This window comes from Aedes albopictus, chromosome 1 (genome assembly GCF_035046485.1).
Source record: "Aedes albopictus strain Foshan chromosome 1, AalbF5, whole genome shotgun sequence".
In the NCBI taxonomy this organism is placed as follows: Eukaryota; Metazoa; Arthropoda; class Insecta; order Diptera; family Culicidae; genus Aedes; species Aedes albopictus.
In genome coordinates, this window is record NC_085136.1 from 240,823,349 (window position 1) to 240,944,860 (window position 121,512).

A 121,512-nucleotide genomic window follows, 5' to 3' on the forward strand; every position below is an offset into this window, starting at 1 on the left:
TTTATGAAATTTTGAAGTTGTTCTTCAAAAAATAAAGGTAAACATTGATCCTCCACACTAGCTTTGATGCTGGGCGCTGCGTTGCAATGCGTCAACTTTGAAAATTTTCAAAGTTTAGAACGACTTCAGCGTTTTTAGTACAATGACGTACGTCACGCAACGCATCATTGTGACTTGCTGCACTGAAAGCCATTGCTTCAAACCAAGCTGTCAGTTACAGCTGAAGTCGAAGTCGAAGTCGACGCAGCATTGTGGCTCCCGCTTAGTGTGCCCCAAAGTGCCACTGCTTGATGATTCAGATTTTGCTTGGCAACTACCAAGACAACCAACTGTTTGTTTTCATTTTGCAGGTCAAATGCACATGGTTGCCTTGTTTTTTCACCCAAACTCAAGTGTCAAAATTGTGCCTCAGAGTGCCTCGGTGTGCCACACAGCGTATAAGACGGTGTGCTTGGCACCTCTTGGCACAATGTTCCAAGCGACTAGCCCCTTGACTAGACTAGACTAGACTAGACTAGACTAGACTAGACTAGACTCCCCTTGTTGGAACGTGTTCAACCATGTGTTCAACGCTCGCTTGGCTTCCTGTTTCATATCTAGATTACCAAGAGATCATGAAAGCGACTAGATACATCGGGTGGTGACAGCGGGCCTATAAAATGAAGAATCAATCAATAATGACGTAGTTGTAGAGAATGCAGACGCGTTCCGAAGAAGTGGAATGATGCAGCGGTCACCACTGGAAACCGCTGCTAGAACGAGTAGCAGCGCGATACGAAGCGAGCCCCAAGGAAGCCAACGGGAGCTAGCACTCCTGAATCAGCGAGCACTCACATCGAAATCGTCCAGCAGCACAGCTCAAAAATCGCACTTGATCGAGGTGAGAAGAAAGGTGAACGAACTTTACAAGTTTGTCAAAGTCAAGCACAACGTTGGCCCGTTTACATATTTGCTAATTCTACACGACAGTTCATTTTCGAGCAGTATTGGGGTCAATTTAGCGCAATGTAAACACTTTTTAGCAGACAATAAAATTAGCATGACAAAATCAGAAGCTTCTGAATTCGGTGCTAAAACTAGTGGACAATAATGAGGATATTAGATTGTCCGACACAATTAGCATCATGTAAACGGTCTGCTAGACGAATTGTCGGCTAATTATGCCATCACGCCAATTTTATTGGCAGATGGGGAAGTGTTTACATTACGATAGTTTGGTACCAACACAGTCGGACAATTTATTGTCCCAGATTTAGCAGCTAAATTTTTAGCCGCAATGTAAACGATACTAGCGTGGAATAAATTGTCCGACAGAATATTGACACACATTATTATCACATATGTAAACGGGCCATTAAGACGCTAAAACTGAGAGCGGAAACAGCCGAGAAGTCTTTGACGGAAGCCACGGATCGAGCTACGGCAGAACAGAAGCTACACGCTAAGAAAATGTTACTCTAAAATGAGTAAGATTCACACAAAACTGAGCTAAACTGGAACAGCTCAAAAAATGAGTAAATTGCATTTCCAGCGATAGCGCAGGCCCAAGTGCAAAAATCCAACTGGTTTAAGCCGTATAATATTCTTCGCATCATCAAGAATATTATACGGCCTAAACTGATGAGATTTTCGCACATGAGCCAGCGCTATCGCTGGAAAAAAAATTTACTCAATTTTGAGTTGTCCCACTTTAGCTCGGAAATGAGTGAATTTTTTGACCGTGTAGAGACGCCGAAAAGCCACCGGAATACTTGCTCAGAGAAACGGGACAGGAACACGCCAGCAAACAGAAGCGTGCCTTGCAATCGGAGTGGCCATGGATGGTACACTGTGGAGAACCAGCAGACGAAGAAAAAGAAACGAAAGGAGAAAGAGGAAAAAAAGAAGGAACAGAAGAAGAAAAAAAAACCCACGACCCCCTAGGGAGAGGAAAAAGGGCGATGCATTGATTGTCGAGGTGAACGACAAGACGACGTACGCTGCTCGTTTTAGGAAATTGAAGAAGGACCCGGAGTTGAAGGAGTTGTGTGAAAACGTGGTGAAGACCAGACGCATCCAAAAAGAAGAGATGCTATTCTAGCTCCTGAAGGATCCGACGATTAAGAGCTCGGCGGTTAGGGAGCTTGTTGGCAAGTCCCTGGGTAGCGAGGCCATCGTAAGAGCCTTATCACAGGAGGCGGTGACTGAAGTTAAGGATCTGGATGAGGTCATGATCGAAAAAGATCTGAGGCGCGCATTGATCCAGGCATTGATCGAGCAGTGCAACGTCGAAGGAACGTTGGCGATTCGGATAAGGAAGTCGTATGGAGACACCTAGACGGCGGCAATCCAATTGCCGGCGGATACTGGCAACAAGCTGGTGGCAACTTATTAAAGTTGGATGGGCGGTGTGCTCGCTGCGACTGGCTCCCCGAGCCACCAAACAAATGTAGTGATGCTCCATGCATTTAGAGTTCGGTCATCAGGCTGTGGCATCCTAATATGGGTGTGTGAGAGCTACGAGTCAGTGAACGATAGGAACGCTAACTAGATGGGGGTATATAATGGGTTTGCTCCTAGTTGAGGTGCCTCTAGTTAATATAGAAGACCGCTGAAGTCAGATTAATAAGTTGTCAGACACAGGATATCACACAGGCGAGAAACTGCATGGCTCACGACAGGTCCGGACGATACTGGAGTTGCGGTGGAAACGTGTACGTTGCTCGGGACTACACGAGCCAACCCAAGTATATGCTGTGTAAGCCGGAGGACGGAAACAACCATAAGACGGAAGGCTTTAAGTGCCCGGCCTATAAAAAGGTGAAGGCAAGCCGACAATGATTGAGATAACCCAAATCAACCGTAATCATTGCGACGTCACACAGCAACTGTTGCGGAAGTCGACAACAGAGCATAAGTGTGATGCTGCAATCATTGCAGAGCACATTCCGCTGAGACGGCCGTGAATCCATCATCGATGTGACGTTCGTTCTGCAGTTCGTCGCTAACGGAAGACTGACTCTCCAAGTGAAGAGTACTCCCACAGCGTTCACCAGGCGATCCTTTACAGCTTTGGGTGGCGAGTCTCTATTCCGACGAGGAGTACGCGGACATGCGAGCGAAGGTGGAAGACAAAAGACCTCGAACATACGGCGATGCAACCCTTGATGCATGCGACATAGCAATGCCGAGGAGATAGAGCCCAGAAACGGAAGACGGCCAGCGTACTGGTGGAATGCGACCCTTAGTACCCTCCGAGCTGCTTCACTCCGTGCTAGGACATGCGCCCAGAGGGCTACAAATGAAGCTCAGAGAGAAGAACAGCGAACCGTGTTTCGAGAAGCTCGAGTCGCTCTTGAACGCAAGATAAGGCTGAGTAAGTCGAACTGCTACAAAGAGTTGTGTCGTGAAGTCAATGCCAACCCTTCGGGCGACCCAGGATGGTATAGATCGATGAGCCTGCTGGATTTTCTAGGAAAACCTCAACAGGTTGACAGGATACGCCGAAAGTGATAGAGGGCTGTCAGCGAGGCAGTTTGGATTCCGTAAGGAAAAAAAACGACGGTGGAAGCGATTCGGGTAGTCATTGAGAATGTGCAGAAGACGTCCAAGAAAAGCGGAGAAGTGATCGATTCTGCGCTGTGGTTACGATAGACGTCAAAAACACGTTTAACAGTGCCAGCTGGGAGGCTATCGCCGTAGCGCGAAACAAACGAAACGTGCTTTGAAGCACCTAGGAGTGTTGGTCGATGCTCGGCTCAACTTCGACGAGCACGACGTCTGCGCCTGTAGAAAGGCAGCAAAGTCTGTCCGAGTAGGTACGAAGCATCACCGAAGTGTGCTGTGAGCAGGGCCGGATCTAAGGGGGGGGCCAGGGGGGCCCGGGGATTAGGGGCCCCCACAAAAACATTTTTTGTTTGCTAACATCAGCTTTATTTTGCATATTGCTCAAGTACTGTTCGAAAATAAGGAAAAACATTTTTGGTCATCTCTCCGAGGGGCCTCCACATCCGCTCGGGCCCCGGGCCCCCACAATCCTTAATCCGGGCCTGGCTGTGAGATATAAGATGTACTGCATAAAGCTGTGGAAAGGAGATTGATCACAGCAGGCGATATAGCGCATTTGAATGTGATGCGAACTGTCAAGCAGACAATGTTAGCATCCCTGCTTGCGTAGCAACAACTCCAGGCGTCACCCAACCGCGTTCACTCTTGACACTTGCGAACCGACGTCAGCCTGGGTAAGTTGTGTGTGCTGCACGTGAGGGGTGATTCCATCCCAGTGAAATACCAAACTCCACATTGGCGAATTCCTGCCAGTTTTTTCGTTTAATTGAGGAAATGGAACCTATATTTTTGCTGGGAGGAATCACCCTTCAATGTGCATGCATTAGTGAACAAGTGAGGGAAACACAAAACCCATATGTGAAAAGTGGAAGTTCGGTGTGATATTTTTCGGGGACGTAGCTCCCGCTGGAGCATGCCTGCGGAAAACTGTTTGTGCATGGGCAATTATTGACGGGGAAGAGTGTGAAAGTGCAACAAAAGAACAAATTCCAGCAGCGCTAGAGTGATCGAATCGTTTTGTTTTGTGCTTACAGCGTGTTGTTTGTCGTGGAGGAAGACTCCCGGCAATGTCCGCTTACGAAAAGCTACGTTAGAAAGATCCTGTTGTTTTGCTTCGCGCAAATGTCGGATCAGAAGCTTACAGCGTGTTGTTTGTCGTGGAGGAAGACTCCCGGCAATGTCCGCTTACGAAAAGCTACGTTAGAAAGATCCTGTTGTTTTGCTTCGCGCAAATGTCGGATCAGAAGCTTACAGCGTGTTGTTTGTCGTGGAGGAAGACTCCCGGCAATGTCCGCTTACGAAAAGCTACGTTAGAAAGATCCTGTTGTTTTGCTTCGCGCAAATGTCGGATCGGAAGCTTACAGCGTGTTGTTTGTCGAGGAGGAAGACTCCCGGCAATGTCCGCTTACGAAAAGCTAGGTTAGAAAGATCCCGTTGTTTTGCTTCGAGCAAATGTCGGATCAGAACCTTACAGCGTGTTGTTTGTCGTGGAGGAAGACTCCCGGCAATGTCCGCTTACGAAAAGCTAGGTTAGAAAGATCCCGTTGTTTTGCTTCGCGCAAATGTCGGATCGGAAGCTTACAGCGTGTTGTTTGGCGTGGAGGAAGACTCCTGGCTATGTTAGCTTACGAAAAGCTACGTTAGAAAGATCCTGTTGTTTTGCTTCGCGCAAATGTCGGATCGGAAGCTTACAGCGTGTTGTTTGTCGTGAAGGAAGACTCCCGACAATGTCCGCTTACGAAAAGCTAGGTTAGAAAGATCCTGTTGTTTTGCTTCGCGCAAATGTCAGATCGGAAGCTTACAGCGTGTTGTTTGTCGTGAAGAGAGAGTCCCGGAAATTTCCGCTGACGAAAAGCTAGATTAGAAAGATCCCGTTGTTTTGCTTCGTTCAAATATCGGATTGGAAGTTTGCATCGTGTTGTTGTCATGGCAGATAAACATTGGCAATGTACGCAAAAAAAATATTAGAAAAATCACGTAGTTTGGTTCGTGCAGCAAATGTGGTATCGAATGGTTCTTCTTCTTCTTTTCTGGTCGCGGCCATCAGCTGTCAGCCGCTGTTGTGTAGGGCTAGTTGCGATGACTATATGCCCTATCGAATGATTACAATATATTATTTATCAAAGAGTGTCGTCAATGTCGGCTGGCCAGAAGAAGGATTATGTCAATGCAGTTTGTTTTCTAAGACTAGTGTTCCAATGAATGGCAAGGGAATAAACTTTATCTATAATGTATTTTATCAGATATCTCGAATATAAACGACGGAGCAATGGGATAAATTTGAGTATAAGATTAAATAAAGACTCAAAGAACAAGATTTTTTTTCTGGATCACCCAGTACCAAAACGGTAATTTCTTTAAAATACTACAAGTATAGAGGCTTGCAAGGGGCCCATATAGCCGAGGCGGTAAACGCACGGGTATTCAGCATGACCATGCTGAGGGTGACGGGTTCGATTCCCGGTCGGTCCAGGATCTTTTCGTAAAGGAAATTTCCTTGACTTCCTTGGGCATAGAGTATCTTCGTGCCTGCCACACGATATACGCATGCAAAATGGTCATTGGCAGAGGAAGCTCTCAGTTAATAACTGTGGAAGTGCTCATAGAACACTAAGCTGAGAAGCAGGCTTTGTCCCAGTGAGGACGTTACGCCAAGAAGAGGAGGAGGATAGAGGCTTGCATTACTAACATAACTAACGAATTTAGATACAATTTGTAAGCATTGCCATCAAAATTATTTTGCGAGCAAGGACGGCTGTATCGAGCGACCTCGAACGAGAGAAAGGGAGAGAGAGATGATGATGACGTCACTGTGCAAGCTCCTATTGCTCGTCGGAAAATATCATTCCCACAATTAAGAACTAAAATGTTCGAGCTATTTTGAAAAAAGTAGCGGCAGCATAGTCAGAATGGTACCTCACAATGAAACTGTATCCGGTAACTTCATGGCAGCGTTGCAATTGTACGCGATGATGTAATATAACGGTAAATTATTGCCCGTTGTGATGATTAATAGATTCCGACGCAAATGATTAGGCACATTTTCAGCGTAGGTGCGTTATAAATGTTTGCTTACAATGCAAAACTATCACCAAATGTGTACCTAGCAACACAGCGTAAAATATTCACCAGGACGCGGTCTGGTTTTATATCTGTGGGCCCACGCAACTAATTTTCGCGCAGGAGTCCAAACAGGTGGAATCTCCGCAATATGTTAAATCGTTGTAAGTAAACACTTCAAATTGAGATACGGAAATTCATTTTTTTTGTTAAAAATGTGTGAAACTTCTTTAGAGTAGAAGGAGGATGTGAGATATAAGATGTACTGCATAAAGCTGTGGAAAGGAGATTGATCACAGCAGGCGATATAGCGCATTTGAATGTGATGCGAACTGTCAAGCAGACAATGTTAGCATCCCTGCTTGCGTAGCAACAACTCCAGGCGTCACCCAACCGCGTTCACTCTTGACACTTGCGAACCGACGTCAGCCTGGGTAAGTTGTGTGTGCTGCACGTGAGGGGTGATTCCATCCCAGTGAAATACCAAACTCCACATGTGCTAAACAGCGCATTCTGACTCATGGCCTCTCGGGTCGCGAGCGCATACAGTTTGTTTCCTGATTTACTACAGCGGATTGATGTTGGAAAAAGTTCAGGTGCGCAGAATATTGTTGACGTCATCAAATATTCATTACTATTTTGCATACCTTTATAATCATTTACCTAATGCCGCTGTAGCCTGTAAAATAATTTACATTCTGTGGCTAATTTTTCTATTTACTGTTCCGTAACGCTGCCTGGCAGCGCTGCTGTCATTCTTATCATGAGCACAAGCTCGACTCAAACTAACTGTAAATCTAAAGTGAAATAAAACGAAACGTGTTCTTTTCTATCGAAAGTTAAATTCGGTCTTTTACGTTTATTCGAAGAAATTTCTCCACCAATCTTCCATTAAGCCATTAGGCCATGGGCACGGGGATGAATCTTCATCACGAAAAGAACCGCTCGTTTGATTGCTGGACACCAGCGAACCTGGTGGTGGAAAGCAGCTTTTTTGTATAGCGAGCATAGGGCGGGAGCGAGGCACGCTTTGATGATTTTTTATTTCACCAAGGAAATTCATTCCAATCTAGTTCTCCAAGTGATAATTTTACGACTTCCACATCGAAATTTCAAATTTCTTCGAAGATACACATCTGTTCTGTGCCATGGGCCCAGTTACGGCTGGTGGTGGAAATTAGTGCGGTACGCGTAAAAATCGGAGAGTTTTGTCGGAAATTCGCCGCCGGTGGAAATCGGTCGAAAGTTCGCGTGGTTCGGCAAAATGGCGGAGAAGGTGGCGATATTAGAATAACCAGCCACAGAAATCCAATGTCGCGACTGTTCGTGTGACTAGCCAAAGTATCTAAATACCAAGGTAAGAGATTCCCGCAAATATCAATAACGAGACTCACCAACACATTTGCGTTAGTTATGGAAAGTTGGCGTTTTTACACTAAAATGTCATTATTTCAGCAAAGTTTGTGAAGTTTAATTAGTTTAGATGTTTCTAAATGCTGAAAAAATATGTTTAGAACAAATTAAAAAAAAATTGCCACCGATTTTCAAATGGCGATATTTTCTGTTTTATAGCATGGAGGTCATTTTTAATCCAGTGAGATGCAATTTAATAATTGCTTCAATGATGGAAGTGCTTAATTTCTTAAGAAAGTTTGCTAAATAGTGATGCGCCCATACAAATCAGCGCAAACTTCATAACTATTTTTTTGCTTTTTCCTTTTCTCACTAATCCATGAATTTTAGCGGGAATCTCTTACCTTGGTATTTAGATACTTTGGTGACTAGCATCTAGTTTGCCTCGCCCAGCGCTACAGCATCAGTACCTAGCGGTACTATATTTGTCAACTAAATTTTGTTTACCAAAACAAAAGGTCCTCTACAAGATGGGCACTTAAAAATAATCAATTATTACAACTAAAGTTACTAAAATAGTTAAATAGGAAAACTGAGTACAGCGCCATTGGCGTTCTAGTGTATTTCTATTGTGGCGATCGAGAAGTTAGGGGAACTGTTGAATAGTCAATTCGCTTCTCATAAGTAATTTGAAGGAATACTGGCAGCACTGCCGCTGACGAACCAAACTAGATCGGGGCTTGTGTTGTTGTTTTTTATGCAATATCTTTTAGTTTCAAGTCAACAGTTTCTGTAGAAACAGCGAATAAATGTTCTGTGATCCGTAGAAGTATTCCGTGTGTTTCTTTTGCGATCGTGTAATTTGACCAGATATCGGAGGTCGGCCAATAGATTATGGGCCCAGTTGCGTGGCGCGAGTGCGAAAAATTGCAGCGAATCGGAAAGAAATTAGAACGTAATCAAATACATATTCATTACTATGTTGCGTACCTTTATAATCATTTACCTTTGTTCCGTAACGCTGACTGGCAGCGCTGCTGTCATTCTGATCATGAGCACAACCTCAACTCAAACTAATGTCGAATTCGTTTTTGAACCTGGGTTGGAACTGGATTGGCGGAAAATGTGTAAACAAACAAACGTCAAACAAACTCAAACAAACTTTAGTACAAGCGAAACCGAAGTCAGGTCGGGGTTGAAACTGTGATCTCATCCAGTTCCAACCCAGGTTGGAACTGAATCAAAAACGAATTCGACATAACTGTAAATCTAAAGTGAAATAAAACGAAACGTGTTATTTTCTATCGAAAGTTAAATTCGGTCTTTTTACGTTTATTCGAAGAAATTTCTCCACCAATCTTCCATTAAACCATTAAATATATGATACATGGATCTTTACGGCTGTACTCATTTCAATAAGCGATACCTTGCCTGCATTACTCATGCATCAAGATAGGCCAAAAAATAAAACAAATTTCACACTGAACAAAAATTGAAAATTAGGTATTCTGAACGAGCTTTATACTTAAATCTCTCGGATTGGAATTTCTCTATTAAAACACGCCACTACAACTAAAATTATTCAGGTTTATTTGATATGTATAATGCTATGTCATATAGGTAATAGAGCCGAAAAAAGAAATAAAAGATGTTGCCATCTCATAGTGTTTTTTTTTTGTAATTTCGAACTCATCTGCATAATTGCCAAAAATTTAAGTAATACAGCTATAAAAGTCTAAATTACAGAATATTCACTATCCTAATAATCCTGTTCCTTTATAATTCTTGCGTTTTTTTTTGTCATACATATGTGGTATTTGAATCGAGCCGATACCATCTGGATGTTAGTAGGGAAAAATAAAGTACGTCTTGTTCCTTATCCTTATTGATATGTTTTCAATTAGTATTTTATATATGGTGCATAAGAAACATTTGTTTCTGTCATTTATTAAAATAATTCAGATTTGTATCTGAAATTTGCCTTTAGTGTCGGGTAATTTTAATATGAATTGCCTTGCCATTGTATTTTCTTGTGCAGCAGTACAAAAGCGACATACAAAAATAGCCACGAATCTGTTTCTATATTCTAAGATATTTGTAAAATTCACACACGAATTGGCGCTAGATTTGTTCTTACCTTTTGGATTTTGATATTTCTGTTCACATAATCATGGATGGTGCAGTTGAAGTGTTGATCATAAGAAGGCATGATTTATAGTGTCATAAAGTTTACGAGAGGGGAGTTCGGCCCCTTGCAAAGCTAAATATCTGCATCTGTGCTTTTGACTTTTTTTTGTTCATCTCTCAGCACTTAAGTTAGCGATCACAATCATGTTCAGCAGCGCGCGTTTCCTAAAGCTATGATAACCTCGTTTGTAAAACTATGAAAATGATTAATGTTGATTTAAAGCTACGTCCCCAAAATCGAGGGTCTATATGTCTGCAAACCAGTGATTGAACGGTTTTCGAAGCACCGTACAGCAGAGAATGGCGAACAGCATGGGTCCCAGCAAGGATGCCGATAAGACCACAGGAAGCGCCCCGCTACAGTGACGATAATCATGCTTATCTTCGACGTAGCCCACCTGCTTATCGCACAGGCACATCTTATAGTTGGTGTTGTTGTTGTGCAGCATATTACTGGTCATGAAGGTTTTACTAGTCACCAAGGTGGTAGTTTTGGTGACGTTCTTTATCGTGCAAATCATGCCGATGTCGCACTGCAAGTTGTCCGTGCAGAGATGGTTGAGACCTACAACCAAAGAAAATCAATTAACTGACGTAGGCAAACCAATGGCTTTTGTTTTCGAGCAAGTGTTGTAAATATAGTTTTGAACGATGACCATGTAGGATTCAGTCAATGTAAATAAATGAATAAATAGCTGAACTTTTGTTTTAGACATCTTTCATTTTTAATTCATTTTTTCATTATTTTTTCACTTCACACAAACCCATCATCACACCACAAAATCCGTTTCGAAACTGACCTCGAAGCTCAGCCAGTCCACCGGCGCCGACATGCGCGTCACGTTCTCTCGCTCTCTCTTTCCTTTTGCCGATGTCTCTCACTAGTCTCGCTTGCTGCGAGGTGCGTATCATTGTTTCAGAACCCTCCTATACGCTCATTCAGTCCTCTTTGTAAACACTGATACAAATCATCGGTTTGACACCTCATTATATTCGTTCAATATATCATTCCTACATCCTCTCCTCTACTCTGTTCTTCTTTCATTAAATGACAATAAATTGTTACTGATTCCTGCCTATTAATATCTATTTTTTTAGTATTTCATATGCATGAGTTAACATTTCTTCTGGCTGTATTGTATCCATTTAATTGAAATTTTCTAATATTATAAAATAAAAACCCTACTAATCTCACTTGAAGAAAAAGGAAAAGACCTGTAAAAAAAGAAAATAATTATAATAATAAGAAATATATGGTAATTTGTGTTACATTTGAAGTATACTTACGAACCAGATCCGACAATAGAAAACCTGTGAGTTTTCTAGGCTCAGTTATTCAAAGTATTTTAGATTATTTGTTAATTGAAGTGCACAATGCACTTGAAAACACTTGTGCCTCAGTTTATGAAGAGAGTCACCAAAGGTGTAATCTCACACACATCTAGTATCATCTTTCAGACATATCTAGTGTCATATTTCAGACACGTCTCATGCCATCTTTCATGCATATCCAGTGTCATCATTCAGATACATCTCATGCCATCTTTCAGGCATATCTAGTGTCATCTTTCAGACACGTTCATGCCATCTTTCAGGCATATCCAGTGTCATGTTTCAGACACGTTTCATGCCATCTTTCAGGCATGTCTAGTGTCATCTTTCAGACACATATCATGCCATCTTTCAGGCATGTCTGATGTCATCTTTCAGACACATATCATGCCATCTTTCAGGCATATCTAGTGTCATCTTTCAGACATATCTCATGCCATCTTTCAGGCATATCTAGTGTCATCTTTCAGACACATATCATGCCATCTTTCAGGCATGTCTAGTGTCATCTTTCAGACACATATCATGCCATCTTTCAGGCATATCTAGTGTCATGTTTCAGACACGATTCATGCCATCTTTCAGGCATATCTAGTGTCATCTTTCAGACACATATCGTGCCATCTTTCAGGCATGTCTAGTGTCGTCTTTCAGACATATCTCATGACATCTTTCAGGCATATCTAGTGTCATCTTTCAGACACATCTCATGCCATCTTTCGAGCATATCTAGTGTCGTCTTTCAGACACATCATGTCATCTTTCAGGCATATATATATTGTCGTCTTTCAGACACATATCATGTCATCTTTCAGGCATATCCAGTGTCATCTCTCAGACACATGTCATGCCATCTTTCAGGCATGTCTAGTGTCGTCTTTCAGACACATGTCATGCCATCTTTCAGGCATATCTAGTGTCATCTTTCAGGCACGTTCATGCCATCTTTCAGGCATATCCAGTGTCGTCTTTCAGACACATCTCATGCCATCTTTCAGGCATATCTAGTGTCATCTTTCAGACACATATCATGCCATCTCTCAGGCATGTCTAGTGTCATCTTTCAGACAAATATTATGTCATCTTTCAGGCATATCCAGTGTCATCTCTCAGACACATATCATGCCATCTTTCAGGCATATCCAGTGTCATCTCTCAGACACATATAATGCCATCTTTCAGGCATGTCTAGTGTCGTCTTTCAGACACATATAATGCCATCTTTCAGGCATATCTAGTGTCATCTTTCAGACACATCTCATGCCATCTTTCAGGCATATCTAGTGCCATCTTTCAGACACATATCATGCCATCTTTCAGGCATGTCTAGTGTCATCTTTCAGACACATATTATGTCATCTTTCAGGCATATCCAGTGTCATCTCTCAGACACATATCATGCCATCTTTCAGGCATATCCAGTGTCATCTCTCAGACACATATAATGCCATCTTTCAGGCATGTCTAGTGTCGTCTTTCAGACACATATAATGCCATCTTTCAGGCATATCTAGTGTCATCTTTCAGACACATATCGTGCCATCTTTCAGGCATGTCTAGTGTCGTCTTTCAGACATATCTCATGACATCTTTCAGGCATATCTAGTGTCATCTTTCAGACACATCTCATGCCATCTTTCAGGCATATTTAGTGTCGTCTTTCAGAAACATCATGTCATCTTTCAGGCATATATATAGTGTCGTCTTTCAGACATATAATATATGTCAGACACATTTCATGCCATCTTTCAGGCATATCTAGTGTCATCTTTCAGACACGTTCATGCCATCTTTCAGGCATATCCAGTGTCGTCTTTCAGACACATCTCATGCCATCTTTCAGGCATATCTAGTGTCATCTTTCAGACACATATCATGCCATCTTTCAGGCACATCCAGTGTCATCTTTCAGACACGTTTCATGTCATCTTTCAGGCATATATAGTGTCGTTTCTTCAGAAACATCTCATGCCATCTTTCAGGCATATCCAGTGTCATCTTTCAGACACATCTCATGCCATCTTTCAGGCATATCTAGTGTCGTCTTTCAGACATATCTCATGACATCTTTCAGGCATATCTAGTGTCATCTTTCAGACACATCTCATGCCATCTTTCAGGCATATCTAGTGTCGTCTTTCAGAAACATCATGTCATCTTTCAGGCATATATATAGTGTCGTTTCTTCAGAAACATCTCATGCCATCTTTCAGGCATATACAGTGTCATCTTTCAGACACATCTCATGCCATCTTTCAGGCATATCTAATGTCGTCTTTCAGACACCTCTCATGCCATCATCTTTCAGGCATATCTCATAAAAATCAGACAATATTCAATTATTCCATTCAGTACTCCTTGTCACAGATTTATTCATGTACAATCTCCGATCTCAAACCATTTTCGGATTGAGGTTTTGAAACTCAATGTATCCTATAAAGCATCAAAACCAGAAAATATTCCATTGTTCCATTCAGTATTCCTTGTCACAGATTTATTCATGTACAGTCTCTGATCTCAAAACATTTTCTCGGATTGAGGTTTCCAAGCTCAATGTATCCAATGAAGCATCAAAACCAGAAAATATTCCATTGTTTCATTAAGTATTCCTTGTCACAGATTCATTCATTTACAATCTCTGATCTCAAAACTTTCTCGGATTTAGGTTTCCAAGCTCAATGTATCCAATAAAGCATCAAAACCAGAAAATATTCCATTGTTCCATTAAGTATTCCTTGTCACAGATTCATTCATTTACAATCTCTGATCTCAAAACTTTCTCGGATTGAGGTTTTCAAGCTCAATGTATCCAATAAAGCATCAAAACCAGAAAATATTCCATTGTTCCATTAAGTATTCCTTGTCACAGATTCATTCATTTATAATCTCTGATCTCAAAACTTTCTCAGATTGAGGTTTCCAAGCTCAATGTATCCAATAAAGCATCAAAACCAAAAAATATTCCATTGTTTCGTTAAGTATTCCTTGTCACAGATTCATTCATTTACAATCTCTGATCTCAAAACTTTCTCGGATTGGGTTTCCAAGCTCAATGTATCCAATAAAGCATCAAAACCAGAAAATATTCCATTGTTCCATTAAGTATTCCTTGTCACAGATTCATTCATTTACAATCTCTGATCTCAAAACTTTCTCGGATTGAGGTTTCCAAGCTCAATGTATCCAATACAGCATCAAAACCAGAAAATATTCCATTGTTTTAGTAAGTATTCCTTGTCACAGATTCATTCATTTACAATCTCTGATCTCAAAACTTTCTCGGATTGAGGTTTCCAAGCTCAATGTATCCAATAAAGCATCAAAACCAGAAAATATTCCATTGTTCCATTAAGTATTCCTTGTCACAGATTCACTCATTTACAATCTTTGATCTCAAAAATTTCTCGGATTGAGGTTTCCAAGCTCATTGTATCCAATAAAGCATCAAAACCAGAAAATATTCCATTGTTCCATTGAGTATTCCTTGTCACAGATTCATTCATTCACAATCTAAAAACTTTTTCGGATTGAAGTATCCAAGCTCAATGTATCCAATACAGCATCAAAACCAGAAAATATTCCATTGTTTCATTAAGTATTCCTTGTCACAGATTCATTCATTTACAATCTCTGATCTCAAAACTTTCTCGGATTGAGGTTTCCAAGCTCAATGTATCCAATAAAGCATCAAAACCAGAAAATATTCCATTGTTCCATTAAGTATTCCTTGTCACAGATTCATTCATTTACAATCTCTGATCTCAAAACTTTCTCGGATTGAGGTTTCCAAGCTCAATGTATCCAATACAGCATCAAAACCAGAAAATATTCCATTGTTTCAGTAAGTATTCCTTGTCACAGATTCATTCATTTACAATCTCTGATCTCAAAACTTTCTCGGACTGAGGTTTCCAAGCTCAATGTATCCAATACAGCATCAAAACCAGAAAATATTCCATTGTTCCATTAAGTATTCCTTGTCACAGATTCATTCATTTACAATCTCTGATCTCAAAACTTTCTCGGATTGAGGTTTCCAAGCTCAATGTATCCAATACAGCATCAAAACCAGAAAATATTCCATTGTTTCGTTCAGTATTCCTTGTCACGGATTCATTCATTTACAATCTCTGATCTCAAAACTTTCTCGGATTGATGTTTTCAAGCTCAATGTATCCAATAAAGCATCAAAACCAGAAAATATTCCATTGTTCCATTAAGTATTCCTTGTCACAGATTCATTCATTTACAATCTCTGATCTCAAAACTTTCTCGGATTGAGGTTTTCAAGCTCAATGTATCCAATAAAGCATCAAAACCAGAAAATATTCCATTGTTCCATTAAGTATTCCTTGTCACAGATTCATTCATTTACAATCTAAAAACTTTTTCGGATTGAGGTTTCCAAGCTCAATGTATCCAATACAGCATCAAAACCAGAAAATATTCCATTGTTTCGTTCAGTATTCCTTGTCACGGATTCATTCATTTACAATCTCTGATCTCAAAACTTTCTTGGATTGAGGTTTCCAAGCTCAATGTATCCAATAAAGCATCAAAACCAGAAAATATTCCATTGTTTCATTAAGTATTCCTTGTCATAGATTCATTCATTTACAATCTCTGATTGTCACAGATTCATTCATTTACAATCTCTGATCTCAAAACTTTCTCGGATTGAGGTTTTCAAGCTTAATGTATCCAATAAAGCATCAAAACCAGAAAATATTCCATTGTTCCATTAAGTATTCCTTGTCACAGATTCATTCATTTACAATCTCTGATCTCAAAACTTTCTCGGATTGAGGTTTTCAAGCTCAATGTATCCAATAAAGCATCAAAACCAGAAAATATTCCATTGTTCCATTAAGTATTCCTTGTCACAGATTCATTCATTTACAATCTAAAAACTTTTTCGGATTGAGGTTTCCAAGCTCAATGTATCCAATACAGCATCAAAACCAGAAAATATTCCATTGTTTCGTTCAGTATTCCTTGTCACGGATTCATTCATTTACAATCTCTGATCTCAAAACTTTCTTGGATTGAGGTTTCCAAGCTCAATGTATCCAATAAAGCATCAAAACCAGAAAATATTCCATTGTTTCATTAAGTATTCCTTGTCACAGATTCATTCATTTACAATCTCTGATTGTCACAGATTCATTCATTTACAATCTCTGATCTCAAAACTTTCTCGGATTGAGGTTTTCAAGCTCAATGTATCCAATACAGCATCAAAACCAGAAAATATTCCATTGTTCCATTAAGTATTCCTTGTCACAGATTCATTCATTTACAATCTCTGATCTCAAAACTTTCTCGGATTGAGGTTTTCAAGCTCAATGTATCCAATAAAGCATCAAAACCAGAAAATATTCCATTGTTCCATTAAGTATTCCTTGTCACAGATTCATTCATTTACAATCTCTGATCTCAAAACTTTCTCGGATTGAGGTTTCCAAGCTCAATGTATCCAATGAAACATCAAAACCAGAAAATATTCAATTGTTTCATTAAGTATTCCTTGTCACAGATTCATTCATTTACAATCTCTGATCTCAAAACTTTCTCGGATTGAGGTTTTCAAGCTCAATGTATCCAATAAAGCATCAAAACCAGAAAATATTCCATTGTTCCATTAAGTATTCCTTGTCACAGATTCATTCATTTACAATCTCTGATCTCAAAACTTTCTCGGATTGAGGTTTCCAAGCTCAATGTATCCAATGAAACATCAAAACCAGAAAATATTCAATTGTTTCATTAAGTATTCCTTGTCACAGATTCATTCATTTACAATCTCTGATCTCAAAACTTTCTCGGATTGAGGTTTTCAAGCTCAATGTATCCAATAAAGCATCAAAACCAGAAAATATTCCATTGTTCCATTAAGTATTCCTTGTCACAGATTCATTCATTTAGAATCTCTGATCTCAAAACTTTCTCGGATTGAGGTTTCCAAGCTCAATGTATCCAATAAAGCATCAAAACCAGAAAATATTCCATTGTTCCATTAAGTATTCCTTGTCACAGATTCATTCATTTACCAAAACCAGAAAATATTCCATTGTTTCATTAAGTATTCCTTGTCACAGATTCATTCATTTACAATCTCTGATCTCAAAACTTTCTCGGATTGAGGTTTTCAAGCTCAATGTATCCAATAAAGCATCAAAACCAGAAAATATTCCATTGTTCCATTAAGTATTCCTTGTCACAGATTCATTCATTTACAATCTCTGATCTCAAAACTTTCTCGGATTGAGTTTTCCAAGCTCAATGTATCCAATACCCAATACCCAATGTATCAAAACCAGAAAATATTCCATTGTTCCATTAAGTATTCCTTGTCACAGATTCATTCATTTACAATCTCTGATCTCAAAACTTTCTCGGATTGAGGTTTCCAAGCTCAATGTATCCAATGAAACATCAAAACCAGAAAATATTCAATTGTTTCATTAAGTATTCCTTGTCACAGATTCATTCATTTACAATCTCTGATCTCAAAACTTTCTCGGATTGAGGTTTTCAAGCTCAATGTATCCAATAAAGCATCAAAACCAGAAAATATTCCATTGTTCCATTAAGTATTCCTTGTCACAGATTCATTCATTTACAATCTCTGATCTCAAAACTTTCTCGGATTGAGGTTTCCAAGCTCAATGTATCCAATGAAACATCAAAACCAGAAAATATTCAATTGTTTCATTAAGTATTCCTTGTCACAGATTCATTCATTTACAATCTCTGATCTCAAAACTTTCTCGGATTGAGGTTTTCAAGCTCAATGTATCCAATAAAGCATCAAAACCAGAAAATATTCCATTGTTCCATTAAGTATTCCTTGTCACAGATTCATTCATTTAGAATCTCTGATCTCAAAACTTTCTCGGATTGAGGTTTCCAAGCTCAATGTATCCAATAAAGCATCAAAACCAGAAAATATTCCATTGTTCCATTAAGTATTCCTTGTAACAGATTCATTCATTTACAATCTCTGATCTCAAAACTTTCTCGGATTGAGGTTTTCAAGCTCAATGTATCCAATAAAGCATCAAAACCAGAAAATATTCCATTGTTCCATTAAGTATTCCTTGTCACAGATTCATTCATTTACAATCTCTGATCTCAAAACTTTCTCGGATTGAGGTTTCCAAGCTCAATGTATCCAATGAAACATCAAAACCAGAAAATATTCAATTGTTTCATTAAGTATTCCTTGTCACAGATTCATTCATTTACAATCTCTGATTGTCACAGATTCATTCATTTACAATCTCTGATCTCAAAACTTTCTTGGATTGAGGTTTCCAAGCTCAATGTATCCAATAAAGCATCAAAACCAGAAAATATTCCATTGTTCCATTAAGTATTCCTTGTCACAGATTCATTCATTTACAATCTCTGATTGTCACAGATTCATTCATTTACAATCTCTGATCTCAAAACTTTCTCGGATTGAGGTTTCCAAGCTCAATGTATCCAATAAAGCATCAAAACCAGAAAATATTCCATTGTTTCGTTAAGTATTCCTTGTCACAGATTCATTCATTTACCAAAACCAGAAAATATTCCATTGTTTCATTAAGTATTCCTTGTCACAGATTCATTCATTTACAATCTCTGATCTCAAAACTTTCTCGGATTGAGGTTTTCAAGCTCAATGTATCCAATAAAGCATCAAAACCAGAAAATATTCCATTGTTCCATTAAGTATTCCTTGTCACAGATTCATTCATTTACAATCTCTGATCTCAAAACTTTCTCGGATTGAGTTTTCCAAGCTCAATGTATCCAATACCCAATACCCAATGTATCAAAACCAGAAAATATTCCATTGTTCCATTAAGTATTCCTTGTCACAGATTCATTCATTTACAATCTCTGATCTCAAAACTTTCTCGGATTGAGGTTTCCAAGCTCAATGTATCCAATAAAGCATCAAAACCAGAAAATATTCCATTGTTTCATTAAGTATTCCTTGTCACAGATTCATTCATTTACAATCTCTGATTGTCACAGATTCATTCATTTACAATCTCTGATCTCAAAACTTTTTCGGATTGAGGTTTCCAAGCTCAATGTATCCAATAAAGCATAAAAACCAGAAAATATTCCATTGCTTAGACCATACTCATGCAAGTCATTTCAGTTATGGCAAATCATATTTGCTGCCATGTGCGTACTCTGTGCTGACTCTTTCAGTGACCTTTTCCCCCACTAGTTTATGTACTTTATAGTGCCCATTTCCGCTTTCTTATGCCGGTTAATTTCCGCCAATTCAAACACAAGCAGCTTTTCTTTACTTTTATTCTACCGCTTCAACCGTTTCTTCGTCGTCATAAACGTGGCACCGACCTTATTACTGAGAGAATGTATGAAACTCACGATGAAATTGATATGGGTCATAATTGTGGTGAGTGTAAGAGGATTACGATAACGACACAACGGTGTCTTATCTGTCTTGGTTTAAAAGACATGCCGTGGTATAAGTACTACACCCGTATGGTTGATGAAAAGTACCGTAGCGTGGTTTCATTTTTGGCGAACAAGTAGTCTCTGTTGAAATCCAAAGTGCCTTAGCTCTCCACAGTCGGACATTTCGAACTAAAGGCTTAACGTTTCTTCAACTCCATGATCGACTTTAGATTGCAGCCGGACGTCTACCAGCGACCTTGATACACCTATGACTGACGTGACTACAAACCACACCCAGCGTCCAACAGAAGGATCGACTACTGAACGACGGTCATACAATAATAGATGAGCAAACAGAATAACTCGAAAGGCGATTGAGTGGACTGTGCCGCAAATTTGTTATTTATACTTAGAAACTAAATTTGTTATTCTATCTATACTTAAATTCTCCTATCTTGTTGCTTAAATACTTATATGGTAAGACATGCAGTGAATTTGTTATCCTAATTGAAATTAATGCCTAGTTATTTGCAAACAGGAATTGATAGATAGCTAGATTAGAGAAACCGAAGTACAGGGGATAGACAAAATGATCGGGACAGGCAAAATTTTCACTTTTCAAAAAGTGTACAACTAGCAGTAACTTTTCGAAAAGTGCATCAAATATTCTCAAATTTTTACTGAAAGTTCTTCAACTAGTTGTGTATCAGTGGTCCAAATTTAGAAGAGATCGGGCCATTCTCCACGAAGTTATAAGGTTTCTTGAAAAAGGTAAAATTATCCGATAGCCGAATTCGAGCTGGTATATCTCTGGATTCAATGAACCGAATGCAATGAAATTTTGACCATTTATGACTTATATAATGAGCTATGAAAAACCATTGACTTAACTTAATATTCTTAATACGGAAGAAAATTATAACGATTAGATTATTTTTCTGATAAAACACCAAATTATCCAAAATATCAACATTGTTTCAAAATTCAAGATGTAAATTATAACTCATTTAATTTTCCTCTAATTGACTTATATATAAATGTGTTTTGAATGAAGGTAACAACATAACCACCAATAAATTGAAAAAGTAATAGAATGCATATTAAAAATAGACCAATTTACTAAAAAATCGTGAAAAATTAAAATCGCTATAATTTTGTCTCTTGTTAAAAATTTCAAGTTAAGTCAAATGTTTTCTAGAGTTCATTATGTAAGTCATAAATGGTCAAAATTTCATTTCAATCGGTTCATTGAATCCGTAGATATAACAGCTCAAAGTTGGCTATCGGTTAATTTTACCTTTTTCAAGAATCTTTATAACTTTGTGGAGAATGGCCCGATCTTTTCTAAATTTGGACCACTGATACACAACTAGTTAATGAACTCACAGTAAAAATTTGAGAATATTTGATGCACTTTTCGAAAAGTTACAGCTAGTTGAACATTTTTTGAAAAGTGAAATTTTTGCCTGTCCCGATCATTTTGTCTATCCCCTGTATTTATTGAAAGTGCTAACCAAAGCTACGAGGTGAGAAGGATTACGCCATTCTAAACCAAAAATGACTACTAATTAATACAAATTGTAGGTTTTCTCTATCTTAGCCCTTGAAAACAACGGCTATAATGTTGAGCGATAGTGAAGAAGTTACTATCGTAAGTATTGACATTCCTCCTAGTTAACCTTAATACTAAAGCATATTATGTTGCCACAGGAATTTTGTAATTCGTCAAATACAGTCTTCACAAAATTGAGGCTTCGTCTTCTATCGCCAACAAATTTACAAAATTCGATACGGGACACTATGGCGAGTCAGAGCAGTTCTCAAAAGCGACGACATGCAAATGTTCCATATAGCCCGGCCAACGATGGGGATGCGCATGCGGCCAGCGGAAACCATCCGGATATTGCTCATCCGGAGACGGCAAGACTGTTGGAGAACGTCGTCCAGACTGATTCAAGGATTCAGCCGGAGCAGGCAGTACCATGCAAGGTAGTCCAGTACGAGTCTCAGCCGACGGTCAACGCAGCCCTCAGGTAACCGTTACCAGAACGGTGAGTACCGGCAAAGGAGCCATCCCTAAGATCCCCAAGACGAAAACGGCCACAAAGAATAAAACCAAACGAAAGTCAGTCTATGTCACCATTCGTAACGATCCGTTTGTTAGGCGAAATCCCCCGCGCCGCCTTCGCGAAAACCGAGTCAGTAGTTGTGCACTGTGTAGTGAGCCCGATAATACAGCTATGGTGCAGTGCGGCGAATGTGGTTCGCGGTTTCATCTTTCGTGTGTTGAAGTGAGTCAGTCAGCGGAGGAAATAAGCTGGTCGTGCCTTGACTGTGCAAGTGCGTCCAAGAAAAAGACCCCCAGGCAAATTTCAGCACCCGCGATGCAAGGAGCCAGCGAGCATCGTCAACAATTTACTTCACCCCCAGCATAGTAGCTTCATCCAAGTCGGCTGGCCAATCAAGTAGGCGTAGCGAGCAGAGGAAAATCGAACTACAGCTGCAGAAACTGGAGGAGGAGCGGGAATGGCATCAACAGTACCTGAAGCAGAAGTACAGCCTGCTGCAAGAACTGGAGAGTGATATTAGTGAAATTAGTGAAATTAGTGAAATTAGTCTATGGTGATACGTCATCTAAGATCAGCCAGCAAGATTCGATGGAAGAGAATGCGGCGAAAATAGAGCAGTGGATTCAAAACACGGAGAATTGTGAAGACGATTCTGGTCTTGTCGACGTAGATCCGGAAGACAAACATGTATTGGCTAACGTACAGGAAGTTCAACGGCGATGAACAAGCTGCAAGTTGCAGAACGTCGTGCTCCGTCCGTAGTGAATATGCCGGTGCAAAACAACTGCACGAATCATCGCGATAGCAGATATTAACCCCCGCGTTCACAAATTGGACTAGGGGACGCTGATCGTAGACCGACGAATAGCCTAAGAACTTTAGAGCCACAGCAAACTACATCGGAAACGTTTCAGCAGTGTACCGGCAGAACCTTTGGTCCTCAAGTTCTACCATCAGATCCAGTTCTAAACCAACGGCGATCACAGTACATTCCAACTTGTGAGTCGCGTCCACGATCTGACAACCGTAGGGAAACCAGATTCCTTACTACTGCTGTGGATTTCGTTCCCGGACAGAGATCCACTCCAGTCACCCAACCGCGAAGAAGAATCCCCTCTGCAGAGCCCGAGATTGAAGACGACGGTTCTGCCTACACATTGAACCGAAGCCAAATAGCTGCTAGACAGGCAGTATCCAGAGATTTGCCAGACTTCAATGGCAATCCAGAAGATTGGTCGCTCTTCTTTTCGATGTTCGTTTCGTCCACTCAGCTCTGTGGATTCTCAAACGTGGAAAACATGCTGAGGCTTCGGAAGCGCCTCAAAGGAAAGGCACTGGATGCCGTTAAGTGCCGTATGCTTCATCCGTCAAACGTTCAGGGAGTGATTTCCACCCTCAGGATGCTGTATGGACGGCCTGAAACCATCATTCAGGCAATTGTTAAGAAGATTCGCTCGTTACCATCTCCCAGCATCGAAAAACTGGACACCGTGATCCAGTTTGCCCTCAGCGTAGAGAATCTAGTTGCGACGGTGGAAGCCTGAGAGATAGGTGACTTTATGTATAACATCTCGCTAAGATACGAGTTGGTGGAAAGGTTGCCACCAACGTTAAAACTGGATTGGGCACGGTTTTCTCGGAATGAACCCAATCCAAACCTCCTGGACTTCAGCTCGTGGCTTCGTTTTGTAGCCGAGGATGCCAACGCTGTTTCCATTTCCACAGATAGCGACCACCGAGCCAGAACGGCGAAAAAAGATGGGTTTCTGAATCTTCACTCCGAGGATAGCCAACAGTCGTTGAAGAAACTATCAATCGCTTCGGTGAGCAGTAAACTTCCGAATTCGAAAGAGTACGTCAAAGAGTGCGTTGGATGCAAAGGAAGCTGTCTGACGTTGGCGCAATGTAAACGCTTCAAGGAGCTTAGTTACGATTCGAAATGGGCAGTTGTGCGAGAATTTAGCATCTGTCGAAAGTGCCTGCGGAAGCACAACGGCCCATTGAAAAAAAAAAATTCCAAAATATTCCAATGATTACTATTTGCTTGGCGATTGTTTGCGATGCAAAATTTCACCTCAACATGATTTTGTGCGTGATTGGGATTCAGTCACACTGCATGTGAGGTGATGCGGTCACGTACGTGTTTGAACCACCAGCCCAAAACATAATGTCAACACAGATAGGAAGAAGAAAAAATAACAAAGTGGAGAAAAAGAAGACCGTCTTCGCGAGTCTCGTCTCAGCTCGGGACTAACGCTGATGGAGCAGAGCTTGGCGAACGAACTAAGAGTGCAGAGACCGCAAAATTCTCTATGTCTACGATGGACCGGTGGCACTAACAGGACCGAAGCTCTGTCACAGAAAGTAAACTTCCAGATTTCCAGCGTTACGAGTCCCTTCAAGAAATTCAGGCTCGGCGAAGTGCACGCAGTTGAGAATTTACAGCTCCGACCACAGACGATGCTAGTGGACGAGATGCAGGAGCAGTACCAGTATCTGAAAGGATTACCTGTGGAATCCTACCAAGAGGTCAGCCCAAGACTTCTCATTGGGCTGGATCATGCGAGTCTTGGTAACGTGATGAAATGTCGCGAAGGCAAGCCGAACGAACCCATAGCGGTGAAGACTCGCCTGGGTTGGATGATTTTCGGATGCTGTTCCCGCACCACAACCAGTGTCAACCACATCAATCCCCATCGTGTCCAATTTTGTCAATGCGAAACCAACTCGAACAAGGAGCTACATGAGGCTACACAGTTAGAAAAAATCACCGACTTCGGTAATGTTTTACCGAAATCTCAACCGTTAAGTTTGTTTAACATGAAAAAATCGGTAAAGATAGTAACTTTTACCGAAGTTCGTTAGAGTTGGACAGATAAACGATAACTTTTTACCGAAATTTGTTAATTTTTTACAGAATTTTGTTAAAAATCCATTACCAAACGCTCAGCGGTTGAGATTTCGGTAAAAATTACCGAACGCGATTAGCTGTGTATGAAGCAGTATTTTTCGCTGGAAAGCATGGGTATCAGCAAGCCCAGTAAACTTCTGTTATCCAACGAAGATCATAGGGCGAATGAACTGTTGGAAACTCTGACCAGAAACACAAACGGACGCTACGAATGCGATCTTCTACGGCGATTGATACTTACTGAAAGTAGATTGGGAACCCCTGTCCCATATAAAATCAATGGAGCAGTGGTTGTCAGCCTACTTTTCTCAGGGTCGTTTACGGTGGTTCTCCCGGACAATCTTCCCGTGTATATTTGGTGGCAAGGCGGACAAATACAATTCAAAATGTCGGAACAAGATTCTTAACAAAGAAAATAAATTAAAGCGATTTACAGTTGAGGTTGAGAAGGCCATACAACGATATTTATTAAAGAAAATAGAGGAAAAGCTGAATTGCGATTTTCTGATAAGACTTTTATTTTTGCATAATTAGCGCTCCCCGTTGCGGCCGATCGATGACTCCGTTGGCATGCATACACACTAAGTTTTTTTTGCCGAATCTCGGCAAACCGATTGCCGAGATTGGCACCGCTGAGTGCTCGGCAATCACCTCGGCAAAAATCAAATTTGCCGGGGCTCTCGGCAACCACCCAAAAAATGTTGTTGCCATTTTTTGCCGAGATTCTCAGTAAAAAATATTACTGAGTGCTCGGCAAAAGCAAAAAATGCCGAATTTCGGCAATCCCTCTTTTTTGCTGCCATTGGTAATATTAAACATGGTAATATAATTTGTTAACTGCATTTTGCCCCACTCTTGCTGAAGTTTGAAAGGTGAATATTAGTGAGTTTTCTTAAGGATGCATTTCATGCATGAAATGTGGAGAACAGCAGACAAGGATGGTATATATCAACTTTAACCAGACTAGAAAATTCCGAAATAACTAGTAGTGGTACTATAGATGGATTGGCTGGCATTCGGGTGTCTTCCCCAATAAAATCTTCTTGAATTAAAAAAAAACTACGTTTAATTCTATGTGTTTATTGTTTTCATTTTTCATCTTATTACGAATCTTCAAATACGTATTACTTAGAGCAAATCAAGAAATTTGGTGGCTGTCGTGCTCATCTTCTCCACCTTATGACAGACTGCGCCGAAAAATGAATAAAAGAGCTTGTCCGAAGGGGAGCAAGCTACGTTGAAAACGGCAAACACCTTACATAAGATAATGAACGCTTCAAGGACATTTGATTCTGTCTTAACGGTCACATTATTCCAAACAATAAAACATTCCCCGTCTTCGAACTCTGCTCCACGAATGATCATTTGAGGGATAGACGGCGTGGGTATGGCCTTTTCGTGCTGAAAGTAAATTTAAAAGGTAAATTTCATCGAAAGATCGCATATATTGTTATCTTACATTAATCCACTGGATTACGCCATGGAGCGGATTCATCTTTCGCAGATTCTGATCTTCCTCTCTGGATCGTTTTGATCCACGTGTTGGGTTTTTCTGCCGCACGACAGCCAGAGCCCTCACTACATCGCTTTTGATGAAACGGAACATGTCACGGTAACGATCCAAAATTTTTGGTTGTATGTCTTTCCACGAATCCTTGAACTCGAATGCCTTAGGGTAAATTGTGGTGTAATCGTAAGCAAGCTAAAAGAAATATAGATCGTAATGTAAACTGTGAAATTTTAAAACTAAATACAGCACTCACAAGCATGCCACTGAATGCTGATGCGATTCTATAGATGCGATGCTGATGCTGATGCGATTCTATAGAACTCGACGACACAGGAAACTTCCGTTTCATGGCATCACGTGGGATCTTCTTCTTTCTCCTTCTAACCTTCTTCACTTTGCTTCTTCTTCTTGGGGTTTCAGGGGTTCACGGTTCTCATAAGCGGTACGAGAACTTGTACACGTGCCGGTAAGGCCGATTTTAACGTAGGGCCATGTTCCAGTTCCGGGGAGTGGTACCATGCGCGCGCGTTTTCAAAGGTGGCCAATCAAGCGAGCCTGCACCAAAAAAGGGCCGGACAACCACAGATTCGTCGACATGCCATTGTTCATGTTAATTCACTATTTTGTCCGGCCGGCCACACTATATTGTTCTCTACACAATTCACTGCACTTAATTGTCCACCACTGGCTCGCTTGTTCACTTGGCGTACGTTGGAGATCACCTGAAAATTAACGCGGTTAGAGTTAGCTGTATTGTCTATGGTGCACTTTCTAACCGCTCGTGGTGTATTTCCAATGATCCGTACTAGTTTTTTTTTAACTTTTTTAAGATGTTATGTTTTTATGGCATTTAACTGTGGTTTTAAATTATAACACCTTTTAATTTGTAGTTTTATTAGTATGTAGGTTTTAAATTGGGTCGCACATCAAACATGTACCGTACAACTACAAGGAACTACCGCGGTCAGTATGTTGACGGACTAACTCGCGGACCGACACTTTTTCGTCACTCCTCCGGAACGTTAAAAAATACAAGAGACCTGGCTCTATTCCGCGGCATCTATTTATAGCTCCACATGAGCCAGAACATAAACCCCGAACATACCCCATCATAACTCATAACTGACGATCATACTTCCATGACAACGATGACGATGACAGCAGACACGATGATGGACGAAGTTTGACGGTTCGGGAACACAAGCAGAACAAAACTTACACACTAGAATGGTTGATGTCCCATACTACTTTAAACATTTACTCCGACAAATTGGCTGCATGCTTAGCCTTATCAGACGAAAAGTCCCTATACACTAGTTCCGCATATAGTAATAAATTTTGTAAATGAATATGAAAAAAACTATGAAAAATAAAAAATCTGAATAAATAAATAATAAATAAAATAAAAAAATAAATAAACTTCTCAAAAATAAATAAATAAGAAAATAAATTAATATACATATGAATAAATAAATAAATAAACAAATAAATAAATAAATAAATAAATAAATAAATAAATAAATAAATAAATAAATAAATAAATAAATAAATAAATAAATAAATAAATAAATAAATAAATAAATAAATAAATAAATAAATAAATAAATAAATAAATAAATAAATAAATAAATAAATAAATAAATAAATAAATAAATAAATAAATAAATAAATAAATAAATGAATAAATAAATAAATAAATGAATAAATAAATAAATAAATAAATAAATAAATAAATAAATAAATAAATAAATTAATAAATAAATAAATAAATAAATAAATAAATAAATAAAGAACTAAATAAAAAAAATAAAAAAATAAATAAATAAATAAATAAATAAATAAATAATCTTTCTCAGTAATTGCTTTCGAAATCCGTGCAGCAATTCGATAGGGCATATCTTTGAAAATTTATTTGGAAACTCCTTCGACATCCTTCATTATTTTTAAAGAAATTCTTTGGCAATTGTCTCAGCTATTGTGTTCGCAATTCCTTTGGTAAAAATTATCCAGATTTTTATTAGAAACTCTGTAACAAGTTTCATTGAAAATCCCTACTGTAATTATTTTGAGAAATTGTTAGGCAATTCCTTTGGAACTTTCTTTGATCAGTTCTTGGCAATGCTTCAGAAATGGCTTTGCGAACTTCTTCAGAATATTTTCTCTACAGAAATTTCTTTAGAAATTCCATTTACAACTTCTCGTTGGTTTTTTTTTTGACAATTTGTTTGAAAAATCTTTTGGTAAAATTACCTTGGGAATAACTTATTTGGAAATGCATTCGGTGAATTTCCTGTAAGCTACTCCGTGGAAATCTTTCATATTATCTTTGGCGAAGTTTTTTTGACAAAGCTTTTGGAAATCCTTCTAGCCGTTTTTATTGGATTTGATCCTAAAATTGCTATAAGATAATTATTGGGGGTTTCTTGGATTTTTTTTTTGAAAACTATATCGGCAGTTCCTATGAAATTTGGTTCGGTAACTCATTCGAAAATTTCTGAATAATATTCGAAATTGATTAAAGTTTTTATTTTAAAAAATATCTACTTCATAACTTTTCGAAATTCTTTGGGCAATAGCTTTAGAAATTTATCAGGCAAACCCTACGATATTCCCTTCAGCAATTTCTTTGGAAGTTTCACCGGCAGTTCCTTTGCTAATATACTTGACTTTTGTAATTCAATAGTTCCTTTCAAAGTTCATCAGGCAGGTACTTTGAAAATTCCTTAGTTAATTCGTAAATTGAGGCAATTTTAGAAAATTCATCCGTTAATTTCTTAAAAAAATTCTTTGGTAATCCCTGTGGAAATTTCATTTGATAATTCCTTACGGATTTCCGTCTATTGTTACTTTGGAGATTTTATGAGATACACTCTAGCGAATTAAAAAAAAAACAAGCATTTACAATGGAACGGCCGAAGAAAATCTTAACGAATTACCTAAGGGATTTCCGAAAATCTAAGGAAGTTCACAAACAATTTCCTAAAAAAAACACAAAAATTGTTTGAAGGAATACCAGTAAATTGTTTTTACCATTATTCCTAGGGGAATTTCTGTGTGACTTCTTGAAAGAATTCTTACATTTTTTTATTTGAATCAGTTGAATCTTCGAAGAAATCGCAAGAGAATTTATTGGATGAACTAATAAAGAAATCTTTGGAAATACTCCGAAGGAAATTTTCTTCTAGGCATTCTTAAAAAAATCTTGAAGAAAGTTGCAAAACAGTCTTGGGAGGAATCCTTGTAGAAACTTCTGAAGAAATCATTTGATTTTATCTTATCAAATCAGATATCTATTCCCTTATTATGCAAGCATTTACGCTCCTATTTTCATCCTACTGAAAACAAAGGAGTGAAGCGCTTTTTTATATTTTTGTTAGAAGTGAGCACGAATGATAATAAAAATTACGTAATCAATCGGCGCGGTAATCGCTTTGTTGTGTGATTGGTTTTTTTTTTGAATAATTTGAATTTGGGATTGTAGGATTACTAAGACACGTTGACCCTACCAGGAATCCGCGAAGATATTTTTTTTTTTATTTTTTTTCATTTATTTATTAGCATATGCCAGCAAAAAATCCTGAAGGAATCCTTGGGGAAACTCGTAGAGTAGATAAATTCTAAAGAATTCGTTGCAAGAAATCCAGAAGGATTTTTGGAAAGAATTCCAACAGAAGTTCCTCTCAGAATTTTCTTAGAGGAAGTTCTGTAGGGATCCTTGATAGATTTTTCAAAAATTATTTTCCAATGGATTCTTTTGAAATTTCTTGAAGGATTTCTAGGATAAATACAACGGCGTGATTATTTGAGAGTTAGAAGAATAGATTTAACATTGTAAAATATGTTTATCTGTAATTTTCATGGGGGCCACATATTTGGTACCGCACCGGATCTCCAAATTCCTAGCTACGCCACTGCGGGCTGTATATCTCACACAGTGAACACTTCCACAGTGCTATCCCATTATGAAAGAAGCCTGGACCGATCGGAAAGAGAATCTGTCACCATCAGCATGGTCTTGCTAAATACCAGCGAGATCATCTCTTCAGATATTTGAGGAATTGAAAATATGTTTTTGTACAATTTAAATTGACTCATACGATACAATAGACTCTCGGACACTCACAACCACTTTCACTGGCTATCGAAACAGTATTCATTAATAGTCTTATTCGCCGTCCCGAGCGACCAACCTACAATGTTAAACTTCATAAATCCCAGCCGACTCCACTCAACTTCCTTTCCCATTTGCAAGTCTGGACGGGGCCAGGACCACGTGAATCGCCCTACTTATCGGCAATCTTCCGTGCATGTTATGTGCTCCAAAACAATTTGCCACACAGCCCCAGCACAGCGTTTTTCTCCGACTTGATACATTACACATTTTGGCAGACGGACGATGCAACTTACATGACTAAGGCTGACACAAATTTCGATTTTCTCTTATGTCCCCGCCCCCTCGGAAAATTTTAGACGGAATTTGACATTTTGAGGGGGGGGGACAAATAAATTATGCAAGAAATATAAAAAAAATAGAGTGAAATTAGAGCCGCCGAAAAAAATTCTTAACAAATCCGATGAGTTTGATGATTTTGCCTATTTGTTTGGGTAATTTTTCATCAAATACATTTATTATTTATCATCCACCCCCTTGACGAGCCTACGAGCAAAGTGACAAAAGAAGAAAATGAGATTTGTTCCGGCCTAATAGCCGGCAATGTATGCCAACACTTTCCGTGTAGGTACCGATCCTCATAATACCGCCGAACACGCTGCCCTAGCATATGGGAACCTCAAAGTTGTTCTTTATGTTTATGTTTCTAACTACTTTTCCGATGAACAACGTTGTCGAGAAAAACAACTTCTCTGCCGGAAGTCTGTGCCAGTCGTCCGCCGAACTACCTTCGCCACGAAAGAATGCAAATTGAAAGCCCCGGTTTGGGCAATTGTTCAAACTCGGTGGCAATTTGGCGAATTTCCTGTTTGTTGAGTTTCAACCTCGCATCCACAACTTTTCCCCCTTGTTCTTATTTTCTCAGTCAAGGTTGGCGGCAAGGATGATTGTACCTTAGGCTTCGACCCAAATTGGATTGCTCAATTCGGGGTTCGCTGCTTAGTGCTTACCTTTGTATTTGGCCTTGCAGTAGCCATTTTCGGGCGCCTCAAAGTCTCCACAGAGGCATCGCATTTTCCCATCCGCGGCTTGCACACAGCTGGTGTTCACTATCGTGGCGCAGTCACCGTGGTTGACACATTCTTTGGCTATCACTGGAAGAGAAATAGATGGGAAGAAAGGATTTAGAATTAGGGTTTTTAATTAATGCAATGGCAACAAATAAACAACAAATAAAGTAGCAATGCCTACAATGGAGAAAAATGGTCCCAAAATCGCAATTTTCCAAAATCGTTGATTTAGAACACCTGAAAATACCTACATATTCTTTTACAAAAAAATTAAAGTGGCAAGGACTCGAATGATGGGGATCTCGTCTTGTGAAAACCACAAGAAAGCGTTTCGTTCTAATTCAAAGCAAAACTAGACTAACCAGCAGATATAGACCTCTGTAGCTTCCCCCTCGTAGCATATCTTCCCATACCTAATACATGACACGTAGCAAAATCAGAGACTCCTCCCTTCCCCTAAAATGCTATGTAATTTCCCAATTAACAATTGCAAGTCACAAACAAGCAAGCTTGCTGAATTGTTGCTTAATAATGGTAATGATAGCTGAACTAAAATTATGCTCTACACATTACTGTTTAAATGATTTTTCAATTGAGAAAGTAGTCAATGTTCGACTTTCCTCATCGGTATCAACAATGATAAATCAAAACACTTTTTAAACGTTTAACAAGAAATTTATTCGACAAGCATTGATTCCTTAACAAAAGAGTTTAACAAAACATTTGTCTGCATCTTATTAAGGATGTATCGATAAGCATATGCTCCTGAACAATGCGCTTTTCATTTGTCAAATAAACGCCTTCAGCCCGTCATAGTTTGACTCGGAACTTTGTTTGGATTATGGGATAAATCATGGCTAAAACTGTTTAGACAACCAAGTTATTAAAGAACCAAAATTTTAAACGAATCACATAAAATAAAACAGAATAGAATTTTGTAGTTTAACATTGAGTGCCAAGATTGATTGATTGATTGATTTGTCTTTATTAACCCTAAAAGGAATACCTTCATGGCCTCAGTTTCGTCACCTCGCTGAGTGTGTTCCATCAAAGACGAGCTCTGAAAGGCGCCTGGGGTCCAATGGACCCCAGGTATCCTTTTTAGGGTTAAAGAGACTTTCAGCCCTTGGCTGGTTCGTCTCTATCCTAAACAGAGTGTCAAGAGACGTAATCAACGTAAAAATGAGGCATTTATTTATTAGTCTGGAACAAGATATCTTGTACCTTGATTATTATATTTTTTATCTTCCGCAGCAATTCGATTGTACGAGACGCTTTTTTTTTTTCCTTCTAAACCATAGGGGGATAAATCTGCTCATCAGACACCCTAACAGGAAGGTTAGGGTAGTGTGGGGATGAGGCCGTCTTCTACAGTGCCGGTAGAAGCCAGGACTACTCTTTCCTCGACCCACTAAAACACATTCCTATGGTCGCCAAACCCTACGTCTCTCCGGAACCACCAAGAAGGTATTGCTTCAGAGAGGGGCTAGTGCATATCGCACCCTCAAGGTTAGCTGCCGTAGCCTAGCAGCAACGAACATCGATGACTCGCACTGGAGAGTCCATCACGATAGCATGCTGGCGCTTAGCCAGTTTCCCGAGTGGTCCTCGCCACTCCCTTTGTCCTCGGAAGGCGGGCAGGGTCAACCCCGCCCGCGCCCTACTGCTGAGCGGACATCAAGAACTGATGCCCACGTGCAACCCGATCTGACCTGCCCGCAAAGGAAGGGTATCACTACCCTTCAGGCCCTATCAGATGCACCCGTAGGTTGCAGACAGCAGGATCTCATCTACCCCGACCCTTGCCGGGGACCCCTTTCCAACCGCGGGCTCAGATCCAACCCAGTAGACCGACGCCACGACAGCACCGCTACCGGGACTTCCTCTCCGCGGCCACTTAATCGCTGTAAGGGTCGATCTCGACCGCAGGGCACCGGTATGACCTACGAAGCCGACTTCGAGCCCCTGGACCACCTCTTGTACTGCATCTGGACTAGCCATTCTCCGAGTCCACGCGCCACCTCCTTTGTAGCTCCCAGACGATATGGGTGATAGCCGTTGAAACGGCATTCCAGCTAATCTCATCCCTACACATTCTCTGGACCAAGTTGTCCGGAGTTGTGTCCTCCCCGCATGTGGCAAGCATGCGGTCACGCATTGTGCGAAAACGCGGGCACACGAACAAAACGTGTTCCGCCGTTTCCTGTACGAGACGCTTGGATCGACGCATTTGACATTTCAGTGCTGTCGTGTTTACTGAATATTGTTTCCACAGTCACCTAGATATTGCGCGCAAACCAGAGGGGCAGCGAAAGCCAAAATCCCCGTAGCTCACAACAAAAACACGTCCAAAATTGTTTGTGCTGTAAATCGATGCATTACACAATTTCTTACTGATTTATTTGCTATCTTCGCGTTGTCGTGTAATTTCGAACTATTGCACGCTAAAATTTTGATAACCTTCTGCTAGTTTTACACGTTTTACTTAAGTAATAACTTATGGTAATGACTAATTCGCAAATGTCGTTCACATCCCAGATCTGTCAGAGTGCCCAAAAGTGTCAATTTCCCAAACATGTCAAATTCATGTGGACTACGGCTCATCTATTCGTGGTTGACGTCCGCGCTGCCCCGCTGGCGCAAACCCCAAAATTTTATTCCCACCTTTGGGTTTCCGCGCCGAAGACCCAGCGCCAGATTCGGCGACAAAGAAAACTGACAGCAGTCGCCGGACAGTTTGCAATCCTGATATTTGACGGCGGCCGCCCGGTAGTCATGAGAGTGGATTGTTGTCACGCAAATAGATCTTTTAGCTGAAAATGCATGTGTATTGAGTTATTGTTGACAGATTTTCTGCAGTATTAGTGTGAAATTCAGCGGTTTTCTGTATCGCGTAAGCCTTCGCTGGAAGAAAACGTCATGTTGTTCAGCGAAGCAAGGAAAATTTTCAGTGAAAAAAGCAATAATCAAACAGCATTCATAAATCGACACATTTCAATTATCCCTAAACATCCTTATGCACTTTTTATTGTGCATCCCAGCTTAATCACTCAGATGCTGATGATCTCAACCAGCCGTCGTTTATCGCGAAAAGATTGCGCCCCGTTTGATTTGTATGCGGCGGCTGATTATCCATGACAGCTCCCACCCGGCGGCTGCAAAAACAGTTTTAGCCAAGGTGCACACCGTGTGTAAATCATACGTGCGCGGTCTGGCGCGATCTGATGCTGCGCGTTTCGAACGCAACTTGTTGAGAATCTAAGATAAGCGCGACAATATCAAGATTCCATGACAAAAGCATAAATAAAAAAAAAACGCTTAACGGATCTTCGACTGAGCATGAGTAGATTACCTGAACAGATGATGTGAATGCACCATGTCCAAGACCATACCGCACCACATATTGTCATACATTTTTAACGATCGATATTCAATAATAAAAATAAAAACATATTCGTATCGCAATTAGTTTGTCTGGAAATAATATCTTCAATAAGGACAAACACTTTTTGGCCGCATTCGATACAAGTTTTCTCACCGTGCGATAAAAATCCTGACAGCGAAATCAGAATGGAAAACACGTGTTTTGAGCTGAACAGCTGTTGAAGTTTAAGGCGTTGTTCAGTTGATTACCTCGTGCTGTGCTAATTCACCACTGCTGAACACAAGTTCAGGAGTGATCATTATTGAGTCAAGGAAAGATTATGTTTTGCTTTGGGCGCTGAATCTCACCATCTCTAGGATGGCGCAGATAGGAAGGCATGCGGCTGGCAATCGACAGGTCTCGAGTTCTAATCCGGATTTAGGTAATTTTATATGTAATTCTTATTTCATAATAGATGTTCTCAACAAGAGAGGAAATAATTATTCTCGTGAGAGTTCAACATTTTTGCATTTTATTTATTTTCAGTCATTTTTGTCAAAGCTTAACAACAGCTTTCGTGTACATTTGTAAAACGCTTTGAACAACAAAAAATTAAGTTGGTGCACAACATGATGCTTTATAACTTCTCCAAATTTGTGTGAACAAAACCCGAACATAGGTTGTAAGTGAAAATAATTCAAATGGTATTCAACATTATGCTGAATTAATTCGTCATAATGGTGCCTGTTAAATGAGTGATTGTTAGTTGGGTTATAGACGCTCCCTAAAACTAAATAACGCCTACACGGTTCGTGGCTGTCAATCTTCAACAATCGCCGGATCGTTCTGCACCTGATCCGCTCACCTTGCACGCTGCCTTTCGAGTTTTGTATACTCTAGTTTTGCAGGGTTGTTGTCCGGCATTCTTACAATATGCTCTGCCCATCGTACCCTTCCAGCTTTTTCCTCCTTCAGGATGCCAGGTTCACCGTAGAGTACAATGAGCTACTGATAAAACCTTTGCTGCCACACCCCGTTCTCCTGCACATCGCCAAAGATAGACTTAAGCATTTGATGCTCGAACACTTCGAGTGCTTGCATGCCCTCCTCGAGCATAGACCAAGTCCTGAGGTTGTAGAGAACCACCGGTCTAATCAGCACCTTGTACATGGTGCATTTGGTGCGGGGGTGAATCTTTTTCGACCACAGGCTCTTGTGGAGCCCATAGTTTTTTTTTTTCGTCTAAACCATAGGGGGATAATCTGCAAACAGATACCCTAACAGGAAGGTTAGGATAGTGTGGGGCTGAGGCCGTCTTCTACTACAATAGAATCAATCCTCGACCCACTAAACACATTCCTATGGTCGCCAAACCCTACGTCTCTCCGAAACCACCAAGAAGGTATTGCTTCAGAGAGGGTCTAGTGCACATTGCACCCTCAAGGTTAGCTGCGTAGCCTGCAGCAACGAACATCGATGACTCGCTTTGGAGGGTCCATCACGGTAGCATGCTGGCGCTTAACCATTTTCCCGACTGGTCCTCGCCACTCCCTTTGTCCTCGGAAGGCGGGCAGGGTCAACCCCGTGCGCGCCCAACTGCTTTGCAGACATCAAGAACTGATGCCCACGTCACGTGCAACCCGATCTGACCTGCTGAAGGCAAGGGTATCACTACCCTTCAGGCCCTATCAGCTGCATCAGAAGATTGCTGACAGCAGGGTCTCCACCTGCCCCGACCCTTGTCGGGGACCCCTTTCCAACCGCGGGCTCGGATCCAACCCAGTAGACCGACGCCACGACAGCACCGCTACCGGGACTTCCTCTCCGCGGCCACTTAATCGCTGTAAGGGTCGATCTTGACCGCAGGGCACCGTATGACCTACTAAGCTAACTCCGATCCCCTGGACCACCTCTTGTACTGCATCTGGACTAGCCATTCTCCGAATCCAAGTGCCACCTCCTCTGTAGCTCCCAGACGATATGGGTGCCCAAGTAACAATTTCTATGCCTTCTGCTCTTAGACATTATTTATTGAGGTTTTGTCATGGATTTGGTAAATCCTTTTAAGTTTAATGAAGCAGTTCATGTAGTAAACAGTTTTAACAACACAAGCAACTTTAAAACAGTTTGTAGATATCTAGAAATCCTACGAATAAAACCTATTTGCTTGCTTTTTTAACAAGCAATAATGTCATTGGAAACGAACTGTTTAGTACGTATTAAAACTTTATCTTAAAGCTTCTTTCGAAGCCGCTTGCACGTCTCAAATTATCGGCCTTAAAACCTGATGAATTGCATAAAGTCACAATAAAGCAATCTTAAACCCGTTCGGAATTACAAGTGGAAGCATTAAAACTAACTGCAATACGATCTTCTCTTGAACAATAAATTTGATAGGCTACACAAACGAAAAGATAGTCAATTACACACAATTTGGGGTCATTATGATTCATACATGCGTGATTAGAAAACCTCGGGTGGGCTTTCTTGGCTAGGTGATCAAGCCAGCTTCCTTCGCTAGAGTTCGATTGCAATCGGGGTTTCCGAAGCAACTGATGGATGGGTATTGCATAGTTTGTTCTGGGTCTGGCACCACAATTGCGCATAAATAATGACTATCGCGCCCAGCCGCAGTCGGCGGAAGATCAACAAATACAATATACTCACTCACCAAGCACTCAAACAGTCTAAAAAACACGAAACACGACCAAAAAGCTCACGAAACTACCAAAGTTTTCGGTTTGTTTACATTGTTGACGGCTGTCGGTCAAATGAAGTGTTCTTAAGAGCATTCAGTCCGAGCCCACACTTCCGTAAAACTTAACAGTGTTTGTGTAGCGCACATAATTATGCTTTAAGAATAAGTAGGTGTTTACTAGTCATTGCATCGTATCATAAAGAACAACAACTCTAAAACATGTTCCTTTCATACTAACTGATCTTAAACCATCTTAAACAAAACCAGGAGGATTTAACTTGACGGTATCCATATTTTTCATTACGATGATCGATTCTGGCTTGCCAAGTGTGTGCGCCATGTTGATGTTTGAGTTGCAAATTGAATTCATGGTTTTGCACAAGGAATTAAAATGGTAATTTTTTATATGCCAAAACCCCAAAATGACGTGGCGCACCGCATTTTTTTTTTGAAACAGTTCATTGCATTACACGGTCAATTTTTTTGGCATGGATCTTCTTGCCATAGCTACAGGGTTTTCCCCGTGAAAATTAGCAAATAAACATTATGGACATGGATGATAGACATAATTTTCGTTCTTGCATTATTAATAATTTGCAATTTACTGCCAATTTATATGATGATTTTATTTTCAGATTCAGCTTAACTCATTGGCTTTAATCGTTCTTTTAGGATGTTGTACGATCTCCAAGACAGCATGTTATTCTTCTTGCGACCTATACAACAAATCTTATCTATGCTGTATAGTATACTACAAGAATATATCACAAAACCAAGTAGCATATATATCGTTTTAAGGGTTGGTTTTAACAACCTCCTGTAGGGTGGGCCCTTTTGGGTTTTAAAGGGTTTTATTACGGGTTTACTAGAGCTGTTAGGATTTCTAAGCTTCAAAATGAGTTTCAACTGTTTGATTGTAACAACAGCTTGTAAGCAATGAGAAAACTAAAAATGTTACTTGGGTGATAGCCGTTGAAACGGCGTTCCAGCCAAACTCATCCCTACACATCCTCTGGACCAAGTTGTCCGGGTTTGTGCAGGGGACCCGCATGCGGCAAGGTAGGCCTACTGCTCATCTTTTGCGAGTGTGTTAGTGTGACTGGCAACGCGACCAGAAGCCTAGTCGAATCCTGCTTGCAAATCGGTTTGTTTTGTCGATGGGGGTGGCCCGCGAAATCGCATTGTGTTGTTTGGGAAGGCCCGCTCGATGCATGTTAGGTAGGCGTAGTTTGTTCGAGTTTGACGTGCCTGCACCCTCCCTGGGTTTGTGTCCTCCCCGCATGTGGCAAGCATGCGGTCACGCATTGTGCGAAAACGCGGGCACACGAACAAAACGTGTTCCGCCGTTTCCTCTAAACCATTGCACACTAAGGCAGCATCCATTTATTACGTAACGCTAAAATCGAAATTTTTCGACCCTCCCTCCCCCCTCCGTAACGCTTTTTTGTATGAAAACCCGAAATTTTTTGTATGGGCCGTAACGCTTGGGCATACTCCCCCCCTCCCCCTAGAGCGTTACGTAATTTGTGGATGGCGCCTAAGCATTCGGGAGAATCCGCATGCCCGAAACGGTGTAGATACTGTCGGAAGCAACCATGACCTGTAAGGACCTGTGTCAGGTGGAATGTAACTTCCCCATGGCGCCTATTAATCCAACTATCTACCCTCGGTATCAACCTATGCGTCCACCTTCCTTTGGTGGAACTGTCCCACGCGCGCTGCCATTTGATCATAGAGGCCATCCTGACAGTCCTGCGTATGCCTCTTGTGCCGCGCATTTCGAAGCACTCCATGTCCTCACTGATAAGAATGCTGATGGGCACCATACCAGTAATGACGCAGAAAGCGTTGTGTGACACGGTACGGTACGCGCTCGCAATCCTTAGCGCGGTGCCTCACGCCGGGCCGCCATACCTAAGTATGGACGTAGCAACACTAGCCAGAAGCTTGCGCTTACTGGCGTACACCGCAGAGCTATTGGACTTCATCCGGGACCGCATCCAGTCAACTTTACCTCCTCGATCGTTTCACCGTAGACCTCGAGCGTAATGTCGTCGGCAAATCCGACAATCACCACTCCTACTGGGTACTATAACCTCAACACCTCGTCGTACATGACATTCCATAACACCGGACCCAAAATGGAACCTTGCGGGACTCCTGAGGTTATGTGAAAGCACTTCCGATCCACCTCCGTGTCGTAGACTAGTATACTATTCTGAAAGTAACTCCGAGAATCTTGTACAGGTACTCCGGTATCCCCAGACGCAAGAGCGCATCGGCAATAGCAGACCAGCTGGCGCTATTAAACGCTTTCCTTACATCCAGAGTCACTGCTGCGCAAAAGCGAATTCCCCTTCTCTTAGGCTCTAGTGCTTTCTCGGCGGTTTTTGTAACCGACAAGATAGCGTCTACGGTGGACCTCCCCTTCCGGAAGCCGTACTGGTTACTCGAAAGACCATTTTCGCCCTCGGTGAACCTCAACATTCTATTGAGGATGATCTTTTCGAGCACCTTCCCCGCCGTGTCAATCAAGCATATTGGTCTATATGCCGACGGGTCTCCGGGTGGTTTCCCCGCCTTTGGCAATTGTACCAGGCTCTGCCTCTTCCAAACTTCTGGGAAATCTTCCTCGTCCAGGCATTTCTGCGTAGCAGACCTGAACATCTCGGGAGCCTCTGCAATAGCTACTTTTAAGGCCAGGTTCGGAACTCCGTCCGGACCTGGGGCCTTACCTACGCTAAGGGATTTAGCTATCCCCGCAAGTTCCACATCGGTGACCCTCTCCTCATCGCCAGCCCGAGTCCCCGGCTGCCCTACGAAAGGAGGCCAAGGACTAGGATCATGACGCGGAAAAAGTCCTGCAATGATCCCCTCCAACATCTCTAGAGATTGCTCTGTAGGAGCCATCACATCTCTCGTTTTGGCCATAACGATCCTGTAGGCGTCACCCCACGGGTTCGTATTGGCACTCCGACAGGGACCCTCAAAGCAGGCCTTTTTGCTTGCTCTTATCTCGGTCTTTAGCGCGGCTTTTGCAGCGGCGAACACCACCCGCCGTTCGTTTCGCTCTTCCTCTGATCGTGCTCGCTGCATCCGCCACCTAGCCCGTAGGCAGGCGCGGCGCATGTCCGCAATCGCATCGGTCCACCAGTAAGCCGGTGGCCTCCCATTTCTAGGGTGGACTCGCCTAGGCATGGTCGCATCACACGCACGTGAGAGCACCGCTACCAGCTCGTCGCCGTCTAAACCGATTAAGTTTCGCTCACGGCGGAGCGCATCCCTAAATACCCCTTCGTCGAAGTATGATGTCTTCCACCTGCGAGGGCTTGGCCTTGGCCTAGCCGCAATACATCCTCGTCGTTTGGATAAACATCCCTGGTGGAATGCTGATCTTCAACACCGACGTAACGTTCTCCGTAAAGCTCGCCGCCGTTTTCAACGATGCCGTACCGAAGAGAACAGATGCGTTCTACGAAGGCTCGAAGCTGAGTACGATGATTGTGTATCGGCTTCTTTCCGTGAGTATGTTTTTCGTATCCAAGAGGAAGTCAAAACCGATCCATCCTCCTTCTGGCGTCACTTCAAAGGCAGAAAAAATGCGCAATCTGTTCCTCCAGAAATGTCATTTGGGGACAAAACGAGTCACGATGTCAGAGGTTCGGTAGAACTTTTTGCAGATTTCTTCCAAACTGTTTATAATTCCGATCCCCCCTCGGTTTCCCCGGCTGTGTTGAATAGTTTGCCATCATATGACATCCGATTTCCGTGCCCGACTTTCTCTGTCGCCGACGTCACCAACGTGTTGAACTCTGTTGACCCATCAAAGGGACCTGGCTCTGATAAATTGCCTACCGTATTTGTTCACCGATGTGCTGCAGTGCTAGGACCACCTGTTTGTAAGATATTCAATCTCTCACTATCGGAAGCCGTCTTCCCGGAAGCATGGAAAGTGGCTGCCATCACTCCGATCCATAAAGCTGGTAACGTTCGTCATGTTGAGAACTATCGACCAATTTCTATACTATGCTGTCTAGCTAAAGCTTTTGAAATTTTAATTCACGACAAAATGTATTTTACTGCAAAGCCAATTTTTTCGCAGTCACAGCATGGCTTCGTGAAGAACCGCTCTACAACATCAAACCTCATGGTCTATGTTAGCAAGTTAAATTCCAGCTTGAAAAAAAAAACGGCCAAGTCGATAGTATATAGGGTATTGGTTCCCTTCTTAAGCATGTGGCCCCCATTTTCATCCTACGAAAAACAAAGGATTGAAGCGCTGTTTGTTTTGTTTCTTATTTTTGTATTTTTTGTTAGAAGTGAGCACCCATGAAAACAAAAAGAACGGAATCAATCGGTGCCGTAATCGCTTGTTTTCGAATAGGATGAATATGGGAGCGTGAGATTAATGATGGAACACATACCCTACGTGGATTTGTCCAAGGCGTTCGACAAAGTACCGCACGATTTGGCGTTGTGTAAACTTGAGCGATTAGGATTTCCGAATTGGCTAGTCAGATGGCTACGCTCGTATCTGAAAGATAGATCCGCTTACGTGAAGTTGAACCCGGCTTCGTCTAGTCTTTTCAACACGCCATCTGGAGTCCCTCAAGGTAGCCATCTCGGGCCTCTGATTTTTATACTTTTCGTCAACGATTTGTGTCACCGATTGACATCATTCCATCTTATGTATGCTGACGACCTGAAAATTTATCTAATCATCAGCTCTTTGGTTGACTGTGCTGCTTTACAGCAAGATATCGAAGCGGTAGAGGACTGGTGCGTTTCTAATGGAATGACAATGAATGCGATGAAGTGCAAGGTGATCAGCTTTTGAAAAAGTCATACACCACGGAGTTTCGCATATATGAATGGCATTACACTCGACCGCGTAACATCAATCAACGAATTGGGAGTAACAATCGACAACAAACTGAACTTCGCGGAACACATTACCAAGACCACTGCTAAGGCTTTCGCCGTTTTGGGATTCATTCGCCGAAACGCAAACGAGTTCCGAGATATATACGCGTTGAAGGTACTGTACTGTTCGTTGATCCGTAGTATTCTTGAATACGCCGTACAAATCTGGGCTCCACATCACGAAACACATGTAGCTAGAATAGAAAGAGTGCAACGCTGCTTTGTACGTTTTGCGCTCCAAAGATTGCCGTGGAACGATCAGCTAAGATTGCCGCCGTATGAACACCGTTGCCAACTGATACGACTCGAAACATTGCAGCAGCGGCGAGAATATCTGCGAAGGATGTTTGCTTTTGATATTCTCAGTAGTCGTGTTGACTGCCCGGACCTCCTGCAACAGGCGAACTTTTTGGCACCGGTGCGTAGGTTACGACATCGTACGTTGTTCTGGACTGCATTTCATCGCACTGGATATGGGCAGAATAATCCACTGGAAAAGTGTTTCACACTTCTGAATAGTTTAGATTTCACGTTTGACTTTAACCAGAGTAGAGATAGTTTTAAAAATAGTATAAGGCAATTAACTTAAGGTTGTTCAGTCTGTACAGCTATAAGCTGAAGATGGTGAAATAAAATAAAATAAATAAAATAAAAAACTGATGCCGCGTGCACAGTGATTTGACCTTCCCGCAAGTAAGGCCCTACCAGTCAGCCAACAGAAGGACGTGCCGACGTGGGGCCTTCACTTGCCCCGAACGTGGCGAGGAACATGCCGACCGCAGGGCGCCGGAATGACCTGCGTAGCCGACTCCGTGTTCTTGGACTACCTCTTGTATAGTGTCTACACTAGCCATTCTCCGAGTCCACGCGTCACCATCTCTGTAGCTCCAAGACTATGTGGGTGATAGCCGTTGAAACGTCATTCCAGTTAAATTCATTACTTATACATCCTCTGAACAAGACTGTCCGGAGTTGTATCCTCCTCGTATGTAGCATAGCAGACCTGAACGTCTCGGGACAGCATAGAGATCTTTTGACGAATAGAGTGGCACACAGCAGTTGCATTCACAACAGGAGCGCCTCCCTAAACAGCCCTTCGTCGAAGTTTGATGTCTTCCCGGTTTGGTCTAGCCGCATCTTCTTCTATCCGCTGCCTGATGCTGTAGTCGAAACTGTAGCGAACCGCCAGGTGATCGCTGGGAGTGTAGCCATCGTCTTCTCTCCAGTTCGAACTACTCGTTAGGCCACGACTACAAAAAGTTACATCAATAATCGACTCCGCATTGTTCCAACTAAAGGTACTCTTGGTACCGACATTAGTCAGGTCGACATCTAACATGACCAGTGTCTCTAGCAGGATCTGATCCCGCTGGTTCGTAAAACGGCTTTCCCATTCCACGGCTCAAGCATTGAAGTCACCTCCTATTATAACCGGCCTTCGCCCTGTTAGCACGGTCGTCATACAGTCCAGCACCTGCGTGAACTTCTCGATCGACCATCCTATGACTTGAGTCCTGGTTCCAGACACCTGAAGCAAACCTCCGGTGCAATATCTCCACCTAGCTTCTCTACTTTAACGGACTTCTTTATGTCCGCCACAGGTCGCTTTACTGAGGTTACCGCTGTCCCTGTCTTCCGTAGCTGAACGGCTCCACATTCTGCCGGGTTACATGCTGCAGTATTACAGCTGAACCATTCGGTCCATCGACATCTTTACCATATATACCCGAAGGTGCTCTCGCCTGTGTCATTGATGACTGTTTTCACTGTACTCCAGCAGTCCACCAGAGGGGCCACAACGTGCTCACCCTCAATTGGCAACGCTGCTTCAAGATTCTGCGCCTGTGCTGAGAGGACAGTTGCTTCAGTCACTCAAGGTTGTATAGTGGCGATCGCCGGTACCGTACATTATTGATGACGGAAAGTTTTGGGCGCAGTTTGACCATCGCCAGATAGTGGTGGTTGGAGTCGATGTTAGCGCCACGATAGGTCCTGACATCGATAATGTCGGAGAAGTGCCGTCCGCCAATCAGAACTAATGATACGGCTATTGGAACATGAGCAGCGGCTACTGGTGCACTGAGGGTAACTTTTCGAACTTTTTTATGGGGGCGATAATAAACTTTTGATAGGGAGTGTATGATGTACATACACATAAACGCATATTGCACATGCACATATTGTGTTCAAACTCAATTAGTGCACAATTAATCTCGATGTTCATCGAGCTTAGTGAATTACCTTCAAACATTCCACGTGAATTGCGACTATTAGAAAAATGTTCGTTTCAGTAAATACCACAATCGTAGGTTATCTGATTGCACTTGGTCAAACCAGAGTTGAAAGGTTTACCCGCCTTTGTAACCCCCATAGGTAAGAACTTTTTCCAGCGATATACCCTGCCTTTATAACCAGTGAGTTCTCTCTAATTACCAGGTTGTCGGGAAGCAACTACCTACAAGTACAAGGAAAAGCTCCAACAGAGCAAGGCAAGGACACACAGCGCCATGTGTGCCAAAGCGCATTGTTATGGTGGTGGCGGCGGTCTCGTGTTCTTATCTGTGGATGTGATTTAATAACGTTGATTCATCAGCTGAGGGCGGGAACCGACCTGCATTGTAAAATGATGAAAGCTTCGTGATCGCCGTTCGTGATTGAATCTTTCTCATAGAAATAAGAACATACATGACTTGTACGTATGGGAACAGAATACTCTTGTTTCTTTGTTTTAATTGTGCAATATTCAACAAGTTATATTATAGTTCACCTTGTAAAAAATATTCGTTACTAACACGAGACCAAATTAAATGAGTAATTATTATTGAGAACGGACCACTATTACACCTTGTCTTTGAAAATGATACAGGTGTGAGCTTCTGAAGGTGTTTGATCAAATGTAAAAAAAATCAGTTGGTTGCTTAAGATACATATTTAAGAGAATATCTTTTTAGAATATCCTCAACTAGCGATTTTGGTAGAAGAATTCGTGTACTTTTAGGCTCACTGGTGACCACTGACAACGACACCAGCAGAGAAATTTAGCATTGTGGCAAGATATCGAGCTTACTTTGGACTCTGCAGAACTCTACGATCCAACAAACTCCGCCGTCACACGAAGTTAACTATCTACAAAACGCTGATTGACCGGTAGTCCAACATGGGCACGAAACATGGACTCTACGTGCAGAGTACCAACGCGCCCTTGAAATGGAAGGTGTTGCATACTATCTACGGCGGAGTGCAGATGCAAGGCAGGACTTGGAGAAAGCGAATGAACCACGAGCTGCATCAGCTGCTGAGAGAACCACACAGTGAAATTCGGGAGGCTACGATGGGCGGGTCACGTCATCAGGATGTCGGATAGCAACCCGACTAAAATAGTTCTCGAGAGTCATCCAACCGGTACAAGAAGACGTGGTGCGTAGCGAGCTAGGTGAGTCGATCAAGGGGAGGACGGACCCTTCGCAGAGTGCTGAACTGGAGACACACAGCCATGGACCGAGTAGAATGGAGACGGCTCCTTCGTACAACAGTAGACACTCAGGCCTTAGTCTGATTGGTAAGTTGAGTTAAAAACGGATACTTTTTTACATGGCATATCAGAAAATCTCGAGTTTCCTGCGCTTTTTGACTCCTACAGCGTTTAAGCACTTAGTAAGTCAATAATTGAGTAAAGCGTCAAGAATAGATACGATTATGCTCTGGCATTTAGATAAGTCAAAGAATTTATGATCTAATAGAGACTTGGCCGCAGTCGCCCTCATTGCATATTTCCTTCACACACAACTATGAAGGGCTACACGAAAAGAAAGAGAGGAATTCCACAGAGTCATGTCAGTCGATCCTGAGCGACCATTTCAAAAATATCTGAAACTTTACCCAGTTTTTCAACTTCATCTAAATCACCATTTTTTTATATTAAACCTTCATATTCACTCACGACTAACTTTTCAAAAGGGTGTATGCGAAAATAGTTCAAAAATATTCTAAAAGCTGTACAGCAAAAACGGATTGTTCGATTGTTATGAATTTTTCAGCAAAGTTAGATAACTAAATGATGACTCCTTAGAAAATATACACTGTAAAAAATTTCTTATTTTACTTTAAAAAAATATGATCTTTGTCACTAAAACTCAAATATCTCAAAACCCTATCTTTTTACCAACGTCAATTTTTTAGGGAAAATAGCCCATTATATCAGCTATCTACCATAAAATTTTGGTGATGGTAAACTGATAAACAAAAAAGTTATGACATTTCAAACATTTCACAATTTTTACATTTACTAACAAAAAAATTTTTTTTTTCTGTGTAAATTATTTCGTGAATTATATTTTGATGCTGATTTTATTGTAAAGGCTACCGCCTGAAATAAACAAGTTGTTTTCATGATATTTTTGTTTGTTTATTCATAATTACTATAGTATCTATTTGAAAGTTAGACGCGATCCAGTGTTGTGATAAAAAATATTGAGAGTGTCATACTTTTTATTGTACGTGACTGATGAAAAAATCCCTTGATAAGCCTAGTTTGGTGTTTGAAAGGAATCGCTCAAGAAATTTCTTGACCGATTCCTGGCAGAAACTTTCCACTGTGACTGCCATTTGAACTGTCATTTCTTCGCAACTGCGTACTGTGATCGAAGAAAAACGGTTTCTTGGGCGATTCAGGCAAGGAATTTCCCATGCATCAAGATAGGCCGAAAAATTCCTTCTGAACTGCAAACAGCGTTATAGTTGTGAAAAGCTGTTGATTATAAGAAAAATGGAATTAAACTTATTTTTAAGACAAAAGCTGTATAATAAAAGTTTTATATACTCGTATACGTCTAGTTTATCTGCAAAAAAAAATACCTCTTAGAGAACACACTTTATGATCGGAAGAATGCTAGTAACTTCAACAACAACAAATGCATGAGAGGTACATACCACAGACAAACAGACGAAACGCTTAGAACAATGTTCGTGAAAATCCATCGCCCCGTTCACACTACCACCACCTACCTGGTGGAAATGTTTCACGAAACATTGCGTTGTGCAATATCGTCATCAGAAGACGCTAGTGTGAAACGTCAAACGCAAAGAAAAGCGATGGGCGCTCTTCTGGTTATGAAAGCCACAAGCAAGATTCAAAATGATCTTTAAAGGCGTGGTCAATGAAAATTTCGTCAGTGTTACGTTTGTTTGTCGTATACATACCATAACAATGCTCACGAAAGAGCAAAAAAATACTGCCGCTATGGATATTAAAAATTTTATAGTAATTTTTTTCTTCAGCCAAGCAAACAACACCAAACTAGTCAGTTAAAACTAATAAGTGATTTTGTTTATTATAATCTAACGAACAACATGAACAGTCGCTTTCTCAAAGGTCTTCAACTCAACGCTCTCTTGTAGACCGTTTGATGAAAAAAAAAATGTTCAAAAGAGTTACGAAATCTCACCGAAAGCACCATAGATAAACTGAAAGAGACTGGTTATGCCCAAATTGAATACAAATTTACGCATTTGCACGTCCTGCCATCTGGACTTTGACAAACGAGCCATCTGTATAGGGCACTGCATGAAATTCTCTCCTTCTCTTTCACTCTAACAGAAATTTTGTAAACAACAAGGCCAAGAATCGTCAAAATCCCATACAAATTCAAAACAGTGCAGTGCCCTATATCATCGGTAAAGCAGGGCGCAGGAAGTTCGTAAACGACAACAACTGAAAAATTGCCAGAAGTGCTAAGTGCAGAGAGTCATGCCACCGTACCATACGTGATATCTGTTTAAACAATTTAATCACGCCTCTTTTCATAAATGCTTTGAAATATTCTTCAACATCTATACCCATTTCAATGATTTTAACGTTGCAAAACACGCTTCCAACATCCATCTTGAAGAAGAGGGAAAACACGTGTCCTCAAATGTAACAGCAAATTATAATGAATAAACGACTAATGCGCGGAGGGCGTGATAAAATCGGAACATTACTGTACATATACATAATAATACATAATACATAATAATACATAATAAAAACAGCTTGTTTTACTCACGCAATGCCATTAACAATAAAATCAGTATCAAACTGCGATTTCCGGTCGAAATAATTTACACTAAAAAAAAAACATTACTAAATGTAAAAATTGTGAAATGTTTGAATTGTCATAACTTTTTTGTGTATTAGTTTATCATCACCAAATTTTTATGGTAGATTGCTAATACAATGGACCGTTTTCCCTAAAAAAAATACGTTGGTAAAAAGATAAGCTTTTGAGATATTTGAGTTTTTGTGATAAAAATTATATTTTTTAATGTTAAAAAAGATTTTGTTTTTCACGGTGTATATTTTCTTAGGAATCACTATTTAGTTATCTAACTTTGCTGAACAATAAAATCAGCATCAAACTTCGATTTTTGACCGAAATAATTTACACAGGAAAAAATATTGACCAAATGTAAAAATTGTGAAATGTTTGAAATGTTATAACTTTTTTGTTTATTAGTTTACCATCACCACATTTTTATGGCAGATTGCTAGTACAATGGACCGTCTTCTATTAAAAAATTACGTTGGTAAAAAGATAGGGTTTTGAGATATTTGAGTTTTTGTAACAAAAATGTTATTTTTTAATGTTAAAAAAGATTTTTTTCACAGTGTATATTTTCTTAGGAATCACCATTTAGTTATCTAACTTTGCTGAAAAATTCATAGCAATCGAACAAACCATTTTGGCTGTGCAGATTTTTGAATATTTTTGAACCATTTTCACATACACCCTTTTGAAAAGTTAGTCGTGATTCAAAATAAAAATTTGATATCGAAAAATGGCAATTTAGATGGAACTGAAAAACTGTGCAAAGTTTCAGTTCAATAGAAAATCATGATTTTAAAAATTTCCTTAATTTTGATGCTGTTGCTTGGAATCGCTCAAGAATAATTCTTATCGAAAGGACACTTTTTGCAAGCACCGGAACCAGGAAGACCTTGGCCCACGTTTCCGGCCATTAATCAAGAGCGTTTACCTTATTTGTCGCAACCTTATTTCCCGCGTTCGTTCTTCACTACTGCGTATACCCACGCCTTCCAATTTTGGTAATTATTACTTCAGCCCATCCGACACGACCCGACGCGACGGTCCAACGTTCTATGCAAAAGAGAACATAAATAGGTGGAGGGAAATTCAAATGTCCACCACGCCACGTCGGTCCCGATTTGTAGTTGGGCCATTAGTATTAGTCGTTCGTCACGCTCATTCATTTCCGAAGGGGTAAGATTCAATCTGTTGAATTTCATTGGCTATTTCGGGTTCGTAATTATATTTCACCGACTCTCCCTATACGCATAATCAATTTTAACAATGTGACAACTTGTGGCACGTGGTGTTAGTTTATGGGGTGTCCGGTATGTACTTGGTGTGTCTACTGGAGTAGCTTGGTAGGGATTTTTTTTATTGAATGACAAAATCTGCTGATCAGATACCCAAGAGGTCAAGGTTGCAACCATTCATTTGCAAAGATTTACATTCATTTGCTATTATCTCAGTTCAGAAGCATGCTATCGAAAAACAATGTATGGATGAATTCAACCTTGTAGTTTTATCTGAAAGTTTGCCCAATAACATTGGGGTCGCAAACGTATACCAAAGTCGTGAGCGAGCAGTGAAGGCAACTTTCCACAGCGTGAATGAAATTTACATTCACCACGTGGAGAGTTGCCTTCACAGCTCGCTCACGACTTTGGTATACGTTTGCGACCCCAATGTTATTCGGCAAACTTTCAGATAAAACTACAAGGTTGAATTCATCCATACATTGTTTTTCGATAGCATGCTTCTGAACTGAGATAATAGCAAATGAATGTAAATCTTTGCAAATGAATGGTCGCAACCTTGCAAGAGGTGGGTGCTCGGGTTATATGACAATCGACCCACATTCTTCCTTACATTCGCGGTACGCCCGTTAGGGATGAATTAGAGAATGGGGGAACCGTACATGAGTAAGGTACACCGGGGCAAGTTGAAACGGGTGGGGCAAGATGAAACAGTTAACCCGATACATATTTTCTAATTATGACAAACAATTTGATTGCTATAAACTATAGTTTCTGATTCAAAGAATCTATTAGCGAAGGATAATTTTCCAAATTGTATTGAAATCTATTTCAAAACTTCGCGTTTCATCTTGCCCCGGTGTACCTTACTCTCTAATGATTAGCGTTCCATCAGCAATCAGTTGTCCTCTCTTCCTTAGAAGCTTAGGTCCTGGCTTGTACTTTAGACTACCCGTTGGACTCAAGTTCTTGGATGGGGGGACGGTATCAAGAAGGCATTGCTTCAGAGAGGGGCTAGTGCACATCGCACCCTCAAGGTTAGCTGTGTAGCCTTCAGCAACGAACATCAATGACTCGCTTTGGAAATTTCACCACGATAGCATGCTGATGCTTAGTCAGTTTCCAGAGTGGCTCCCTTTTTCAACCCGTTTAGGGTCAACCCCACGCCCGCGCCCAACTGTTTTGCAAGCATCAAGAACTGATGCCTACGTGCAACCCGACCTGACCTGCTGAAGGCAAGGGTATCACTACCCTTCAGGCCCTATCATCTGTACCAGAAGGTTGCTGGCAGTAGGGTCTCCACCTGCCATGGTCCTTACCGGAGACCCGTTTCCAACCGCGGGTTCGGATCCAACCCAGTAGACCGACGCCACGACAGCAACGCTACCTGGACTTGCTCTATGCGGCCACTTAATCGCTGTAAGGGTCAATTTTGACCACAGGGCACCGGTATGACCTACGAAGCCGACTTCGAACCCCTGGACCACCTCTTGTATCGCATCTGAATTAGCCATTCTCTGACTCCACGCGCCACCTCTTCTGTAGCTCCAAGACGATATGGGTGACAGCCGTTGAAACGGCATGCCAGCCAAACTCATCCCTACACTTCCTCTGGACAACGTGCTCCGTCGTTTCCTCTAAACCAGTACACCGGACATTCGGGAGAACCTACTTGACCGAAACGGTGTAGATACTGCCGTGCATTTTGAAGCATTCTATGTCCTCCCTGATAAGGATGCCGATAGGCTCCATACCATTGTTTGACACGGTACGGTGTGCGCTCACAACCCTCAGGCGTATCAATCTATAAGTATATTCCAGCTTACCACGGACCGGTCCACGGTAGCTTTCTATGCTTAGGGTCGTGCCACACGCTGGGCCGCCATACCTTAGTATGGACGTAGCGACACTAACCAGAAGCCTGCGCCTACTGGCGAACACCGCTGAGCTATTGAACATCATCCGGTTCAGCTTCACTATAGCTGAGGAGGCTCTTCTACAGGCGTAATCAACGTGGCTACCGAAGGTAAGCTTATCGTTGATCATCACACCCAAGTGCTTGACTTAGACTGATCATCGCTTGCTGCCCCGATTTCTGGTTGTTCACAATCATCACCTCAGTTTTGTGATGAGCCAACTCCAGTTTCCTGGACCACATCCACGCCTACACAACTGCGATCGAGTGAGTAGTAGTCAACTCCACTTCTTCGATAGATTCACCGTAGACTGCCACCGAAATGTCGTCAGCGAAGCCGACGATCTCCACCCCCACCGGGAACTCTAACCTCAACATCTCGTCGTAGATGACATTCCATAACACCGGACCCAGGATAGAACTTTGCGGGACTCCCTGAGGTTATGTGAAAGCACTCCGACCCACCTCTGTGTCGTAAACTAGTACTCGATTCTAGAAGTAACTTCCCAGAATCTTATAGAGGTAACCGGGTATCCTCAGACGCAGAAGCGCATCTGCAAAAGCCGGCCATTTGGCACTATTGAACACATTCCTTACATCCTTAGCCACTACTGCACAGTAGCGAATCCTTCCTCTTACGCTGGAGCGCGGTTTTAGTAACCGACTTGATAGCGTCTACGGTCGACCACCCCTTACGGAAGCCCTTGTGGCTACTCGAGAGCTCATTTACACCATCGGTGTGCGTCAACATTCTATTGAGGAAGATCTTTTCTAGCACCTTCCCCACCGTGTTGATCAAGCATATTGGTCTATATGCCGACGGGTGTCCTGGTGGTTTCTCCGCCTTCGGCAATAGAACCAGGCACTGCCGCTTCCAAACCTGTGGGAAAACTCCCTCGTCCTGGCATTTCTGCATAGCAGACCGGAACATCTCGGGAGTCTCTGCAATAGCTACTTTCAAGGCCAGGTTCGGAACTCCGTCCGGACCAGGGAGCTTACTTACGCTAAGGGACTTCCCTACTAACAAAATAAGCTGCATAAAAGCTTATGGAACAAACGTCCTTGGAAGAAAGCTCGTTTAAGCTCTTATTCAGCAAAAATGTTAGTTGGGTTTGCTATCCCCGCAAGTTTCACACCGATGACTCTATCCTCATCGCCAGCCCCAGTCCCCGGATGTCCTATGAAAGGAGACCAAGGACTACGATCATGACACGCAAAAAGCCCCACGATGATTCCCTCCAACATCTCTGGAGATTGCTCTGTAGGAGCCATTACAGCTCTCGTCTTGGCCATAACGATCCGTTAGGCATCACCCCACGGATTCGCATTGGCACTTGACAGAGACCCTCGAAACAGGCCTTTTTGCTTGCCCTTATCATGGTCTTTAACACGGCTTTTGCAGCAGCGAACAACACCCGCCGTTTGTTTCGCTCTTCCTCTGGTCGTGCTCGCTGCATCTGCTGCCTAGCCTATAGGCAGGCGCAGCGCAGATCCGCAATCACTTGAGTCCACCAGTAAGGCGGTGGTCTCCGATTTCTAGGGTGGACTCGCCTTGGTATGGTCGCATCGCTCTCACGCGAGAGCACCACTACCAGCTCGACCCGTTTTAGCCGAGTAGGTTTCGCTCACGGCAAAGCGCCTTCTTAAATACTCTTTCGTCGAAGTATGACGTCTTCCACCTCCACATGCGAATGCTTGGCTTTGGCCCGGTAGCATTATGAAAAAATCATTGCATAAAATTTTTTTTGCAACTTCTCATCGTAATAGGCCATTTTACTTCACGCAAATCTGACAGGAAAAGGCCTACTTTCCCACACCAAATTAACAGTGCTGTAATGGTTCATTACAGCACTGATTTGCGTTGCGTAATAAACCATTACAGCACTGTTTTCAGTTTTGATCAACTTATTGATGCTTTATGGACGCAGGTTTGAAAAATTGTGACAACTGCACAGTATAACCTGCTATGATCAGACTTCCTTAATCATGGCTATGAACATCAGTGTGCAGTTTGATGAAAAAGTTTAGCTAAAAACTATCCTCAAGTGGTAATTTATAAAGGTGCAAAAAACGTTGTACGCAACTCGGTGCAGAACTCGATTTTACAGCACTCGTCGTAATTATCCAACTCGATAAGCCTCGTTGGATAAATGTACGACTCGTGCTGTAAAAATCTTCATTCTGCACCTTGTTGCGTAAACTACTAGTATGGAACTCGTTGCAAAACTCGATTTTTTCAGCACTCTTCGTATTTATTCAACTCGGCAAGCCTCGTTGGATAAATGTACGACTCGTGCTGAACAAATCAACTTTTTGCAACTCGTTACATAAATAACTATTTTGTAATTGCGTTGCGTTTTCCCCTACTTTTCACTCGCGATTACAATGATAAAACGGCCTACTTTTGTTCACTAAAACAAAAGTGCCGAAAAGTACTACTTTTCGGCACTCTTAAGAGTGCTGAAAAGTAGCACTTTTCGGCACTTTTGACAGAACCCACTTTTCGACAACTTTCGCGGCTATCGTAGACACAGCTACTGCTTCTACATCCTCTGAGCAGCTCGAATTCAGATTCTGATTACTACTGCAGCAGATCAGGCGTAGAAGCAGCAGCTGAAATTACTTTTGCTCTTGCCCATGTTGCGGTATGACGACGACGGGAGCTTGCAAATTTCTGACACCTACTTTAGCATAGCCTACCTGATCGAACGTAAGCACCACGCTGACGTGCATGAATGGTGGCACGTGGTGCCTCTTGATACAAGTTCGTGTAGCATAGCAAGGAAAGATTATACTGATTGGGTATTTTTGCAATTACAAAAAACTTTGTATGCAACACGTTGCAAAACTCGATTTTTTCAGAAAAAACTATCATTTTGCAACTTGTTGCATAAATAACTATTTCAACACAGCGGATTTTAAAAGACATTATGCAATTTTTCTGACAAAATTAAATGATGGAAACGTGTTGTATGGTTTATTTGATCTTAAGCTGTACGTGAAATCATAAAATTGAGTAATGATTTTTCTGTATTTACATAAATTATCCCGGCTAGGCGACACATTTTTCTGATAAAACTCTGTGTTCCTGATGATTCCACCAATAGGGCTAACTTTCCTGAGGTGGTCATAACTGAGCTCATGATAGAACTAGCGGTTTTATCACAGCATTTTTTGGTCTATGTTACGGCCACGAAATCTTTTGTTGGTTTTATGCATTGCCTCACAGTTTTGTGTACAGTCAACTTTCGGTCGTTGGGCTACGTTTAGGTGGGCTACGTTTTAACTGGGCGCCCGTTAGGTGGGCTATAGCGCAGTTAAAACGAAGTCAAACGTCACTTTTTGACGTGAAGCACGATTTGTCAAGGTTGGTAGCCCTGAATCTCTATTGATAAAGATTATTTGACAGCTCAAAACTCAGCCCACCTAGTGAAAGTCTTTCACTAACTGGGCTAAGAGCTTAGTGCAACGAGCGAAAGTTGACTGTATTTGTTTACAAAAAAAATCTCTCCGACAACAACCGCAAATGCAAGTTTTATTGAAATGGTATATAATAAGTTATAAAACCAATTCATGTCTACTTTCAAGTCTTTAACTGAAGATGTTTATAGCAGAAGTTATATGATAGTTTTATGGAACGCCAAAGGTGCAAAGTAAAAACATACCACATAAAACTAATTAAGAACAACTAGTTTTTTCACATGCTCGTATAAAACCAGGATAAAACATGAATAAACCTTCAAGGCATGCTGATTGTTACTTGGGAGATATTGAAGACCGAATGTCGGTGACAGGCCACTTATTCCAGGTGTATGGATGTCCTGTTTCTAATCGCAAACGAGCAACTGTACCCACATCTTCCAGTAAAGCAGAATATGTTCTACTGAACGCAGCGGTATCCGAAGGCGTTTGACTAGCCGGAACACCAAGGTGCGATGACGTCACGTTTTCGATTCCCGCATCTTGTACCAATGCACTAAGGGCCAGAATCGCAATCTAGCGGAACAAAATTAATTACTCCAAAACGAAGCATTTCCGACACATGGTACCTTCGACAAAGTTGCTTGACATCAGCAGGGGCATCTATTGATAAGAACGTAGTAGTTCGCAAATCGTCCGCATAGGTGGCGCCACCATCTAACTTCTTTGTTTTACGTCCTAGAGACTTGGCGTCTTCGGCAAAGTTGTTCATTTTGGCAAAATAAACAACTCTTTCTCAGACGTCAAAATTCCACAGCCTACTGTTTTCGAGTTATTTCAAAAATAAAATACATTCAATGAAAAACCAGTTTTTTAAGCTTATTTTGACATTTTTACTAGAAACCATGTGAGTTTAAATTTTTTCCCAATGCAAGTATGTCAAACCAAACACATTCTATGGAAATATATTCAATATTATCATTAAAAATTTGAAATTAAAATACAAATTCGAAAAAATAGTGTGAATTTCAAGCCTTAATATCTCACAAAGCGCAAAAAATCGCAACTTCAAATTTTCAGCAAATACGAAGCAATACTAGGTGAACATACTGTCAAAAATTTGGAGAGGTATTTTTTGGTGTTTTTGAGATAATAGCTTTTTAGTAACACCATAAATATAGGTAGTACCAGCGTGTAACTTTTTACTGTTACACATTGGAGAGTTTATGTCTTCGAGAAAGTTGTTCATTTTGACTAAATAAACAACTGTTTCTTAGACGTCAAAATTCCACGGCCTACTGTTTTCGAATTATTGTATATAAACTAGATTTTATTGATAAAATTTGTCAACAAAACACATTTTGATGCAATAGTATGAACTATTTTTTATTGTTTTAATTTTTACGATACATAGTAGGTCATGAAAATGTCAGTATACCATTATCAGCATGGCTCAAGGTAACTTTCAATTTTTTGCATGTTATTTTCCAAATGTTTTAAGCTTAACCTTTTTTGTCAATCATTTTAAATTTTAGAGCGCGAAATATCTTGCTGAGAGCTCGTGGATTTGTTCCTGGATGGAAAGGACGTTGATCAATCTCTAGAGATTGTGAAACTGGAGCTCCACGAAACTGACATTTTCATGACCTACTATGTATCGTAAAATCGAAAACAATAAAAAATAGTTCTTACTATTGCATCAAAATGTGTTTTATTGACAAATTTTATCAATCAAATCTAGTTAATACACAATAACTCGAAAACAGTAGGCCGTGGAATTTTGACGTCTAAGAAACAGTTGTTTATTTAGTCAAAATGAACAACTTTCTCGAAGACATAAACTCTCTAATGTGTAACAGTAAAAAGTTACACGCTGGTACTACCTTTATTTATGGTGTTACTAAAAAGCTATTATCTCAAAAACACCAAAAAATACCTCTCCAAATTTTTGACAGTATGTTCACCTAGTATTGCTTCGTATTTGCTGAAAATTTGAAGTTGCGATTTTTTGCGCTTTGTGAGATATTAAGGCTTGAAATTCACACTATTTTTTCGAATTTGTATTTTAATTTCAAATTTTTAATGATAATATTGAATATATTTCCATAGAATGTGTTTGGTTTGACATATTTGCATTGGGAAAAAATTAAACTCACATGGTTTCTAGTAAAAATGTCAAAAAGAGCTTAAAAAACTGGTTTTTCATTGAATGTATTTTATTTTTAAAATAACTCGAAAACAGTAGGCTGTGGAATTTTGACGACTGAGAAAGAGTTGTTTATTTTGCCAAAATGAACTACTTTGCCGAAGACGCCAAGTCTCTAGGACGTAAAACAAAGAAGTTAGATGGTGGCGCCACCTATGCGGACGAGTTGCGAACTACTACGTTCTTATCAATAGATGCCCCTGCTGATGTCAAGCAACTTTGTCGAAGATATCATGTGTCGGAAATGCTTCGTTTTGGAGTAATTAATTTTGTTCCGCTAGATTGCGATTCTGGCCCTTAGTGCAATGTTTAGGGAACCCAAATGCATTGTCAATGCAAGGATTCGATCGAGAGGCATGAAAACATCATGGGATGTACATTGCCGTTCTGCGAATAATTGTCCCATTATACAGTATAGGAATCACCATTAATCCTGAATCAAAACGGGTCAAACATATTGAAATTAAGCAAAACGTCGATAGATATCACGTAGCGGCTGAACGGCTTCTCATTCCTAATGAAACTTCTGAATAAGCTACACGATAGCTGTAGTACTCCTACTACATATTCTACTTCTACCGGTTCATGGACCTCAACAACCTGCACGCATTCGGTGTTTTCGCGTGCTAACGAAGATCTTCGGTGATGGGTAGGAGAACTGCGAGTGGCGTCGAAGAATGAATCACAAGCTTGCTGCACTCTACGGAAAATCAAGAATCTAGCAGGTTGCCATTTCCAGACATAATGGATAGGGCATGTTGCAAGAACGCCGACTAGTAACCATGGAAAATTGGTCTACTCCAAAGATTTCGTTGTTACACGAAGTTATAAACGAATGCCAAATCTCAATACTAATTGTTAAACCTTTTTACCTTTTCATTGGTGCATTTCTTGTTGCATTCTAGCTGCAAGCACCAGCGAAAGCGCCACAAGTGTGTAGTGTGTACCCTACGTCCACCAGCAGTTTGTGATATGACCATAGGCTATTACTATAGTGAACGTCCGCACAAAAAAAAAAAGCTTTGCGAGTGTCTTATCAACGTAGGCGAATCGAGAACCCACCGACCACAACTTTCCGGCCCACAAGGACGACGGAAAGGAACCAGAAGAAGGTTGAACTTGCACGCGGACTCCCTTCAGGGGGCAGCAGGACGACGACGACGATTGAACGATTTCTGGTGGTTGTGTGTTCACTGACTGGAGCAAAGGAAGGAGGCGCAAACCATCCAGGAGGTTTAATTAACGGGCTTTTGAAAATAAAATAAAAAGGCTTATAAATTAAAAATTAGCATAAAAATAACTCGGCAAACCAGCGCCGCCAGCGTTGGACAACCTTCGCGCTTAAAGCCATTACTACGGGTTCCGTCGATGGGAGTTGGCTGGATTAGTGGGTAGTTTTGCGTGATCCCCGTTTTTTTCTTCTGCGTTCTAAATGTTTCGATTTCCAAAGTGCATCGCAACCATTAGGTGGAAAGCACGTGCTCCTTCGAAACGGGGAAACTCATGCTCAGTCTCACTGGCATTCGTGCGGCGGAAGCCTTGGAAGCAGGTCAAAGGTGTGGACGTGCTGAAATGTTAAAGCGGCGCGGCGCGGCGTTGAAGCAAATGTCAACATGTGTATGTGGTTCTAAGTGTGAAGAACCCTCGACAGCAGGAAGAAATTACAATTCAAATTACAAGACGTTAGTATTTGATCGCTAACGGAGAAGGAATTTCCTTTTTGCCGTACGGGTCGTAACAATCCTACTCATCGCATCGGCGACATACTTAATATGTACGAAAAATGGCTCATAAGTAAATCGCAATTATAGTTGGCTCGTGACATCTCCATATTGAAGGAACCAACGAGCTATGAACTATAAAACTGCACAAAGTTGAAGAGATGCAGGCCAAGTTCCAGTGGGAAGCTAGAGCCACAATCAGAAAAAAGAGGTAAAAGAAGCTGATTGTTTTGACATCATGTTTTACCAAAAATATGGTCACCGATTACGGAAAAAGTTGTTCGAAGGGATTCAAGAGCGTTATATGCGCTAGAAACGCCCCTAAAATGCATGAATACACCCTTAAAAACTTCTCTGAAACATTTCGGAAACGTCGTGTAACCCATGTATGTGTTGCTCTTTACAGGCTTGTAGGGTAAAGTGGGATAGAATGCCATTTTTTAAATGTTATTCGTTTTCAATGATAAATAGCCTTATTCAGGCATTCAGAGTGGTAACAGCAACTAAACAATATTTGCTTGATATACTTCAGCAGAAATCTTTACGAAACCAATGCATTTTCATCGATTTTTAGCGATTTGAAAAACTGGTTCGTAAAACGGAAGTGATACAAAAAAGGCCATCTGCCGTGGAGTAAGATGCCACTCAATGAAAACATTCATAAATTACGTCCATAATTTTTCAGGCTATTCAGACCCCCTTCTGTCACGCTTTTTCGTATACTCAATAATTGACTCTTATTTTGAACAATTCCATCTCTATCTCTCTTCCGGTACAAATACCAACTTCTCAACACACTCACAGTTTGGAGCATCGTAGCCGTGCGGTTAGGGTCACCAAGTTTCTAATCGCGCACCATGAATAAGGGGTGAGGGTTTGATTCCCGCTCCGGGCGATGAAACTTTTCATGAGAATAGAACAAATTTCATTCAGAAAGTTGTGTAAAGTTTTGAATTTTTACTTGAGTAAAGATGCAAACCAATACACGATGAAAACATAAGCGCCGACAAACACTATTGCAACAGTCAGTGGTGAATTGAAACATTGCAAGTGGTGAATTACATTAGCATGAGAAACTAATGTCGTTTTTCTTTTTGAACCTGGGTTGGAACTAGATTGTCGGAAAATGTTTTAACAAACAAACGTCAAACAAACTCAAACAAACTTTACTACAAGCGAAACCAAAATCGGGTTGGGGTTGAAACTGTGATCTCATCCAGTTTCAACCCAGGTTGGAACTGGATCAAAAAGAAAAATGGCATAAGCGATTGCAACGCCACGCTACTGTCACTTGTGTTGCCGATGAAATATTTCTTACACAAAATTCAGATTTGACTTGAATATCTGTTCTCTGTGGTATCCACTCCCCTGAAAGGCCTGAAACTTCCCTGAAACGTTCTGTTTCTTCTTTGAAACGCTATGAAGCGCATTGAAACGCCCCAAAAAGCCTGAAGCATCCTGGAGCCCACTGAAACCCCCTGAAATCCCATGAAACGCATCTGAACCATTCTGAAACGTTCTGTAACTCCTTGAAACGCCCTTAAAAGTTCACTTGAAACATCTTTGAACCTCCTCCAGAGTGTATACGCCTTGAAACACAGACAAATGCCCCTAAAGGCCCAAAACTTCCTGATGCCCCCCCCCCCCTCAGGAGAGCTCGTCTTATGCGCTGCATTAGCTGTTGGTATCTAAGGTGAAAAACAACTTCTTGATAACGAAGAACCTCAACAACTTTGTTTTTCGTACAGAACGCAAGTGTCTGTTTGGCCTATGCGATACTACTAGGGACTCTATATGCAAAGATTAAGGTTTCAATTCTCGTTCGTTTAGGAAGTTTTTGTCGTGAAAATTTATAATCGGCGCATGAGACGAAGCTCATGAGACACATCTTGAGAAAAATGAGGCGCACAACTTTCATTCTCAAGATGTACTGTGCTCCTGGGAGCTTGCTTGCAATGTGGTTCCCGAACATGGGACTACAGCACGTGTACATCAACTCTGCTCTTGAACTTTGAGAGTGAATTTACCAACACTGTTTAAAATGCCCCTAAAAGCCCCCCTAAAAGACCCACTGAAACTTCATGGAACCCCCAGAAGCCCCTTAAGCCTCTGAGCCATGCCAGAAATGCCCCTGAAACGCTCCTGAAAGCCCCTTGAAACGTCATGGAATCTCCTGAAACCCTGTGGAACCCCTAAAACGCATCTGAAACCTCGCTGAAACGTCCTGTAACCCCTTGAAACATCACTAAAAGTCCCTGTTACTTCCTGGAACTGCCTTAAATCCCCTAAAACACCTCGGAAATCCCCCTAAAGCGCTCCGTAACCCCTTAAAACACCTCTGAAACGCCCCTAAAAGCCTCCCTTAAACATGTTGGAACCCTTTGAAACCTATAATCTTTTTTTCATCTACCGTGACTTGACCTTTTAAAACGGTTTCTTGAAATGTTAGAGCAATCTTTTAATGAATATGAAAAAGAGTTGCTGTGAATTTCCAGAAAAAATATCTGAAAGAATCCAGGAAATTGATTTCTGAAACAAAAGTAGAGAAATCCCTAAAGACAATATTGAAGGAACTTCTTTAGGAATCTCAAAAGGAATGAGTGCAGAATCGCGGAAGGAGTTTCTGAAGAAAAGCCTGAAGAAATCCATAAAGCAATCCCTGAAATGATCCTTGAAGTAATCATTAAAAGAATCTCGGGAATCATCCCAAAAAATACCGGGAAAAAATCCCAAAAAAATAACCCGGACAGAATTAATGAAGGAATCACGGGAGATATTTCTGAAGGAATCTCTGAAATGATTCAGGAGAAATCTTCAACGGAAGCTTTTAAGGAATTTCGGAAGAAATCAATCTCAGGAGAAATCTTTAAAGAACCGGGAAGAATCTGTGAACCATTCCCTGAATAAATCTCAGGAGGAATATCTAAAAAAAAAACTGGGAAAAACCAATAAAGAAATCCCGGAAGGAATCCCTGGAGGCAGCACAGGTAGAGGAATTCTGGGAAGAATCCTGGTGGAATCCCCGATGCAATCTTGAGATTATTCCACAAAAGAATCTCGGAAACAAACCCGGAAGGAATAATTGAAGGAATCCTGGGAGCATCCTTGATAAAACCTGAAGAATCCCATGTAGGAACCCCTACCTAAAGAAATCCCTGGAGTAATTAATGAAGCACGTATCATTCAATAAATATCTGCAGGAATCCTGGGATAAACCCCTGAAGGCATTCCGAAAAAAAAAACAGGAAGAATCTTGATCTCCAGTTGGAATTTCAGGAATAATTCGTGAAAGAACTTGCAAGGAATCCTGGGAAACATCTCTAAAGGAATGACGGGAAAAATCAATGAAGAAATCCCGATAGAAATCGTTTAAGGAATCCTGGGAAAAAAATCCTAATAGAATGCCGGAAAATATCTTTTAAGGGGTCCTGGAAGGATCACCCTTAAAAATTCCGGGAGTAATTTGTAATGCATTCCTAAAATTATCCTGCAGAATTTCAGGTTTATTTTCGTTCAATCTCCTGTCACTTTTAGGTTTATTTTCGTTCATTCTCCTGTCACTTCCCGAGTCTAACCAACGCTGCATTCCTGCGCGTATTCTGATTTCCAGAACTGCTATTTAAATGCGGAGTATACGACCCTACAAATGCCAGGAAAAAACCCCAATGGAACCCTTGGACGGATCAATGGAGGAATCCCGGAAAGTATCTCAAAAGGAGTCCCGGAAAAATTCTGAAAGAGTTCCAAGCAAAATCAATGAACAAATATCAGGAGGAAGCTTTGAATAATTCTCTAGAGGAATCCCTGGGAGACATAGAAAAAAACCCTGAGAATTCCCTTAAAAAAAACAGGTGAGAAATCAATGGAGGAATCTCGGGTGGAATTCTCGGACGCATTCTGAGCAGAATACTTGAAGGGATCCCTGGAAGAATCCTGAGAGGAATGCTGGAAGGAATTACATGAGAAATTTAATCTCTGTTGGAATCTCGCGAAGAATTACAAGATGAAACCTGATAGTTTTGAAGAAATCCATGGAGAATTATTGGGAGGAATATTTTCACGGATAAATCTATGCAGTAATGCCTTGTATTTCGACCAAAACATCCGTGATACAAATTACAGAAGCGCCATCTAAGGGGCTTATTTTTAACTGGAATTCATTTCGACACATCGCTATTATGTATAGAGGAGACTGAGGAGACCAATACGGTGCGGGCCGCCATTTTTAAGAATCCAACATCTTGTATGTAAACATTTGTGTATCCACAAAGGATTCCATTGTGGATACACGATAGATGTTGGCTCCTGTCAGATGCATTAGGTGGGATTAGGGTTGCCACATACGTGGAGGAGACTGTTTTCTCTATATAAATACCAGTTTTCTTCTAGCATATTTTTTCAAAACTACTTTTGGACAAAATACTATGTTTAAGCTACAAGTGATTACGTTTGTACATTGCAAATATTTAATAACAGCCTCTAGCGTGCGCAGTTTTTTTTTCACTCACTCTCGTAAACAAACACGAGAGAGAGAAAGATAAAAGAGAGGGCATTTTGCCCCCTCTTTTATCTCGCTCTTTCTTGCGTTTATCGAAGAGAATGAGTGAGAAGTAGAAAAAAGCTGCTCACGCAAGTGATGACGACAGCAGATAGTTGGGTTTCAGCTTTTAGGCGATTCTAAAAAATCCTTAATCCTAATAAGGCGGAAGCATATTTCATTTTGACTTATTGTCTAACCTCCTTTCAAATTTTTTTGGCAGGATTTTGCATTTTCCAATCACAATCCTTTGTGAAGTTTTATTTTTTTGCGTAAAATTATTTGTTTGTTGATTTTTTTTTCGAGATTCCTTCAGAAATTCCTGTCGATATATTTTCAGAAATTTCTCAAAAATTGCTTTAGAAACTCTTCAAGAGATTTCTCGAGAAATTCATCCGGGGATTTTTTAAACAAACCTTAAAAAAAATCTTTGGATTCTTATAAGAATTCCAGTAAAATGCCTTCAAGGATTATTTCAAAAGCTTCTTCAAAAATTCATTGGGAAATTAGGAAATTCCAGTGGGAGTTCATCCAAAAACTTCACAAAGGTTTTTTTAAACAAATCTTGCACTAATCGCTGCAGAAGTTCCTATTATTGTTGTACCTATTCAAAAACTTCTTCCGAGTTTTCTTAAGTATTTTGCTTCAAAAATTCTTCGGCAGTTTACCAGAAGTTCCAATTCATTCGAAAACTTTTAAGGTATCAATTTTGCTTCCAATTATTTCAAAACAATTTCTTATGTTGTTTATTATGTTTATTCGGAAAGATTTAAAGGTTTTCTTTAAAACTCCTCTAGAAATGTCTTCTGAAGTTTTCCAAGGAGTTCTCTCAGAAATTCAGCTAGATTTCTCTGGAAATTTCTCGAAGGATTTTGTTGAAAAATTCTGCAGGAACTCCCTCAGAGATTCCTTCGAGAAATCTTTCTGAGATTTATTCTTCAATTTTTCGAGGGATTCTTTTGACATACATTCTGAGGACTGCCTCATGGAGTTTCATTTTCTCTGTAAGTTTGACACATATTTTTATTAGGAAATCTTGCAAACATTAAGTCAGCAATTTCTCTACAGATTTCTTCACAAATTCTTTCAGGGATTCTATGAGAAATTTGTGCAGAGATTACTATAACTTAAAAAATTCCTCTAGATATTTTTTTCAAGAAATTTTTCAGGGATTCCGTTTAACAATCTCCAGAGATCCTTCAGAAATTCTGTAGCGAGGTTTTAAAAAAATCCAAATGTATTTGCAGAAATTCCTCTAGAAATTCTCCAGGAAATATCTTCACGGATTCTTCAAAATTTCCTCCAGGGATACAATAGATTTTTTTACCGGTTGCTTTAGAAACTCTTCCAGTATTTTATTCAGAAATTTTATAAAGGATTTCTCCAGAAATTATCAAATTTTTTTGAAAATTTCGAATGGATTGCTTCAGAAATTCATCCCAAAATTTCTGTAGAAATTTCGTTATGAAGCCCTTCAGAAATTCATCTAGAGATTTCTCCAGAAATTTTGAAGAAAAATATTATTAGAAAATCTCCTGGGTTTCTACATAAATTCCCTCAGAAATTCATTCGAAATATCTTTCCGGAAATCGTTCATTTCCTTCAGAAATTTGTCGAGGGATTCTTTTAGAAAATCTCCCATGGATTGCTCCTCTTAAAATTCCTACAGACATTCTATCTGCGATTTCGTTAAAAAGCACTGCAGAAAATTCTTCTAGAGATAACTTTACCAAATCTTCTAGAAATTGCTTTAGAAACCCCTCTAGGGACTCTTTTCCACTCTGAAATTTGCTCCTGAACTCATTTAGAAAGTATTCCATGGATTGATACCAAAACTAGTGCATATGATTTTTTTTTCAAAAAAAAAAAATCGAATATTTTTTTTTATGAAATCTCCCACGGAGTCCTTAGAAAGCTTCCCCGCGGAATGTTTAAGCAAATCTTGCAAATATTTTTCAAACAATTTCTCTTGAGATTACTAAAGAAAATTTTCCCAAGATTCTTCTTGAAAACGTTACAATAACTTTCTTAAAAAATACTCCATGGATTCTTTCGGAAATACCTCTGGTGATTGTTTTGGATAAAATTGCACCGATTGCTTCAAAAAATAAGAAATTCAGAATCTCTTTAGTAATTTCTATTAGAAATGATTTAGGGATTCTTCAAGACTTTTTCAACGATCACTATAAAAAATCCCATTTTCAAGAAACGTATCTAAGGACTTCCTTAGGAAACCTTTCATGAATTCCTTCTAAAATAAACTCTTCCACGAATTTTATTTAGCGGTTCATTCCGAAGTTTTTCTCATTAAGATATTTTTTGAAAATTGTTTAATGGATTCTTCATCGGATATTCCTAAAAAAAACTTGTCGCATATGAAATTGCTTCAAGTAAAATCCTCCAGGGAATCCATCACAATATTTTTCAGTTAGTAGAAGAATATCGTGTTAAGTACTGTCCCTTTTAATTCCACTAAGAATTTGCATTCTTTGACAGATACGTATTTTGACCTCAACTGTAAGGCTGTCTTCAGTGTCTCGTACTTGACTCGACTGAAGTACAAGACACTGAAGACGGCCTTAATGTTGAAGTTGAAATGCGTATCTGTCAAAGGATGCAAATTCTTAGTGAAATCGAAACACGATTTTCTTTTACTTGCAAGAATTCCACTAACACAGGTTTATCATCATTTTTCAACGATTTTACAGATTTTTTCAAAGTTTGTTTTGGAAAAACCTCCTAGGATAAGGAAAGGTATATAAAGATTCCTTTAGGAATTCCAACAAAGAAACTTCAAGAAATTTCTCATTCCTTGAATTCCTCCAGAATAGCGTTTCTTCATGCATTATTCTTAAAAATATATCGAGAAGTTCTGTAAGTTTTCTGCTGGGGATTTTCCAAGGAGTTTCTGCAGCAATTCCTCCGATAATTTCTTCAAAAACTTCTCCCCAATTTTTCAAGAATTATGTTTGTATTCCTTCAGATATTACTCCAGGAATCTTTTCCAAGAATTTATCCAGAGATTTATACACTTGTTCATTCACACAAATTCCTCGAGCATGGTCACTTCATACTCTTTTCTCCACATATACAATATACATCTCATGTATAAGCTTATGTGCATGACCACTGCAAGAACTAGAAACGGTTTACGTTTCCCATCCTTCCAACTTTCACATCACAGTGTAAATCTACCTTATAGTGCCTACAAGTAATCCAATAATGCGAACTGTGCCGCTTCACAGCAATTTTCACACAGTCATTCACTTTACACCTAGCATTCACGCACCAATGCGTGAACCCCTATGCCGCAAATGAACATTTTCCAATAACACTCCGAAATCCGCATTGACGCATCCGCGATACTAGGGTGCTGTCCAACTACGTAGACTCGTTTTTTACCATCTCAGACTCCCCCCCCCCTCTTGTAAATTTTTCTCAATACAAGTTTTTCGAAACTTGTATGGAGCGTAGACTTGGCCAGACGCCCCTCCTCTCCGACTTCCTTAAAAGTCTACGTAGTTTATGGTAAGGCCCTAGAGTCCTACGGGTGGTCAATCAATTTGTATTTTTTCAATTGTAGATTTTCTGACAAAGCATTGGGAAGTCTTTATAATGTAGTAGTTACATCTAGGCAACATTGTTATTATAATGTAATCTATATTTATATATATAAAAATGAATTTCCGTCTGTCTGTCTGTCTGTCTGTCTGTCTGTCTGTCTGTCTGTCTGTCTGTCTGTCTGTCTGTCTGTCTGTCTGTCTGTCTGTCTGACCGCTATGGATTCGAAAACTACTGGACCGATCGGTGTGAAATTTTGTATGTGGGTATTTTTGGGACCGGGGAAGGTTCTTAGCTTGGTGTGAGACCTCTTCGGTCTCTGGAACGGGGAGCTCCCATACAAATGAACTTGCGGGGAGCGTCCCTGTGGAGCTGCACGTTAAAAAACACAGTAGGCAGGCAGTACACCGTTTGCCGGGACAGCTAGTAACGTATAAATATATCAACAATGAGCGAGATTTGTTTAAATTCAATTTATTATTTCCAGAGATTATTCACCACTTAGGACGTGTTTAACAATTAGCAAATCACCCTTGTATAGGTTCATTATCGTTTGATTTGCGTTATGTTTATTTCTTTTGGCCATCGTTTACTGTAATTGAAACTGGCAGAAATACAAACAGCATTCGGTTATAAATATGTAATTAAATCTGAGAATGTTCTCGGCCACGGCACGAATTGCACATTATGCAATCTTGATGAATTCGTATCAGTACATGTACGACTTGTTGTAATCATGCTTCCTTGCTTCAAATCAAGTAGGAATATGTACGTGAATACAGTCTTTCGAGGCGTTTCACGAGAGAACAACCGTTACCAGTTTAAACCCATTAACACCGACGGGGTTTCAGCAGATTACAAAACCGCCGGCAAAAATTTATGCACAATCGATGTCGGTTATTTCCGTTCTGCCGCATTGTTGATAAAAATAGCAATAAAATAGACTCATTAACTGGACGAACCTGGTGCCCGTGTTGGCTGCGGAGCCTGTTGATTCTGTGTGTTGGACTTGCCGAATGTGGTCAGGGCCGACGAACTGACGCCAAACAGCACTATTAGCACCGCGAACAATGTACTTATGCTACCACAGCGTGTCATTTTCTTCAAGGCACCCATTTTCGCTCACACTCGTTTTCTTCACTGGGGCTGTGGTAATTACCTCCGATTTTATGCACTTTTAATTTCCAAACCTGACGGCACTGCCGACGATTGATCCGTTCCCCGTTAACGACAACGGGAAACACCGAACGTGACGGCTGCGGTGGCACCAAAATTGCGCCCCCTACGTGTGATTCCTGGACTTGTTAGCCGTGTTGCATACACTCCGGCGGAAATACGCGATAAGAGGACCACAAGCTGACCGCCGTTGACTATGCCTAGAGGCCACAAACCATACTCGGACAGAAGCCAATTAGGTTTAGTGGTTGGTAGTCCTACAAGTAGCTGGCAGCGTTAAATACTTTCACGACCGAACCGCAACAGACGTTATTTTAAAATGAGACGAGGTTCCACGACACGACTAGCTACAAGTACCCTTTCGGAGAGGCGAAGAACATCAAGTTCTAGTCGATCGTAGTCCCCGGCGTTGGGAGCTTAGTGGATGTGAATGACGGTACGAATTTCCAGCGACGCCAGCATGAAAGCGACGTGTATTTGAAAATGTTGGCAGGGTTCTTTTCTAGCAAATATTGTCTACTAGCTGTACCGGTACCCGAGGAAGGAGCTCAGACTATGAGTACGAAACTGTGCTTCAATACGGTTGGCAGAGCACTAGGGTGGAGCAATAAAAAAAATATAATGCGCAAAATTAACAAAATGTGAAGAATTTTTTAAATATCATAATTTATGAAATCATACATTTGAAAACTCTACCAAAATACAATAACATAAATCTTTTATGCAATTCAGTGTCATAATTTCTATTTTATATTACTCATTTCAGTATCATAATGACCAACTTTTCCGTACCGGTTCATAATGCAACTGAAATGAGTTGCATAATAGAAAATAGTTGCATAATGATCATAATGCAACTCATTTGAGTTGCATTATGAACATTATGCAACTCAAATGAGTTGCATTATGAAAAAATCATTGCATAAAATTTTGTATGGGACTCGTTGCAAAACTGGATTTTTTCAGCACTCTTCGTATTTATCCAACTCGGCAAGCCTCGTTGGATAAATGTACGACTCGTGCTGAAAAAATCAACTTTTTGCAACTCGTCACATAAATAACTATTAAGGTATTGTTAACAGAATTGCGTTTGAAGTTTGTATAGAAGAGGTTGGTTGAATATTCTCTCGGTAAATTTTGAACTAAATGAGCATATTTTGCATATTTGTCATAGAGTAAATAAGTCTTCCCATTTTTTCCAAGTCCATCCCGTCGACTAAATATTCCCAATAGACCGCTGGTGTCATCGTAGTAGGGTCTAAGGTTCGAATCGAAATTGCGAAGACTATTCCACGGTTATGAACGCCGCTCTCCAACCAAAGCAAGATCCGCTTACAAATCGATTTTTCCGACGCTATCTTGCAATAGAAAATCGACGACCGACTTACGGTGCTAGTTGTTAACGATCGACAACCATCTTGGTCTCTGCTCCTACAACCTGCTTTCTAGCAGCATTAACTCGCTACTAGTCGGCCTGGTATACTTCTGATTATCTCGATGAGGTCATCGGTAACACAGAAGAAAAGCAGTAGCCCTAGAAGTAGCCGGTGTCAGGCCATTCGGCCGAAGGTCATTAGACTGAATGGTCTAGGCCGAATGGTCACTGGGTCTTATTATTTGCCGTTACGTACCCTATGGAATGAAACCTGTTTCTCAGCTTATTGTTCTATGAACACTTCTACAGTTATTAGCTAAGCTGAGAGCTTCCGCTGTTAATGACCATGTTGTACATTGTACGGCAGGCACGAAGATAAACTATGCCTAAGGAAGTCAAGGAAATTTCCTTTACAAAGTTTTGGGATCGACCAAAAATTGAACCCAGTTCTCACCCTCAGCATGCATTTTTCCTACTTTTAACCTTCCAGGACGCGCCATCAAGCAACCGAAACTGCACCGCGCTCGCGCTGTATATCAAGAGCGAGGTTTTTTGGTATTGTTGTACTTTTTACAACAGCGCGCGTGCTGAAGGGTTAAACATAGGTTGTCCTATCTAGTATAATTGCCAATAGTAGTTTACGCAACAAGGTGCAGACTGAAGATTTTTACAGCACGAGTCGTACATTTATCCAACGAGGCTTGCCGAGTCTTCTAAGAGTTCGGCTTCACAATTCGAGTAGATAAGTGGGGGCTTTCAACTGTTTTGTCAAAAACATGTCCCTGGGTAGTGTGGAGACTAAGACCACCGACGAACCTACGTGGCAGGTAGAACAAATAAATTCCAATTTGTTGTCCATGATGCAACAAATAGCCGAATATTACCGCCAGCCACCTCTATAATGGTTCACGTTGGTTCACTAGCCTATCCCCAAACCACAGACGTAAATTTTAGAACAATGTTCTTTAAGGTAGAAGAAGTCGTCATTGATATAATCGATATAATCGAATAATCGATCGATAAAATCGAAGTGAGGGCCGCGGCCCGTAGCGTAGTGGCTACACGTTCACTTCATAAGTGGATAGTCATGGGTTTGATCCCAGCCCCAGCACTTGCAATTTTTCGTCAGTTGCTCTTCCACCCGAGAGCAGCTGACACCTGACCCTATTCTGAGCATATGCTCTAACGGACCCGGGAACTTGGATATCGGCTAACGGCAACTCATTATGGACCACCAATCGAACTGGAAATGGAACAAGAGCCACACATCAACCATCAACATCGTGCTCATCATTCTACCATGGACAGGGTAGAAAAGTGACAGCAGCGGAAAGGCTACCAGTTCGAATTAGAATTAGTGGAATTAGAATAGAATACATATAGGCGCTGTACAAAGTGTAAGTGCAGCCGCCGTGGCAGCCGCCAATAGGAATCGCTCACACAGTGCCCTAGTGGACAAAAGAGCTGTAAATTAGGTTAAGTGGTTGCAGTATAAACAAATAATCGAAGTGATTGATATATAATCGCCATTGAAAAGTCAATTTCACTGTATTGCGGGTGGACATTTGAGTTCAGTGAATACTTTATCAAAGCAAACGATGCAGTTTTGAGCATGAGCAGAGCATGAGCATGAGCATTAGAGTGGGTCATCGTTTATATGGAAAAATGAACAAATCAATGGTATCCCATCAGATCAAAGCTTTTTTGGTCCCATTTCAAAACCCAAATAAGTGTGCAAAATTTGGGCACGATCGGTTATGTCTACGTTTTGCGCATCGCGTTTGAAGTTTGTATGTGATTTTACATGGGAAAGCACACTTTCATGCATTTCTCTCATGACAAGCTCGATTTTTTTTAAAACCATGTAACCGATAAAGTGAAAACATAGCCTAGGGTGTCCTGAAAAACTTTGTCGAAGACTGCGAAATGATCTGAAGCTTATGAAAAAAGTTATAGCGTTGGAATTGCTTGACGAATCAGTATGATTTTGTTGCTATTGTTATTCCTTTACATGTTAAAACATAAACACATGCATGCGGTTCGCTGGTTATAACTATTTTCACAAGCACCGGATCGCTTTGCGGTCTTAATGAAAGTTTTTCAGGACATCCTAGGCTATCAATTTACAGTATCGGTTAAAAAGTTTCAGACAAACATTTTCAACTTATGACAAAAATACAAAAAAGTATGTTTTCCCATACAAAATCCCATACAAATTTCAATTGCAATGCGCAAAGTGTAGACGCAACCGATCGTTCTCAAATTTTGCACAGATAGTCAGGACCCGAAACGGAACCGAAAAAGCTTTGATCTGAGAAAACGGTTCCGATGACCCACGCTAATGAGCATAGATGACCGAACAATTCGTAGTTGCTACTCCAGAACAATCGAAATTGAAAATGGAACTCATCGAATAGGGCTTGGGACTAGCTTACTATTTTCAATGTGCACAGTTCGAGAACTCACAAGTAATGTCAATAACGGCGCTGGCCACGTCCTTACGGTCATCGAGGAAGGAAGGGATTGTTAGTAAGACAACCGTTGTTATAGAGACAGGAAATCCCAGTGTCTCCACGTTTGTCTTGGGAAGGTTTTTTTTTGTTGGTAGGGTAGGGTGCATTGTCAGGTCTAGGAGTCACCTATGGTTGGCGATGTGATCTGACAATGGATCAATAAACACTGAATTTCACGCACAACCGACCACTTTTCTATATGAAAACATGTCTAATAAGAGAAATCCTGTCGCGCGTTTCACAGGGGAAGATTTTAAAATGCCTCTAATCTAAAATCTAATTCAAAACGGTTTGCTACCACCGTACAGACTTTGGATGGACTACATTGGCTACCGTTGGTCGTGTCTGCTGTCGCAGTGTGTTGCTTCAACGTGGGCTTCCAGACAGGGTTTTCGTACACCTGGCATTTGGGATGAGCACTCCACGTGGGTAACGTGCCACTATCTCCACCGATGGTTTGCTCTTAGCTAATCCGGAGCGGACGGTATGACTTGAAAGTAGGAACCAGGTCCTAGCCGGAACTTCACGGGTCCTAGGGAAATTCGGGGAGGTCTTAGGATGCAGGAATGCCACCCTGGTTTTCTGTAGGTTAGGTTACCAACCCAACCTGTGAATTCCAACTCAAAGTAGTTTTGGGTTTTGGGTTAGACACAAGTAGGGGGATTAGGGGCATAATGAACACCCTAAGCAAATGAGTACGTTAGACCCTAGGTTAGACCTGTATAATGAAGAAAAACTAAACATATTATCAGTTGGCTTACAACTTTAACTTGTTTCCTACGTATTTCAATCATTTACAGCAGGTAAAATGTCTTTATTGTAAAGAAATAACGAATTTTAAATCGTGTGTTTTACAGGGCTGGCACGAAAGGTACGGGGCGAAATGGACACCCCTGCATATTTTATGGTAATTCTTTGATTACATCGATCAGTTAAGTAATCTGCCTACGGAGACCAATGCCACAGATATAATACTCCATCTTAGACGAGTTTAAATAACATCAAAGGTAAATAAACTTTAGGCTAAAATAATCGGATTGATTTTTTCCAAACTCTCTAGAACGCCTAACAGTATGCAATGCGCGTACATACATTCGTAATTACCGGTGTTCATTTCGTCCCGAATCGACTACGACATTAAAATTGCAATTTTAAGTAAATTCTGATCAAAAATAAAATACTTTTTTTTATCTGTATCAACGAGATTTTTAGCCCTAGGCTAGTTCATCTCGGGACTCAGTAACAATTCACTTGTTTTTATGGTGGACACACTCCAACAATCGTAATACCTTATTTCCTGCTGCTTCGAAATTATAAGATTTTTACCATATGTAAAATATATTTCAATTTAAATGATATTTTAATTATTTTGGAGCAATATCAATGGTACTTTTGGAAAATAGAACAATGATTTGTTCCTTTACACTTATACATTGAAAGTTTAACATAAAAGTCAACGGTCTCGGCAAAAACAGGGGTGTCCATTTCGCCCCGGGTGTCCATTATGCCCCTAATCCCCCTAATTTTCAAGTTATTCTGCCTTTGGGTTAGAATTACATTAATGTTAATCCTGCCAAAAACCACCTCAAAATAGCTTTCCGAGAGCACAGGGTCATCTGACCTCTCGGTACTGTAGACCGTCAGCATCGACAGCATAAATCTGCTCCAAAGGTTTTCCTGCGGTGTCCAGAAGACAGTTTTATCTGTATGCCATGCGGGTCACCAAGTGGCTTCCCGTATTTGGGCAGTTGAACAAATCTTTGTCATTTCCAAGCCTCTGCCCATGCACCTCTGCATAGTCATTCTGAACATGCCAGGGTGAGCTTCTATGATCGCCATAATGGCTATAGTTGGAATACCACCTGGATCCGGTACCTTCTTGTTCACCTAGAGCGACTTCGCCAATGCGATGAGTTCCTCGTTTGTCATCGGGGAAATCTGGCTATTGCCTGTTTGGCCGTAGGGGACGAAACCTCATGGTCGTGTTTTCTGGATGCTTTGCAGCATTATGTAGGTATTTTTGCCGACAATGTTCGCGACATCTACATGTTTTGATACTACCATAATTTTGGATGGATGACTCCTGTTGCAGTTCCGCACCCGCGTAATGTCTGCGCCACTCTGCTGATGTTGATCCCAGCCACTGCTTCCGAGGTGGGCACTCATGGCCTCTTTTCTCCCGGGCCCCAGGGCGTATCAGAGGTTGGGAAGTTCCGGATGTGGGAAGCTTATCTAGTTGAAATTGCCTTTTATTTGTTTATTCTGATGATCAGGGGGGTGCAGCGTGTACAGGAAACACTGTTGTTGGTCGTGCGAAGATCTAGATCTCGAGGTCCGATCGGCATTTGTCCGCTCTATCGTATGGTACCTATTGGTTGATGGTGGCAGCTTCTTCCATGGCGGTACGTGTCGCTGTGGTACCTTGGGCCGATGAGCTTCCGACGGTTCGCCGCCAGAACATGGAGGATGAGCCCTTGGTTTGCGTGGCGGATCCCTCGGGCCACTTGACCATCGTGCGAGGGGGGGGGGTCGAAAGGCCGGTCATCTGCGACTAGGAGTGATACCGGTGGAGGCGGAGCCTGCCAGTCTTCGTCCGTTGATGCAAATCGAGGTCGTAGCTGACCGGATCGGTTACAGGATCCGGATGTTTCCCTTATGTTGTCGTTGGCAAGGGGGAGGGGTTGAAACGTCCCAGTTTCCGTATCGTATAAGTTGTTCACAGGGGGCGGGGGTGTTCCCCGTCTACCAGCTGATCACTCCACGGATTTTGTCGATTCCGGCAGTTCTCGGCAGGATTTTGTCGGTTCCGGCAGTTCTCGGCAGGATTTTGTCGGTTCAGGCAGTTCTCGGCGATAGAAGATGGTTGTTAACGACGTTGGTCTTGGTCTTCAATCTGCGGCCGACCAGGACTGGCGTGCGGTCTCCCGCCCGTAGATTGACGGGACCACTTGTTCGGTCTTTCTCTTTCGATTTCTGCACACTAACTGCATCATTGCGCTTCGTGGCCTACCTTCGTTAGATCACCGCCCATGGCCCGAAGTAGGGAGCACTCATTATTCGTTTCCGCACTATTGCAGATGACTTCGGTGTGCATGAGTTCATTGGCTATACGCAAAAAAATCCGTTCCGATATACGTGAACTCGCAATCACGGCAACGGGAACAAACGGGAACTGTGCATAGCAACGATAACAACAATAAGAAATGTACACCGTGAACTAGATGTCACGTTTTCTAGAACGCCCATTTTGACAGCTGGAACTAGTTCCAGTTCACGGTGTATATTTGCTTGTTCTCATGTTTGCGTTTGTTTGTTCACGTTTATCAAAACGGTTTTCTGAGCGTGTACCAACAAAATATTACAAACAAAATGTTACTGTTCGGTAACAACCTCAGAAGTTTAATAGGATCTTAGGTGAACTTCGACGACCTAAGAGAATCTTATGCCGTTTTTCTTTTTGAACCTGGGTTGGAACTGGATTGGCGGAAAATGTGTAAACAAACAAACTCAAACAAACTTTAGTACAAGCGAAACCGAAGTCGGGTTGGGGTTGAAACTGTGATCTCATCCAGTTCCAACCCAGGTTGGAACTGGATCAAAAAGAAAAACGGCATTAGTTCAAACAGAATTTTGACCGTCCATTTCAGGGCCCCAGCAAGCGGGCTCGATCTTCAATGGTTTCAATCCAGAAGAAATCACTTTCCGTGATAAATGGATGTATGATGTATGTGGAACGATTCACCATATCGTTGCTGGTGTTGTAGGAGCTGCTTTGGACAGTTCCATCGTGGCCACCCCAGCATGCAGTGAATGAAGGTCGTCCCGAAAAACTACGTCTACCTGCTTCGGCCCCAGCCTACCGCTCCGTGCCAATACGTCTACGTCAACTAAATGGCTCGTATTAACTCCGCTGTGACTATCGTCAACAAACTCCGTGTGCTGTATGATTGGCTGGGTGCTAGTCGATATCCCAAGTAACAATTCCATTGCAGATTGGTTTTGTTTGATTTTTATTAAGGTTTCATTACAGCAATAATTAAAACTCATAATTTTATGACTGCTTTAATGAAAACCATTGATAAAATGTTTTATAGTATACTTGAAGATATCCATAAAGACATATTTTAAGAGTAAACAAATCTTTCCGATATATAAACCTTCTGGCAATCATTATTACCACAATAAAATTGTTAAAACTCTCAACAGATGGCGATCCGTTCGATTAGTAACGACATCTGTTGGTGGAAAAGCAGAAACTACGACACTGCTAGGTTTATTGCGGTCATCATAAAAGTAAACTTGCTTTCGTTTTATTTTCGCTGATTATGGTCGTCGCTATATTGAATAATTAGCTTACGTGAATGGAAAATAGTTAATTTTGCTTAAATAAGCAATAAATTGATAGTTTGCCACCATTTTCATAACATGCTCACATAAATAAACTCTCTCTGCTGAGTTTTATTGTGATTCGAGATAGTTTTACTAAATTCACATTTCATTCCAAGATGATAATATTCACTATTTTCGAAGCGCATTAATTTTATGATTCTGCAACCCCAATATTCACGATAAATTCGAATGCGCATAAGCCTACCAGCACAATAACTACTGAAATATTACTTTGAAATGATCACTTTCTACTTACGAATGATGTATCCTCCTGAACTTTACGTGCCATCGCAGAAGCTTCTCTGCATCTTGAGCTGGCATAGTTTTTGTTGAAAAAAAAAACAACAACAAACGAGAATGGAACATTTTTCAACTAGGTTTTAAAACGAGTTTATTGCTACTCTTAATGTGGTTTGCAAAACCTCTCCGAGAGTGGTCCACTTAGCCGGAAGATGCTCTTAAAGAGGTTATCAAGAGGTTTTGATGTATAAATCAGTTTTATTGCAAGTTTTATAAAATTGGTTATGAAGATCTCTTATAGATCCGAACAAAACTTAAAATGTTACTTGGGTAATGATACTCAGTCCACTGGCTCTGATTACTCGGAGCTCAAGCTCAAGGTGCACAACGACATCGAACATCTCACGATCCCGTCCCGTTCCATTCACAATCTAAACGATTCGTGGACATCTTCAAACGGACCGTGCAAAGAAAAATTAGAGACGAAAGACGATCGTTGCTAGAGGCACTGGGTATCTACCTTCTATCGTACAGCCGAGCACAATCAAAGTCATTATTACGAACACGAACCAGAAGTCGCCATCCGAAGGCAAAACGTAATTAATCAATTAATTGTATTTGCACAAACAGACGTCTTATTTACTCCCTTTTAAAGGGAGTCTCTTTGCATTGCTCATCTTCTTAACAATTACAGTACAGAGTAGGGTCTTGTACCATTTGGGCGGTTTACCTATTTTGGGTACTTGCCGCTATAACTAAGTCATTTTTTTACCTAATAACCAGGGTTCGTAATTTTCGTTTCAGTGATACGAAATGCGCTGTTCTCACACCAGCGGGAGAATTTACTTTCACTTTTTTTTGCATGAGGAACACTTTTCGCTCCCTCTACTTTTCTGGAGAGCAACGACAAATGATCACTGAAAATCACTTCAACCAGCGGATAATTCTTTTTCGTTCAGCCAAATTTTCACTCACCAAATTCTCACGAGAAGATTTTCCAAGCAAATTTACAAAATGGTCCACTGCACGAATTCGTGCTGGCCTGCTTTTTCCCACAGGAAATTTGACGTTTGAGCGGTGCCGACACCGCTCAAACGTCAAATTTCGTGTGGGAGTAAGCAGGCCAGCACAAACTCGTGCAGTGGACCATTGTGGTCGCCACGGAATTCGAACCTGGAACATGACTAAAATCAAATGCGACACGCGCACTCTTACCACAATACCACGCTAACTACACAGAAGATGGAATAAATTTGCTCCATAAAAGCTACCATCGTTGTCGTCATACGAGTCAAGAAAAGACAACATGATCGAACAATCGAAGCAATCGAAAATCTCGCAGCTATTCTTTATTACACCAACGAACCTAACCTCAAAATGACGGACAAGTCTCAGGTCATTTTAACAGGTGTAACATGAGCATGAAAAGGACGGTAACAAGATCGATGAAGTAGAATTTATTATCCGTCTTTCTCGTGCATGTGTGTGGTCTGTCAAAATGACCTGAGAAGTGTCAAACACTTTCATGGCTAGCATTGCTGGTGTAATGAAGAATGGGAGTGAGTGAAAATGTTTTTTCGTTCACATTTTCGTAAGGAAGTTTTTGCAAACCAGATTTTCGCTGAAAACTGGCGTGAGGGAAAATTTGATTTTCATGAGAATGAGTGAGCATTCCCAACACTGTTTATAACTCAATTTTTGGCACACGGTGAGCGTACGGTATCTATCCCTATATAAAAATTCAAATCAATTGGTTTGAAATTGACTTAGTAATAGTGGCAAGTGCCCAAAAGAGGTACATCTACCCAAGAGTACTCTGTACTGTAGTTGGTAAATCGCTCGCTCACGGTATCGTATCATTTTTGCTAGTATTGGCGATTATAATTTTGCAAAAAAAAGTATCTCAGCTTTGAAAATACACTGATTGTTGATTTCCGTACGATGATGACCTACCCTAACCGTCGTCACCCAAAGAGCGACTCGATAGTTTGCGTGTTTGGAACCATATTTCGCGGCTCTTCGTTTTCAGCGCGAATGAACGAAGAAAGCCTCCTTCTGTTCTGCAGGAGAAATAAGCCTTCCTAGCTAGGTCGGATTGTTCGCGGTAGAACCGACGAGCGAGGTCTATTCTCTATAAGCACCAATTTGCTTACCAACCACGGCACGGCTCCACGGCTACCGCGTGTTTGGTTGTTGGAGCGTGGCGTGGGGCATATCTACCTACACGTGTGTGAGAGTGATTTACATTTTGCTAGGTACTTGCACTCGCTTCTTTTTTTGTAGGTTTTGTCATAGATTCAGGAACACGAGGGACTGTTGTGACGGTTGGGTTGCGATTGTGTTGTACTGCGCTGTCAAATTCACGACGATTGCAATCGAGAATATACATTACAATTGGCATTCCTCGTTCGTTGTTGCAACTCAATAACTATCTCCGATGTTCGATGCATTGACAAGGGACACCAAGGTTGATCGTTTTTCTAGCAATAATGCGCATAACGGCAATTGATACTGTCTTACTCAGTTTTTTATGCATTTACGCTGATTTTTTGTGATAAATTGGCCTGCGTGAAGCTTATCGTGTGTATCGTCATCGTCTGAACTAACCACATTACAACCGTTGTTACAAGGTTCAAATAGTTTTTTGGATGAACATTTAAATATTCGAACATCATCAGCATATAAACTCACTGAGCAGTCCGACACGGCCATATTCAGGTATTTTAATCTGAGTTGATGTACACACGTGGTGGCGTAGACCCATGTACGGTAGCCGCATTGCAAACGAGCTCCCAGGAGCACTGTACATTTTGAGGCTCAAAGTTGAACGCCTCATTTTTCTTCATGTGAGCCTCATGACTCATGAGCTTCGTCTCATGCGCTAATCAAAGAGGAAAACTTCATGACAAAAACTTCCTAAACGAACGAGCATTGAAACCTCAACCTTTGCATTGAGAGTTCCTAGTCGTATAACATACACACGGTGCTCCATTTACCGTTATTATAAAATAAAATATACCATCAAAACCTGAAACGCCATTCTCTTTATTTATCTATCCTTCACCTCTGGACAAATTTTTAAAATCATCGTTGGGCGAAATTTTGAGTTACGCCCTTTTAAAGGGCCAAACCTCTAAAAAAACGAGTTTTCTGTAGAGTGACACCACATTTCATAACAGAATCATGAATTAAAGGCATCAATTACAGAAATTATCATGAACAACATTGCAATTTGGTAGTATGCATCCATATGAATATCGGTGGAGTGCATTTTGTATCAAAATTTGTCATTACGTCAATATACGGTAGAAGTTCTTAGGGACTATAGAAAGCAAACATTACATTGGTGTAACAAATTCAATTAAAAGTATATTGTATTGTGATTCCACATGTCAATAGATGTTCATATTACTGTCAGACATAGCAATAGTATTCACATGGATATCAGCACCAACATTTCAAAAGGACGTAACTGATCTTTAAAACAATATCTTCTCCCAAAGCTGTAGATCGTATCTCATTTTTCCCAGGACACCAACAACCACTATCGGAAAGAATTGCATTTCCTCCGTCCAGTAGTGGTTGTACATTGCAACGGAGAGATAAAGGTTTGGTTTCGGCAAGCAGTTTCGCCATTTTGAAATGTTAGCACCGATGCATGAAGGGCATACACTCTCTATACAAAAAATCCGATTTAAAAACAATAGTCAAATATGGGCAACCACAAATGAAACAAAAATAAATATGTCTGTGTGCCAAACGGCTTAAGTTAAAAGTATAGAAAACCAAAACATTGAAAGGCCAAAAGACAAAAAGTCGAATCAGGCTTCAAATAAACACACATAAAATTCTGCATGAAAATCCTATTGTTTTTTTAAATATGTAGGTAAAACCTTTAATCCCTACTTATTTTATATTTTTCGACCTACTATACATTACAAGAAAAATTATCGCGCAAAGTTATGCAAAAATGTAAATAGATATGCGCGGTTACATTTAATCGTTTCAGTGTCTTCTGCGCGGTCAATCAATAGCTATTTCCGCATTTATTGTAGAAGATACGGACACGATATGATGTACTGGCGACGATCTATTAGCGATTTTGAACAATTTTGTGCGATAATCTACGGCGAAACGCGCAATATTGTCTTCAATTTTTTTTTGCATTTCTACATTTTGTCCTCTCAGCCTCAGCATTTCAAGAACGCGTAACTGCTTTCCAAAACAACACCTTTTTTCAAATCTGTGGCGCGGCACTTCTAGACAAAAAGAATGCTCCTCTACCGATGGCTTACATTAGAGGGGTGACATGCAATCTACATCCATAGAAGAAGGAGTCGTATCATCAACCAGTTACGCCCTTCTGAAATGCTGAAGCTGAAAAGGTAAATCGTACAAATCTGGTCTATAATTCCCGAAAATGATGGACGTCATATTTGAATCGGCCCTTGGCGGAACTGTCCAAAGCGTGCTGCCATGGAGGCCAATCTACCAGTCCTGCGTATGACTTTTGTGCCGCGCATTTCGAAGCAGTATGTGTCCTCCTTGATAAGGATACCGATAGGCACCATACCAGTGATGACGCAGACGCATCGTGTGACACGGTACTGTACGTGCTTGCAACCCTCAGGTAAATTAGACTGTAAGTACTTTCCAGCTTATCACGGTAGCTTTCGGTATTTAGCGCCGTGCACCAAGCCGGGCCGCCATACTTTAGTATGGACGTTGTTATCCGGCGGGTCGGATGGACCTGCCCTAGCACGAGAGACTCTTAGGGTCGGCGTGAGCTCGTCAAGGGTTCAAGGAAACGCACTATTCTTTCTTATATTGGTTTATCTGACTTACGAGGTGTGTGAGTGTGGGAGGTGTGGCGTGTAACTCGTCTCGATGAGGCCACCCGGTGGAAGTGCAACACGTGGAGGGGTTCTTGACGTTCTGGTGGGGCTTCAGGCTGTCCACGGGTCCAGGACGTCCTCGTAGGATTCCGGAGGTCTTCGGAGGGCTCCAAACGGTCGTCTGGGAGCACAGTGGTGCGAGGGCGGTCGAAACCTAAAAAATGAAAATGATTTTCACGTAGATATAATATTTTTGTCAGATTCCTAAATATTTCAACTGTAGAAATCCAAAATTTCAAATCGACGTGGTTTATGGCCTTCATACAAAATCTATAATGTTTATTCACAGCTATGCCAGTGTCCCGTGCATTAATAAACGCATGAACTATAATAGTTGCTGAAGGCTTTGTTCGTAGATATGTGAAGATCATCTATGGCATTTAAGTAGTGAAAAAGCTGCCTAAAAATGAGTTATCTTTCGATATTCTTGAAAATTACCCATTTTTGAGTCAAAATTGATCTAAAACTATAGTAGGACGTGCGCGCCCGCGATGTGGTTGTGCGATTTTGTAAGCCTAAGACCAGTGCTTTCGATTGGTGTATGATTTATTTTGCGAAAACTTGCGATAGATTTCATGATTTTCATATGTTTTGGGTAAGAGGTTTTGGCTGGCTTTTGTTCAGCAACGCACCACTGTGGGGAGGCGGGTTGACGGACGAGGCCGATGTTTGTGGTGTACCTGGGTCTTCCGGGGTTGCACCAGGGTTCTAGAACATGGCCAACTTTCAAACGGATCGACGTGCGGAGCACTAGGTAGACGGATGCATTAAGTGGACCTTCTAGGCTGCTTTCAGTGGTTCACCACGGAATTTGGCGGCTCGTGGCAGACCTTCAGCAGGCCAACGCAAATGGGTCCCAATGAGGGGATTGGAATATATTTGGCATTAGGAGAGCTACTGGGTTTTTGTAGGAACTCCTTAAGACGGTTATCTTCCGGTTACCATACCTGATTCCAATGTAGAATTCCACTCAGGTGGGTTATGAAAACTTTTCAAGCACCAACTAAACTGTAACGGTCACTTTGGATTTTCGGTTAGATTTCCGTGTCTGTTCGCTTTGAGGCTCAAAGTTTGAGCTCAAGATCTGAATAGGCTTTAGCTTTGGCGCTATTCGACCCAGTAGTCTTCTCCCCCTTTCCCTTCCTTTTTCCTCAGTGGACTCTACGTTTTCTCTTTTTGACGTGACTTATACATATGGCAACTCTCTTATTCCCTCTTTTCGAACCCGGTGTTTTTGTGTATTAACAATTTTTGTCCCTAGCTCTATCGGAGTGATTATACAGTACTAGCAATTTTTAATCATTTTTAACAAACAAATAACAATTTTACTAACAATTAACAATAACAATTAACCAATAGCCATATCCTGTATTATATTAATAATTACTAACATCAAATCTAACAATATTCTAAAAATATCGCAACGGTAACAAGGTAGCGACACTAGCCTGAAGCTTGGGCTTACTAGCAATAATCGCAGAGCTATTAGACATCATCCAGAACAGTACCACTATCGCCACTATAGATGTGGAGGTTCTCTTGTAGGTGTAAATAATCAACGTAGCTACCGAAGGTGAGCTTATCGTCGATCATCACTCCCTAATGTTTGACGGAGCGCTTCGACAAGATAGTGTTATCGCCTAGACTGATCACCGCTTGCTGCTTGTAGTAGTCAACTATACTTCTTCGGTCGATTCACCGTAGAATTCTAGCATAATGTCAATGTCGTCAACAAAGCCGACTATTTCCACCCCCACCGGGAACTATAACCTCAACACCTCGTCGTACATGACATTCCATAACACTGGACCAAGGATGGATCCTTGCCGGACTTCTGAGGTTTTATGAAAGCACTCACTTCCGACCCACCTCTGTGTCTTAAACTAGAACTCGATTCTGTAAGTAACTTCCGAGAATCTTGCCCAACCCCCAAGTGACCTTTCAGGTCGGTTTTCGGGCCAGCATCAGACCAGCCTTCGGCCATACGCCGGAGCCCCATCGCCCAACCCTCAAGTGGCCATCCGGGTCGGTTGTGTACGAGTGCAGGTAGTTCCCCGAGCCCCCACGTCATTTCGGGTGCTACACACGGTGCAGGTGAGTGACACCGAACGTCAAGGAGGTTTCTTCCTGGCGAGGTCCGGCTGGGTCCGCCCCCGATCGTCAGTGAAGGGAACCGATGTGGTTTCGCCCCCACCGTGAGCACTCAACGAGCTGGTGACCCGAGGAAAAGGTATGTCACCCCACCAAACTCTCTCTCTCATCGTCGCATGTATCTATATGGGCCCCAACCGCAGCTGAACGGCCGCAACGTACCCTATTTTCTCCTATCCTACACCCCCCCCCTTCCTATGTATAAGTTATAAATAAAAAAAAAGTAAAATGAATTTAATCTTATTATTTCTACAATACTGAGCCTTAGGTTGCATGTAAGTCCGTCTTTGTTGATTGTGTTGGAAGTTGGTCCACTTTGTTGCATCTGAGTGTCCTCGAGTAGGTTGGAGCCGGCCCAAGATGGAGTAGCGCTGAGCTAGCCGTTTATTTCAAGATATACACTGATAGGCAAAATAAAGTGCCCACCCCATCATTTTTTGAATTTCACTCATATATTTGGTAGAAATTAAAGTAAACACACTGCAGTTTTTTTTCTAGAACTTCTTTTTAATATTCTTTTCAAGTTTTACTTACAGAACAATGATTAAAAAAGAGTTCGACTTAAAGAAAAAAAATCAATTAATATTATAGAAAAAAGCAGTGACAAAAAAAAGTGCTTACTTCATTTAGGCTCCCGAGAATATAAATTTAAGTAAAAGAAAGGCGTTTTAATAATTTATGTGTCTTCCTTTGGCCTTCAGGACCAGCCACAGGCGCTCTGGCATGTTCTTCACCAGGTTCCTTCGGTGCTGTGGATCAAGCTCTTCCCAGGCGTGCTTGAGGGCATCAAAATAGTTGGACTTGTTGGTAACGCCTGTTTTGTCAACCCTGGCATCTAGAATCTTCCACAAATTCTCGATGGGGTTGAGGTCCGGGCCATTCCAGTGGTTTGATCCGGCAAGACCGGAAGAAATACTTGGTCTTGGCAGTATGTTTCGGGTCGTTGTCCTGAGGATATAGAAACTTCTCTTCAAGGCCCGTCTGGATCAGCGAAACCTGATGTAGAAAACTGCAGTCATTATCCCATCGATTTTCACGAGACTACCTACTCCACTCCAAGAAAAACACCCCCGGACCATCACATTTCCTCCTCCATGCTTCATCGTGGCTTGGATGTGGCGATCCTGAAGCTCCTCACACGATCTGCACCACACACCAACCCGCCGCTTTCGATTGAAAAGCTCGAATTTCGATTCGTCCATCCAGAGAACTGTTTTCCAGAACTCAACGGGTTTATCAGCATGCTCAATAGCAAACTTGAGCCGTTTGGCTTTGTTTGCCTTGCTATTAAATGGGCGCTTCCAGGCAACCTTGTTAATGAGCCCCTGTGGTACAAGACGGCGATGAACAGTTCGACCAGAAACTGATGGATCTCACGGACAGTAACTTTCGGGTTTTTCTTCACTTCGCGCATGATCTTGGTGTCCGTTCTTGCGTTTTTAGCGTTTCCTGCCTCTACCTGGAAAATCCACCATTGATCCGAATGTTTTTTTTATTTCAGAAGCATTTTTCCAATCGCTGCCTTGCTAATGCTGTAATTCCTAGCGACAGCCTGGTGCGATTCATCGTTTTGCACATCACGAACCACTAACTTTGGGATACATAAGGGAAATGCTTTCGAAACCACTACGTTCTCCATTTTATTCAACCTAATCAAACGCGATCACGTAAACAAATGCACCAGGTCAAGCCGTTGGCTTTAAAACATGTCAAAATCTCAAAACATAAACAATCGAGGGGTCATTCGATGGAAGCTTATCGAAAACATATTGATTTTCGAAGTGGGCACTTTTTTGTCAGTTTTTTTCTTTAATACCAATTGATTTTTTTTCTCTAAGTCGAACTCTTTTTTTTATCATTGTTCTGTAAGTAAAACTTGAAAAGAATATTAAAAAGAAGTTCTAGAAAAACTGCATTGTGCTTAATTCAATTTCAACCAAAACAATTAGAAAAATTCAAAAAAATATGGGGTAGGCACTTTATTTTGCCTATCAGTGTATGTTTGCAAGCATCAGAACCCGACTCCGGATAACCGAGTCCGACCTGTGGCTAATTTTAAGGTCAGGTTCAGAACTGCGTCCGGACTTGTGGCCTTACCTACGCTAACAGCCCCTCAGCTATCTCCGCAAGCTCCACATCGGTGACCCTCTCCTCTTCGCCAGCCCCAGTACCCGGCTATGCTACGAAAGGAGGACAAGGACTATGAGCTTGACGCGGAAAAAGCCCCTCGATGATCCCCTCCAACATTTCCGGAGATTGCTCTGTAGGAGCCATTGTACCTCTCGTCTTGACCATCACGATCCTGTAGGCATCACCCCACGGGTTCGCATTGGCACTCTGATAGTGACCCTTGAAGCAGGCCTTTTTTGCTTGCCCTTATCTCGGTCTTCAGCGCGGCTTTTGCAGTGGCGAACACCACCCGTCGTTCGTTTTGCCCTTCCTCAGATCGTGCTCGCTGCATCTACCGCCTAACCAGGTAAGTACGGCGAAGATCCGCAATCGCTTGAACCAGTAGGCCGGTGGTTTCCCATTTCCAGGGTGGACTCTCCTAGGCATGGTCGCATCGCACGCACGTGACACTGCAATTAACTCGTCGCCCTCTAAACCAAGTAAGTTTCGCTCATGGCGGAGCGCCTCCCTAAATACCCCTTTGCCAAAGTATGACGTCTTCCACCTGCGAGGGCCTAGCCGTCTCTTCCTCTACCCGCTGCCTGCTATTGTTGAAGTCGATACTGTAGCAAACCACCAGGTGATGGCTGTGAGTGTAGCAACTATCTATTCTCCAGTTCCAACTACTTGTTAGGCCAGGACTATAGGAAGTAACATCAGTAGTCGCTCCGTTTAGACGACAGGTTACTGACATTTGAAGATCGTCATATAACATAGCCAGTGCATCTAGCAGGATCTGACCCCGCTGGCCGTAAAACGGGTTATCCACCCCCCTTCCCAGGCTTTGATGTTTCCCGCCATTACCACTGGCCTTCGCATTGTCTGCACGGTCGTCACACAGTCCAGAATGATGCCAAACCCACGGTCCTTCAATAGATCGGTGAGTATGTGAGTGTTCCCGATGAAATTCAGAGATTGGCAGTTCCGTGTACCGAGTTTCAAATCGCAGGTCTTGTTTCTTCGTGGGGGTCGTTGCAGTTGGTCTCGGTTCGTATTATTCTGTTGCTGATTTTCCGTTACAATACTTTTTTATTATTATTTTTTTTATTTATGACATTTTACTGTAAGAGTGCATTTGTGTCAGATTCTTTTTAATGGTTTGAGTCTTGAAGTTTATAGACGGATCTTAATGAGAGAATTTTAGTACATATTATCATATATTATCATTGAACGAACTCTATCGTGTTAAAACAACCAGACGTAATTCTTTATCTAGCACACATCCTTAACACAAAGAAAGTACCCTAATCAAATCCGAAATTCAACTGGTATCGTTAAGATTAGTCAAACTGAGGCCAATTTCTTATGTATGTATGCAAAACGAAGTTCGTTGGTTGGTCACAAAGCTTACACCTTTAGACGTTTGGACTATCCATTACGATTACCGCGCTCGGCTACGGTCGGTCGTCCTCCAAGGGTCTATTTCATCGGGCATTATTCCACCAGTCGAAGCGACCCAAAACCTTTGCATATAGTCAGTCAGTGTGGCGTGTGTATCCTGTGGCGGCCGGACCGTGTGTGCTACCGGGCTGTTGTCCGTGTGTGCGGTGCGCCCGTTGATGGCGATGATGATGATGTGGCACTAAAACCTCACCGAGCGTGCAAATCGCCCAAATACACCAGTTGCGTGCTGAAAGCGCATAAATAGATGGCCCCTTAAGATCTGCACCACTATAACTGACTGACTTTGCTACCTTCTTATGGTGTGGAGTCCCCAAACAACTACGATTCATTTACTACCGTCTTTTAGGCTTTAGATAGGATATCTTTTGTGGAGCCGTGAGGTAAGGTTGCGTCTACAAGACGAGAATAAGAACGATAGTGCTTGCTAATTGCCAGTTGTGGAAGAGTAAATTGAAAAGCAGTCTCTGTCTCAGTAGGAATGTAATACCATAAAGAAGAGAAGGCTTCGTTATACACAAGAAGGATAGCACGTTTCAGGACAGCATTTCATGCTGAATTTTTTTATTCAAATACTTTGGATGGTCTAATATGCTTTCTCTTTTCCTTCGTGTTTCTCCGTGCTCACTAATTTACACTAGTCTTTGTTCTAGTTTCAATATATACTGAGCTAAGTATTATTAAAACCTAAGTTTCACACTGCAAGAAGCGCACAGCGGCTCCAGGCGGTTGTCTAAGGTTTTGAATTCTTTGAAAGGTGATGGCAAAGTGATGATAAAGTCTTTGATTTCCTCACTCTTTTTGCTGCCACCTTTTGGGTGTAGTTTCCACACGAACGAATGAGTTGAAGGTAGGTTTGGCGTGCATGATATGGTTGTTACACCGGTGACTTTCATGGTGTTTGCCATCATATTGAGAGAAAAGATACTACATATACTGGATAGTCTCGTGATGGTCAGTACGTGACTGCTCTTGAAGTCTTAGCGAGGAAAAATCTTATTTCTGCTTATCACGCGAAGGTTAGACAAGTAGTTAAAAGGATAGGAGGATACCTTTTTATAATTTACGCTAATTTCAATAGTGTCGCGGATCAGCTGTATAGCTATAGATAACCAAGGTAATTCAAGCCACTTTAGAGTTACTTACTTGAAACTTGATAGGCAACAACGTGTAGCAGTGAGTTTACACTAAATGAAGCATTAACCTCCAGTAAACTCGGTCCTTAATCGCTTCCAGTAACCCTTAGGTCTTCTTCAACTATGAAAAGCCAACGTTTGCGCGACCTCCACGAAGCCAACGGCCCCTTCTTTTTTTCTCGGTTGAATAACTTGTCATTCCTCCGGCATACGACCTACGTGCCCAGCTCACCGCAGCCTACCGTATTTTATTCGCTGTTTTATCGATCGCCACTTCCTAGAGTCCAACACGGTTGATAACCGGACTCGAATCTTACTTAGTACGAGTTAGTGATATGAGTGGATATTGAGACCCCTAGAAGTTCTAACATCAACGACGTCCGAGCAGCACATGTTCATCACTCCCTTTGTCCTCGGAAGGCGGACAGGATCAACCCCGCCCGCGCCCAACTGCTTGGCAGACACCCACGTGCAACCCGATCTGACCTGCTCGCAAAGGAAGGGTATCGCTACCCTTCAGGCCCTATCAGATGCACCCGAAGGTTGCAGACAGCAGGGTCCCCACCTGCCCCGACCCTTGCCGGGGACCCCTTTCCAACCGCGGGCTCGGATCCAACCCAGTAGACCGACGCCACGACAGCACCACTACCGGGACTTCCTCTCCGCGGCCACTTAATCGCTGTAAGGGTCGATCTCGACCGCAGGGCACTGGTATGTAAGGGTATGCGGTATACCGAAAAGTTTCGCCAAATACAACTCGAAACGAAATTCCGCGGAATTCCACGGAATTCAGCTAGGCGAAATTTATGATTTTGAATTTCGTTTCGTTTCGCCAAATTCTGAAAATTTCGTCTCAAAAAAATAGATTTTGACGAAATTAAACGAAATTCCGCGGAATGTCTAATAAATTTCGAGAACAAAGACATAGTGTCCAAAATGTCCAAATCATCTATCGAAGTTCTTGCTTATCTTAAATTGCTGAAAAGTGTTAAAAACTATCTTAAATATCGAAAATGCTTCTTATCTTGGACCTGCCATCAAGATCTCGCTCAAGAGGTATGTTTTTAACATTTGCTGTATGCGGGACCATACATAATATTTTGGTAAAATTTTCTGCAAAAAAATCAACTTAAGTTCCTGTCTTCAGTTTAGATTCCCAACAGGAATTTTTAGCAGAGTAATATAAAATTTTAGGTTAGTAAGGATGATACAGAGTGTGGCATACACTTGCAAAAGTTCCAAGAAAACATGGAAACTCTCCCAGGGTATATCTTTAGAAAAAAATATTGGAAATCCTAGGAGAAATCGATTAAGACAAATTCGGTAGAAGGTATAATACATGAAAAGTTGTCTGGAGAAATTCTTTTTCAGAAAATTTGCAGTTGAACTCTTGAAAGAGTTTTACAAGCAAATCTGTACGACGAAGCGTTATATGCGGTTTTTCAAACTATTAATTTATTTCAGCAGTGATTTTAAAATGTTAACCCTCTCTTTCCCATGGTAGCACAGGTGATCCACTACTTTGCACTGTTCATACAAATACAGGATAAGTTAGATCATTCCCATTTTTTCGTCAGATGTTTGTATATGTTTAATAAACTATTATGCCAAGTTTGATCAAAATTTCTCTGCTCGTTTTTGTTCTGGAGCTAAATGATTAAGCGAAAGTCGGTATTTTTTCTATTTTAATTCAAACAATATTTGAATATTCAATATTCCGAAACATGAACATTATTTTCAACAAAAAAAATACTAGCATGCCCTACAGTATATATATTAGCACAATAAAATACCGTTTCACAAACAAGTTGACGATAAAACACTAATTTTATGAACAAACCTGTGGATCATCAGTGATCCATTGGGAACATAACGACATTTTTATCCTTCCTGATCTAACCTGTTCCTTGTTAGCATGTTTGTTTACATTCAAGATATTTTCCATTATTAATAGGGTTTCATGTAAAAATGTCATTATTTCATATAATGCAATCTATATAGCGCCGGCAATAAGTCGTAGATGAATCGGAGGGTTTATATGGTACGAGGAGAGAATCCATAGATTCGAAGCGAATCATGTCCAAATAACTACTTATGATAACTGCAAGAAGTCCGACAAGTTTCATTAAGTTTTACAGAAGGGCTAGATAAGAATCTCGAGATGAATTAAAGATTTAATAGACGATTTATAAATATATAGTTTTGAAAAAAAAAACAATATGCAAATAAAAAACAAAATTTATATATGTGAATTCAGTGCATCCATCTTCCCAATGGATCACAGGTGATCCACCCAAAAAATCCAATTTTTCATTTCTAACGATATTTTGGAGTAGAACTAAACATCTTTTGTTCTGGTGATTTTTTCAGAAACCATTTTATCTATTTTTAAATGTCAAAAAACTTTGTGGGAAAGAAAGGGTTAAAAGGTTAGATGAGCACGACAAACTCTAACAATGTTATGTGCACAGCCAACTTTCATGCTAAATTTCGGTGAAAAAGACGTTATTCAACAGATTATTCACCAACAAACTCTCGGCTGGTGATATTATGTGAGACACTCTTTTGTTCAAATACATAACTGCCTATAACTGCATATTTGTAACATTTTCCGTTTTTGTCGATACAGTCGGAACCCGCTCGTTGAGCCACAACCTTCACCCAACCAACGAATTCGACTCGCTGGTTGGGTGAAGTGACAGCAGCACAAGGGACGTGCGCATTGTTTTATTTAAATCATGTTTAGGTTGGAAGTAAAAAGTAAAATTATTCAATTTGTTTTACTTTTAGATCAAAACTGATAGGTTTTGCTAGATACATATATGGCCAATGCGAAAAATAATTATTTTCACCCATTTTTAGTCGGTGAAGTGAAAATATATATGTTTATGAAACCACCTGGACCAAAGTGCAAGCACAAAACGCTTTCAATGATCGACAAAATAAAGATTACCGATGTTTTGCATTTGTTTAGAAGTAATTGTAAATATTGTTTTTTTTTAAAGAAATTTCAAATATAAATTCTTCTCGATTATCAGTAAAGTTTAAGAAACCAAAAACTCATAAGATCGCCATTGGGAATTACAGATTGGTTGTCATTTTGAGTTTGACATTGAATTATGACATCCAGGTGCTTTTTAGTTGGCTGACAGCTCAACTAATGGAGCCCCAACTAAAAAGCAACCCAACTATTAAACCCCCAACCAGCGGGTCATGACTGTATTGAGTTTATACCGGGGATCATCTCCAAATCATAAGTACTTTCATCCACAAAAATGACCTTGACACGTTCTACGAAACGTGAAAAATACCAAGTTCTTTTTGTCTCATTACCTAATATTCACGAATGTAACCGCATAGCAGTCATACTGGGTATTCACACTGGCCACATAGCGTTCCATCAAAAATATTTTGGTCTAATTATTTTTATAACTATTCGCCCAGAATAGAAGAAGAGCTTTAAAAGATTTCCTTGCAAAGGATTCATTTTGAATTTACATCATTTTTTTTTAAATTTTGATCCTTTTCCATACTCATCAAGTTGAAAACTTTCAGCTCCATTTTCTTCAATGTCTACTTTTGTCGAATGTGACTGATATGCAGTTATGGGTAGATACGTTCTGAAAAATCTTTTTTATATTGTTTTCTTCAACTGATGTAACAATATTTTAAACCCTAGGCTAGTTTATTTCGGGACCAACAGGTTCGAATCGAAAGACCCGAAGTCTTTTGGGAGTGGTGTTTGACCCTAGGTCTCCGGCGCCTGCGCCGAAAACGGCATGCACTTTAGCCATCACACCAGGTTCGAGTCCAGATCTATCTGGTTTTGGTCTAATACCTAGAGTTGATTGTGTTATATTTTTCGAAAAAGTTTGCGGATGCCTTCATATTTAATGAGTGCCGCACACATTTCTTAAGTAAGCTTTTTAATTTCTATGTGACTTGTATTTTTCGATAAATTCAATCATCTTTCAATTTTAGGTTTAGATGTCAGGCTTTCTCTAGAAGTTACGCTATCCAACAAAGCTTGATTGGTAAACATCTGGCTGATGTTTCCATATCATTGCTTCATGTTTCTGATAACGGCATTAGAGTACGCATTATTGGTGTGCTCTTATTGAGTCATTGAAGCAATCTTATCAGCTTATTGGTGAAATTATTATAGTTATTTATGTAACGAATTGCAAAAAGTTGATTTTTTCAGCACGAGTCGTACATTTATCCAACGAGGCTTGCCGAGTTGGATAAAAAAAGGAGAGTGCTGAAAAAATCGAGTTTTGCAACGAGTTCGATACAAAATTTTATGCAATGATTTTTTCATAATGCAACTCATTTGTATTGCATAATGTTCATAATGCAATTCAAATGAGTTGCATTATGAACATTATACAACTACTTTTCATAATGCAACTCATTTCAATTGCGTAATGAACCAGTTCGGAAAAATTGGCCATTATGATACCAAAATGAGTTAGATAAAATATAAATTAAGATACTGAATTGCATAAAAATTTTAAATATAGGGGGATTAGGGGCATAATGGACACCCGGGGCGAAATGGACACCCCTGTTTTTGCGGAAACCTTTGACTTTTATGTAAAACTTTTAATGCATAAGTGTAAAGGAACAAGTCATTGTTATATTTTTCAAAAGTACCATTTATATTCCTTCAAAATAACCAAAATATCATTGAAATTGAAGTATGTTTTTCATATGGTAGATTTCTTACAATTTCGAAGCAGCAGCAAATAAGGTATTACGAGTGTTTGAGTGTGTCCACCATGCAAACAAGTGAATTGTTAGCTTATCTACATGTATACGCAGATTTACCAATGGATGAAGTATTATATTTTTGATCAGAACTTACTGAAAATAGCAATTTTAATGTTGTAGTCGATTCGGGGCGAAATGAACACCGGCAATTATGAATGGATGTACGTGCGTTGCATACTGTTAGGCGTTTTAGAGGGTTTGAAAAAAATCAATCCGGTTATTTTAGCCCAAAATTTATTTAATTAACTTTAAAGTTATGTAAACTCGACTAAGATGGAGTATTATATCTGTGGTATTGATCTCCGTAGGCAAATTATTTAACTGGTCGATATTCTCAAAGATACAGCATAAAATATGCAGGGGTGTCCATTATGCCCCGTTGGGTGTCCATTTCGCCCCGTACCTTTCCTGCCAGCCCCAAAAAACACATAGTTTTCAATTCATTATTTCTTCACAATAATGACATTCTAGCAGCTGTAAATGATTGAAATACGTAGGAAACAAGTTAAAGTTGTAAGCCAACTGATAATATGTTAAGTTTTTGTCTGTTACACAGGCCTAACATACTCATTTGCTTAGGGTGTCCATTATGCCCCTAATCCACTTATATCTTGAAAAATTGTAAAAATATAAATGGCACTGTAGCAAATGAAGCGATGGGGTGAGAATATGTATGGATACTCAATACGCGTTACCGCAAAAACGCAGTATAAATTAACAAAAAAAAAAAAATATGTAACTGCAAAATTCCGCGGAACTTTTTCGAAAATTTCGTTTCGTTTCGAAAAATACCGAGTGAATTCGAATTTCGTATCGATCTCACGAAACATTTTTGAATTTCGTTTCGTTTCGTACCGCATCGTATCAAAAATTTTATATTTCGTTTCGTTTCGTTTCGTCTTGAAAAAATCCCATACCGCATATCCTTACTGGTATGACCAACGAAGCCGACTCCGAACCCCTGGACCACCTTTTGTACTGCATCTGAACTAGCCATTCTCCGAGTCCACGCGCCACCTCCTCTGTAGCTCCCAGACGATATGGGTAATAGCCGTTGTAACGGCATTCCAGCCAAACTCATCCCTACACAACCTCTGGACCGGAGTTGTGTCCTCCCCGCATGTGGCAAGCATGCGGTCTCGCATTGTGCGAAAACGCGGGCACACGAACAAAACGTGTTCCGCCGTTTCCTCTAAACCATTGCACACTGGGCATTCGGGAGAATCCGCATGCCCAAAACGGTGTAGATACTGTCGGAAGCAACCATGACCTGAAAGGACCTGTGTCAGGTGGAATGTAACTTCCCCATGGCGCCTATTAATCCAACTATCTACCCTCGGTATCAACCTATGGGTCCACCTTCCTTTGGTGGAACTGTCCCACGCACGCTGCCATTTGACCATAGAGGCCATCGTGGCTGTCCTGCGTATGCCTCTTGTGCCGCGCATTTCGAAGCACTCCATGTCCTCACTGATAAGAATGCTGATAGGCACCATACCAGTAATGATGCAGAGAGCGTCGTGTGACACGGTACGGTACGCGCTCGCAACCCTCAGGCACTTCAGCCTGTAAGTACTTTCCCGCTTCCGTCGGTAGCATTCAGTACTTAGCGCAGTGCTCCACGCCGGGCCGCCATACCTAAGTATGGACGAAGCAACACTAGTCAGAAGCTTGCGGTACTGGCGTACACCACAGATCTATTGGATATCATCCGGGACAGTGCCGCAATAGCTGTGGAGGCTCTTTTACAGGCATAATCGACGTGGCTACCGAAGGTAAACTTATCATCGATCATCACGCCCAAGTGTTTGACGGAACGCTTTGACAGGATAGTGCACTCTCCTACACTGATCTCCGTCTGCTGCTGCGACTTCCGGTTGTTAACAACCGTCACCTCAGTCTTGTGGTGATCCAGCCTTGATCGGTAGTCAACTTCACCTCATCGATCGTTTCACCGTAGACTTCGAGCGTAATGTCGTCGGCATATCCGACAATCTCCACTCCCACCCCGAGCAGAAGGGAATAGCAACAGCATAATATAATGTGTTATTTTGGAAAAATAACTGAATAAGCGAAAGTGTTATTTTCATGTTATTTACATAACATATCCTGTTCTAAACTTGTCTGTCATAAGCGGCAAAATATCAAAAATTATAACAAAAAAATGTTCCTGGAAGACCTGTTTAATAACGTGTTTTGTTAGTTTCAATAACAACTTAATAACAGCGATTTTTTTAAATATTTCAATAACAAATTTTGATATGAACAAGTTCTTGATAACAATCTGAAAACAACATTTGCTTTTTTCTGTTGCGGATAGGAACTCCTCCAAAGTCCCATATGAATTCAATGGGATACGCAACAATAGCATCTATTGTTAAATGTTTCATTCATAATTAGGACGCTATTGTGGTCGCAAGCGATTTATTATCGAAAACAGAGAGAAACAATAGTTTTCGTTTATTTTCCAAACAATTTAAGATGAAAAACTACCGACGTTTAGAAACCCTTTGTTAGGTGGTTCATTATTTATAAGATTAATTTACATTATTACCTCATTTATTGACACATTTCAGGCCAAACATTTCAATAGGTCCTATCTGCATTTGAGAGGCTCTCTTTGTTCACTTTCTTTTTCAATTATTGCAATGTAATGGTACACTTTTCAACTACTTTTGCAGTACAAATCAAAAGACGATTGTTTTGACCATCGTTCAATACAAGGAGACCATCATAATACTAATAAACAGCTGAGATATTAACGAAAGAGAGGGAAACCAAAGGGCCCATATAGCCGAGGCGGTAAACGCACGGGTATTCAGCATGACCATGCTGAGGGTGACGGGTTCGATTCCCGGTCGGTCCAGGATCTTTTCGTAAAGGAAATTTCCTTGACTTCCTTGGGCATAGAGTATCTTCGTGCCTGCCACACGATATACACATGCAAAATATCTCAGCTGAACTAAACAAGAGTTTATCGCCTGTCTGCACCGGTTGACAGTTAGGATCAGGGAAACCAAATAGTATTCATTCACAAGAAAGGTGACCATTTGAAATTTCGGAGCTTAATGGCGATCACCATTTGGAATGCCACCTACAAAACGCCATTCCACATCATCTTCAATTGACAGGATCTATTGGCATATTTTATCCAAATTCAATTTGCGCCCTAAGATTTGAAATTACTCAAAAGGAGAACTTACATTTTGCGTATTCATTGATGTATTCATACAAATGATAATAAAACATTACAAAATAAACAATAGAAAACATCACTACCGCTACTCCAGCGAGTCCAGATCCTTCAAACGATTCACCAGCGTGCCAATCTCCCGATACAACTTGGTTCGAATTTCCCTAATGTTCCGTGCAAATGATTCCGTATTCAACAGCTGCAGGTTTTCCTTTCGGTAGTCCAGAGTCGAGCCATCCCCACTCGGGTGCAACGGATGCTTCTTTTCCTCCCCGGCAGCAGAGTTCCCGTAGTCATGGTCCGTTTCAATTTGATCGATAAACTGGTCAATCGTGTTGACTACACTGGATCGGAGTTGGAACAGTTTTTTGGTCATCTCTACTGGTGATTTCGGTGTCAGACTATTGTCGGATTCCGTTGTGCCCAGGTACAGGTTGTTCTTAAATTTGACGAAACTCCGTTTCGGCGAATTTTTATCTACGGGTTTTTCGATGATGGCCTCCTTGCTTAATGTAAAGCCGCTGGATGTCCGAGAGAAAAGCTGTTCCGTTGATGGTTTTGCATTATTTTCTGGTTTTGTAATAGTGCGATCGGATTCTGTTGGTGCTGGTCGGTGACTAGAAAGTGAAGCTTCCGAACGTTCCGAACAATGTGCACCAGTTGTAGAAGCTTCAAGAGTTGTGATTTCTCCATGAAGGGTTGAAGGTGGCTTCTTTTTAGGCCCTGCGTGTATCAATCGAATCCGGTCTTCCGGTTTATCGTTTGCCTATGAATCGCATAACATAAAGATACATTTTTTAGAGTTATGCCAGAATTGAAGACGAAGGGAGTTACCTGTTCTGCTATTAAACGGTCGTAGTCATGTCGGGGAATGGAGAATAATCTTCCCTTCATTTCGATACAGACGCGATCATTTTGGTCCTTGAGATAATTGGCATCAGTGGACGATACTTGGCTGCGATTGATAGAAGGCTTCATTGTATTGATCGGTATTATTTACTCCTAGGAAATAACGATGATGACATTTCAAATGCACTGCTTAGATTAACAAAAGATTACTTTGATTCAGTGAAGAAACGTACATAAAATCAAAATCCATGAATGGCTTACTCAAACATCCAAGCAAACATCCTAGACTCAAACCAACGCGATTGTTTGCTGATTTTTGAAGTACCTAGGTATTTTCACAGCGAAGCCGCACCTTGCATACACACTTCGAAAAAATCTCGTAATTTTATGTCATTCTACGCCGACATATGACAGCGAGCAAAGTGACACAAATTTGTGTACGATTTTATTTTTACAAGAAGCTTTCTAGTGCCAAATCGTGTAAAATTACAGCTAGCCAAATATTTGCATACATAACCTCAATTGCATCATTCCTTCAAAACATTGCCTGTATCCCCTCGCAATTTTTCGTTCGTTATTAAAATGAAGATTGGTTCAAAGTTTTATTTCATTTATTAAGAATGCATTCAATCAGTATATAAATTTTTATCGATCACATAAATCCACGCAGTGCACTTTGTAGAAGCGGTGAAACGATGCTAGCTGGGATCTGGGTTGCGATACGCGTGTTGCACTTCTACTCCGTAGATTGTTCCGGTGAATGTTCCCTGAGCCGGCTCTCGGTTCACAACAGCTGGGCGGGATGGCGTGTTGAAGTCCTGGAGCTGGATTCACCGCTGTATTTAGTACTCGATGCACAGGAATCACATGTTTGTCACAAAATGAATAATTTTCCTCCGTATACTGAATCGCAACGCGCAAAGCTGCAGTTGTAAACAACTTTGACATTTCGTCAAAGCGTAGAACAAGTTTCTGTCTCCATTCATGTAAAATTACGCCGTTTGGAGCTGAATAATGAATCAAGTGTTTTAATTTCAATTTTTGCTCGTGAAAATCTGGTCAATGTGCCTGAAATCTCAGATTTTTTCAATCAATTCACGTTTAAGTCATTTGTAGCTGAAAAATAAGTAGCATTTTATTTTACGTCACCACTTATTACGTCTGATTATTCGTTTGCGTCTACTTTAAAATTGAGAATTTCTTAGTGTGTATTTATAAGCACACATTTACCCCAGCGAAAAGCGTATTAGTGGAGCACCATCTTCATTGGTCTTGTGGTTACTCCAGTTTTCCCGAATGTGTAGGGTCACCAAGTCTGCCCCAACGCCTTCGTGTTCGTGGCGTGACTATACCCTATACTCCGGAACAGAACGGGGTAAGTGAGCGTCTGAACCGGACGCTCGTGGAGAAGGCCAGATCGATGTTGGCGGATTCTGGGATTGACAAGCGCTTCTGGGGGCAGGCTGCGGAGACGGCTGCCTATCTGACGAACAGAAGCCCAACTGCTGCGATCGAATCAAATCACTACACTACAGTGTATGAGTTGTGGGAATCGCGGAAGCCGGACGTGTCAAACATCCGCATCTTCGGGAACAAAGTTTTTGTTCATGTTTCCCAGGAGCTGAGAAGGACGCTTGATATCAATGCGTGGAACGGTATCTTTGTTGGATATTTCCACAATGGGTACCGTATCTGGCATCCGAAGAAGGAGATGAGCGCAATAGAGTAAGGTGGGGCAAAAGTTCGACCCTAGTTGAAAATTCAATTTTATTGAAAAAATCGAAGCAAATAAAAATAAATAAATACCGTGTGGTGATTCTACCATCCATGAGCTAAAATTTCGCTGAACAAAGTTACACCAAATGTCTTTTCAATTTTGAGTTACAACCCCTTTTGTATGTGTGCGTCTTATTCGAACTCTTACCCCACAACTGGGGCAAAAGTTCGAACCTAGTGTTTGTGGAATTTCGCTAACCGTAGCACACTATTTTGACACTTTGGTAATTGAAATACCTGAAACCAATAAATATTTTATGTTGGAACTGAAATACACTTGAAAGTTCGATTTGGATTTTACCCAAATCAGGGCTAAATTTACTACACCAAAAATTAGTAGTTTTTCGCCAAATTCAGATAAAACAACAATTTTTTTTCAACTTTGATCACATTTTCTCACTAATTCCATCATTTTTAGAGATAATATGTACATTTTACATAATTTTAGGTGTTGGGGCGTGTGGTACTTTCGGAACTAGAATACCATTTTGAAACCAGCTTCTATTTCAAGCAGCTTCAAAAACTGCAAATTTATTGAAGTATAATTAATTTAACAGTTAATAATTACCATATAAACTATCTTACGTTGTAGTATTAGTTCACGCACAAATCTCCCAACAGTGCACAATCCATCGTTGTTCTGCCTTTCACGAACTAAAACGCACTGCTCTTTATACGCTACTTCCAATAGACATTTGCTCTATCGAACATCGCTCTCGCTTCAGGGTTGCCAGTTCCACAAAACCCTAACGTATAGGAACTATTCGCAACATTAGGTTTTTACCTGAAGTTGCCACATGACTCGAACTTTTGCCCCACAATTCGAACTTTTGCCCCACTATGTGTGAAATATGATTTCCAAATCGTTTTTCAAAAAGTTATACATGCTAAAGCATCTTCAAAAATATACCTAGTTACGCCCCAAAATAAAAGACCGAATTCGATTTCGTTACAAGTCCAATCCATGCGTTGGAAGGACCATCGCAAATTACATTTTTTCGATCAAAAATCAACATTTTGCCATAACTTTTCGAAACATCGATCAATATTCATAATTTATGGACTGAAAGACTCTTTTTTAAAAAGGTTTCGAACAACCTTGACACCCGAAAGAAATAATTTGAACTGCGCTCAAAAACTTCAAAAGAAACTCTTGCCCCACTCGAACTTTTGCCCCACTTTACTCTATGTGGATTTCATCGAGACTGGCGGTGTGGCGAAGAATTCACTGGACCAGTTTGTGAAAGTGCCATCAGTGAAGGCGGGTGATGTCGCGAACGAAGACGAAGCAGCTGCGGCAGAATATCCGTCAGGTGATGAATATGCTAGTCCGGAAGAAAATGTATCAGACAAGGCGGATGTTACAAACGCAATATAATTAAAATTAATTTTTCAAGATTTTTCATTGATGACGCAGACGGGTCTACCCGACGCAATTATCAGTCTATCTATCACCTCAACATTGTAGGATTAGTCATTACAAGAGACTGTCGCCTCTGTAGAAGTAGACGAAAAGGACAGACAAAAAATAACAACTGATAAAGATAGGGCCCTAATCTTGACCCTACTGCAACGGGCAAACGCAGGTACCGCACATGATAGAGAAATGCAAATAATATGATAATACGTCATTCTTTTAGACATAGGCTTAGTATATAAGGATGTTTGAAATAGATGAAGAGAGGTCAGTTGAAATTTAGTGTTTCATTCAGAAAGTTAACCGTCCCTTTGATCCTCGTCAAGACGACCCTTGTTCAAGGTAGTTACCAAACTCTCTAAAGAGGCCAGGACTTCTGCTGCAAGTAACCAGCCCTTAGGTTTTTGGAATCTCACCCAACAAGTTCACTTGGAACTTGTAAAATATTCAATCCAAAACTCCCTCAGTAAACCTTACGCTCTCAAACCATTAGAGCAATCGGTCTGAGGCTTAGTGAGGAAAACAATATTTTACAAGAAGAGGTTTCTTCTGTTGATCAAGTTTCACCTCAGACAGTATCGGCACGGTACGCATCCCTTCGCGCGTTTTACGGCCGAAACAGCGGATGAGGCGTCCGACCCTGAAGGATACGACAGTCCAGCAGAAGATGTTGAACCGACAAAAGCGAAGGTCCCGGATACAAATAAGGCAAGAATAAAGCGACCAAACAGGACGAAGCCGACAGCGGTTTGGCACCGTGATTTTGACATGGAGTACGCGGGATTCGCCCTTAGCGCGATGACTGGGAGGCAGCCATCGATGACTCGAGATGAGCTCGTTGACGCGTAATGCTACGTGGTCTCTGGTGAAGCTCCCAGAAGGACGATCGGCCGTGACCTGCAAATGGGTGTTCAAAATAAAGCCAGGTGGACCGGGCAAGGCTGACAAGTACAAGGCGAGCCTTGTCGCGAGAGGATTCTCACAGAAACTGGGGTTTGATTTTACGGAGACATATTCGCCGGTGGCGAAGCTCCACAACCTGCGAGCGGTGCTGGCGCTGGCGAACCGAGAACGGTTGTTAGTCCATCCGATGGGCGTAAAAAACGCGTTTCTGAACGAAGAGTTGGCCGATGAAGTCTACATGACCCAGCCGGATGGGTTCAACCAAGGAAACGGTTTGGTATGTCGATTAAACCATTCCATGCTTTCGTGGAGAGACTTGTTTTTGTTCGAAGCGGAAACGATCAATGCCTCTACAAGCGTGGCACAGGCAAGGATATGGTGATTTTAGTACTCTACGTCGACGATATTTTGTTGGTCGGATCATCGCTGAAGTTTTTGAAGGCTGTAAAGAAAAGACTTGCCACTGAATTCGACATGACCGATGAAGGTGAAGTCCGACAGTTTTTGGGTATGAACATTGTAGTAATTGAACCTCGTCGGTTGGTGGTTGAATACAGAATGAATTTATTTCTCTGAATACTGTCAAATGTACACTATGATCAAAGACTACTTAGATGCTACATTCTCGCCCTTTGTCAATTTTACAAATAATACAGTTTATGAATATTAATATATTTAGTTAACAAATTAGGAACGATTGCTTCTCAAACGTTTGGACCATACCGATTGATGTTGTTCTTCGTCTTGCAGTCGCTTATCGCTTAGATTAGTGTTCGATGATGTTAAGTTAGTTAATAGTGGATTAATAATTACAATTAGTTTTGTGTGATTTACGTGTCTTTCTGTTATTACACCAGAATCAAGATTTTTAAGTTTGAGTCTGGTCCCATTTCGTTGAAGCACAATATGTAGCTGAGACGCAAAATTTGTAGTTAACTTATTCTTTCTCAACATGTAGCTCTATAAGAGTGTAGGAAATCTTGAAGATCGTTCTTCCAGTTTCTTCCAGTAGCGACGCTTATTCGAATAGTTTTCAAGAGGTTTCGATTCTGTCTTTCTACCAGACCATTCTGGAAAGCAGCATACGGTACAGTATGTTGAATGGTGATGCCGTTGACTGAACAAAATCTTGCAAATTCTTCCGATGCGAAAGGCTGCCCATTATCGCATACAATCATTTCGGGATAACCAAAACGTGCAAAAGCTTCTCGAAGTTTGGTTATTGTTAGATTTGCGGTCATTGTTGATTGATTTGCTACTTCAATGTATCTATGAAAATAAAATTAAATTTAAAATCGTCTTACATGTATGATGTATGAAATACTGAAACCTCGAAAAATAATCAGTAATCACAAGCAAGTGATTTCCCCCAGGTATTTCCATGAAATCTATAGCCAGCTTTTGCCATGGAAATGTTGGCATTTCGATCCTGGAAACTGGCTGATGTTTGGGTTCAGAAACCAGAAGGCATCCGGAACAGCTTTGCACAAATTGTTCCACCATTTTGTCCATGTGAGGCCACCAAACCTTTGTGCGCAGACGTCGTTTCATCGACGATATACCCAGATGAGGATCGTGAGCTATCTGAAGGGTTCTTGTTTGTAAGCTTCTTGGTACAACAATTTTGTGATCCTTCATTATCAAGTTTCCATTATTCATCAAGGAGCTGGCAATTTTCTTGTATCTGGACAATGTTTTCGGCCAACGGTTTGCCGGATAAGGTATCCATTGGATAAGTTCTTGCAATTCAATATCATTGTTGGTAGCCGATTCAATTTCCTCAAAAGACACCGATCTTGGGCATGTGTCTACCGCTAAAATCTTCACGATCCTTTCTGATTCCTCATCAAATGTTGGATCTGAATCGGGAACACGTTGACAAAGGCTAGAGAGTACGTCTGCGATATTACTGTTTCCAGGACGATACATGACCTTGTAATCGTAGGACATCAACCTCAATTTCCATCTCTCGATCCGAGGCGAGGGCCTCAAGCGATCTCCAAATATCGATACCAGCGGCTTGTGATCCGTGATCAACCAAAAGGTTAAACCGTATACATATTCATGGAATCTTTCGCAGGCCCAAACTAAGGCAAGAGCTTCACGTTCTGTTTGAGCATACTTCCTTTCAACAGGAGAAAGTGTTTTGGATGCGTAGCAAATGATACGTCCATGATCTCCTTTGTGCCTTTGTACAAGTACAGCGCCTAATCCAACAGGGCTGGCATCGGCAATTATGAATGTTTCATCACAAGGGTCATAAAATCCTAAAGTCTCGTGTTTCATAATTATGGATTTTATTTTATCAAATGCTTCCTGATGCTCAGCTTCCCAAATAAATTTGGATTCTTTCCGAGTTAAACTGTTCAGCGGAAATGTGAATGTGGCCATATCGGGAACGTAACGGTGAACGAAATTGACAAGTCCGAGAAAACTCCGAGTTTCGGCACACGAACGTGGTGGCTCCATTTTCTGTATTGCTTCCAATTTCTTTGGTGAAACAGAAACACCGCTACCAGAGATCAAATAGTTAAGAAAATCTATTTCTTTCACATTTGAAACAATTTTCTCGTTATTTAACAAAACATTGTGTTGATGGAGACGTTCAAGCACAAGTATTGTTCGTTGATGAAGTTCATCTTTGTTTTTAGCTGGTATCAGTATGTCATCTATGAAAATGATTAGCCACGGCATATCGGCAAATAAAGTTTCCATCACCTTTTGGAAAATTTCAGGGGCGGCAGATAGGCCAAACATTAATCGTTTGTATCGCATCAAACCAAGAGGCGATATAAAAGTGGTTATATAACGGCAATCTTCATGTAGTAATACTTGATGGAATGCCTGTTTCACATCAAGCTTTGTGAAAACTTTGTTCCCGCCAATTTTACATGTCATTTGTTCCATGGTAGGTAATGGATGAACCTCTCGAACTATAGCTTTGTTAGCTTCACGCAAATCAACTATGATCCTGATTTCTGATGAGCTCTTCCGTTTGACCAACATGGGTGAGACCCATTCGGAAGCTTCGTTCACCTTTTCAATTATGCCCTGATTAAGTAGTTCCTTGAGTTTCTTTAAGGTTAACGCTTCTAATGGAAAAGGAATACGTCTAATTGATTGTCGAACTGGAGAGACTGTTTTATCGATTTTTATATTCGCCACAATCCCTAATAGAAATATTGTTCCATTCGATGAATTTATTTATATATCTATGAATTATCAATTACAAGTAAGTTAAACATTACCTTTCATGTGAGGGAAGGTCACATTATCCACAGCTTGTACGAACTTCAGCAATCCCAATTTCTCAGCTATATCTCCGGACATGAGTGAACATTTTCCACCCTCGATAACGTACAATGTTGTTTCAGCGGTGTTCCCTTTCCATGTAATTTCCGTATCAACTTCTCCAAGAACCTTGAGATTGTTGCCGGTTCCGTAGGCCTGGAATGATTTCTTGCTACCCTTTCTCACGCTGAACGCCGAAAATCCGGTTTCCTTTAGGGTTTTCCAATCGCGATCACATAGCACGTCGACATCTGCTCCAGTGTCAATGATGAGCTTCATGGTAGTTCCACCGATTCAAACAATCGCTGTCCGTTTCTTTGAGTCCAGATGGAAAAGATCGAATGTTTCCGCTTCTGTATCTATTGCATCAGCTTCATCATCCGTGCGTTTGATTTCCCGAATGTACTGTTTCCTCCTGGTGCTTGGTCTGTCGGAATGGGTGGTTTCAGCAGAGTTTCGATCATTATTGCGAACCTTCATAACCTGACGGCAGCAACGGGCAAAATGTCCGACTATTCCACAAATGTGACATTTCTGATCTTTGGCAGGGCAGTTGTCGCTTCGGAATGCATGACGTCCGTTACATCGGGGGCACCGTTTCTGCTTGTAATTCCTCAACGTTTCCTTTGATTGTCGGTCCATTTTGTTGATTTTCGATATGCTTTCTTCCGCCGGGCAAGGAGTTCCGCTTGTTCCGCATTGATCCAACTGAGACTGCAACGACTCATGCGCACGAGCTGCAGCGATAATTTGATTCAACGGTAAATCACTCTTCAGAATTTTGGCCTTCAATTTCAGATCCTTCGTGGTCGACATGATCTGGTTAACGATCAGCTTTTCAGTCTGATCGCCAAGTTCACAGTTTTCAGCAAGCTTCCGGAGTCGAAAAACAAACCTTTCAATGTTCTCACCTGGTAACGGAGACGCTTACCGGAACTTCTGCAACTCGAACGCGATGGAGATTCGGGGAATGAAATATCCGTCCAGTGCTTCAATAGCCAGGTGGTATCGATTTTCAATCGGATGATTTTCGTCCACATCGATCCGGTCAATAATTCTCCGTATATCCGGTCCACCGAATAGCGCCAGGGTTTTGAATTTAGCTTCGTGGTCTTCAATGCCGCTCCAATTTACATACGCGTCGAATTGCTTCTTCCATTCCTCCCAGCGAACGGTTACGCTTCCTTCAGCGTCTTCTACGAATGGTGGGATGAGAGGATTGACCTAGAGGGATAAGTTGAAATTACGTCCTCAACTGATAGTTGTTAGAGTGGTTTACAATAACCATATATCCTTGAAACATATACTAGTCCTTCTAACGCTCTACCTTTTCCTGTTTGGTTTCTGTTGCTCCCATTTCATAACCAACACAAACTTTCCTGCTTTGAAATCCATCTTGGTTTCAACAGCTTTTCATATTTGGTTTGCGTTTTAGGAAACTAAAATATCAACTTTCAGGTTCCGAAGCTCTGAATAATCTCTTTATCCAGACAACGTACTGCATCCTGAATTTCTAGTTGCAATATTTTAGTTGTGGAACTGTTTCCAAGGCAACTACAAACAACAAAACTGAAAATTTTTCCTCAACCAAAAATTTACATACCATCGGCCACGCCATCTTCAAATCTTCCTGTTTTTACGATGCCGCCCAATTCAAATCTGCTTCCTGAATCCTGACCTCTATGCCTTTTCCTGAATCTTGTACGCTGCCCGAATCTCGACCGCTCAATTTCCGCTTACTGAACCTTGCACTGAATCCGCTACTGTTCGACTTCCGCTTCCTAATATGCTTCAGTTTCGTTTTCTCCTTCCAAATCGAATGGTGGTACACTAGGACTTGTTCCTGTAGTTATTCTCCGTCTTTGGTGGGTTGAATAATCAGCATCCGCAGTCGCCAAATGTAGTAATTGAACCTCGTCGGTTGGTGGTTGAATACAGAATGAATTTATTTCTCTGAATACTGTCAAATGTACACTATCAAAGACTACTTAGATGCTACAAACATCAACCGTGATCTGGAGGCAGGTGTGCTGAAAATAAACCAACGTGGATCTTTCGAAAGGCTGCTGGAACGCTTCAGGATGACGGAATGCAAAGCAGTTTCTACAACGACCGAGAACCGTTTGCGTCTGAAAAAGGGTGAGGAACAGCAGAAAACGAGGAAGCCGTACCGGGAGTTGGTTGGCTGTCTGATGTACGCATCCCTCACGACCAGACCAGACTTGTCAGCAGCGACGAACTATTTCAGCCAATTTTAATTGTGCCCAACCGATGAGCATTGGGTCCATCTAAAGAGGATTTTGTGGTACATCAAAGGTACGTTGGTCATAGACCTAGTGTATCGGCTAAACAACGATGCACCACTGTTGGAGGTTTTCTGCGATGCCGATTGGGCAAATGATCAGGTGGACCGAAGATCAGTCACTGGAGGTGTCTTCAAAGTCTGTGGTTCTACGTTAAGTTGGGTTACTAGGAAGCAGCAAATTCGCAAAAGCCTTCTTGATCCGTGCACTTACGTCGATCTTGTTGCCACCATTATCGGCCGCCATTTGGCTACCAAGTTATTGGAAGCTTTCAACGTTCTCCACTAATTGCCCAGCTATCGTAAAGCTGGAAGGGTTGACCGTGTTTACATCCCACGAATTGGTCTTGTTGACGTTGATGGTAAGACCTGTCGCTGAGGAGCGATTTGCAAGATCATCGAGTTTGCTCTGCATATCAGAGCGCCGTTGAGCTAAGAGAGCAACGTCATCAGCCAGTTCGAAATCATTTAGGTGCTGCTCCATGGTAATGGGTTGTCACAGCAATTCACGGTCAATCGCACCAACCAGAATCTCGTCGATTACTATGAGGAACAGTAGCGGTGATAGTCAGGCCCGGATTAAGGATTGTGGGGGCCCGGGCCCGAGCAGATGTGGAGGCCCCTCGGAGAGATGACCAAAAATGTTTTTCTGTATTTTCGTACAGTACTTGAGTAATATCAAAAATAAAGCTAATATTAGCAATCAAAAACGATTTGTGTGGGAACCCCGAAGACCGGCCCCCCCCCCCTTAGATCCGGCCCTGGTGATAGTATACATCCTTGCTTCACTCCGGATGGGTTCGGACAAGACACCATTGTGCAGTACTCTGAACGAAAATGCCCTGTACTGTGCTTCAATGAGGCCGATGATTTTCTCAGGTAGACCCTTGCACCTGAGGGCTTCCCACATGCTTCCGCGATTGAGACGGTCAAAAGCTTTTTCGTAATCAATGAACACCAGGTAGAGAGACTCTTGGAATTCATTGATTTGCTTCAGAATGATACGGAGCGTGACAAGGGCCTGTCCATAAACTACGTAGACTCTTAGGGGGGAAAGCCCAAAGTCTTCGCTCCATACAAATTTCGAAAGTTTGTATGAACAAAAGTCTACGATGGGGGAGCGGGGGCTTTCTGAGATGGCAGAAAAAAGTCTACGTAGTTTATGGACAGCGCCTAATATGGTCCACACAGGATCGTCCGGCACGGAAACCTGCTTGCTGCCGTCGGAGAGTGGCGTCAATCTTCTCCTGTATTCGGTTAAGGATCACTTTGCAGAGGACTTTGAGAACGATACACAGTAACATTATGCCCTGCCAATTATCGCACACAGTCAGGTCACCCTTTTTGGTTACCTTTACTAAGACGCCTTGCCCGTGTAGTTTCCGGCATAGAATAGCACTACGGACCAACTATTCCTGGGGCAAAAGTCCACCAAACAGGTTACCCCAATCCAAGGTGCCAGGCGACCCGTGCTGAGGAATGAATAGTTGAGGGCCCACGCTCTTTTTTCCCGTCTAATAAGCGTTTCACTTCCTTCTCGAGAGCCGAGTAGCGCTGATGGGCTACGGCTTTGGCTCCTCGTGCTTTCGCTCGCTCTATCGCAGTTTTGGCGTTCCTTCGCTCCTCTATTTTCCTTCAGGTACCATCTGATGCACTGCTTTCTCTGAGCGCGTAGCTCACCCAAATTATTCTCGTCGGAGGCGATGAAAGCGTTCTTGATGACGCTCCATTGATCTTCTACGCATCCACCTTCCGCAACACGGTTCTTCAGCTCCTCAACAAAGGACCTTTCCACTGTAGAGTAATTCAGCCGTCATGTGTTGAACCGGTGCCCAATTCCCAGACAACCAGAAATCGCATAATTATGCAGATCGAAAATTACTTAGGGATAGATTTTTGCATCATACCCGCGTAAACTGGCAGCAAAACTCACTTTATTGGTGATTTTTTTCGCTAAAGATGCTATTTTTCGATCTTTTCCAAACTTGGACCACTAATACACAACTAGTTGATGAACTTACAGTTAAAATTTGAGAATATGTTAAAATTACAGACAGTTGTACATTTTTTGAAGAGTGAAAATTTTACCTATCCCCTGTACAGGGGATAGACAAAATGATCGGGACAGGCAAAATTTTCCCTTTTAAAAAAATGTTCAACTAGCTGTAAATTTAAGAAAATTGCATCAATTATTCTTAAATTTTCACTGTAGGTTGACCAACTAGTTGTGCTTCAGTGGTCATAATTTGGAAAAGAGTGGGCTATTCTGCATGAAATTATAAAAATTCTAGAAAAAAGGTATAATAATTCAATAGCCAACTTTGAGCTGTTATATCTCCAGATTCAATGAACCGAATGCAACAAAATTTTGACCATATTTATGACTCATATCATAAGCTTTGAAAAACGTTTGACTAAACTAAAAATTGTTAATAACAGGAAAAATAATAGTTATTTCTTTTATTTTATGATTTTTTAGTGAATTGATCTTTTTAAAATATGCATCCCATTCAAGGTTGTTAACCGATAAATTATCGACAGTTAACTCAACGCAAACTCGATAACGATAAAGGATCGATAATCTCTCGATAACGATAATCAAACGATGAATCATCGCGCAGATCAACGTACCTTCGATAATTTTGCGATAAATCTAGTTACCCTAGTGACGGCATCAACAACGGTTCAGTTCGCGAAGAAAATTTTTCGGAGACGTTATCGAGTCGATAATTTCCACAGTTAACTGTATCGCCGATGACGTTTCCTCCTGAAGACGTTATCGTTATCGACGATAAACGATAACAGACGTTAACTTTATCGTCGATAACGATAATTTATCGATTAACAACCTTGATCCCATTACATTTTTCAATTTATTTCCAGCTATGTTGTTCCTTTTCGTCAAAACCTATTTATATTCATGTCAATTAGAGGGAATATAAATGAACCATAGTTAGCATCTTTAATTTTGAAACGATGTTGAAATTTTGGATAATTTGGTGTATTATTAGAAAAATAATGTAATCGTTATAATTTTCTTACGTGTTAACAAGCTCTTTATATAGGTCGTAAATGGTCAAAATTTCGTTGCATTCGGTTCATTAAATCCGAAGATATAACAGTTCAAAGTTAGTTATCGAATAATTATACCATTTTCTATAATCTTTATAACTTTATGCAGAATAGCCCGATTTTTTCTAAATTTTGACCACTGATACACAACTAGTTGGTCAACTTACAGTGAAAATTTGAGAATTGTTGATGCAATTTTCTGAAAGTTACAGCTAGTTGAACATTTATTGAAAAGTGAAAATTTTACCTGTTCCAATTATGTTAACTATCCTCTTGTATATAGCTATAACTGGTGTTTCAATGATCACATCAGCATTGAACTCCAACAATACGACTTATCTTCCATGGTAGCCATCATGCTGCTGCTACAGGTTAAGGCTACGGGTGTCCGAATGATGAAATCAACTTGGGTTCGCCCTTCCATTTTATATCCGTGCTCGAAGGCATGCCGGGCAGCCTTAGATATGTCTTCCTTGCACACGTTTGATTTGCTAGATTATGCAAACAAAGATAGAAAAGGTTATCTGTACGTGTGCCGGACGGATGGACTGTTGTTGCCGAAAGGTCATACCGTGGCCGACATGCATAGGCAATGATTAAGATTTGTTCGGCATGCAATCCATTATGGATTGCATGTTCTAAATTAGCAGTCAGTTCCTCGGTTGGAATTATTTCGTGAAAGTCTTCCAATCTGTTTGAAGTCTTATTCTAGGAGTTTAATTTCTTGAAAGAAATGAACGATTGTTTTACGTCTGTGGAGTCAGTCAATCATCACCTTAATTAGCAGATCTGCAGTTCCGGTTTTTACTTCGTGCCGCATGAACTGCCTAGCAAAATCAACAGCTCATTTTCGTTTTCAAACATAAAACACCTCATTTCCATTTAACTAGGCTGTGAAAATAACTTTCAATAATTTTTATTTTAATCTATAATAACTAACTGCTGCCGGGTATCGCTTTAATTGCATAGGTACTTCGAGCACACAGCAAACAAGGTAGTACACTGCAAATTTTGTTTGCTGGTATTCAGCAAACTTTGCTGATTTTTTTGTGCTGATTTCATTCAGCAATACGAATTTACTGAATATCAGCAATTATTTTTCAACTTGCTGAACCATCCAGCAATTTTGACAGTTGATCAGCAACGTTGTGCTGAAATCCAGCAAAAATTTTGCTGAAATTCAGCAATTTATTTTGCTGATTTTTTTTGTGCTGGAAGCGTATCGAAAAATTTGGTGTGTAGTGACGAAAACCTTGGCGTTGGACGTCATCGGATCCTTTGTCATAAACTTCCCTCCTTGAAAAGACAAACTGGTTTTGTTAATTGGAAAGTAGCGTGACTCTCGCGCGCGAGATCAGAGCAGAGAGAAAGGTGATGGGCGATAAGAAACAGTTGTTTGCATTTAATAGTGACAGAATGGATGTTCTGTCGGGTGAAAATAGTACGACAATTAAAAATTCTTCATCTACCACTTCTTTTTTTTCTTGACTTTGTGACTTTGTCCCAGAGCCTGCTTATCAGCTACGTTTTCTTCAAGCATTTCCACTACTATTGTTAACTGAGAGCTTCCTTGCACCAAAATTTCCTTTGCGAACATTTTCTGGGATACATGGGAATCGAGCCCCTAACCCTCAGCACGATCTAGCTAAATACCCTCGCGTTTACTACTTTGGCTATAGGATACCGAACTATTGCATTGGGGAAGTTATTGCTGTTTTGGGCACTTTTCCTCTATGTCTCAGTCGATTTCAATCCAATTCACATGAACTTTTGTATATACACGGCTAGGTAGCAGGAGGTATCCTAATCGCGTACAAAAAAATAGCCAATTGGTTTATAATTGACTGAGTTACATATAGTGGGAAACTGTCCTTATGGGCCCTGTATAATAAATTCTTAAAAACTTCATTCAATTTGAGAATAAACACAAATGATATCAAATAGTGCATGTAAATAACAAAACCTACAATAAACGTCACATCTTGTCAATGTGAGTTATCCTGTCATTCAAATAGACTATCAACTTCTCCTGTGACATTGATGAAGATGCAAAGAATCAAGCAAAGGATCCCTCGGCATAAAGTCGCCAAAACGTGATTTTTATTGTTTTAGTTTTACTTTATAGGGTATGTGTACCATCAGTATTCTCACGCTCCCATATTCATCCTATCCGAAAACAAACGATTACGGCACCGATTGATTCCGTTCTTTTTGTTTTCATGGGTGCTCACTTCCAACAAAAAATACAAAAATAAGAAACAAAACAAACAGCGCATCAATCCTTTGTTTTTCATAAGATGAAAATGGGAGCCACATGATTAATAAGGGAACCAATACCCTATCGTGCAACATTACAACGTGCCCAAACAAAAAAAAAAACTTGGCGAAACAGAATTTCTTACTCATAATATAGCTTTGTTTTGGGAATCGATAAAAAGGTTGACAAGACAATGGAACACACAAACGCTTATTGGAGTGTGTTCCAAACAAAGCATTCACTGCCACGGGCATCATAAACAAAGTGGCGCATTTTGGATGTACCCAACCCACCCATCATCATAGTCCTGTTCAATGGAATGGATTCCAAGCGATGATAGCTGGCGCAATGCAATAAAATAAACTCTGAACCAGAATACGAGTTTGGGAAATCGACAAAACATTCGTGTTCAATTCGGGAAGTCAAATACCTTTGCCATGTGCCTTGCCGACCTAGTAGCCTATCTCAACAAGAACCAACGGCGTGTTCCATATTTACCTACCAACAAACAAGAGAGGTTTATGACCGAAAATACTCGCTTTGAAGAGGTGCACTGAGTGACACTGACAGGCATCGAAAAACTACGGTGTGTTGGATTCAGACCAATGGAGCCGCGAGAGTTCGATCACATTGCATATATTTACGCGTTTATAGTTCCTCGATGAATGGAGGATTCTCAAATGTGTCAGCTAATATACATGCAAACTAATTGTATTGTCGATGCTTGCCCTACGAACCTAACCTTAGGAATCATCAAAAAATGAATCTTGCCCCCAATTTTTAAGGGAGAAGGATGGTGACATTGTCACTATGCAAGCGCTCTATATCCGATTAGAAAATTGTAACAAAAGAATAACATAATTGTAACAAGTCAAGATATTTGTAACTCATTGTGATATAATCATGTTCAACATCCTTGTGCTTTTATTATAATATAATTAAGTTATGATTCTTCGACATTTGGAAAATAATGTTACAAAATTGTATCATATTTTCATAGAAACTAATAATCCTGAAACTAAGACTCATATCACATTTTGTTATAATTTTGATCTGATTATAACAAAATAGGTTATTATCTTGATTAGACCAGTGTACTTTTTGTTACAATTTTAGTTATTTTAACATCATCTTGCATCTAGTTTATAACATAACTAGCTGTCCCGGCAAACGTTGTGTTGCCATTTTTGGTTGTGGCGGTTTGACAACTGTTGGGTTCATTGCAGCACGGCACTCTAGATCGGTTTTGTTGCGATCGTGTTGATTTTTTTCCCAATTCCTGCAAATTTCGGTAGTTCCACATTTTCTCTTCATTTAAGTTGATTTTGATAACTTTTTATGCATATAAACACAGCCACCATGAATACGAATCGAACCCTACATAAATCATCCTGATCGGTTGACCCGTTCGTGAGTTTTGTTGCCTCAAAGGGACTTCAAACTCATTTTTATATATATAGATAAGTTATTGAAAAATATTATAACATCACAACACAATATGATATAAACTTGATATAATTTTCTAGTCGGGTAGTTTCTTATACACATGAAGTGATTCGTTGTTGGCACTTCTGTCTAATACACATAGTGATTGCGATTCTCTCAGATAACTTTTGAGTCCATTTAGACCCCTAGGTATATATGTACATATATGACAGACTCTGAATGAGTTTCTTACCAAAGTATTCAATTGGATCTGCTGTTTTACGCTTCCTAGAATGCACTTTTCTCCGGAGAGAACACCAGCCCCGGCTTTATAGTCCCAGCAGACAAATTGTCCAAGATATGTTGCAGTGGTCCTTGCAGATTTTCCGCCTCTGCGTGTCGGTGATAGAGGGTGATAGCCACGGCATCAACATAGCTCTGGTCCTCACAAGTTCCTACCTCATGCTTCCACGGGTCAAGCGATGACAAAGCTAAGAGTTGTGTGCTTAGCTGGTAGTGCAGCCTGGGCACTGTTGTCCTTTTTACTTCAGCTAGATTGAGGAGGTACGACCCGAGCGTCTTTTTACCAAGGAGGTGCGGCTCAAACAGCATCTGCTCTGGCATCCAGCGGCTGAGTAAGAAACGCTGCACCACGCCCAGTTAGATCCAAAGTGATAGCCCCATCAGCGTGGTCGTCCCACTGTTGGTTGGGACGTTAAACAGAACTGGCACGATGGCCCTCCGGCGAGACAGAAGTGTTGGCGTAGGCCCAATAAGTCTCCCGTATAAATCCCCATTGCGAATAACATAAGAAAAAATACGACTCGATACAATCGGCAAAGACCCACGCGATGAAAAAAGGACTACGATTGGAAACTTGGAACATGGAATTACAAGTGACTAGGTTTCGCAGGATGTGACAGGATAATCTACGACGAATTACATCCCCGTAACTTCGACATCGTGGCGTTGCAGGAACTTTGTTGGACTGGACAGAAAGTGTGGAAAAGCGTGCATCGAGCGGCTACCTTCTACCAAAGCTGTGGCACCACCAATGGCAAGATGCGACCGACGGTGGCAGCCGATCAACACAAGGAGGTGCATGTTGAGAGTTAAGGGCCGTTTCTTCAACTACAGCATCATCAACGTGCACTGCCCTGCCCACATGGAGGGAGACCCGATGACGAGAAAGAAGCGTTCTACGCGCAGTTAGAGCAAATATACGAAAATTAGATTCGGAACACTGCTTAGTCGCTGTATGCATGCGCTCAAAACTATCGACAGTTACATATAACCACGCGTAGAAGTCGAACGCCGCGGCTCAACATCGAGCAGCTGCGTAACGTAGAAGTGCCTCAAGACTACACGCAGCAGTTAACAGTGACCCTACAAACGGAAGAGCTTAGCGCAGTTAAACTTGAAGATGGTTGGAGGGATATTCGATCCGCCATATATAGCACCTCAGCTGTAGCACTAGCCTTCGTAGCTCCGAATCACAGAAACCACTGATACGACGTCGAATGTGAACAGTTGAATAACGAGAAGCATGCACCATGGGCGAGAATGCTGCAACACCGTACGAGAGCGAATGAGGCACGTTACAAACAGGCGCGGAACAGGCAGAACTCAGTCTTCCGGATGAAGAAGCGCCAGCAGGAAGAACGAGATCGCGAAGCAATGGAAGAGCTGTACCGCGCTAAGACCAAGCCCACTCATGGGCTCAATCAAGCGTTTTAACGTTAAGTAGAGCCCCGAACAAAGAAGCGAACCGCACCGGTCGCTGCTAAGTAGGGCCCGAAAGCGAAAAGTTTACGTACGGTTCGTAGCAGGGCTTAGAATATAGAGACACGCAAAGTACGGTCTCTATCCGTAGGCTCGTGCGCTATCTCGCGTTTAGCTCTCTGGGTAGCGTAAAGAGGAGACGAAAGAACATGAGTATGGATTTGTTGCCGGGTATATAGTTTCTAGAGAATGATTTTCTTGTTTTGTATAGGTAGGAATTTATTTTAGTTTGCATCAAATATTTAAAATTTTTATTTTTACTTGCTTTGAAATTTTCAACCAAACAATATCATAGATCGTTACACGAATAACACAACAAATTGTCTGACATACAATTGTGATAGAGTGACAATACAAACGCAGAAAAATAATAGATTTAAATTGACAAGCTTTGCTTAAGTATGTTTTGAATAAAAATTTCCCTTCTTCGCCAATTTTAGGATCATGCATAACGAAAATGTATCGATTTTCTTATAAAAATAGTTACGATTGTTCATAATCACACCTTTAGTTTTTGATTCGGCCGATCGTTTTGAAACTAATATTTGAAGAAATGTATAGTGATTCAGTGAGTTTTGCTATTTTATCACGTACATGTTTGAGCCGGGGTTGCTACGCAGCAAGTAAAGTTTGGCTTCGCACATTTAGAAAAATGTCCAAACTCGCAAAGTTTGTTCCGACAAGTTCCAAAATTATCGTCATCCGTCGCAGATTCCGGTGAGAAGATGTGCGTATTTTCTAACCCGGAAAGATACCATATTTGACAGTAATAAGTGACCACAAGGTTTTCTTTCTTCACTTTCCGGGCTGAGATCCCCCGCTTTGAAAGAGCTGTGCCTCGCCTTTCGTTTTGTCGTGAATATTTCGAAAAAGGCAAAGGAGTTTTGGTTTGATTGCTGTTTTTGAAAATGGTGGTCGTCAGTGGATGGTTTATTAAATATAAATTTAAAAATATAAATTAAATAAACGAGACATTAGGAAGAAAGTGTGCGAAATGGGTAACTTCACCCTTGTAGAAACAATAAGGCAAAGCAGAAAAAAAAAATCTGCGAAGACCCCATGCGAATAACACCGATCATACAGAATAGGAGGTTCGACATTAGATCTATAAAAACAACCCAACAATTGGGGAGATCTTTCCAATATTACACAGTTATTCACAGCTCTTTTATCCACATTTTCATATATTTAAAACATATTCATCAACATGTTATCTGGATCGTTTGGTACAATATGTCCACGCATCCTTCCTCCCCTGTTAATTCGAGAAATACCTTGCCGAAAGAAAATATTCTGTACTCCAAGTATTTCGAAGAATCATCTTTGCGCGTAAATACAACGCAGTAGACCTGACCGCTTTGATGCATGTGTCATATCTATGATATGCTGCAAGCATCAATATTGACAAGAAAAGTAACACGATTGCTTTCCAGGGTGATTCCAGGGTCATTCCGTACTGGCTGCGTATGTATAAGATTAGATAAGAGTAGTTACGATTTTTCAAAGATGCTTTGACTGTACCTAACTCAATTCAGATATCATAGAAACACTTCAGTATTTTTTTTTTGTAAAAACAAACTTCAATCATAACCCGGGGATCGAAACGTCGGCGATGAATTAAAATAATCAACGCTTATTTCTGTGACTGCAAGCCGAAACCATTAGAAGTTTAATCATACCGATAATAATCTAAAAAAAATATAGTCGAGCTGCCAAGTTTCATCAATTAAAATAGGCGGTGTGCAGGACTGCCATATTGTAGGTTCCTCGTTATAGAAAAAGCAAGGTGTTGGATGTTAAAATACATCAATTGTTGTATGAAGTGCCAAAAAAGAGAGTGGGCTCATTATGTACTTTGACAAATACGCAGTCTACTTCAAGCGCATAGAATCTGCTTCCAACAAAATATTCATATACCAGCATCCAAAGGATCGCAATATATATTAAGATTTCCGATTGATGCTTTGTAACTAAAAGGTTGTGACTGAGTATAGAATAAGCTGAAGTTAAAATACACGTTAATGAAAAAAGAGTTGCGCAAACTTATCGCAGACTGTTAGAAGACAGCTTCTACTATGATCAGGATTCAAAAATCTTGACCTACGCGAAGTTGTAAAGTAGACAACTACGTTATAAATGTGTTGGTAATTCAAGGGATGTAATTATTCAACAAACCTAATTATTAAAAAGATGCTCAAAATCTCAAATTCAGATAAATTTCGTGCGAGAAAGGCAACATGGATATCGAAGAGATGGATATTATTTTAGATAAAAATTCAACCTACAAGTCATACAGTAAGCAACAAACACATAACTTAAAAAAAGATTGCTTGAATTCCGAGATTAAATACAACCATACATTATTGAGAAAATAATATCTTTAAACGCACCAAAACTGGTACAAATCTCCAAGAGAATTATTTATTTGAGTTCAATTTTTACCCCTTCTTTCAAAATATGAGCACAGATTATTATACTGAAAAAGATTTGCAATAACACCATAGAAATACACAAAATATTGCAATGATTTACAGAAGTGCAAAATACCGATGGTACGGATAGAATAGAGACCACCGGTGCGCAAAGGCGACCGATCATTATTTTACTCACATGGAAACGAACGACCGGTGCGAAAATGGGTGGATAACGAAATTAAAAATCATTAACGACGTGCTGTTGCGTGTGTAGCATTAAGCCCACGAGTGGGCTTGGTCTAAGGATACACGAAAGTTCTACGAGAAACTGAACCGCTCGCGCAGAGGCTTTGTGCCACAAGCTGACATGTGCCGAGATAATCACGGGAATATTCTCACGAGCGAGCGTGAGGTGGTCGAGAGGTGGCGGCAGCATTACGATGAGCACCTCAATGGCGACGTTGCAAGTACCGAAGGTGGCGTGGTAACAGATCTAGGAGTATGTGCACAGGACGAAAGACTTCCGGCCCCTGACCTCCAAGAGATTGAGGAGGAGGTTGGCCGGCTGAAAAACAAAAAAGCCGCTGGAGCAGATCAACTACCAAGCGAGCTTCTAAAATACGATGGAGAAGGGTCATTACCAAGATTAGGGAGGAGGAAGTAGGGTAATTCGCCAATTGTTGAACACTACCCAAATGTTGAACAGTTTTTGGAAATGTTATTAAAAATTTAACTTAAGCAATTTTCCATCAGCGTAAACGTATGATGTAGATGCGTATACATGTGTGTTATGATATTGCTCCAATAAAGTAACAAAATTATACATATTTTACGTCAAAAATTGATTTGTCTTCATTAAAGAGACTTTCAGCCCTTGGCTGGTTCGTCTCTTTTACGTCAAAAATATCGATTGCAAATTTTGTACCGCTGATGACACGAAAACTGCACAATTCTTAAGATTAATTTAAAAGAATTGCTGTTACGAAATCAGCTTTGCTGGCAAATCGACCACAAATATCAAAGTCACGCCATAGTTACAAGAACTGGAAGGATATCCATAACAGTTTAACATTGTTTAACCCTAAAAGGGATACCTTCATGGCCTCAGTTTCGTCACCTCGCTAAGTGTGTTCCATCAAAGACGAGCTCTGAAAGGCGCCTGGGGTCCAATGGACCCCAGGTATGCCTTTTAGGGTTAAAATCACATTTTCATTGAAATTTCGTTTGAAAAAAATATTTTTCTTATAACACTATCATTATGCATCTAAGTTCCAATTGTTGAACACTGGCATAACCTACGATGTTAGCATGTCTGCCAGGTCACTTTACCTTTTTCAGGAGCGATCCACGGGTTTTCAAAGCATTTCAGGGTTGCTCCAGGGGTGTTCTAGGGGGTTGAGTGTGTCCCATGGGTTTCCAGGAGTGTTTGAGGAGCTTTCAAAGGCGTTCCTTTCGTCAGTCGTTTTCGCTTCTAGTCAAATCTTTTCAGCCATTTTTTGCATTTGGCTATGTTTAAAACGATTTCAGTCCACTAGAGCTCCCTCTAAATGGGAAGTGATTCCTTGGGAACGTCCATAAATTACGTCACGCTTTGAGGAGGGAGGGGACTTCAGCAAAGTGTGACGACCCATACAAACATTTTAGTGGACTCATATAAAAAGTGTGACCTAGGGGAAGCAGGGTTTAAAATGGACATTTTTTTGCATGACGTAATTTATGGACGCTCCCTCATTTGAATGAATTGTCACTCAAATGACTAACTAGGCGAAAAACACGAAAAACCCGGAAAAATTCCGCAAGAGTTAAAAATTATCGGATGTCGGGTCAAAGTCGGGTCAAATTTTATTAAATGTTGGACCACTGTTGGACTCACATCGGATAACTGTTGGGTCTATGTTGGGTTTGGTGGCGAAAATAAAAACATGTCAATGATAGGTTTATGTCGGGTTATACGTCATCAATGGACTACCCGCTTTGCGCGCGACCACAGTTGATCAGCAGGAGTAAATCAATTTAATTTTGTATGGCGAAATGCATCTAATCTTGAATTACTTGAAATACAAAGCTTTTCCCGAAAAAATATTTGGTAGGCTTAATAGTGGTCACCATTGCGCACAACCACTACCAAATATTTTTTGGAATAATGTGTTCCACTTTGAAGAATTTGCCTTTAGATGGTATTCGCCATACAATATTTTTGCGATTTACTTTTAGCGATTTTTCGCGCATAGAAGCTAGCGCCACATTAGTCGATGCAGAGAGTAGGAAAACAGCCGATGTAGTTAATTCATTACGAGCAAAGCTTGAACCGTTCAACAATTGGCGAGAATCGTCCAACATTAGGATGAGCTAGCTTATGGAAGCGTTCAACATTTGGGTTAGAGACTTCCCATACAAATGTTCTATTTTCTCTTAGAAAATGGAATTTAGGGGAATGTAAATTAAATGGGAAGTATAAGTAATGAGTGGATCTAGACGTTCACTGGATATTTTTCAACTAAAGTGGAATTATGTACGGAAAAACAACCGAAAACAAAAATGCCAGTATACTAACCGTTCAACAATTGGCGAATTACCCTATTACCGGAGGAATGGATGGAAGGTATCGTGTGTCCCCTCTACAAAAAGGGCAACAAGTTGGATTGCGGGAACTACCGCGCGATCACACTACTGAGCGCTGCCTACAAGATACTCTCTCAAATTTTATGCCGCTGACTATCACCGATTGCAAGAGAGTTCGTGGGGCAATATCAGACTGGATTCATAGGTGAACGCGCTACAACAGACCAGATGTGCGCCATCCGCCAGATGTTGCAGAAATGCCACGAATGCAACGTGCCCACACATCACTTGTTTATCGATTTCAAATCGGCGTATGATACAATCGATCGAGAACAGCTATGGCAGATTATGCACGAATACGGACTCCCGGATAAACTGATACGATTGATCAAGGCGACAATGGATCGAGTGATGTGCGTAGTTCGAGTATCAGGGACATTCTCGAGTCCCTTCGAATCTTGCAGAGGGTTACGGCAAGGTGATGGTCTTTCGTGCTTGCTGTTCAACATTGCTTTAGAGGGTGTAATTAGGAGAGCGGGGATAAACACGAGTGGGACGATTTTCACGTTCAGCTGCTTAGTTTCGCTGATGATATTGATATTATAGCTCGCAAATTTGAGACGATGGCGAAAACGTACATCGAACTAAAGCAGGCCTGCCCAACCTTTTACGGCAGCGGGCCACATATGTGACACTATATCAGTCCACGGGCCAAAAATTAAAATACGACGATAATAAACTTTTTTTCATTTTTCTGAAATGTGCTAATCAAGATGATGGCTTCAACCAGAAAAAAGTAGAATTCTAAAAAT

General features: G+C 40.9%; 2 protein-coding genes across 2 annotated transcripts; both read right to left on the reverse strand.

Annotated features, from left to right (window-relative positions):
- Positions 1–9,532: 9,532 nt before the first annotated feature.
- Positions 9,533–68,792, reverse strand: LOC109419801 (uncharacterized). Its single transcript, XM_019694092.3, has 3 exons — positions 68,202–68,792; positions 31,514–31,657; positions 9,533–10,711 (listed from the first exon to the last, which is right to left on the reverse strand). The coding sequence occupies exons 1-3, from the start codon at positions 68,353–68,355 to the stop codon at positions 10,392–10,394; spliced, it is 618 nt and encodes a 205-aa protein (XP_019549637.3). The 5' UTR covers positions 68,356–68,792; the 3' UTR covers positions 9,533–10,391.
- Positions 68,793–96,604: 27,812 nt separating this feature from the next.
- On the reverse strand, positions 96,605–97,736 carry LOC115259815 (uncharacterized). The gene is made up of 2 exons (XM_029860624.2): positions 97,485–97,736; positions 96,605–97,416 (listed from the first exon to the last, which is right to left on the reverse strand). The coding sequence occupies exons 1-2, from the start codon at positions 97,626–97,628 to the stop codon at positions 96,739–96,741; spliced, it is 822 nt and encodes a 273-aa protein (XP_029716484.2). The 5' UTR covers positions 97,629–97,736; the 3' UTR covers positions 96,605–96,738.
- Between the last annotated feature and the right edge of the window lie 23,776 nt (positions 97,737–121,512).

What these genes read in the sequence shown, in the direction of transcription:
- LOC109419801 (XM_019694092.3), bottom strand. Translation starts at nt 68,355, where the DNA reads ATGGGTGCCTTGAAGAAAATGACACGCTGTGGTAGCATAAGTACATTG. An exon ending in GCAGCCAACACGGGCACCAG is followed by an intron (nt 31,658 to 68,201) that starts GTTCGTCCAGTT and finishes TTTCTCTTCCAG; the next exon opens with TGATAGCCAAAGAATGTGTC. An exon ending in CTGCAAGGCCAAATACAAAG is followed by an intron (nt 10,712 to 31,513) that starts GTAAGCACTAAG and finishes CTTTGGTTGTAG; the next exon opens with GTCTCAACCATCTCTGCACG.
- LOC115259815 (XM_029860624.2), bottom strand. Translation starts at nt 97,628, where the DNA reads ATGAAGCCTTCTATCAATCGCAGCCAAGTATCGTCCACTGATGCCAAT. An exon ending in ACCGTTTAATAGCAGAACAG is followed by an intron (nt 97,417 to 97,484) that starts GTAACTCCCTTC and finishes TGCGATTCATAG; the next exon opens with GCAAACGATAAACCGGAAGA.